At 39.4% G+C, this 144,179-nt stretch overlaps 5 protein-coding genes and 1 long non-coding RNA gene across 12 annotated transcripts; 4 read left to right on the forward strand and 2 right to left on the reverse strand.

The window, feature by feature from the left end:
• Positions 1-15,110: 15,110 nt before the first annotated feature.
• LOC124113612 (uncharacterized protein K02A2.6-like) lies at positions 15,111-18,509 on the reverse strand. The gene has a single exon (XM_048388781.1). It carries the CDS (start codon positions 18,507-18,509, stop codon positions 15,111-15,113), a length of 3,399 nt encoding a protein of 1,132 aa, XP_048244738.1.
• Positions 18,510-51,220: 32,711 nt separating this feature from the next.
• On the forward strand, positions 51,221-60,630 carry LOC125376798 (solute carrier family 22 member 15-like). Its single transcript, XM_048388782.1, has 8 exons — positions 51,221-51,494; positions 52,259-52,532; positions 53,903-54,142; positions 57,059-57,193; positions 58,594-58,676; positions 59,258-59,378; positions 59,565-59,637; positions 60,442-60,630. Exons 1-8 carry the CDS (start codon positions 51,221-51,223, stop codon positions 60,628-60,630), a joined length of 1,389 nt encoding a protein of 462 aa, XP_048244739.1.
• A 3,204-nt stretch (positions 60,631-63,834) lies between these two features.
• LOC125376799 (organic cation transporter protein-like) lies at positions 63,835-69,739 on the forward strand. The gene is made up of 3 exons (XM_048388783.1): positions 63,835-64,226; positions 65,286-65,525; positions 69,721-69,739. The coding sequence occupies exons 1-3, from the start codon at positions 63,835-63,837 to the stop codon at positions 69,737-69,739; spliced, it is 651 nt and encodes a 216-aa protein (XP_048244740.1).
• Positions 69,740-73,095: 3,356 nt separating this feature from the next.
• LOC124124734 (organic cation transporter protein-like) lies at positions 73,096-87,657 on the forward strand. Of its 2 annotated transcripts, XM_046487987.2 has the most exons (9): positions 73,096-73,219; positions 73,387-73,687; positions 74,279-74,700; positions 79,485-79,724; positions 80,280-80,414; positions 81,136-81,218; positions 81,703-81,823; positions 82,262-82,334; positions 84,787-87,657. In XM_046487987.2, exons 2-9 carry the CDS (start codon positions 73,409-73,411, stop codon positions 84,955-84,957), a joined length of 1,524 nt encoding a protein of 507 aa, XP_046343943.2. In that variant the 5' UTR covers positions 73,096-73,219; positions 73,387-73,408; the 3' UTR covers positions 84,958-87,657. The 2 variants fall into 2 exon arrangements, with proteins under 2 accessions (XP_046343943.2, XP_046343944.2); XM_046487988.2 differs by lacking the exon at positions 73,387-73,687.
• A 455-nt stretch (positions 87,658-88,112) lies between these two features.
• LOC124124733 (monocarboxylate transporter 2-like) lies at positions 88,113-111,476 on the reverse strand. Of its 6 annotated transcripts, XM_046487984.2 has the most exons (7): positions 102,311-103,111; positions 99,625-99,821; positions 94,909-95,127; positions 94,115-94,258; positions 92,675-93,463; positions 91,853-91,903; positions 88,113-88,320 (listed from the first exon to the last, which is right to left on the reverse strand). In XM_046487984.2, exons 3-7 carry the CDS (start codon positions 95,105-95,107, stop codon positions 88,181-88,183), a joined length of 1,323 nt encoding a protein of 440 aa, XP_046343940.1. In that variant the 5' UTR covers positions 95,108-95,127; positions 99,625-99,821; positions 102,311-103,111; the 3' UTR covers positions 88,113-88,180. The 6 variants fall into 6 exon arrangements, with proteins under 6 accessions (XP_046343940.1, XP_046343941.1, XP_046343938.1 ...); XM_046487985.2 differs by lacking the exons at positions 99,625-99,821; positions 102,311-103,111 and adding an exon at positions 111,355-111,476; XM_046487982.2 differs by lacking the exons at positions 99,625-99,821; positions 102,311-103,111 and adding an exon at positions 103,172-103,310.
• Positions 111,477-141,769: 30,293 nt separating this feature from the next.
• On the forward strand, positions 141,770-143,092 carry LOC124148931. The gene is made up of 2 exons (XR_007219260.1): positions 141,770-142,715; positions 143,040-143,092. It is a non-coding gene; the product is annotated as an uncharacterized LOC124148931 (long non-coding RNA).
• Positions 143,093-144,179: the final 1,087 nt, after the last annotated feature.

A 144,179-nucleotide genomic window follows, 5' to 3' on the forward strand; every position in this document is an offset into this window, starting at 1 on the left:
CTCTTGTGGCTGTCACAATGGTACACTGCATTAATTTTTTCACATGCCCCAACTACAATATATTAAGAAACGATTCTATTCTAAATGTTAACTGAGTTTCTAATCAGTGGTTTATTGGAAACAATTTGAACAGTGCCTAATTTAGCTATTTTGAAATCGGTCATGTACATCCGACGTTCGGGTGGATTTGCACATATATAATAACTAGTAGTAAGAATTAATACATACTTTGAGACACGTATTAAGTATTAAACAGTTAAATAGCTTTTCTTAGGAAACCCCTTTCCATCAACAGCACTGTTGACCTATCTTTTTTGTTCTGTTTTGATGTATTGATGTATTATTTAATACAATATGTATATCTCCCCTCATCCCAATGTTAATAAAAGGAAGCTTGGTGGGGACTTTTGGGATATAAGAATGAATACAGACTGCCATATTGTCTGAATGTCTTAACAATCACCGGGTGTGACCACGTAGACAGGATATCATTCGGGTTTCTCATAATTACTCCATGAGCATGCTTGGTATTGTAGCTTGGGGATATTAAATGTAAGTTTGTTATCAGAGGAGATTGATAGTGAACTTTTAGTACCAGTTAGATATGATATCTATATGACTTCTTTCTGTTTGACAAAGGATTAGGGGTATATGTGTGGGTAATCCTTCCACGCTGATGAAAGAAAGTCACTCTACTAGTTCATGTAATCTACGTCAAATAAGATCAGAACACATGCATTATTACAACATACTCAGGATACCAATAACAACGAAATGTACAAATTAACAAACATGATCAATATTATTATTACATGTTAATGCCATGTATGTAAATATAGCTATATAAACATATGTTTAATTTTTCAGCTTGTGTGAAGTCGTCCATAAATACAAGAAAACGTATATTTTCCCAAAATTATATTACCCTCAAAGGGCAATTATATTCATGTTACATTTTTTCAGTCTCTTTTTTAATTCGAATTACGTAACATGTATGTTACTTTGATTTTATTAGACCTATGTTGTTGTTACAGACCCAGGGATTGACTAGGTTCATTACATGTCATCAAAGTGCGGGGACATGATATGGTGGCAATACATTCTCTAATTAACACCTGTCACAAAGGGACGGGCAATTTGGGTTTGTCCTCAGGGAATGTGTTATGCAATTTGTGTATCATTCAACAAATTATGTACATGGTCCTGTGATGTAGGATTGATGCATTCGTACTTCTTATAAATAAATGAATTGCATTTTTTTTCTTAACCGTGTGCGAAATACGCATAATGTCGGAAAGCGCAAGTTAAATACTGACTTCATCCCAAAATAAATCACAAACCCTCTCTTATAATTTGTATATTATTCTATATTTTAATTATGTAAATCACGTTCCTGTCACTTTTAATGTAGAATACGTTAGTCACTCAACCAATTCCATTATTATTTTCCCAAAGATCAAGCAGTTATCAAGATTTATTTTCCATATCTTTAGAAATACTTAATCTTTACATTGAAACTGCCATCATGATGTATTATTATTATTATTATTATTATTATTATTATTGATGTACATATGGTTTGCACCCAACCATGCGCGTGCCAAATTATACAGCGTCAAGCTTTTAGAGCGCAAACTAAGTTTTCCAAAGTAGAAATTAAGCCAAATGAAAATATATCAAGTTTCCTTTTGCTAGAACATATGCATGCTGTTGTGTTTTTTCAAGGTAATCTTCGTTCTCTTATTGATAACAATATTAAAAGAACAAGTATTATAAAATATAATACGCGAATATATTATACACGTCATTTACGCATCCGGTTTCTCATAATACAATTTTCCCAAGGACTGCCGTTTTACAAAACGCGATTTACCGCGTTTGCGCCGAGACTTCACATTATAACAATGCATATCTACAATGAAACCGACAGCTCAGAACAAACCAAATTCAACACTTTTAAGTAGTGATAAAATAGTTTTCAATCTCCGCAATCCACTCTGTTGGCATTTGTGCACGAGAGCATGTTACAAAACACATCGCGGCCTCCCCGTAAAACGAATCCAAGCTCAAACACTTTCAATACAGAAGTTACCGCCAATGCAATCACCCCCGCCAGCTAATCCTCTCTATGCATTTGACCATAAAGCCTACTCACATGCCAAGCACCGCGCCAGGAAAAGTACCAGACGCCTCCACCGCTTACCCGTCAATATCATTGCAAGGACAGTATGTACTCCCGCTAACAGTGTGGAGTACTAATTAAACATTCCAGTAATGTTACCCGCCACTATATCATTTTTTTGTAACTTCTGATACTATTTTGCACATACAAAACAAATATAGAGCAATACATAGCAATTATCCTCCTTTACCAACATATACAAAGAAACACAGTGCTCAACTTAAAACACTTCAATTTGCACATATATAATAATTATACACAAATACATAATAATTATCTCCCTTTACCAATATATACAAAGAAAACACAATATTTTCGTAGTATTTTTAAAAAATAATCTTTGATAATATTTTGTAGATGATTTTTCCAAGGACTACCGTTTTACAAAACGCGATTTTCCGCGTTTCCGCCGAGATTTCACAAAATAACAATGTATATCTACAATGAAACCGACAGCTCCGAAAAAACCAAATTCAACACTTTTAAGTAGTGATAAAATAGTTTTCATCCTCTGTGCAATCCACTCTGTTGGCATATGTGCACGAGAGCATGTTACAAAACACATCGCGGCCTCCCCGTAAAACGAATCCAAGCTCAAACACTTTCAATACAGAAGTTACCGCCAATGCAATCACCCCCGACAGCTAATCCTCTCTGTGCATTTGACCATAAAGTCTACTCACATACCAAGCACAGTGCTCAACACTTCAATTTGCACATATATAATAATTATACAGAAATACATAATAATTATCTCCCTTTACCAATATATACAAAGAAAACAAATTTGGATACACCATATATACAAATTTGTATATTTTTGTTTATGTCATATATACAAACTTGTATATTTTTGTATATATCATCATTGCAGTGCATCTTCGTGTCATGGAATGGACCAAGTCCTGTAGATATCTGTCCATATCTGCTGGAGCATGTTTCGAAGTTCCTGGAGTGTCCGCGGAACATGCGGTTGACGTCGAAGGCGCCTATCCATCTCAACCCACATGTGCTCGATTGGTGAGAGATCAGGGGAGCGAGCGGACCAGGGGATGACATTCACGTTGTTTTGTTGAAGAGAATCCTTACCAACTCGAGCAATATGAGGCCGGGCGTTGTCATGTTGAAAGGTAATGCCTGGGGCATGACGACGCAAAATCAGTAGAACATGTCCATTGAGATTTCCCTCTACCAATATCAAACGTGTCCTCTGTCTTGCTGTAATCCCATCCAATACCATAACGCTGCCGCCCCCGAACCGATCTTTTTCCATGACACAATGATTAACGTAACGTTCACCTCGACGTCGGTACATTCGAATCCTTCCATAGCTGTGGCTGAGGTGAAAACGAGACACGTCAGTGAATAGAACTTGTCCCCACTGCATGGCCGTCCAGCGTAGACGCTGTCTGCACCACTGTAGACGTGCTTGACGGTGGTTTCCTCTCAAAATGGGACGTCTGACGGGTCTTCTGGCGACAATCCCTGCACATCTGAGGTGACGACGTACATGTACGGTTTGTGAAGATATTCGTCGAAGGCCAGGGATGTTTTTGCAGTCACTGTTGCTGGCTGGAATCGATTTCGTAGGTTGTTCGATTCCAGTTGTCTTGTCGATTATTGGCTACGCGTGGCCTGCCACTCCGAGGATGGTCTCTGATCGCATTCGTCTGTTGCCAACGTTGCCATAAACACCAAATGGTGTTTCTGTGGAAGTTAAATTGTCTAGCAACATCACATTGACTCGATCCTGCTTCAAGCATATCAATGGCTCGCAGACGCTCATTTTCGGACAGGCGTGACATTTCGTAATGTTGAATAATTGCGTAATTTTGTTGTTTTTCTGAGTGGTTGTTGTCAGCACGATGCTAAACAATGCATATGGAATCCAGTTAACGCACGTTTTTATAACCATTCTTTGGTAGTGAAATGCATGGGGCTTGCATAAAAGTCAACTTTTGCATGGAATGCATGCTTTTCTGTAGCAGTTGCGTTTTTGTGACTTAATTCCATTCATGTACAACAATATTGAAAACCAAACTTTACTTGTTTGAAAAATACACTAAAATATTGGTTTCACAGGAGCTTTTGTTGTTGAGTATAGTTATAGTTCGATGGATGTTTGGGAATGGGGGAGGATGGAGTATGTATGTAAGCATGCGCATGGATCCATGATGGCTGGGATACGAGGGTTGGCGTAGATATTGTGAGATATAGTTTTAATCTATAAATCTTTGACGCATTTTAATCACTTTAGTGTCTCATAGGTCGACATATCTACCCGAACTATGTAGCAATTTTCATGTTGTACAATGCGTGACACTTATATTTAAATCTTCTTCTCGAGAGTCTGCAAGAGACAACAGATAACTGCCTTTGTTCTGTAAATCTCACAAAGTGTCAGCTATCGCCTCTTCCTTTGTGGATTAAGGTTTCACAGTTGTAAAATGATCTCTCTTATCTGTCTGTACGGAGACTTGATAATGTAGAGTTCCTATGCTTGAAATTAAGCATTCACTAGATGTATGTCGAAGTCAACGATATTTGTGTCTGCTATAGCTACACGATTGGTTGGATACGGCATGATAAAGTAATGAGAAATTGACAGATATTTGATGATATAAGGACAAATAACAAGGAAGCGTGGTTTATTTCACGATAAAACATTGTTCTATCATTGCAACATTTCTGGTGATTCGAACATGCGCTCGCAACTTGTAGACGTCGTAAATTTGACAACGTTTGAGAGGGAACTGTGTTGTTAGGGCCTGGATTCGCTCATTTTCAAACGAACATGGTACGTTCGATATACGTTACTATGGCACGTCTTTCTGAAACACATGGCAAGCATGTGACAGGGTTTCGTACACCACCTGTGCTGGCCTATAGCTAAGCAGCACAGAATCATCAGTTTGTGTTGATATTTCTATATGGAACTATCGACGAATCGATTATTCCTTATGTTCGTCAATACTTTGTCAACCAACACAAAGTTCAGCATTGAGGGTTGTCTCCACTGGCTGTTAACATCTGAAAATCCAAACCATATGTTTGACTGATATGTTTTGCGCACCTTCATCATTCCACTGTTCATGTTCCGTGTTTCTGTTCGAAGAAACAACAGCCGTGCCATACTGACCTCCTAAAATGCCATAAAATGATATTTCAGTCTGGTAACATTAGTTGAGTGCATTTTGGAACGTGAGCCACAGCAATGGTATAGCGAGACAGCGGTAGTGATATAGCAGGCTAACTAAGCCGTTGATAGCGGCTCATCCGAGCGCCGCGTATGGGGGTCCTTCCGTCAAAACATTGATCCTACATCACATCACGCCCGAGAACAAGGTTTCATATCGCTGAACTCTCTCATTAATTTACCATATTTTCACGTACTTGTCATAATTTTATAACCACAACTTCAAGTAATAACAGACTGGTTATATATTCATGATCACTTCATGTTTCACGGTAGCGATTTCTATAGTCTGTTTCTGTTAGGATATTCTTCACGCTCTATGTAACTCTCTCTGCCAGCGGAAAGCACGCCATTTCTCGCACTGGGTAATGAGCACTACTCCCCTGTTATGCGTTCTGTGCTCTACTCCCCTGTTATGCGTTTTACACACAGCTAGATGTATCCTCCATACGTAAAAGTGCGCGAAACGACGTGCTTTCCGCTGGCAGAGTGTATTACATAAACCGTGAGAAAAATCCATACAGAAACAGATTATAGAAATCGCTACCGTCGAAACGTGAAGTGAACATATAATCGCTCTTAAATACAAGAGCTTCTCCCTTTGCTGAAAGAGACTAAACGCAGAGGACTTAAGGTAAGTCCAACTTATGATAGACTGTTTATTAACAATAGAAGGTGTTTCCCTGGTGAAAATCTGTTCGAAGATTCGAGACATTCTTTTTAGTCACTCAGACCTTCGTATGCCAATGTTCTTGAACATTCCCGAGATTAACAACCATGCAGGACGGGACGAATCGAAGAGGATCGTGACAAAACACATCTTTAGGCATACAGTGAACGTAGGCCTAACACTGTCAATGCAAAGTTACTTAACTGGTAGAAAGCAACATACAGTTATTAATGGACAGAAATTGAATGTTAAACCTGTACTTGCCGGTGTTCCTCAAGGTTCAGTGTTAGGACCCTTATCATTTTTAGTATTCATCAATGATATCATCTGTAACATCCAATGTAATGTAAAAGTGTTTGCTGACGATACTTCACTGTGTGTCAGTATTGATGATCCTTTATCAACAGGTATTTCAATCGATCATGATTTGGAACGTATTTCTCTATGAGCTAAAACTTGGAATGTAAAATTTAATCCCGATAAAGAGAAGCAAATTAATTTTCAAGAAAACGTAACGTCACTGTTCTGTTCTGTCTGATCTGTTCATGAAAAATGTAAAAATGAAGAATGTTAATAGCCACAAACACCTCGGGCTCACTTTACAAAGTGATGGGCATTGGTATAGCCATATTGAAAATCTAACTGCCAAGGTTATCCTATTGATAAGTTGCTTTCGTAGTCTGAAATATCGTTTGAACAGACACAGTTTACACACGCTCTATTGTTCATTCAGTTTATCCATGTTTGATTACTGTGATCATACATGGAATAATGGCACCAAGGATCAATAATTGTCCCTGGAAATGTTACATCTAAATGCACTCGGGACAATATGTGGTGCCGTGAAGGGCATAAGTCATTTAAAATTATATAACGGAACCGGTCTATCCTACTTGGCTGAAGGACGACACTTTCACAAATTATGTGATTATTTATGTGATATGGCACCTGTAAAACCTCGGATCGTCCACATTATGGAACACGTAACACTACGAATACTATGAGCCTAATTGCGGAACTGAATTATTTAAAAAGTCATTTTAACCCTACACAATCTCCGCCTGGAATGTACTAGATTCTAGATTGAGAAAGGCCGCTTCATAATCTCAGTTTAAAAACTGCATGACTGTAGTATATCAGAAATGCCGGACATTTTAAAAAATATTGGTTCAGGCGTAAATCAGATAATCCACTAGGATGTAGTGATCTGAACGGTCACAAATTTGAAGATCTATTAGCGACAATGCTGAATGTTCATGTGTTTTTTTCAATGAAAGCGCCTTTCTCTACCTACTTACCTGTCACGATTACACTGAGATTAGATCTAAAAGCTATTATTATGTTAATGTATATGACCTTCGAACCGTCCTGTTTGGTAACGTCAGCTCAGACAAAGAAATATTGTGAATATCGTTGACTCTGTACATCATTTCTTCTCTATGAACAAACAAAAGATTTGTCTAAACATGCACTCTTATATATATCTCACTAAGAAGTGTTTACCTTTGATGTACCACATATCGCTTAATATCAAATCTATACAACTGTATAATTATACTACTGCTGCTGGTTCAAACTTTGCTGGGGAGTGGTAGTTGTATATACTCTGCCTGTTAATCAATCCCCTTTCACTGTATCAAGTGGAAATAAATATTGTTTTTAAACAAAATATTTTATTACAACAAACTCAAGCTTTATCAACGAGTAATATTCCCAAAGAAGACTAAAAAATGCTAATGTATTGTCCGAAAGGTCAAGTCATGATGTAGGGAATCAAACCGCAGTAATTGAAAAATTTAAATATAAATGAAATATGTTAAAGCCTGTCCCCCAGAAAACTGGAACTAGGGGAAATAAATTTATGAAAATGAAAAGAGTTATTCAATTTGGATGAAATATAGGGTATATAGCGTAAATTTACAGTGGCGAATATCAGCCCTTAGTTAAGCTAAGAGTAATTATTGGAATAAGGAAAAAGGGGTTAACATTAAGACCACCGACTATTCTGGGAATGCAAAAATAATATACTTACATAAAATGGGGGGAGGGGAGGGGGAGCCTCATAAGGAGTGCCGTGTGCTGTTGCATCCGTGGGAAAGTGGTAAGCTGTTAAGCGGAATTTATTACGTAAAGTACTGTCGGAAATGCTAGAAAACTGCTTTTCAGGCTTCATTTAATAAATACGACTGATTGGATTATAAAATATCATATATCAAAATAACGCAAATTGCCCTAATCTAGCCTGTTCTAAATGGCACTGTGATTACCCTTAAAATGTACTTTTCCAGCCTCGATTATTTACAGACCGCCGCCATATAGCTGGAATATTGCTGAGTGAGGCGTTAAACAACAAACCAAACTCAAAACCAGTAAAAATGATCAATTCAGAAAATATTCTTGTGTTGTTATGCATGTATACAATGACCTATAACCTCAGGTAAATTCCCCGAGGTTATGACTTCATACAGTCCAGTGCATTATCACAGCTGCAAATATCACCGAGTTGGGGGTGGTCTCAAAATATGGCTGTTATTGTACTAAATTGACATGTGCGTTCATGGGTTAGCAATTAAGGATATGTACTGCATTACATTTGCTTGGAAACATGATTGAATAATTAAGAGCTATGAAACGGGATGAGTATTGGAAGGTTGCGGTTTTGGAATCCAGAAGTATTTGTTGTTCTACAGATAATTTCTTGACATAGCCTTTATGCCAGCTGATGACGGATAAGAATCTGTACTGTTGAATGTTGTGTTATGTCTTGCCACGAACCTGTTACACTTAGCCAAGATTGGCAAACAGGGTTGAGCTCACAGTGTCCGACTGGTTTACGAAAGACAACGTGACCGTGTTGTGCCGCCAGCACAAATATCCTGTAATTTACAGGGTTCTTATTCAGCCGAATTTGCTCCATGAGTTGAAATTTCGTTTCATTTGGTCTGAAGTCGAAAATGTCATTATATCTGTATCGTCGCCTTCAGACTACTCATGGTTTGGGCGACAGTATCTGGTTCCCTAACGTTGTATTAACTGGCGTTATCCATGACAATGACACTTAAGTTGTTTAAAATGGACAATAGCTGAAGTTCCAACCAGTCTATGAACACATCACCTCCTATAATCTCCTTATGAAAATCACCAGTTTTCTTTTTCGCCTCGAAAACTAGCACACATCCAATAGTAAGCCCCATATCATGGGTTGTGGCTAGCAAAGAATGACACGGTAACCTTTACCTCATGGTACTATGGGTACTTTGTGTCCATCTGCCGATAGCCACATGTAGTCAGTGGAATGATTCATCAAGGTAAATTATCTTAACACCCTGACTGTGATACTTATGAATGGTTCGGTTATAACGTGACTTCATAGACAGGATGGAATATTTTGTCCTGAATGTGCTCGGTCAGCGTCACTCGCAGTGTATCAAAATCCCATCTCTTGGAGGGCAATGGTTAGTGCAGTTAACATTAATTGTATCTTTAATGCCTCCAACATTCTACTACAAGTCAGGGTTACCTTCTGCGCATAAAGCTTGTACACGTCCCAATTGTTTTTGAGACCACCCCTATACCTGTTTTGTTTTAATTATCATATGAATTGAAATGATTATCATAGGAATTGAAATTAATTGAAAACCATATAGCGTGGGCAGTTCAGAAATTCAACCTATCTCAAATAATAAATGTTTTCCCTCTATCTCTCTAAGATGTAAATAACTTGTACACATTTCCCAGTACAGACTCCATATCGTGTACCATGGTTATGGCTCTGCAAGTGTAATATAATATGCACCTTTGGAGCAATGTTAACAAAACAAACGCAGCGTCATTTTGTCATTTTAGAAGACGCACATCTAGAATTTTCTCAGAACGACTTTTGTGTGTGGATAAGATGTTTTATGAAGACTATATTATTATCATTATAACGGAGCCATGGGCGCATATCTCTATAGTCCGTTCAGACTGACACCATTGGACTTGGAATAAATGTAAACTTGCTGTTTTCGATCGAATTTGTCTCCTGTAACCTTGTCGATAGGACTCCTTGTAACTTATGTACTTCAAACCCCAGGTAGGTCGATCGAAAGATGTTCGATATTGCAATTACAACAGTTTGTCAATATTTTTATCCTTTTTAACAAGCAAAAAGCAGTTTTCTAGCATTTCCGACAGAACTTTAGGCGTTTGGACGGGTCCAGTCAGGTCTGGTTGACTAGGGTGGTTGAATGAGATTTCCGTTGAATAACATGCTGGCATAGTATATGTCTGAATCAGTGATAGTTGAGTATTTCTTGTTCATGAAGGAAGCAGCTGCACGAGTAATAAATTGAGGTTATGGAGGAGTAAAAAGGAATTAAGTTGATTTCATGGACGAAACGTTCGGTGACCCTAAATTGCACCAGTGTCTGGATGGGCGACTCTCGGGTGCTTTGGTACCTTTTTGCCTCCGGTCCTTGTAGTACATATGGTGTTGGTAGTAAACAGTGGCTTTCAAGAATTTTGTTTGCATATTTAGGGGCAAGTGTGGACTTAGGGAGCTGTTGGTTTTACGTGGTCTTTTGTTTTATAAGTGTATTTGGAGTTGCAGCTATTTAGTCATGTTTTAGTTAGATATATGCCCAGGGCTTTGAGTTTTTCTAAGTTATTTTGTGGGTTAAGGATTGATTCTAGAGTATTGTACTTCTGTATTAGGGTTTAGAGCTCACAGCAAAAAAAGGGTAGGTTTCCGTCTTCTGGAAACCTTCCGGATACCTACCCATTTTGGATCCGGCCCGGATACCTTCCGGAAACCTTCCAAAAAAAATGTCAAAATTTGGGGGGTGCATTTTGTTCACTTAAGTGTGAAGCACATCAAAAAATTAACTTGAAAATACCAAGCAATTTGAAGGTTGCTGAAGGTTTCCGGAAGGTTTCCGGAAGGTATCCGGATGCAAATTTTCTTCATGACTTGCTTCTGGTAAAAAATGTTAGCCTGTGCATTACAGGTTACTTTAATGGTAAATATCCTCTTAAACATTTTTGGAGAAGACAATTGTTCAATTTCATATATTGTCCTTTTCAGATGTTAATGCTATTTAATGAACAAACATCAGTTCTCGTATAATGATATCCTTAAATTTCATGTCCAGACTTCCAGTTTGTACTGAGAAAAAGAAAAAGTCATTGACAATGTGCTCACTTGGGCCTTTAGTCCTAGTGAGATGATAATAAGATGATAATATTTGTAACGGTACATGTACTTGTTATATCCAAAATACTAACTTCATTAAAATTTGCCTAACCCTAGTTTTATGGTACTACAGTAAGCTCTTCCTCAGTTACTGTGAATTCTTTTATTAAAAGGGATTGAGAGTTAATTTGACACTGGAGTTGTAACCACTGCACATATATGTGTATTCAAATAATATAATAACACTTCACAAATATCTCCAGAAATAGGCATTTTAGTTATAATTGCAGAAATACTTTATGAATGACCCCTTCACTAATGCCTTGATCTTACACTTCAACCCTTCAAGAGTTATCACTTTTGAGTGTGAATTTGACCTTCAATATCAGTGATAAAATATTTCAAAAACATTTCAAAGAGCTATCCAGCACATAAACCAAATATGCAGTCCTTTGGTAGAATTCAACATATCATTGACCAAAATATGGAAGTATTGTAACCAGTATATGTATAAGAGTTCTTAAGACTTCTGCAGAAAAGGCAATTTAGGGGAAAATGTAGTATATATAGATCACACACGACCTTTTTCCAACTTCGACCCCTGTCCAAAGGAAGAGTTAGATCACAAACAAACTTTTTGTCTGGTTGTGACTTTGACCTTTGACATAACAGATTAATGTGTCATCAGACGTTTTCAGAGCAAAGGAAACATGTGTTATTTATCTTGAGATGCCCAAGCAATGCATGGTTTCATAAGATAAGTGTGGCTATTAAACTGAGGCAAAATCATGAAACATCCCCATTTACACAGCTGGCAAATGAAACATAAGCAACAATCAAATTATCAATTTCTTTTATTCATATGCCTATAGTATATCGCACATTGAACAGTGTTCACATGATGGTTCCTGATGCAGTATGCAATTTCATCCTATTCTTCAATACTCATAACAGAGTGTGATAACTGTTCGCTTGACAATCCTCCTTTTCTTTCTATATTCCATGGATGAACAGGAACCAGGATGAGGGGATACCAGTTAGACTCTATCTCTGCTGCATTGTGTTAGTAGAATTGTGAACTTTCCATTTGGTGTTTGGGTCCACATTTAAAGACAATAAGTCCCATTTATCATTCCTTTGAAGTGTTTACCATATGGCTCAAGACAAGAATTTCCTGAATGTCCTGGAAGAATTCCACTCCAGCTGGGCATTGGTTGGTCTTCTCACATTAGCCAGACCAGCCTTTGTGTGTCCAAGTACCATTTGGCATACAACTTCTCGGTCGGCCTCCATTGAAATAACAGGACCCTCGTCATCGCTGTCTGCAAATCACCTCTGATATCTGAAGGGGTGCAGTCTCTGTTTAGGACTCCCTTGTCTCGTCCTTCCAGACTGTCAACCTGGAGTACTCATCCAGGGATCTCAAGCAGGACTTCAGTTTCTGCAGCATTATGTAAAAAGATTTTAGCAATCAAAAAGAATTGTTGCCACATGTACTTACAGATAGAAGGCAGCAAAATCACTTAAGTTGTCATATGTGAGTCTTGTTATATGCTAAACATTTAAGATAATCACATCTCAAATCTCAACCAGACAAACCAGTGACTAATGTTATGAACTCGGTCCAGACAAACCGATGATAACTATTATGGACAATATCCCACATCACTGTGGTATGATTACATGCGATCAATGAGCCTACTCAATCACTACCTTATCTATTAATTAGGCTTGGAATGCTGGGAACTTTTTAAGAGATGTCATTTAGTGATTGTTTCAACTCATCAACATGGAAAAATATATATTTACAATCCTTGTCATATAGCCAAACTATTGCTGGATGCAGTGTTAAATAAATGAGTTGGCTTTAACACTGCTTTGAACAGTATTCCAGATATATCACCGCATGTTAGCTTGATGTGGGAAGAAAGCCCTAAGTGATGCAGGTATTTGATGAATCCCACGAGCATGTGTATAATGCTGACAAACCTAGCAACATAATCGGGGAGAACCAGGATTTGAACCCATGACTATAGGTTTCAGCTAAGCCCAAGAGATGCAACTCTGCTCAGAAAATTGTAGTGCCTTAGATAATAGGACATCCGTGCCCACAGCGATAAGGAACAAACTGAAGACATATTTGCAAAATAACCATATGAACCAAACAGAATAATTTCAAAATATTTACTACTCACTGTTGCTCTTCTATGGTCTTTCTTTGCATTGATGCTGCACAGATGACTGTCTCTTTTATTCATCCGGACATTCTACAAACATAAGTAGCATTCACATCACAGAAAAATGTCCAAACTGTACATGTTGTACATTTGATTCAAATGAAAAGACCCCGGTTGTGATTCCGACTTAGAACTACTCTAATCATAATAATTCATGTGAAACATTCAGAGATGACATTTATCCCCATATTTAACAAATGTCAAAACAATATTTTGACAACAAAGTCAGGGTCATTCAACACATACATTACATAGGAAATAACTTGTTCGAGGTGAATATCATTCCATGAATTACTGCCAAATTTTCTTGAAATGCAGATTAATGCAATGCAGTATTTACTTTTATTTCTAGGCTATTTGTTTGGCTTTTCCATGGCACTGTTTTGACAGAGATCTAACCTTGATATGACACTTTGTTCAGAAATGATATAAATAAGAGAATACTTTATTATCCCCGAGAAAATTTGGGTTACATTGTAAAAGCACGGAGAAACAAGCATAAGATTCATGATTTAAGTTAAATACACTCGACCCGTGAAGATTCCGGGGTAGAATAGGTCTTCAGCAACCCATGCTTGCCGTAAAAGGCCATTATGCTTGTCGTAAAAGGCGACTAACGGGATCGGGTGGTCAGGCTCGCTGACTTGGTTGATGCATGTCATTGATCTCATTTCCGCCGTCATATAGCTGGAATATTGCTGAGTGCGGCGTTAAACAACAAACCAACCTAAATACACTCATACATACACACACAAACCCAACATCCAAACACGAGGGTTAGAAATTGGCACCAGTCATTTTGACATTTTAAAGGTTTTGCTATATGCTATCATTTTAGGACTAGTGGTTTGAAAGTGTTAGTTCCTACCGCTGCAAACACTAATCAACTAATGAATTGGGTGGTCAGACTAGGTTGTCAACATACTCTGAGGGCATGGATCTTTGCTGATAATAACAATCACTAGATTGCCTGGTCCATGTTCAATCATTTACAGGCTGCCATCACAGAGCTGGACTATTGTGAGTGTGATGTTTCACATTGCATTGAAATATACCATGATGAATACATGTAGTTTTGTGGTAACCCCAGACTACAAACAATCATTTAATAAACAAGACAACCCGGTATTAGAGGGATAGTCAAGATGTACATGTATTTACTCTTCTTGAGTGTTTACATTCTTGGCGGAAACAGCCGTCGCGAGGGTTCCCAGAATTCCCTGCTAAGGGAGCAGTTATTATGCTTAAGTGGAAATCACGGGGAGTGGCTTATTGTTTAAACTGTTACTCTATGACACTCCTCCCCCATAGTTTTGTTGCACTTTAAACATAACTACCATAATGAATCTATGTTGAAAGAACTGACAATTGCTCCAGAAGATGTCATTAAAGTGTCTCTTCACACATCTCATTGGAACATTTTAAATGAAATTTAACCAATATTGTTCCAGATGTTATTTAGAGTCTCTCATATCACACAATAACTGGAACACTTTAACTGAATATGCACTTGCATTAATGATTAAAGATAACTGGATATGCATCTGCTTATGTCTGAATAAGAGAACCAATAACAAGATCCAAAACTATCAATCACTGATGGTTCACTTAGGTGACAAATAGTGTGAAATACATCACATTCTCATTACAGTTCATAACTCAGCAGCAATCTTTAGATTAAGTCTATCCGGCGCTTTCCGGATTCTGGAAGAACGACGAAATTCTTGCGCACCACAAGAATCTGACTGAGTAGGAGATAGTGCCTCTGGTAAGACCTGCTGTGGCTCGGGCCTTGTAGAAGTAACTTCATCTTGCAAGTGAGGGGTACCCGGAAGTACTGGAATGTTGCCAGGTTCAGGCAACATAGGTAACTTGTCGGGTAGTTCTGGTAGAACTGATTGTTCATGTGTTGATGGAACTGATTTATCATGTTGGCTTTCATGCTTCAGAACATGGCGCAAACGCAGGTGATCAATATGGCGCTTGACAACACCACCATTGTCAAGACGAACATGGAACGACACTGGACCGGTTCTCTCTGTTATGATTCCTGACAACCATTTGTCACCAGGACGAAAGTTTAAAACATACACAAGATCTCCAACTTGCAAGTGACGGTCCTTTGCATGTGCATCATGTACTGACTTTTGCTGTTCTTGTTTGTTCCTAACTTTACAGCTCATATCTGGATGAAGAAGATTGAGATGAGACTTTGGTCTTCTTCGAAGAAGTAATTCTGCTGGAGATAACCCCGTTGTAGTCTGCGGGGTAAGTCTGTATCTGAACAAAAACCGTGCAAGTTTTGTGTCCAATGTGCCCCCTGTCATATGTTTAATGCCAGATTTAAAGGTTTGTACAGCTCGTTCTGCTAACCCATTAGAGGCAGGGTGATACGGTGCCACACATGTATGAGTGATGCCATTACGTTTCATAAAGACAGAAAATTCCTCTCTTGTAAAACAAGTGCCATTGTCAGTGACCACTTGGTCTGGCAGTCCATGAGTTGCAAACATATGTCTGAGACAATCAATTGTAGCAGTGGATGTGGCACTGTTCACTGGAAACACTTCCAACCATTTAGAATGTGCGTCAATACACACAAGGAACATTTTACCCAGGAAAGGTCCGGCATAGTCTAAATGCAAACGACTCCATGGATGTTCAGGCCATTCCCAAAAGTGAAGCGAAGCCTCGGCTTGTACTGGACGAGACTGTTGACACACAGAACAGGTTTTCACCTTGAGTTCCAATTCATCATCCATCTTTGGCCACCATACGAATCCACGCGCTACAGACTTCATGCGCGAGATACCTGGATGAGCTTCATGCAACATGTTCACAACAATCTCTCGACCTTGTGGCGGCACAACAATACGATTGCCCCACAAAACACAGCCATCAAGGACACTCAATTCATGTTTCCTTTTCACAAAAGGAGTGAAAGACTCCTCTAGATTTATGCTTGGCCATCCAGAAAGAAGGAAATTTCTTACTCTGGAAAGGGTTGGATCTCTGTCCGTCCATTGTTTAATTTGCCATGATTTCACAGGAGAAGCATCCATTGCTTCCAGTAAGAGGATTGTGTCCCCTGGTAGAGGTGGATTTGGTGGTGTGTATGGTAAGGGAAGACGACTCATGCAGTCGGCATTCGCAAGGGAAGTACCTTTTCTGTACTCGATTGTATAGTTATATGCAGAGAGGGTTAATGTCCAACGTTGAATTCTGCTCGATGCCATCTGTGAAATGCCCTTGTCCCGACTGAAGATGCTCTCGAGGGGTTTGTGATCTGACAACAGAGCAAAGGAACGCCCGTAGATATACTGATGGAACTTCTTAGTTCCGAAGATAATTGCTAGAGCTTCACGATCCAATTGAGAGTAATTCTTTTCTGCTTGCGACAGAGACCTGGATGCGAATGCTATTGGTTTCTCTACACCATCATCAGACTGATGTGAGAGGACGGCACCTACCCCATAGGGAGATGCATCACACGCCAATACAAGTTTCTTATGGGGATCATAATGCGTCAAGAGATCACAGGAAGACAAATGTCCTTTCACCATGTTGAAAGCTTTTTTCTGTTGAGCTCCCCATGACCAGGTAACTTCTTTCCTGAGAAGCCGATGCAAGGGTGCCAAGGTAGTGGCGAGATTAGGCAAGAAACGCTGATAATACTGCACGAGTCCAAGGAAGGATTTAAGTTCAGCAACATTGCATGGAGCTGGAGCCGACACTATAGCCTTCACCTTTTCATCAAGGGGATGCAAACCCTGCGCATCTATTTTGTGACCCAAATACTCTACTGAGCCGACCATGAATTTGCACTTCTGTGCGTTCAATCTGAGACCAGCCTTGCTAAGTCTGGATAGGACTTCCTTCATGTTTTCCAAATGTTCCTGTTCAGAGGCCCCGGTGACGAGAATATCATCCAAGTAGACACAGACATGGGGAATGTCTTTGAGCAAGCACTCCATAGTTCGCTGGAATACAGCTGGAGCTGTCGATATGCCAAAGGGTAAGTGCTGGTACTGATAGAGGCCACGATGAGTGTTTATAGTCGTGAGCTTTTGCGACTCCTCGTCAAGGGTTAACTGTTGGTAGGCTTGACTTAAATCCAGTTTCGTGAAAGTCTTTCCACCTGACAAAGATGCGAACAGATCTTCGATCAGTGGAATGGGGTAAACATTAGTACGAGCGACCTTGTTGACAGTTAATTTGTAGTCTCCGCAAATTCGTATGTTCCCATTGGATTTAACCACTGGTACGATTGGAGCAGCCCAATCAGAATACTGCACTGGCTTGATAATTCCCTGTTTTTCAAGGCGTTCAAGTTCATCGTCAACTTTCTGACGAAGAGCATAAGCAACATTCCTGTGCTTATAAAATCTTGGCACATTTGAGGTGATCTCAATAGTGACCTTTTGATCCTTGAATTCCCCTATATCATCTTGGAACACATCAGAATAAGAGTTCAAAATGTCTTGTAACCCTTCATTTCTCACATTCAAAATTTTCCCCCAATCTAATCTGATGGCCTGAAGCCAATCTCTGCCAAGCAAGTTCTCGCCATCACCTTCCACCACTGTCAGCGGGAGAGTAGCGGACTGATTTCCATAATTTACTTGAACGTCTGTAGTGCCTACTATCGGTATTCTCTCTCTGTTGTAGGACCGAAGAATAGCATTGGTCTCACTTAACTTGGGCCTGTCATCACCCTCCTTCCACACTGAATGGAAAGTACTTGAACTGATCACTGAAGTTGCTGCGCCAGTGTCTATCTCCATAGTTAGCTTTTTACCATTAACTAACACTTCAATGAGATAGGGCTCCACTCTGTGTCGCTTACCACTCAATCCGTTTTGAGCATGTTGAGTTTCTACCTTAAAAAGTCCATATTCATTGTTCTCGTCTTCCTGAGATACATCGTCAATACGATTAGCATGATTAGTGGAAGATCTGTTGTCCTTGTAATGGGTACCACGACCATGACCACGGCCCCTGTCGCGACCACGACCACGGCTGTGACCACGACCTGAAGATCTATCATTCATGGCGCTTCGAGAGCGACAAGCACGCTGGATATGACCAACCTTATTACAATTGTTACACACAGCATTTTTGTAATAGCACTGACTACTGACATGATTTGAGCCCCATCAGCGATCACACTTCCTGCCTGCATTATTTCTCCTGTTATCCTCTCTAATCTTGTGCACTGGCCTTGGCATCTGATCTCCCCCTTTAATATCACGCACTTCCTTAGCAGCCATTTCCATTCCTAAACACAAGGAGTAAGCCTTAGCAAAGTCCAATGTTTTCTCAGTTAACAGTCTTTTTTGCATTGCTTCATTGTTGATACCACACACTAGACGATCCCTTAACTGAGTCTCTAAATCAGTGTATTCACATGTCGATGCCAAACGACGTAGCTCAGCCACATATTCCGATACAGTTTCATTAGGCTGTCTATCACGCATATTGTACCTTCTCCTTTCCATCATAATAGTGGGTTTCGGGTGTAAATGTGACTTCATCAGGTGTACTAACGCATCATAAGAATGATCGCCAGGTTTCTGTGGCGTAGACAAGTTCCGTATTAACTTGTATGACTTCGCACCAATCACACTCAATAGAATAGCACGCTTCCTACCCTGATCTGTAATTTCGTTTGCTTCGAAATAATGTCCATGTCTCTCGACATATTCATTCCAGTCATCAGTCTGAGAATCATATTCATCTATTCTGCCGAAGGTAGCCATGTTGTTTTGAATACCGGGCGAACGCACGTTGTCTGAACAAGATCGTTGTTACTACACGCCGGCACGACAAACGCACTAAATTGACCTCGTCGCCAATATATGTGGTAACCCCAGACTACAAACAATCATTTAATAAACAAGACAACCCGGTATTAGAGGGATAGTCAAGATGTACATGTATTTACTCTTCTTGAGTGTTTACATTCATGGCGGAAACAGCCGTCGCGAGGGTTCCCAGAATTCCCTGCTAAGGGAGCAGTTATTATGCTTAAGTGGAAATCACGGGGAGTGGCTTATTGTTTAAACTGTTACTCTATGACAAGTTTGTATTTATCACAAACACAAATACTTACTCAATACTTGGTATCCTCCCTGAGGATGTCTGTGAACCTCCCCACAAACCCTGAACATGCTGAAACAGAAAACAACTAACTTGTCTTTATCCTTTCAATGTTTCAGTGTGAATTTGTTAAAGATTGAAAAGCTGTCATTATTCATTGTGATCCATATCTCACTTTCAGGCGGTTCAGGTGGCAACACATGATTGGAATTGAATGCCACATTTTGTTTGACATGAACTTTGCCAGATTTATACCCTTGGTAACTGACCCTCATCATCAAATCCCAGCGTTATGAGAATAAGGACACGACCCTTAAAAGTCCTGCACCTGTAGCTCTTATGCAAGCCCAAATAGAAATACCATGTCACAAAAAACACTTGATCATAATAATAACAAAGGGTTTCCGAAAACAACAAAACTAAAAGGCCCTTGACGTTTACAGTAGTAACATGGAGATCAGGAAAATATCTAAATCAATCCATTCCATAAGATCTCTGTATAGAAATCATGGAACATTATGTCTCGAAGCCCTGCTACGTACCTGGCATCTGCAAGCTGCTCTTCCTTCCTTTGGCTGCCAATCGAGTTTTCGAAATATACTTGACGTCCTCGTTGTGGATGGCTCAGGTGGATTTCGACCGGGATTTCCGCGTTAGAGATGATTGAGAACAATGTATTGATACACGAGGTAAGCATATCGCAATCAAGCATCACGGTGTACATCGATTACACGAGGTTTAAGTGTTTGTTTACATTTGTGTTCCAAAATGGCGCCCTCGGTCATACAGGGAATTATGGGTAGACTTGCTTGTCCAGGAATAACACGAGTTGGTCACGAATGACGAGCGGTCATTTCTGCAGCAGTTACGGAAAGAGACGAGGTTGGCCGATTACAGTTCATGCAGGCCATATTGGGAGCCGCGGGGATTTCGACAGTGTGTATTAGGAAGTATATCTATGTGGTGTATGGAATATGCGTTTGCCTACCATGCCAGGCAGTGTGACAAGGGATATCCCAGCGGATGTAATATTCCTACAGCAGAAATGTTTCACAACCTGGATTGCAGGGAGCTGAAGACGTGACATATTCAGACAGAGACCATAATACATAGACTGTTATATGGTCTCTGATTCAGGTAAGGAATATGTTAATAATATTGATCACGTATTAAAGTTATTTATCTTCTGTAAGCCACTTATTCTGTTTTATATATGTTAGTAAATGTGTGATTTATTTTTTGTAGGATAAGCAATCTACCTAACTTATGTTAATCCTTGCTAATGTTCAAAAAGGTTTACATTAAAAACTAGCATCTACTCGCCGACTCTGATTTGGAGATGCAACTAAACTTATTGTGAAAATATAATATGCTTTGATTTCTTTGAAGTAAAATAAATGCAATTAAACTTGCAAACACAAATAATTGTTAGATGTTAATCACCTAAAAATAGTTTACATTAGAAATTAGCCTCTGCTCAGATTTACTCTTGATTCTGATTAGGAGGTGCAACTAAACTTATCATTGAAAGATCACATGCTTTGAAGTCTTAAGTAGCTTTACTCAGATTAGCTCAATGTCAAGCTGAAACTGAGTCTGGCGAAAATGTCAAGAAACTGGACAACAGGTATACTATATATGTCATATTTATTTTAGTAAGTAGGAAATAAATAGTAATTTTATAGAAATTTCATTTATATATCTTTCGGCCAGGAATCAACATGTCTCTCCAGATAACAGACAACAATTAGTAGCCCTTTTTGCCAAAACAAGGTGCTGTTTTCGTCCGAGAAATCAGTGACATTTTGCCGAGGTGCCGTTTTAGCCTCACCCATAAGAGATAACCTAATAGATCAGGTGATCAGGCTCGTTGACCTGGTTCATGGCATCTGACAGTAACCATCCATGTTCACAATATCAATCACTGGATTGTCTAGAATTTTGGGCCTACCTTTAGAATTCAGCACCTAACTTTTCAAACAGGTCACAGTACCCTGTGGTGTAATTCGTAGTATTCTGTTGCCTGACACACTGGCAAAACAATGCCTTGTGATGTCAGGGGTCATTGGATGTGCATATATATGCTCTTAACAGTGGTCTATCGTCTCCACACGCTATGTTGTTGCATAAGTTTTAATTATTTGTTTACTAAATATTGTTTTAAACATATTTATTTCACAACTTGTGAACTGGATGGGTAAACAAGAAAAAACTTATTTGAATACCGCTCCAGAATTAGAATACAATGTGATATGACACAAGTACAGTCAAGGAATACAATTATATACATGTTCTTATTATAGAAACTACGTTGTCGGCGCTGTCAGGTCGCACTTTTAGTAGTAATAGTGTACTGCAATATACGGCAAGGAATAGTATTATAAATTTAAGATGCTATGTAAAATCACAAAACCTATTGGATAGCTGAATGTAGTCTTGTACTGATTTAAGAATTTCTAAGTTTATTTTTGACGTCCTTTCAGGATTACCTGAATAAAATAGAATTGAATTTAGATCATATCCTCTTAACATAATAGTTCATATTCTGTCTTAAATCATTGTAATTTGGGCATATGAGAAAGAAGTGAAGTGCATCTTCAGTGTGATGGCCACAGCTACATGCAGGATTATCTTATAAATATTGCCTGCGGATGCACATTGTATAACAAGTGCTTGTTTATTTTCTATATGCTTTTATTTCATTTTTTATTATTCAGTGGTTAAAATGATTTTAAATTTAAATTGAAACTTATAATGTGCAATAAGCGGGTTATAGCTGAAACGACACCTTAGCAAAACGGCACGGACTGGCGAAATACTCGCCGAAAGCGAAAACGGCGATTATTACTTGACGAAAATGATACCTTATTTTTTTTTTACCTTGGTAAAATAAATGAAATTAAACTTGGATTGATAACTTGCAAAGACCAATAATTGTGAAATGTTAAAACAAGTTTACATTAGAAATTAGCCTCTACTCCAACTTATCCTATACCCGACTCAATTTATTGTGATAACATGCTTTGAAGTCAAATATATGGAATTAAACACACATCGTCTCATACAAACACAAATACATGTAGTTGTTAAACGTTGAAACAAGTTTACCTTCGAAATTAGTCCCCTACTCCAATTTACTCACCGACTCTGATTGGCAGACACAGCTCACTTGTTGTGAAGGTATTTTTCACTATAAAGTTTAAAGTACCCAATGTCAAGCTGAAACTGTATTTAAGAATCCTAACATGGTGCTGTCAGATTACAATTTTTCACAATGGCCTTTCGATGTGTCATTTGAACATGTTGAAAGGTTTTACAAGGGATATTTGTCAGTAATAAATGATGCTATTTCTGCCCTTACATTACAACAAATAAATCCGCCAATATGGAACTATTTTATTGATATGTGGCAACAAACATACTTCAGGCTGTACAGTTTACAAATGGGTTAATATCTATGTCATCTTGTTCCTCCTTATGTCTGGGCAGTTGCTCTCTACAATTTCGGAACTTCTTTACAGTTACAGACAGAAAATACCAGAACCGTTAACTGCTACAAATCAAATACTGTATGGGTTTCACTGAAAGTGTCGCCACAACTGAAAATCTTCAAATACCTGTATTTGGCTATAACTTTGACTATTTTTTTTCTGTTCCTGCCTATTATCTATTCCTGCCTCAGGTAAGGATGCAGTAATTTATTTAAGTGCACACATATATCACAGATAAACTCCTGAAGTCTATGAAAGTTATTTACAAGTTATACACATAAGGACTAAGGTGGAGAATGTATTAATGTCAACTTCTTTATTATGATGATCACAACATTTCGGAGTATGTACTTACTCCTTCATTAGGTGAATATTCACAATTCTGCTCCAAATGCTTAGATCAATGCTCATATTGTCAACGATATTTGCCATTTTTATATCATATTCATGTGTATAATACATTTTATTTCTAATAATGGCGTAATTGGGACACACAAACATAAAGTAACCCAATACTTTCCTTAACGGGGGACAATGCTTGTCTAAAGAGTTGACTAACGCCATCAGGTGGCGATCAGGCTCGGTGACTTGGTTGATGCATGTCATTGATCCAAATTGTGTGGGTCGATGCTCATGATGTCAATCACTGGACTGTCTGGTCCAGACTCGATTATTTACATATAGCCTGAATATTGCTTGAGTGCGGCATAAAACAACAAACCAAATCATAAGTGCGGGATGAGTGATTTGGAATTAGCAAGTTTTATGTGACCTTCAATCACTACAACCTGATCTGAGTCTTGAAAAGATATGACTTTGATTCAGTGAAAATTTGCATCATGATAGTTTCAACTGTAGATACAGTTCATCTGTTTTTTGTACAGTTTCTGTTTATTCAATGTATATGTTGTTCAAATAAGCTTTGCTTCTTCACCAACCCTATTCCTCTTTTGGAATAAATAGTGTCTAATAATTCAAACACCATCACTACTAATCATCCTAGTAAACATAACAAAGAAATGCACATCAAAACGTCATTATTATTATTTCTGATCTCTGATAAATAAGAAAAAAATGTTATCCAGCAAGATACATTTCCTTGGTCCCAAGAAGCATGTTACATAGTAAACTGACTCGATAAGTTGAATAGCAGTCAGCGTGGTTGTAAAGGCACAACTGACTAAGCTGACTGACTGATATAGAAGATTTAACGTGCGCTTTCCGACTGCAGCGTATTTCGCACACGGGCCTGGCCAGACCATTTAGTGTATTCCGAGAAGGGTGAAAGTGGTGTGTGCAACACAAGAGGGGGCTTTTAGGGGTTGCTTATATCGATTTTTTGAAATTTTAAAATTTGGAATAAATGCCGAGGTGGGTGGAGGAGGGAACTAAGGGAGCCGGGTGAGGTGGGTGTTTGTATGTTTATTGGATTTTGGATTGGTAGATTAATTAGTTTTTAGATGCGTTAATTAGGCCTGTTTTGATTAGGAATACGCCTAGGGCCTTGAAGTTTTCTAGTTTGTTTTGAGGGTTAAGTATTTCATCTAGAGTAGGAACCTTATTTAGATTGAGGTTGGTTTGTAGTGTGGTTCTGTGTGTTTGGTAGTGGGTGCAGTGGATGAGTGCGTGTTCTGTGGTTTCGGGTTGTTTGCAGTGGGGGCAGTTGCCTGTGGTGTGTCTTTTAAGTTGTTTTAGGTTTTAGCCGTCACTACTCAATTAAGTAATTAACAGACAATTGCAAGTACTAATACCCACCCGACACTAATTGCCCTGTTAATCCCTAGTCCACAATGAGTTGACATTGAGTTCATTTTGCTAACTAGCTGTTTTTAGAGTAGCAAGGTAATAAACATCAAAGGTGGGGCAGGCTTTGATCATGTGTTCTGTAGAAGAGATGATGTCACTTGTTTTATGTTTATTTAGGATTAGCTACATCCCTTGATGCTACCAAGGCAGCCCTTGAGATTATCACACAGTTTGGCTAGACACAAACTGATGTCCACCTTGTAGCACACTAAGTGTCAGACACAGACTTTGACCACTCTGTGCATATCAATGCATAAAGAACATTGGGTAGATGATACAACAATGCCACACAAGTCAAAGTTGAGTTTCACTGTATTTAGAAACAGATGATGGATCAAAAACTTTATAACAGTAATTATGATTAATTTAAACTTTGCCAGGCCAATATTTTGGCAGATTTGCATGTTATTGTTAATCTTCATTTAGTTAATTTTCAAAAAAGATAGGATAAATTATAAAATATGATAATGAGTCATGAATATTTGAATTCAGATCAGAACAAACAGGGAGGGTCACCCCAAAATGTGAGAGTCTCTAGGGGAGGCTTTTGACAAAATGGACAATAAAATATAAAGTGCTTTGCATTTTCTTTCAGGGAGGGTTGTGTCAAAAAATGAACGAGAGCATACCGGTAATACATGACCGGCCCCTTTAATGTAATATACATAGTATTTAGTTGATGGTTCAGGATGCACTTTTCAGTTGAATTTCTTATCACTGTCTATGTTGGACTACCAATAAACGGTAGATATTAAATATCCATAATAACTTAGATAAATACTTCTACAGTGTCATCCTAATTTGTCAAAATTTGAATTTCAATATAGCTTCCATTAATGAATTAATGAATTTGGTGAGAATATCTATTGTCTGAATTCCTAATATACTTTCTTTTGTATTTGGTGTGCAGGGGTAGCCTAGTGGGTGAAACAGTCTCTGAAACCCGGGTTCAATTCACCACATGGGTACAATGTGTGAAGCCCATAGCTGGAATATTGCTAACAAGCTGCATGAAACTAAACCAACTCACTCGCTCATTATGTTGTATTTTGAGATCACTTACATGATATGTGTTTTGATAATTATGAATAGTTGCATTTATGTATTTATGTATAAGAACCTATGTAACTTAGTTTTGCATAGTCTTGTTTACCCTTCCTTACATTTTGATGTAATGCAAACATTCAAGCAAAATTCAGGTGAACCTTGTGGTATTGTTTTAGAAGACCGGATACATTTATGTATTTTCTGAACACTTTTCTGTTTGCAATGGCTTATTTACATGTTCAAAGATTGGTTAAATATCAGTTGCAAGATAAATTATCAATACCTCACTGTTCGAGAAAACAACTTTAAACATTTGTAAATATGTGTGTGTTTCATAACTTTTGACTAACAAGTTTCTAAAGATGTTATGAAATGTTTCAGGTACCTGGATTTCACAATCTGACACCAGCTACATTTAAAAAGATCTTGCTCACACAATTCAGACAAGGGACTCGCCGGATGATGAACAGTACTCCTGATAACAACCAACAGATTCACCTCAGAAAGTGATGATTCTGAATGAATAATTCCACACCAGTGTTACTGTAGGTGGTTTTATTATGACACTAATGAAGTCTGAATGAATTTATGCCAAAGCACTCTGACTATGTCCAGTTTGTGTACACCGGTCCTGACTATACAAATCTGAATGACTTTTGTGGTTTACTGCAGAAACATAATTGACTTTAGATATTCTTCTTCAATAAAATTCTTCTGAGATTTGACTAATTTGTTTATTTAGAAAATTGCATTGAAGCGTCTGTTCTGTAAGGCCTTGCAAACACCACTGGTTACTTTATGCTAGTTCCTCTTCTTGCTTGATCAAATTTCAATCTGTGATATGTACCAATGAAATGCCATATAATCAACAAATAAGATTTTTTTCCAAAAACATGATTTGTTTTGCTTCATTAGCATAAAGAAATATAATACTGATCAGCCATAACATAGGTGCTGAACAAATATAAAATGTACTAATGCCCTGAATGTTTTCCTACTATAAATACAGCTCACTTAACAACAGTTGTAGTTCCACATTAGTAGACAAATGACATTGATATTTTTTCTGTACTTTATTTAGGTGTTTTCTATGGATGCCATTAGTCTTATGCACCATTTTGGGACAATTGTATTCTGTTTTATATTCCCATGAAACTACACTGTCCCGATATAAGTACTGATACCGTTCCAAACTAATCTGTTTATCTCACCAGGGCCAAATGCCAAAGCACATAGCCAATGACTTTCCATTTTTTTCTGAGTGAGAATGCTGTTTTGCCACTTTTAGCAATATTGCAACAATATCATGGTGGGGGACACCAGCAATAAGCTTCAAACATTGGACACATGTCGCAAAACAACTTGTGAACAATGCATGCCCACATATCTCAGTTTGAGGAGGATATTTACAACTAAAATAACACAGAATATTACAACAGGTACCTGTAATGCACAGGCTAACATTATTTACCAGAAGCAAGTCATGAAGAAAATTTGCATCCGGATACCTTCCGGAAACCTTCCGGAAACCTTCCAGATGCCTTCAACAACCTTCAAATTGCTTGGTATTTTCAAGTTAATTTTTTTATGTGTTTCACACTTACACTACTGCCTAAAAGTTCATTCCCCTAACACGCGTTGAGAACGCGTGTAACACGCATGTGACACGGGTGCTCAACGGGTTGCACACGGGGTGAGCACCCGTTGCACACGGGTGTGCAACGGGTGTGCAGCGCGTGTGCAACCCGTTGCACACGCGTGTGCCACGCGTGTAACACGGGACCGGGTTCCAGTTGAAGTTGACAAAATTATCAAATGAATAGTGAGATAAAACAAAACAGTGAGATGTGAAATTTGAGTTAATGAGCGGCCATTGAGCTGTGTTCACCAGACCGTAAATACAAGGTCGGCCCGTCTTAATTAGTGTTCGGTTGTTAGACTTTTATGGCATGACCCATTCCACTAGGGTCCCGTCTAGCCATTGTGGCTAGCCGACAGTAGAACAGTAGTGAATTTAGATGCGAGTTTATTGCTAGGGGAACCCCCGTGTTGACACGATTGTCGCGGGTTGGTAAATGTCCGCCATTAATAAAATGATTGTTTGTGGATTTGCGAACATATTCATTTGCCCACACGAGTCATTCCATTTGATTGCAAATATGACGTTTTTCGTTCGCCAAATTTATGCTTTAGACAGTACAATTATGATATAGCCGTCACCACTACTAATGTCTCATTATTTCACGTAGGAATATGTCCCATTTCCCCACACCCCACTTTCTGTTTTGTATTTTGAAAGAATAAATAAAAGAAGGTTTTGTGTGGGACACTTTTATACTAATTATAAGAGGATGTTGTAAATGAATATGAACAGCCATGCTGTCTGACTGTTGATAGAATTTGAGATCTTCACAATCACCGGGTGTGACCATGTAGACAGAATCTCGTTAGGGTTTGTGATTTTTACATTTGCCCAATGACCATAGTGAGTATTGCTGGGGATACCAAACGTAACAGTTTATTATTAGAGGTTGTGAGTACCTATACCACGTAGATAGGATATATTTAGGATTTTAATCCTTCTTTGAGAGGCATTTAGAAGTTGGAGTACTACGTTAGGATAAGATTTATGGGTGACTTTAATCCTTTCTTTCTCTGTGGGTAATCCTTTCACGTTGATTGGAGGAAGTCACTCAACCAGGTCATGACAGGTCGTGAGTTTACTCACTAACTACTGTGAGCGTTTTTGGCATAACATCTTTTGTTGTATAAACATAGAAACGATGCTCACTCACTGTTAATCTTCTGCAGTTTGCTGGCAAAGTGGGGATAAACCTCAGTGTCAAAGACGATCAAACTTAGTTCGAATACTTGTTTATATGTGACATCTCCCAAATGGGGACATGTTCATAAACTTGGCAAGTGATGATGAATTTTAATATTAATATTATTATAGTTTATGAAATTGTTAATAAAACTTTAATAAAATTGTGCTTCACTCTCACGAAAAATATATTGTCTGTGAGTAAATTTATATATCACGTTTCATCGGCATTTTTCAGTGATATTGGGACTACATGAAACATGGCTGGTTTTACATTTCTGATACAGGTGCTTGACTGACTGAGTAGTTCATGATCAATTAGATATGTTTAAATCAGTCAAGTTTGCAACAATAGATGAATAAGTAAATACATTTGGACCGCAGTTACCGATTAACAACTTAAGACATAGAGACAGGGAGGAGATATATAACCAAACCTATGGTCCTGTTGAGACAGTTGACAGTTAGAACGTTGGATTAAATGACAGTAACTAATTTGAACATTCCCCAGTAATATCATAAAATACATCATAACTCATAACAGTCCGAGAAACAGCTTCCAGCCATATACTAGTATTGAAGGGACAATCGCTTTTGACAGTTTAAAAATAAACTCACCTTAAGGTGCTTGGCAAGTCAAAACTGACCTCCCTGAATATGTTTTTTAGGTTTGACAGCAACTATGCTTGTGGATTTCAGAGATAGACATGATTTGTTAGCTAGATGTTATTACAATAAGCGAAAATGTCTTAAAAGTCCACAGTTTGTTTAATAGTACAAAAAGTGTGTTATAGATCTATCATTGTTTTCTTTTATTGAACATAATATTTGCACTATATTGCTGTTAGCTGTAAATAATCTAGCCTCCCCATGTACGTAACTTACATATATTTATGTATGACCAGAACAGCAAATAAAGTTCTGGTAGATAGGTACTTCGGAGATTTAACGTGCGCTTTCCGACTTAAGCCTATCTCGCACATGGGGAAGCACTTATACTATTAGGGTAAAAAAGCGTAATGATTAAATAAAGAAGTGCCACTACTCTGGAAGAAGTCGTACAAGTCTGTGTAGTTTGTGATGTCGTACTCGATGTCCTGCCCCCCCCTTCTTGTGCACCATGACGAAAGGGACTCCTTGTTTGGCGTAGAGATGTTCCTTTGGGGTGTTGATCTGGTCAACCTTGAGATCCGGCCGGGCCTGGTAGTGGTTGATCGGAATGTCTGACTTTTCCACTAGTAATTAAAGTTCTTTGGTATGACCTCTTTTATCCCTGCTGACGTTATCCTAATGTTCAATTTCAGTCTGCCTCACCAAGCGTAAGAAAGCATTGTACATGTTCTGATAAACCATACTGATGCAATTAAGCAAATGAATATTTGCTGTGGGCAAATATCTATTTTCTATATATATATTTGTGGATATGAAACATTCTAGTTAATTGTGGATACACTGGGCAGACAGAATTGTGTTTATTTCCAGGCCATCCTGATCGTCGTTTACTACTATAAGGTGTATGTTTTGAGGCAAGATCAAAGGCGCCGCACAGCATTTATTAGATAACAGACGGGGTCGTCCGTTTCGCTTTAAACAACCACCCCACCCTGTCTGTAGGAGTTATATAATCGGTGCGCAAATAACTGTGTCAAGTCCACTGCCGGGCTGATGCGGTGTCAGTGTCAGGGATGAACATGAATGCTCAAATTATAGACCTGTAGCACTCACAAGTTGCTCAGCCAAAATATTTGAAAAGTGTATATTCAATTCTCTGATAACAGCAAATATAACCTTAGAAATAGATTCAACATACAAACAATCAAATGTAGAACACAGACCTATGCTTAATAATAATTTCTTCTGGATATGATCAACCTGCGGAACCCTCTATCCGATGAAGTAACTAATGCTCGCTCATTAAAAGAAATCAAATCCTTAATTAATCGTTCTGATGCAATTACTAATAATTTTGACTTCAAATATTTTCATAGATCATGCCAAATTGTCCACTGTCGCCTTAGGCTCGGCTGCAGTGACTTAAACGCTGATAAGTTTAGACGACATGTATCAGACATACCAGACTGCACTTGTGCATATCACCTTGAAGATGCAATTCACTTTTTTTTATAACTGTCAAAAAATACGATAATATCAGAAACACTGTGTATTTCTACACACATGGGTATGGTCTAAAAATGATATTACGCGGAAGTAGTTAAGCAGTTCTACAAACATGACTCTTCTTAAATCAGTTCACGACATCATTGTCAAAAGCAAAATGTTTGAGTAGCTTAATTTTATGCATGTAGTAAAGGAAAACTGCATTTCCTTATTTCACAGACACCACTTGCTTCAGTGTATTGGGTTGTGTATTTCATTTGTGCATTTTGTATGTTTATGTTCATCACTCTCTTATATATATCCAGCTGTTGTTAAGTTGTTACCTGGAGTGGTATTACATAAGCAAGTTTTGCTTGTTTACCGATCCAGATTTCTTTTGAAATAAAAATACGTTTAAGCCAACACAGCTAACCCTAAAACACATGATTGTAAACTATTCAAAAAGGGGCACTAATCTCTGGCTTCTTCTCGGGTGTCGGACTCAAACTCAAACTCATTTATTCTTAGAATAACATGACATACAATTATCTACAATTTTTATTATGTACAATTTAACAAAATAATAAAAATAGGATACGTGGATACTAATACAATTTCCCAATTGTATTGTATACATTGTTAAGGAATTTAGATAGGCCTTTTAGATTTCTTACACTGTTAGTGGTCATCATTTTCTTAAACTTAAGATATTGCTTATTTAAGAGTTCATATCGCCGTTGGTGAAAAGCTTCACATTGGAATAAATAATGCAATTCATCTCCCATAACGATAGATTCACAGAGTGGACACTGGCTGTCTTTCCTGGGAATGTTCAGCCATCGACCTGTTTCAACTGGTAACCCTTGGTTAAAAAGTTCTGACTTTAATTTTGAGAGCAGTAGATATTTCGCAAATGAAGGTTGATTCTTCAGGTAATACGACCTTTGGATTTCCGCTTGGGCTTTCTAGCTGCCGTGAGTCAATTTGCTCGTTAACGCAACCGAGCGTGACAAGAGACTGGGCTACCAGTCTGCAAAGACAGCTAAATAAGCTTACGCATTTTTGAAAACTGATTGGCTACCCGTGATCTATGAAGATTTCAACAAAGGGCGCATGGTAATTAATTTCTTCAGTCTAAACAAACAGACAAATAACGGCGAAAGCTCATCGGATGTCGTTATTTGGAAATACCCCTGGTGGTTACAGTTTAATAATAAAAAAGTATCCCTGAGTGAAAGCATTTGCGGATTTCGGATTGCGTGGATGATACAATTACTACTCCCTTGTTGTCATCCACATTTTCTGGTATAGCCCTACACTTGTGTATTTGTCGTAATTCACTTGCTGCTCAGTTAATGAATTTATAACATGTATACTTAGTTGTAGCACCACTCAGATTATAAAGGTTCAAATTTGGTCTTTCTTGTACCTGGGGTAATTATTCAATCTAAATCCAGGTTTGAAGTGAGGTGGAATGTGAGTTATGTGATACGCACGTGGCAGCCCAGCAAGAGATGTATGGTCAGTTGCTTTACTTTTTTTTGTAAATCAACTGATCATTCCCAGACATCAAAGGATCAGCAGGCAATACGTTGATTGATTAATTACTGTTATCTTGCACAGTGGATATGTCAAAAGTAAGTGTTTACATGTGAAGGGAGGTTTACTAAACCTAGGCAATACACTCATATCATGGCGTGAAGTACAGATGTAAAAACAAGATACTTTGTTCAAAGGGTAACCGATAATACACTGACTAGTTGTTCATTGTTATCTAACTCAATGTATGTTTTTAAGAACCGAGGACATTATAGAAATAGTTGTCACGTGGGCTTTCTCAGCTAACTTGGCAGCTATGTGAAACAATTGAAACAAACTAAGTGATCAGTTAAGAAACAAACACGGGTTATAATATTAGATACATTTAAATAACGTTTAAAACGATATATTTAAATATTTTAATATATTTCATATATATTCCAAATATTGTTTCCAAATAATTATTATTAAAGTATTTGATTCTCACATAGACATTTGACATCGAATAAGTATTTTTGTACAGCTGCAGACGCAATGGATATTGTTCCTTTATGTTGATATTCCCGGATACATTATAACTTTGGTAGGTTGTAATAATTATATTTGCATTTTGTTTTCATTCATTCGCTGCAGCTTTGAACAGAATCATTCTTGTTCCTTTCCGTTTGGTTGGGAAGTTTTTCGATGCGCGATAGACGTTGTTTTCACAAGTATTTTCTTTTGTAAGCGTGTATATGTTACAGTCAATGTGTAAAATATGATTCACTCAGGCAATTTATTAAATATCTAAATATTTCAGTCATTTTACAAATTGACTGAATAATCCATTCATTTATTTAACCGACAGACTAAAAATGATAAAGACGATCAAAAGAGCTTTAACACATCACAATATATTAATTATGCTAAGAAAAGAAGCCCAACAATACAGAACTGTACTTGGTGATGATATTAAACATAAACAAATATTTGGAATTCGTTATCATATTAATAAAGATGGACATATTTTTCAGTTAATTTGTAAAATAAACTGAATATTTAGGCGTTTAATAAATTTCCTTAGTGAAATGCTCCCCAAAAATATACCTACATTTCAAAAACTGTATTTCATTTTTGTTGACCAATGTGACCATACATCCTTCTACTTTCAATAAAAATGCGCTTACGAATGGCGAGCACAGGTCGCGAACAAGTCTAGATTTCTGCTATATCATCCGGGTACTTACTGGAAAATACAGTAATGCACAGGTAACAACTACTCCCGCGGAATTGCTTTAGATCAGTGCTCCTTTGTACGTTGAAATACTATATATTGTGAATGCCAAAATGATGTATCAAGGATCAAGTAGAAGATACATTGACCGTTGCGCTGGGAGTTTATTCAACAGACCCGTGAAAATAACACTGCTGTTTCTTACTATTTATTTTAGATGACGCAGTCAAAGCTCACTTCTCCTGGCGGCCATTATCGAACGGCCAGCTAAAACACAACCCCGCGCTTACGTCTACAGGTCTCTTCCTGTAGTACGGTAATTAGTATTCTCTCCATCAAGTGTATCCTCAATGATATAACCCACCCTCATTAATTACATGCTGCTCTTTTCCAGCCTCACGGCTATGGAGCTGTGATAAAGAGTCCAAGTCATCATAAAGTAATCAGGGTCCAATAAAAACAATGCGCCGCCAAACCTCATACATATTATCACTGAAAGTCGTACTACAGACGGTTAATGTCAAATCACAATAAAAGCATTTCAATTGCAATAACATGTTCCAGGACCATGTATTCTCTTAACACCATCGGATTTAGAAGCAATGGTCGTATAAAACAAGACAGATCTATTTAAACACAACAGTATTCATGTTATTCCCACAAAATCACATAAAGAAAGGAGACATTAGGAAATACATGTGTATTATCATTTTTCGTCAGGATAACAAAATTTTCTCTCCTTGTTACCACCTCAAGGTTCAGCTTAAGACGGGTCCTCCTTTGGTCAAAAGTTTGTTCCCCCTCTAATGAGTGTGTCACGCGTTGCACACGAGTGGCGGACGGGGTGCACACCCGTGTGCAACGCGTTGCACACGGGTATCACACGCGTGACCAACCCGATGCACACTGGTTGCGTAACGCGTTGCCCATGCGTGTAAGGGGAATGAACTTCTAGGCAGTAGTGTAAGTGAACAAGATGCACCCCCCAAATTTTGACATTTTTTTTGGAAGGTTTCCGGAAGGTATCCGGGCCGGATCCAAAATGGGTAGGTATCCCGAAGGTTTCCGGAAGGTTTCCGGAAGACGGAAACCTACACTTTTTTTGCTGTGGAGAGGTTGGTTGCTCGGTGTGTTTGGTAATGGGTGCAGTGGATGAGTACGTGTTCTGGGGTTTCTTGTTGGGTGCCGTTGGGCATGTTCCTGTTGCGTGTATTTTTGCTATTTTACGGTGGTTGTTTAATTTGGTATGGCCTGTTTGTAGTTTAGTTATAATTCTTTCAAATTTGTTTTGGAGGGATATAGTAGTTTGGGATTAGTTAGGTTTCTTTTGAGAAATTTTACTAATTTGACATTTTGTATATTGGTACATAGTTTGCCATTTTTTAAAGTTTTTTGTTAAGTGACACTTTTGATTTCTGATTTGGAAATTGGCAAGTTTAGGCTGATGTTTTGTAGTTTTATGGATAGTTTTGCTGCTTTATCTGCGTTATCATTGCCAAAGATTCCTACGTGTGCGGATATCCAAATGAATTCTATGTCTTTGCCTGCCTTTGTTTGATACTTGGAGCTTTTTAGTATTTGCTTGATTAGTTTGGGGCGGTTCTTAGAGTTTTATTTTTGAGGGCCTGGAGTCCACTGAGGGCGTCTGTGAAGATAAGGATTTTTTATTGTTTTTTTTTATTGTGGGTTGTGTTGGGCTGAGGCCATGCCCATGAGTTCGGCCGTAAAATGGATTGGTTGTTTGTGAGTCGGTAGGATTTGGTATGTTTAGTTGGTTGTGCAATGTGGACTCCGAAACCTGTGTGTTTGGAGATCGGATCTGAGGATCCGTCTGTGTATACACTACTGCCTAGAAGTTCATTCCCCTTACACGCATGGGCAACGCGTTACGCAACCAGTGTGCATCGGGTTGGTCACGCGTGTGAGACCCGTGTGCAACGCGTTGCACACGGGTGTGCACCCCGTCCGCCACTCGTGTGCAACGCGTGACACACTCATTAGAGGGGGAACAAACTTTTGACCAAAGGAGGACCCGTCTTAAGCTGAACCTGGAGGTGGTAACAAGGAGAGAAAATTTTGTTATCCTGACGAAAAATGATAATACACATGTATTTCCTAATGTCTCCTTTCTTTATGTGATTTTGTGGGAATAACATGAATACTGTTGCGATTAAATAGATCTGTTTTGTTTTATACGACCATTGCTTCTAAATCCGATGGTGTTAATTAAGAGAATACATGGTCCTGGAACATGTTATTGCAATTGAAATGCTTTTATTGTGATTTGACATTAACCGTCTGTAGTACGACTTTCAGTGATAATATGTATGAGGTTTGGCGGCGCATTGTTTTTATTGGACCCTGATTACTTTATGATGACTTGGACTCTTTATCACAGCTCCATAGCCGTGAGGCTGGAAAAGAGCAGCATGTAATTAATGAGGGTGGGTTATATCATTGAGGATACACTTGATGGAGAGAATACTAATTACCGTACTACAGGAAGAGACCTGTAGACGTAAGCGCGGGGTTGTGTTTTAGCTGGCCGTTTGATAATGGCCGCCAGGAGAAGTGAGCTTTGACTGCGTCATCTAAAATAAATAGTAAGAAACAGCAGTGTTATTTTCACGGTCTGTTGAATAAACTCCCAGCGCAACGGTCAATGTATCTTCTACTTGATCCTTGATACATCATTTTGTCTTTCACAATATATAGTATTTCAACGTACAAAGGACACTGATTTAAAGCAATTCCGCGGGAGTAGTTGTTACCTGTGCATTACTGTATTTTCCCAGTGAGTACCCGGATGATATAGCAGAAATCTAGACTTGTTCGCGACCTGTGCTCGCCATTCGTAAGCGCATTTTAATTGAAAGTAGAAGGACGTATGGTCACACTGATCAACAAAAATGAAATACAGTTTTTGAAATGTAGGTATATTTGTGGGGAGCATCGGTAATGGTGATGCAGTTTTGATAAGTCACTTGCTTAGTAATTGTGCAATCTTCGTGTACACTATTTTGACTTGCAACACAGAGTAAATATTTCACTGAACATTGCTTATTTTACCGTGTGTATATGTTTACATTCAAAATGTAAACAGATTTCACTAAGGAAATGTATTAAAACGCCTAAATATTCAGTTTATTTCACAAATTAACTGAAAAATATGTCCATCTTTATTAATATGATAACGAATTCCAAATATGTTTAATACCATCACCAAGTACAGTTCTGTATTGTTTGGCTTCTTTTCTTAGCATAATTAATATATTGTGATGTGTTTAAGCTCTCTTGGTCGTCTTTATCATTTTTAGTCAGTCGGTTAAATAAATGAATGGATTATTCAGTCAATTTGTAAAATGACTGAAATATTTAGATATTTAATAAATTGCCTGAGTGAATCATATTTTACACATTGACTGTAACATATACACGCTTACAAAAGAAAATACTTGTGAAAACACCGTCTATCGCGCATCGAAAAACTTCCCAACCAAACGGAAAGGAACAAGAATGATTCTGTTCAAAGCTGCAGCGAATGAATGAAAACAAAATGCAAATATCATTATAACAACCTACCAAAGTTATAATGTATCCGGGAATATCAACATACAGGAACAATATCCATTGCGTCTGCAGCTGTACAAAAATACTTATTCGATGTAAAATGTCTATGTGAGAATCAAATACTTTAATAATAATTATTTGGAAACAATATTTGGAATATATATGAAATATATTAAAATATTTAAATATATCGTTTTTAAACGTTATTTAAATGTATCGAATAGTATAACCCGTGTTTGTTTCTTAACTGATCACTTATTTTGTTTCAATTGTTTCACATAGGTGCCAAGTTAGCTGAGAAAGCCCACGTGACAACTATTTTTATAATGTCCACGGTTCTTAAAAACATACATTGAGTTAGATAACAATGAACAACTAGTCAGTGTATTATTGGTTACCCTTTGAACAAAGTACATTCGATGGTCCTTCAGCATCAACATTGTCGAGGTGTAATTTCATTTGTTTCTTATAATAAAGCTTGAAATTCTTTATGATCCTGGCATCTAGTGTTAATTGTTAAAGTTAATCTCTGCAGCCGGTGCGTGTCAAAACACGGGGTTGTGTACTCGCGGGCAGATGACCACGGAGTACGCTGACCACTGTGTCGGATTAACGAGACTGATTAATGAGTGATTTCAGTAATTCGTTGCAAATTAGGTGTGTCGGAGTCGGAGTGCGAGAATGTCGGATTAACGGGACTAAATAGCGCTGAATCAATCGGTTCCCATCATTTGTGTCGGATAAAGCCGAGCGTCGGATTAACGAGTGTCGGATTAACGAGACTTGACTGTATGTTGTTTTTACATCTGTACTTCACGCCATGATATGAGTATTCCCTAGGTTTAGTAACCCTACCTTCACATGTAAACACTTACTTTTGACGTATCCACTGTGCAAGATAACAGTAATTAATCAATCAACGTATTTCCTGTTGATCCTTTGATGTCTGGGAATGATCAGTTGATTTACAAAAAAAGTAAAGCAACTGATCATACATCACTTGCTGGGCTGCGACGTGCATAACTCACATTCCACCTCACTTCAAACCTGGATTTAGATTAAATAATTACCCCATGTACAAGAAAGACCAAATTTGAACCTTTATCGGGTAATCTGAGTTGTGCTACAACTAAGTATACATGTTATAAATTCATTAACTGAGCAGCAAGTGAATTACGACAAATACACAAGTGTAGGGTTATACCAGAAAATGTGGATGACAACAAGGGAGTAGTAATTGTATCATCCACGCAATCCGAAATCCGCAAATGCTTTCGCTCAGGGATACTTTTTTATTATCAAACTGTAACAATCAGGGGTATTTCCAAATGACGACATCCGATGAGCTTTCGCCGTTATTTGTCTGTTTGTTTAGGCTGAAGAAATTAATTACCATGCGCCCTTTGTTGAAATCTTCATAGATCACGGGTAACCAATCAGTTTTCAAAAATGCGTAAGTTTATTTAGCTGTCCTTGCAGACTGGTAGCCCAGTCTCTTGTCACGCTCGGTTGCGTTAACGAGCAAATTGACTCACGGCAGCTAGAAAGCCCAAGCGGAAATCCAAAGGTCGTGCTACCTGAAGAATCAACCTTCATTTGAGAAATATCTACTGCTCTCAAAATCAATATTTCTCCCAATACTAAAAGTCAGAACTTTCTAACCAAGGAGTACCAGTTGAAACTGGTCGATGGCTGAACATTCCCAGGGAAGACAACCAGTGTCCACTCTGTGATTCTATCGCCGTGGGAGATGAATTGCATTACATCCGATGTGAAGCTTTTCACCAACGGCGATATGAACTCTTAAATAAGCAATATCTTAAGTTTCCAAACATTTAAGAAAATTATGACCACTAACAGTGTAAGAAATCTTAAAGGCCTATCTAAATTCCTTAACAATGTGTACAATACAATTGGTAAATTGTATTAGTATCCACGTATCCTATTTTTATTAAATTGTACATAATAAAAATTGTAGATAATTGTATGTCATGTTATTCTAAGAATAAATGAGTTTGAGTCCGACACCCGAGAAGAAGCCAGAGATTAGTGCCCCTTTTTGAATAGTTTACAATCATGTGTTTTACCGTTAGCTGTGTTGGCTTAAACGTATTTTTATTTCAAAAGAAATCTGTATCGGTAAAAAAGCAAAACATGCTTATGTAATACCTCTCCAGGTAACAACTTAACAACCGCTGGATATATATAAGAGAGTGATGAACATAAACATACAAAATGCACAAATGAAAGCAAGCAAGTGGTGTCTTTGAAATAAGGTAATGCAGTTTTCCTTTACTACATGCATAAACTTAAGCTACTCAAACCTTTTGCTTTTGACAATGATGTCATGAACTGATTTAAGAAGAGTCATGTTTGTAGAACTGCTTAACTACTGCCATGTAATATAATTTTTAGACCATACCCATGTGTGTAGAAATACACAGTGTTTCTGATATTATCGTATTTTTAACAGTTATAGAAAAAGTGAATTGCATCTTCAAGGTGATATCCACAAGTGCAGTCTGGTATGTCTGATACATGTCGTCTAAACTTATCAGCGTTTAAGTCACTGCAGCCGAGCCTAAGGCGACAGTGGACAATTTGGCATGATCTATGAAAATATTTGAAGTCAAAATTATTAATAATTGCATCAGAACGATTAATTAAGGATTTGATTTCTTTTAATGAGCGAGCATTAGTTACTTCATCGGATAGAGGGTTCCGCAGGTTGATCATATCCAGAAAAAATGATAATAAGCATAAGACTGTGTTCTACATTTGATTGTTTGTATGTTGAATCTTTTCCTAAGGTTATATTTCCTGTTATCAGAGAATTGAATATACACTTTTCAAATAATTTGGCTAAGCAACTTGTGAGTGCTACAAGTCTATAATTTGAGCATTCATGTTCATCGCTGACACTGACACCGCATCAGCCCGGCAGTGGACTTGACACAATTATTTGCGCACCGATTATATAACTCCTACAGACAGGTGGGGTGGTTGTTCAAAGCGAAACGGACGACCCCGTCTGTTATCTAATAAATGCTGTGCGGCGCCTTTGATCTTGCCTCCAACCATACACCTTATAGTAGTAAACGACGATCAGGATGGCCTGGAAATAAACACAATTCTGTCTGCCTGGTGCATCCACAATTAACTAGAATGCTTCATATCTACAAATATATATAGAAAATAGATTGCACTTCTTTATTTAATCATTACCCTTTTTTACCCTAATAGTACAAGTGCTTCCCCGTGTGCGAGATAGGCTTAAGTCGGAAAGCGCACGTTATATCTCCGAGGTACCTATCTACCAGAACTCTATTTGCTGTTCTGGCCATACATAAATATATGTAAGTTACGTACATGGGGAGGCTAGATTATTTACAGCTTACAGCAATATAGTGCAAATATTATGTTCAATAAAAGAAAACGTTGATAGATCTATAACACACTTTTTGTACTATTAAACCAACTGTGGACTTTTAAGACATTTTCGCTTATTGTAATAACATCTAGCTAACCAATCATGTCTATCTCTGAAATCCACAAGCATAGTTGCTGTCAAACCTAAAAAACATATTCAGGGAGGTCAGTTTTGATTTGCCAAGCACCTTAAGGTGAGTTTATTTTTAAACTGTCAAAAGCGATTGTCCCTTCAATACTAGTATATGTCTGGAAGCTGTCTCTCGGACTGTTATGGGTTATGATGTATTTTATGATATAACTGGGGAATGTTCAAATTAGTTACTGTCGTTTAATCCAACGTTCTAACTGTCAACTGTCTCAACAGGATCATAGGTTTGGTTATATATCTCCTCCCTGTCTCTATGTCTTAAGTTGTTAATCGGTAACTGCGGTCCAAATGTATCAACTTATTCATCTATTGTTGCAAACTTGACTGATTTAAACATATCTTATTGATCATGAACTACTCAGTCAGTCAAGCACCTGTATCAGAAATGTAAAACCAGCCATGTTTCATGTAGTCCCAATATCACTGAAAAATGCCGATGTAACGTGACAAATAAATTTACTCACAGGCAATATATTTTTCGTGAGAGTGAAGCACAATTTTATTAAAGTTTTATTAACAATTTCATAAACTATAATAATATTAATATTAAAATTCATCATCACTTGCCAAGTTTATGAAAATGTCCCCATTTGGGAGATGTCACATATAAACAAGGATTCGAACTAAGTTTGATCGTCTTTGACACTGAGGCTTATCCCCACTTTGCCAGCAAACTGCAGAAGATTAACAGTGAGTGAGTGAGCATCGTTTCTATGTTTATACAAGAAAAGATGTCATGCCAAAAACGCTCACAGTAGTTAGTAAGTAAACTCACGACCTGTCATGACCTGGTTGAGTGACTTCCTCAAATGAACGTGAAAGGATTACCCACAGAGAAAGAAAGGATTAAAGTCACCCATAAATCTTATCCTAACGTAGTACTCCAACTTCTAAATGCCTCTCAAAGAAGGATTAAAATCCTAAAGATATCCTATCTACGTGGTATAGGTACTCACAACCTCTAATAATAAACTGTTACGTTTGGTATCCCCAGCAATACTCACTATGGTAATTGGGCAAATGTAAAAATCACAAACCCTAACGAGATTCTGTCTACATGGTCACACCCGGTGATTGTGAAGATCTCAAATTTTATCAACTGTCAGACAGCATGGCTGTTCATATTCATTTACAACATCCTCTTATAATTAGTATAAAAGTGTCCCACACAAAACCTTCTTTTATTTATTTTTCAAAATACAACACAGAAAGTTGGGTGTGGGGAAATGGGACATATTCCTACGTGAAATAATAAGACATTAGTAGTGGTGACGGCTATGTCATAATTGAACTGTCTAAAGCATAAATTTGGCGAACGAAAAACGTTATATTTGCAATCAAATGGAATGACTCGTGTGGGCAAATGAATATGTTCGCAATCCACAAACAATTATTTTATTAATGGCGAACATTTACCAACCCGCGACAATCGTGTCAACACGGGGGTTTCTTAGCAATAAACTCGCATCTAAATTCACTACTGTTCTACTGTCGGCTAGCCACAATGGCTAGACTGGACCCTAGTGGAATGGTTCATGCCATAAAAGTCTAGCAACCGAACACTAATTAAGATGGGCCGACCTTGTATTTACGGTCTGGTGAACACAGCTCAATGGCCGCTCATTAACTCAAATTTCACATCTCACTGTTTTGTTTTATTTCACTATTCATTTGATAAATTTGTCAACTTCAACTGGAACCCGGTCCCGTGTTACACGCGTGGCACACGCGTGTGCAACGGGTTGCACACGCGATTCACACCCGTTGGACACGGGTGTGCAACGGGTGTGAATCGCGTGTGCAACCCGTTGAGCACCCGTGTCACATGCGTGTTACACGCGTTCTTAACGCGTGTTAGGGGAATGAACTTTTAGGCAGTAGTGTATGTGACACCAATTTGGCCATTTCTCGTGTATGTATGCTAAGTTGATGGTTTTGATGCTAGGATCGGTTTGTTTATTGAGTGTGTCGGCTAGTTATTTGTGGTATGTATGTTGGTTGGTTGGTTTGTTGTTTAACGCCGCAAAAAGATTGTTATTCTGTAACAACTTAAATGGATTGAATGGTTGATGAGTTTTTTTAACTAAATCATCGCTGACTGCTTTAACATTTTTTTGTCTGCTGTACGGAACACCTAGACCATGGTTTGCTCCTTTATACGCCAATCTTTACTCGTAGAAATATTAAATTCCTGACAAATACGCTCATACGCGAACTTATTGTACGGATTATTTGTGGAATTCCATGCTCGATCCTGCGGTAATGGAGCACTAATTTCTTTAAGTATACGTATAATCTGATAGTACACGTGAAATGATAAAACATACTTATTTAGTACTAATCATGGAGCAAAAAGAGATACACCATATCCCGTTGTGGGACACCATACTCATTCTGCCAAATATGCATCGGATTGTGAAACCAATTGTGCACTATTTTATCACTAGTTCGGTGACACTGTACTTTTCAAAGATATCAGGGAATTTAACGAAAAAATCAAAACCAGAGGCAGTTACTATAATCGGTTGATTAGTAATGTTATTATCTCAATTTCATTTTTAAGTTATGATGTAGTATCATTGTATATTTAATATGTATGTTACACTCCCGGGAATAACAAATGGTCAGTCTATTCAACTGCTTCATACTATCGATAACTCGGATGGTCAACTCGAAGTCGACAGTATGCAATGTAACGTATTACCCGCGGTGGACCAATATAAATGCTGTGAGAAGAAATAATAAGATACAAACATTAGATGGCAATTTTATTTACGACACCAATATTAAACCTGATGGGTATTACAGCATATGCTCACTCAATGATGAAATATTTAAGCCGAATGGAGCTAGTCTCACACAAAATGAGTCGAATGGGACACTGATTTTTGCCGCTGGAAAAAAGGGTGTAAAGATTTTCAATAGATTAGCATACACACTTGGATGGAGAGGAGAAATAACAGTAATCGATGCATCAGATCAGGGATATGGATTACCCGATTTAGTTCCCTATTAAGAGTTGTGCATCCATCTTCATCAAATAAGCACGACGGATAATATTCAACTAGAAAGTCCTTCAACTCTGCTCAGATCTGTTCCAGTGAAAGATGAAATATATAATAGCAGTAGAACGGAATCTTTCTCAACATTACAATATACAAAATTAAAGCAAGGTATTATTTCAGACCTCAAAATTTCTGTATTAGATGTAAAACACCATCCTGTACATATAGGATACTTAAGTGTAACACTCCATATTATAAATAATGGTTGATTCATCAGGCCCTGGACTGCTCAGACAATGTAATATAATTGCGCTTCCCGATCTTGGAGACACAGAAGGATTCGGTAAACCCGTTACCGATGGTAAGTTATGCGCTTTACACTTACAAGATAATGTATACAAGCGGAAAGAAGTCACATTCATGGGTAATCTAGAAGATTTAATCGATGTCCACGTTAGTAGACTCCATAAAAACACTTCGTACAATATTATTCTCAATGGCGATAATAAATGGACTATGGTCGAAGCAAACATCGAGTGGCTACTGAATATCGTCATTACCCCACCCTATGTGATGATGGGTAAGGCACATAATTTAACTAAGATAATAAATAGTGGCATCGTACTCGCAGCTTATATCCCATCAAAACGAAGACGTGTGTTAGTCACCCCCCTACTAGAAGACCCAGGTCATTTGTTATATAGTCGTCCGGCAGTCCAAAATGTTAGATTAAATTTGGTTACTGAATTCAATGACATAAAGTCTTGTTCAGAGATGCACCGGAAGATGCCTTCGAAATATTACCAGGTCTATCTATTAAATGGCTCAAGAAACACCAACGTCAACGTTGCAGTATTATTCATATTGGAGCATCACCCGTTGCAACCCCTTGAGGGGGTCCACATTATTAAAAGTGGTAGTATTTCTCTTACTAAGATATTCTTGCCGTATACTATTAATTTGATAAGGTTGATGTATACTCTCAAAACATTTAAGCAAGACCAATTAAAGAATATTGTATGACCGTTATATACACAATGAGTTTATATCCGGCGCTCGATGAGGCATTTGAAAAGATGGATACTGTTGATGGATTTCGATTACATCAAATTAGCGACATAAAACATCGAATAGAGAAGGAGAGGGAATTGAGACTTGGATTGTATAAAAAGTATCCGGAGCCGTGAATGCTCTGGATGGAGTTGACACCGCGCTTGTAACAGCTGGCATGGGACTCGGTGTAGCAGGTGTTGGTTTATTATCAACTATAATCACCGCGCCTATCGTACTTTGCATGGAAATAGCCGCCTGAGTCGCGAGACTGGCAGGAATAGCGATAAAATTCATTTCTCGTAGGTTGCAAAAGAAAGCATTAAAACACGATACTATTCGGATACTCGCCGAAGCAAAGTGAACAGCATTGAGGATCATATTTCAACAGCAATGGCTGATTGTAAGATATCCGAATAGGAGTTTCATTTAGTGTTGTCAGAACTCACCAAATACAACGTAATGAAGCAGGAGATTCGATCCAATTCTGGTAAGACCAGTGGTATTAGCGAAGACGAGAAAAAAGTTCATAGAACAGGGGAGGCAACAAGCGCGTCAATTATTCCGTGCCAAAACCAAAGAACTGGCGATTAAAAATAGATTGCTAACTATCATTAGATCACATTTAAACGAATGCTTACGTAAGTTTATAATATGGAGAATTACAAACCAACAAAGGAAGAACTCGAAAAAGCTATTGCAACATTTATGCTCAGGGACAAAATTATCAAATGGAGAGAATTACCACAAGGTATATATTTTATTTGTGATGTCAAACCAACCAAATACGGTCATCAATTGTTTCTTTCCAATTATCAAGAAGAGTATATAGTCTGGTCTCCTAGTAAATTGAATGAAGAACTTAGTAAAAATGTTAAATATCACTTAGTTAAAAATAATGGTATACGTATAGGTAAAAATAATAGAGAATATTTTCATTACAATTTAGTTCAGTCGTTTTTGTACTAATGGCAGCATTGATTGACTCCAGGTGGTGGTGAGCTAGAGTCACTTTAGTTTAATGACTATCGTTGAATTGCATAATCATTTTGACATAAAACATTTAACCTGTAGTAGCAGTATACGTATATAAATCCGGCTCCAGTGGAGTTGTGGCAGAATCACCATTAACTATACAAATTTATATTATAGAAGCATTGATTGGCTCCAGGTGGTGGTGAGCAAGAGCCAATTTAACTTAATCTTATGACTATCGTTGAATCGCATCATCATTTTGACATAAAAAATGACACCTGTAGTAGCAGTATTGTATATAAATCCAGCTCCAGTGGAGTTGCGGCAGAATCACCATAACCTATACTACTAAAATATAATACAGCGTTCACAACTGCAGCTACTTTACCAGGGAAACTTTATTCAGTTTCAATTAGCTCTACTGGGGCTCGACATGCTTGTGATTGTTTGCTTTCTTTTTTTTAAGGGGCACTAATACGTGGCTTCTTCTCGGCTGTCTGACACTGGTCGCTAAGGCTCACTAACTGCATTTTAACTGCTATTTTAGGTCGGGGGTATATAGTTAGACCAAGGTTCCGTCCGTCCGTCTGAAAACTTTGTCCGCGCGATTTCTCTTAAACTATTCAGTGAATTCATCTCAAACATAGTACATTTAACCCTTGTCATATGGTGGGGTGCAGTTAAAAAAAAAATGTTTTATTGATTTTCCATTTTTTTATGAATTTTTCAAACCCTACTTTTTTGGTAAATCAACGGACTATTGTGATGTGTATGTTACAAATAACAATAATGTGTCATCCAACAACATTAAAACATGTGAATCTAATTGTGATGATATTCATGTACATTCAGGTAATGATATACCAACAGAGCAACCTGTGTATTAGCCCCCGCCAGCTAACGCTGGCGTAACAGTGATGGTTTTCATTTTAAACCGATTTATTTAGATGTTGTGTGGTTTGAAATCTAGATTACTTATTTCTGAATTTACGAATTTTAATAAAACTGTGGAGTGTTATGTTTTCTGGAAACAAAACTAAATGAATTTGATTGTATTGACATTCATGGATATGTAATGTTTTATAAACATAGAATTACAAGTACTGGTAGAAAATCAGTACTTAAAAGGAAGGTGAAGGTCGTTGGAACAACTTGGTGTTCATCGGAGCTCCCGACAAAAGGATGTAAAATCTAGCTAAGTTTCGAACAGGGAACGGAAATAGTAATCCATTGTGACATTTGAATATTAACTATGCAAGTTTGGGGTGAAAAAACGATGGATGTCAACTTTCGAGTGACTAAAAGTTTGGATTGTGTTTCAGCCTAATCGAGGGTAGGATCAGCCAAATGCATGTTGACCAGTTTGTGTGAATAGACTTCCAACTGAATTTTACCAAATATATTGGATATTAACTGACAAAGGTTGATTATCTGATGCATAACTTGGAGGCTTTCACCAAGAAACATATTGTAATATAGAGAGGGCTAGTAGTTTTTCGATCTTTCCGAATCGGGTACTGGGTTATGTTAAAAACAAGTTATCGAAGTCAATGAGTTATTGTAGGGTTCCGTAAATAACTGTTTCCCTGTTCTTTAAGATTTATTTTCTCATCCGAGGTAATGGTAATTACCTCATTCTGAATTTTGCTTTTTATTTGTTTGTTCATTTTGGTTATTTACTGTTTACTTAAACAAAAAGAATTGTCATTTGACTTTATTGTGTTCACATGCCGAGCTAGCGCTAATGTGTATTTTATGATACTTGTAGACTTGAGTTTATTCAATGGCAGTTGATATAACACAATACAAGCTAACGGTAGGCTCCTTTGTATGTTATCTTCATACTAAAAACGAATCAAAATGTAAAGTCTTCATGCATTTTATACAGTCTCTGCTTATATAATTAATCAGTTTCAATCTTCTTTTCAATAATGCTCCCCAGCTGTGGAGATGTTCATCTTAATCCAGGGTCCTTAATAGGCACAGATTTAAAGATTATTCATCTAAACGTTTGTATCCTTGATATCCTTGATATCCTTGAAGTTGAACATAGACATTATGATGTAATTTCCATATTTGAAACATGATGGTTACACACGGGTATACACGACAGCGACATTATTATCGTTGGTTTCCAGGTTTCATTTAGGAAAGACAGGTCAACTCTAAAGGGTGGCGTACCTATTAACGTCAGAGATAATATGTATGTCAAATATATGGATCGGCTTCTCATAGTTGGTCTAGAGGCGATATTGGTACATTTTAAATGCAAAACTCGTGATTATTTAATTGGTACTGTTTATCGTGCAGATAAGAGTGAAGCGTATTGAGAACTAATTGATCAATCAATAGGAAACGCAGTCGATATGAATATGTACACTGTAATTGCAGGAGATTTTAATATAGATATACTTCGAGATGATAAGCAACAAATCTAATATTTGCAAATGGTTCATTGACTTACACAAATTATTAGAGAGCCTACGAGGATCACCCAACATTCCAATACGTTGATAGGTTAAGTTTTTGTGACAGATGTTGATAGTGTACAGGACTCTGGAGTACTTGATCCAGTTTGTAGTGACCACTGTCCAATATTTGTAACCATTAAAGATATAATCCCTAAATGTCATTCCTTCAAACGTAAAGAGTACTGTTATTCTATAGCAGACCTAGATGGCTTAAATACTGTAATGCTGAATATTGATAGTGATTTATTATTCACATCAGGGAATGTGAACACAATTACTGACGAACTTACATCTCGAATTATAAATGTTTGTGATAAACATATTCCTAGTAGAATTGTTACCTTACGATCAAAGGATCCACAGTGGATCAATGATATAATACGTTCCTTAATAAGAAAACAAAATCGACAACATGAGTAAGGTTGGATAGCCCACATTATGAATAACGTAACACCAACGAATATTATGAGCCTAATTGCCAAACTGAATTATTTAAAAAATCATTTTAACCTTCCACATTCTCCGCCTGGAATGCACTAGATTCTACTTTGAGAGAGGCGGCTTCATTATCTCAGTTTAAAAAACTGTATAACATTAGTAAATCAGAAGTGCCTGGCATATTTAAAATCATTGGTTCACGCGTAAATCAGATAATCCACTATAAGTTAAGACTGGGATGTCGTGATCTAAACGGTCACAAATTTGACAGATTTATTAGCGATAATCCTGAATGGTCATGTGTTTTTTTTCAATGAAAGCGCTTTACATTACCTATATACTTGCCCAAATTATACTGAGATTAGATCAGAAAGCTATCATTATGTTAATGGTTATGACCTTCGAACCGTCCTGTTTGGTAACGTCAGCCTTGACAAAGAAATACTGTGAATAGCGTTGACTCTGTAATCATTTCTTCTCTATGAGCAACATATTTGTCTAAACATGCACTCTTACATAATTCTCACTAACAACTGTTTACTTTTGATGTACCGCATACGACTTAATATCAAGTCTATACTACCTGTATAATTAAACTACTGCTGTTTGTTGGTTAAAGCGTTCGCTCGTCACGCCGAAGACCCGGGTTCGATTCCTTACAAGGGTACAATGTGTGAAGCCCATTTCTGGTGTCCCCCGCCGTGATATTGCTGGAATATTGCTAAAAGCGGCGTAAAACCATACTCACTCACTGCTGCTTGTTTGAAGTTTGTTGGGGAGAGATTTTATGTATACCTGTTAATCAATCCCCTTTCACTGTACCAAGTGGCAATAAATATTGTTCAAAAAAAGATTTTATTACAACAAATTCAAGCTCTATCAACGAAGATATAATCCCCAACGATTTTGTTGACAAAATGAAAGATGTTGAAAGACTAAAATATGCTAATGTGTTGTTAGAAAGGTCACGTTAGGGTGTGAGGAATCCAACCTCACAAGGTTATAAGCTAGTTGATTTATTTAAAAGCAATAATATATACATTGTCAATGGCCGAGTTGGACATGACAAAGGAGTTGGCAATGTTACATGTAAAGGAGTAAGCTTGGTTGATTATGCTGTAGCGAGCGCTAATGTTTTCCCAACAAAAGACGATTTCGAGGTCCTAGAGTTTTAACCATTGTTCTCAGATGTCCACTCACCTGTCACTGTATCACCCCAAGCGTTAACAAACAAGCCCCCGCCTTAGAAAATGAAATAGGACGCTTGCTATTGAATATGTCGACTCTACTGACAAAGAGGTTAAACAATCCATTGAATCTGAGCTGCTTTGTGGTGACTATTGTAATCCAATTGATGTTGTAAATGTAAATGAGTGATGCGCTTCTTCATACACCTGGCAGAGTGTTCGGATTTGTTAAAAAGAGTCAGAGAAAATCAACATCCTACAAGCGCTCTAAAATTTGGTTTGGTAAACATTGTAAAATCGCCCGTGGGAAAGACCTGGAGGCCAAGAGATGTTTCAAACGTAGTCAAACATTCCGAACTAAACAACGACTACTTAATGCAAGTAAAAGTTATAAAAGCTGCATTCATAAATTTTCAAATATGCATTTTTATAAAGTTGAAGACAAATTACATAATGTTGAAAGAAAACTTCTTAAGCAAAGGCAGTCTGTCGACGAAAAGCTACCAGTTAGTGAAGCATTATTCAGCTTTTTGAAATCTTTAAATGAAGTTTCGGCAGATGACGACTTTGATATTGATAATCTACGTAAACTTCTTTGATAGGCATTTAGAAGTTGAAGTACCAAGTAAGGATAAGAATTCATGGACGAACAACTTTTTCGTTACAAGAGCGACGTTCCCGTTCTCAAGCAAGTGATGTACTGAGTGTGGTTGAGACCCCAATCATCCATAATCTTATTGTTATTTTACTTGCCTCATCCTTTGTTTATGTCACTGACATCACCGTTTTGACACACACTGTTGTGTTAAATTCAAAGCTATCTGAGCCAGGGGAGGGCGTGACAGAGAAGAACGCTGTTGACAAGGCACGCTGACCTTCTCACACACCACAGCAGGTCTGACAACAGGTAGTTGATCGTTAAGAGGAGAACTGTAAGCTGATATTACGGTGTATGTTTTACGATTTGTGTCCAAATCCGATTTTGTCATGAAATTACGATTCATTCTTCTGTGATATGGATTGTCAAACACAAAACCGGGAATTTAGATGCAGGTGTTGTTTTGATCGCTTGATCCAAGGCTTATCTTAGGATGGTTCTTATTGGGGACTCGGCCTTGGTATAACATTACCTGTGTTTGAACCGGCCCGTATATTATAAAAGGCCTGCCGCTTCTTTCATTATTGCAAAACTTCTACCCCGACTCTTAATAATGGACATACGGTTTACCCAAACGCTAATTAAATGCGATCATTATCTTTGTGTTTCATATTGGTACTATTTAGACGCACATATTACCATGAATGTAAACTGTACCTTATTTAGTTAGACATGTTCCTTTGCAAACAGTGAAGACGCTACGGTGACAAGGATGCACACGGATGATATAATCGAGGCCGTCGGGGGTATGTCCCGCTTCCAGATCCTCATGGTTGTCTTCATATTGGGTCCAAAGATGCTGATGGGGTGGGGGATGTTGATAATGTCGTTTGCGGCGACTACTCCGGATTGGTGGTGTCTCCCAGCTACTGCGCCCTCTGTTGATGAGACCTACGGCATGAACAACGTCACATTCAAATTGTGTCCCACCTCGGACAACATCACCTGTCAGGTTGTGTACAGCCAGGATAAAAACACTATCGTCAGTGAGGTAGGTAGTCTTAATTCAGCCCCCTTTCAAACTTGTGTTAGAAAATTAGGAGTGTGCAAGTTGATTGTAGTTTAATATAACACTAAGCAATATTACAGCTATATGACGGCGCCATGCATTGAATAGAATCTGAAGAAAGACAAACCAATGATTTATATTATGAACAACGCCCAACACCGCCCTGGTACGATGACATGACAAATCAACTGAGTCACCCAGCATGACGACCAAATGATTGTGACCTCTTTTCTGATAAGCTTGTGGATTTAATCAAATTGGTAAACGTCTGAGACCTGCATCCCTTCGGACTTTCTTCCCACTTTTAGCTGACACGCCATGATATAACAAAGATACTGTTGAAGCGGCGTTACGTCAAGCGTGGGTTGGCTAGGAACCTTCGCTTATAGGGAATCCGGGAATCGCTGTCGCTCATTCAGATTGTATAGAATGGTATTGTAAAATGATGCTTCTATATGAAAACGCATGTAGTATGCTCTATTGCTGTCACTGATTTGTCTCGTCCATACTCGATTATTTAAAGACTGGCGCGTTTAAAGCTGGTGTGGGGTGCGACGTTAAACTAACAGATATGCATTGATTTCTTCTTTCAGTGTGATTTGATTTGTGACCGCAAAGAGGTCAATCCACTCGTCACATCAGTACAAATGGGTGGAGTCTTTGTTGGAGCATTGCTTGGCGGACAGTCTGCGGACGTCCTCGGTCGGAAGTAGACTTACTTCGTCTGTCTGGTCCTTCAAGGTGGATTCAACCTGGTGGCAGCATTCTCCGTCAACTGGCAGATGTTTACAGTGTTGCGTTTTCTCATCGGGATGATGACAGGCTCTCTTCTGGTGGGATGCTACCCGTATCTCATTGAGTTCCTCGGAAGAAAATTTCGACCACTTGCATCGGCAATTCCAGTCTGGGTAACTGGTTTATGTGCATTTGCCCTGTCCAGCTGGTTGAGGCCTGACTGGTCTCATCAACACATCATATTGGCTGCCCTTCATCTGCCCTTTTTCGCGGGATGGTTGTAAGTATCTTAAGTCGAGAGTGAGACATTGTCAGAGCCTCCATCCAACCCACGAAAGGTTGACTACTAAGCCTTTGATTAAATGCTGCATCATTAGCATCAAAAATATGTCAACATGATAATCACACACTATAAAAAAAGAAGAAGTTTTGCATGAAACTGCACTTTTTAAACTAACTATATACCTTCAAAACATACCAATATAGTCTGATTATTTAAAGTCACATTCTGCAATATACCAGCTATATGACAGTGGTCAGTAAATAATTACATCTGGAGTGGACTAATTATAAGCCGTTATTGGGCAAAGATATGACGCACTCTGTGGTGTAGTGGTAGAGTGTTCGCCAGGAGACCAAAAAGATGGTACTTGTTGTTACCCTGTCTGGCGCTTGGCATTAAGGGGTTAAAACAAGGACTGGTCGGCTCAGTCAGTATACTGTGTCTGAATGGGGCATCATGCTAAACTGCGGTGTGGTATCTCAGTGGGCTAGCACTGTAAATCGGCATCAGACCGGACTAGTACTGGCAGCCACACACATACACACATACATACACACACACACCACACCACACCACACCACACCATACCACACACACACAAACACACGCGCGCGCCGCTATATAAGTGCAATAATCTTGGACGCAATGTTAAACCCCCTTTCACCTCACCACATTGCGCAAAGATATCAGTCAATCTACAAGTCGCCAAACATGACCACCTGATCCGTTCAGATCGCCTCCGTGGTCTACTGGATAGAGCGTCTGCACAGAGAGCGGAAGGTCAGTGGCCCGATCCACTGCAGCGTCATAGCATACGAAGTCAAACGACGGTACTTGTTGTTTCCCTGCCTAGGGCTCAGCATTTAGGGGATTAAAAACAAGGACTATTCGGCGACACTGAGATGGTTTACTTTGCCGTAGTGGGGTAACTATGTCAAACTTTGGCGTGGTATCTCATACACCCTCGGACGATAATTCTGGCATCACTAGTACAAGCAGCCACACGTACGCCACACACACGCACAGGTGTGAAAGGTTTATGTTATTTATATGAAGCATCTGTAGGTCAGGTAAAGGTGTCCATATCTTGCGAAAAGTTCATCAGTGCCATACGTACATGCATGTCACTGTATAAGTACAACAACATTGAGCGTGACTAAAACACATTGATAAACATAGCCTGCAAGGGCCCCTCTCTCTGAATCACCACTGGGTCTAATCTATTTATCTTGAATTATTGCAGATTCATTTAATATGCATTACGGGTATCCAACGTTCATCAAAATTAGCGAAATTGGAAAAAGAATGCAAAGCCATTGTTAACACGTTCATCTTACATCTTACATATCTATTTCGGTCGCTGCCAGCTTTGTCCCAGAGAGTCTGCACTGGTTGGCAGTCAAAGGGCGGACTGATGAGGCTGAGAAGGTCGTGGACCAGATGAGTCGATACAACAAAAGAGAGAAGCCCACCAACACACTGCAGCTGCTGAAACAAGTGGCAGAAGAGGAGAAGAGTCTGAGATCGTCTGGCAGCAAGTACACCTATCTGGACATCTACAGGGGCTGGAGCATATGCTGGAAGTCTCTCATCATACAGTTCGTATGGTAAGTATAGTGAGTGGGTTTCAAAAAGAGTTAATCTGGGATTCGAAGCTCTGATCAACGGATCCTGTAACAACAAGGTACATTACACAGTTGGGCGGTCGAGTAGCCTAGTTGTTAAAGCGTTCGCTCGCCATGCCGAAGACCCGGGTTTGATTCCCGACATGGGTACAATGTGTGAAGCCCATTTCAGCCGTGATATTGCTGGAATATTGCTAAAAGCGGCGTAAAACCATACTCACTCACTCACATTACACAGAGAATTGGGACAACTCAGACTTCAGGGCCTAGATTCTTTAAACGATCTTAGGTGAGATGAATCTTAACAACTTACGTTCAAAGATTAGATATCTTAAGTTTAAGATACGATAGTGTTTGAAAACTATCGTAAATCTGTTGCAGATCGTTTAGAGCTACGATACCTATCGTAACTCTGACAGAGAACTCATCTGTGTTAGAGACTGAAAAAGCGGGGTGTTTCCACATGACGTCACGAGGATTTCCAAGCCGCTAGCAATAACAACATGGAGAAGTGAGACAGAATTCATGATGACATTGTTTGGTCACACTGTTTAACACGCAACTGTTTCAGTGACATTATGTACAATCCTAAATATGTCCTACATGTAGACGTTTTGTTTTTATGATAAAAAAGAAGTTAATCGCTATAAGAACTGAAATAATGTGCCAAAAGATACTTCATTCCCTTCCAATGGTCATCTCGCGGGCGCGCAGAACTTTATATAAACACATCGCGTCAAGTCAAGGACGATATTAAGGGACGTTATTCTAAATGACAATGACGAGACCTTTGATCGAACAGCAGGCATTCAGCATTTAAGATGTGTGTTAAAGTCTGACGATACGTGATGTATACTGGGTCAGTTTGACAATACTGCATGTTTTTGTGTGATTATGTCAAAAGTCAAGTTCATAGAGAAAACACCATCGTTATATCTTGAAACACTCAAAACATTATTGTTCAGGAAGCAGCGCACCCACGAGCCAGCTTTTATGACAATGAAACCTAAGTTTGTTTGTTATTTATGTTTCCAATATATTTCAAGAATAAACCAAGGTTTCAAATACAATATCAAACTATTTGTATTTAGATGATGTAATCTATCTGGATCCATAATACTTTTTCCAAATATGAATGTGACACAAATTTTCGTTCACAAAGGGAGATCATTTAGGAATGGTCAAGTTATGTTGTCTTAAGGAACACACCACAAATTATCATGAACATACATATAATGTAATCCTTTTCTATCCTTTTGAATTAATCAGAGCTACTAAAATGATTTGTCTGATTTCATTTAAATCTAACTCAGGAGCGAAATATCTACATTGTAAATGTGTGAAATCTATTCCCGAACGAAGTTCGATGACGTTTTGCTTGTTTGACAGCATTCCTTAGGGTTATTTAATAATATTTGTCCGGTGACCCTATCCTTCATAATGATTTTTTTCTGAATGGTCTGAAGTTTTTCTATTTTTGTACAAATAAAACTGGTAAATGTGCATATAATCTTAAAATTGACCAACATCAAATATTATTTTAAAATCGGTCCATTGAATTCAGAGATTATTGTGTTGAAAATGTATGTTATATATTGATCAGTAAATTTCATTCAATAAACATTTACTGCGAAAATATATTGGAAATTGAATTTTGGACAATTGTCAAATGTTACATTTTGACAACAGCATGGGAACACATTTTTGATTTTTCAAATCACAATTCTAGAAAAAAGATACAAAAATATGTACTTAACTTCTACTGTCAAAATACCAATAAATTGCTATATTTAATGGAATACATCTTTGTTGTTAATCACTTATTTTTAAGGAAAGCAATTGTGCAATAAACGATATTTAACCACTTTTTATCAAATATTTTCCTTTCAATAATATAGATACCATATATGTTGTTTTTAAAACAAAATACAGTTTCATTTGCTAGAAAAACATTGAATATTCTCTTCATACAGATATATTATACATATATTTGATCACATGTATTTCCTTGCTAAATCACACTGTATAGTTATATTAAATCATTGAAACCACTTGTTCAACACTATTTTAGATGTAAGACTTGATGAGAAACGCTGTGGTTTTGCACTTCTCACATACGTAGATTGATATAATTTTATAAAATGTGAAAATAAAGACTATAACATTGTCACAAATGAGATCCAGAATATATAACAACGGCGCTTTATGAAAACTGTAATAGTGAGCAAGGTCTCGCGAATACAAAGGGAAACCACTCTCAGTTGGAGTATTAACTAAGATTAGCTGTCCCTTGGTTATCAATAAGGTCAAGGTCATTACTATAGCCTGCCGACACGTTCCATTTTTATCCTTTCCAAATTATCGAAAAGGCATGTTGTTTCACACTTCTTCAGCATGGCCTAGGATAGAAATATATTGTAAGCTATCAACTCCATAGTTATGTGGATTGCTGTGACGATCAACAGCATTTCTGAAATCTTTGATGCGTTCTGCGTTTTTTCTAAGTGTCAATTTAAATCAGACAGTTTTCACAAAATGAAATGTCAAGGTTTGAACGGAAAGCAGATTATTTGTTTGAAAAATATAAAGGTAGAAAAAGCCAACGACAGGAACTGGGCTATCTTAGATTTACGACAAACTTAAGATACCTTTTGGCTACGATAGTTTCAAAAATATTCTACGATAGCCTACGATTTCCTTACAATAACTTCACCCTTAATTTTAGGGCTACGATTGTTCTTTAGATGAAGCGAGAAGAAGCATTCGATTTGTTGTTTATTATTTCTCAACAAAGGAATTACAGTTCTCTGACCATGTCAAAAGCATATTTTGGTTGTCTTGATTAACGAAAACAATATTTATTAAACTTCAGCGATTCGAAAAAATAATGTTTTTCAGGGCGTGTCTGTCGCTGGTGTACTATGGGATATCGTTCGGTGCAGGGAGACTCGCAGGCAACCTGTATCTGAACATCTTCCTTCTGGGAGTGGTGGAAGTGCCAACTACTGTGTTGACTTTCTTCACAAACAACAAGTAATCTCATCTCTAGGTGTATTTGTTCGCATGTTATTTAACCGCATATTCAGTATTACTCCAGGCAATGCCCTGCACATCGATCCTGGCCCAGATGATTCAGTGACTGATTCAGTCTTCCAAGGCACTGCAAATCGCAGTGCAGAGTTGCGTCCCCTGGGCACGCCAGAAACCTATGATCGTGGGTTCGAATCCCGGTTCGCCCTGGATATGTTTCTGGGTTTGTCAGCACCATCTCCGTGCTGGTGGGTTTCACCGAAGTGATAAACGTCTGAGACCTGCATCACTGCAGGCTTTCCTTCTACATCAAGCTGACACGCCGTGATATAACTTGAATACTGTTCAAAGCAGTGTTGAACCCAACTCACTCACTCACTATGTCTTCCAACGGGTATCATCACAAGAAAAAACTGTTTCTCCAAACGTTGAAACATCTCATGTTGTGTGAATAGGAGATCAACGGGTACTTTTTATTGTTTTTATAAATCGTTGGACTGGTCTCAAGACAATAGCATTGACACATGTTTTGGAATTAGAATTTAAATTCAACTTGTGGACAAGGCCGCTTGAAATCACAGGTTAATTTTCTTAAGCCAATACGTAGGGAAAAGAAGGTCAAAATTGGTTACTCATGTCCTACTTGTATGTCTGAAAAAACATCGACAACACCCTGGTAAAACACTGTTGGATTCATAAAGTTAAAAATAACAATTTTGTTTTCTCATGTTACTCAAATGCAACTCCAGGTGCAAATACCTTTGTTATCAATCGGCTGTCTGTATCATCCTCTAAAGCTTCCAGATGTTGACATCTTCATAACTGAAGATGACCGCATCTATCATATTTAAAGAAGGTTTAAAGTCGAGTTTAGGAAGAAACAACAACGGCATCTATCTGAAGCAGTGAGTTGTCCCTTAGTATACATGCACGCCAGGGAATAACTGGTATAGATTAGATACCGAAAGAGATACCTTTGGGAGTAAAAGGCAATGTAATGGCGAAATCATATGAATAGATAACTGAAAATCAGTTATGACACCAGGTGTCCCGCGAAAAGGGTAGGCATGCCCTGCTATCCACATCCACAATTTCAAAGAAGAATGTGGGTTTCTTTTCAGTCTTCCCCCATTCTAGCAGCTTCTACTCCAAATTGTGTACGACAAAAGTTGTGTAAACAGTGCTGCCGGTGGTTTTTTGCCTCATATTACTTCCAGACAATATGGCTATTCTTATATGTTTTGTAATGAATCCAGCTCATATATTCATATACATTTACACGTACAATACTAACATCATGTCCGTTTGTTAGGTTAACCCCATTTCTCATGCTTGAAATATTGTTGATAAGACGTTACGTTTGAACTCGTTCACTCATCAATGTCATTGCTTCTGTTTCGTAGATTTGGTAGAAAATGGACAGCGGTTGGTTTCTTTGCTGTTGCCACTTCCGCTGCTTTTGGTGTTGCAATCATTGCGAAAACAGGTGTGGATTTGTAAAGGCAAAGTTCATTTGTCCGTCCTACTGTCATGAATTGAACTGCATGACAAATTGATATGTGCCAGTGAAATATGTTTTAGTAAATGATCTGCAGTTCACCTTTTGAGTCCTACACATCAGTGCATTGGTGACTTCAGTAGACGTCATACTGGAACTATTAACTGTCGCCTTATTTGTAACATCATTCATGACGTACTTTCTCTACAATTCAGTAAGAAGTGGTAATCGATTTATCTTTGTTATCAACAGTCGTGCTTGATTTAGCTGTGCTCTCAACATGATTAATACTGTGAATTTGAAGTGATGTTCGATTTAGCTGTGCTCGAACATTAATCCGTACCGTGAATATGAAGTAGTGCGCCAGTTAGCTGTGCTGTCACATTTATCAGTACCGTGATTATGAGGTAATTTTCGATTTAGCTGTGTGCTCTCAAATTATTCAATACCGTGAATATGAAGTGGTGCTCGATTTAGATGTATTATCACATGAATCAGTACTGTGATTATGAGTTAATTTTCGAATTAGCTATTCTGTCAAATTAATCAATACCGTACGTATGTTTCAGTCTCAAAAGACGAACAGGGAGTCATCATTAACGTCTTGGCTCTGGTGACCAAACTCGGTGCTGGTGGAGCTTGGGCTGCCTACGGGTTGTTGGCAAGTGAGACGTACCCTACTGTCATAAGGTACAGTACACGTAATAATTCAGGACATGATGTCTCTATCGTATGTGGCTGATAAATAGCGTTATTCACGAAGTACATAATTGGACTTTGACATGACAACCAATAACGTTCAGCTATCATACAGCCCTTAATATTTGCCAAAATTGTGGTAATGTATTTTCAATGTTTTGTTTACATTTCCTACAGAAATTTGGGTTACGGAGCAGCTAATACAGCAGCCCGACTTGGTGGCATGATCGCTCCATACGTCTTTGCAGGGGTATGTTTATTATTTATTGTTCAGTGAAGTTCATTGAGCCGATGCCGTGGGGATATTTGCTGACTAATATGTCGGACATTCTTTTCAACTGTATAGAAATATCTTCCTTTGTGCAAAAGTGGCATGGCTCCTAAATAACTCTAAGGTGTCGCAATTCGCTGTGCAGAGTTGTGTCCCTTGGACACGCCAGGAACCTCAGATCCTCGGTTTGAATTTCGGTTTGCCCCGATTATGTTTCTAGGTTGGTCAACTTGTGGTAAACGTCTAAGACCTGCATCACCTCGGGCATTCCTCCCATATTAAGCTGACACATTGTGATATAACTGGAGTACTGTTGTAAGCAGAAGTCACTCCTCCGAGTCTAGTTATGAAAGTGACATTTTGTTTTGTGTTAGATCTAATTGTTCTATTCATATAGCGTTGATGATAGTGAAATAACTATTGGTATTCAGGCTTTTTTATTTTATGAATGACATGAATGATACTCAGCTCCGTCATCAGGTGATTGTCATTCAACTTTGCCAACAGATATAGTTATTATCACATAGAGCAGTGTGGACAAAACGTAACAACAAAAAGAATTTGGCATTGATTTGTCATACATCCCACTAGAGCATTAAATACGCTTCCAAATATGTGTCCACTCACCGTCTATCAGACATAACACAACTAAATTTGAGACATTAATGTAATATGCAAATATTGCCTGGTACATTATGACAAAAATCATCAACGATTAGTGTGTTAGATTTTGACATAACATAACACCACTACAGATGAAAACCTTCAATTTAATTTTGACAGGGAGATGGTGACCTCGTGGTGCCTTTCGTCATTGTTGGTTCGACCATGGCCGTCTGTGGAGTGTTATCTGTCGTAATGAAGGACACGAAGGACCAGCCCCTGGCTGACACCATGGGGGGTCAGGTGAACACAAACGGGGATGTGATGATGGTGGCGATCCAAGAGGACATAGAAAACACCGAGCTTTAGCCAGTTTGTCTTGAATAAATTAAGCCAAGCGTTGAAGCCTGGGGAGATTTATTCGTGTGTGTATCTGTTGATGGCAAAATACATCTTGTTTTAGGGTTAAAATCTTTTCATGATTCAGCGATGACAAAAATGTGTGAAACCGACTTGATCTTTGCCACGTGTTTGGTCATCACAGTGCTTAACAAGACGATGTGACACAAACCAGAGATTTATAAAAAAATCCTTGTGCGTTAACAGTGCCAGTATCGTGATACGGGTTAAAGCCATTACTTGATGTCCTTTGCAAATCGCCAACCGTTTTCAGAGCATTTATCCTGGAAGACATGCATTGTCAGAACAATCTGTTTCTTGGGGTATTGGCATATATCATTAACGTGCACGTTCAGAGACATCGTATCTTCAGAACGACCAGACTGAAGTCCCATCTTTTGTGCTTAACGCAGCTGAAATAGTCAGAATCGTACAATTTACTCTTCTTTCAGCAGAGATATCTTATGAATATGGAAAGAGTCTTGTCGCTTTTATTTGATATCATTGAATATTTCCTTTGTTGACGCTGGTTCCCCTCAGCCATCAAATTCTCCAGTTCACTTTTCTAAAACAGTAATCAGTCTGTAACTAGGTGTTTTGTCACCCAAGAAATGGTAATCTTCATACACGCGTTAAAACCCCACATGAATATATACGACAACACCCATTCCATAATCATAATCATCTGTTAAAGCAGATTCCTTTGTACGATCCGGGTGTGTTAAAGCCCGACCCTGACTATAAATAACCCGCAAGGTGGCGGTGTTTAAGTTTCGAAAAGTGACAGACAACGTGCACACAACCCAGTGTGAAGAGATGCTTCTTGATAACCGTACATAATCAAGATCAACAAAGGCCGTCAAACTTCGTACCAACTTGAATGACAAACTTTGGATACCACAAATGGCTCCATAGCCAGATAAAAGTCAATAAAACCTCTGAAGATTTATCATAAAAATGCGAATCGGATCCTGACAAAACTTTCTACTCATAATGTCGGGGGAGGGGGTCATTGGTCCCCAGCTGCAGCATCCAAATGTTTGTCGCTCATGTGGTTGATGCCTAGCTTGATTGTACTTGTCATCGTACCTCAAGTGGGTGTGTCGTTTCACGCAATATTAAACATCTGGTTTTTTTCATAATTCGCATCGGTGACATGTTAGCCAGGTATCATTGGTGTGCTGTCTCTGTGATATCGGTTGATGGGCAACCACAAGAAACATGAATAAGTACATATTAGCCAGATACTGTAAACATGAGATACACATTTACATGTTGGCGACCGACCATTTGATATTCCGGAATGAGCCTCGAATTTCAGTGAAAAAATACATTGTCCCACAAAATGCTTTAATAAATTATTTATGCTTCAGACTGTTGAAAGAAAATAAGATAATCTGTCACAAAAAGATCATTGTTGCAAAGTGTTTATATTTAGGCTCATAGTTATAATTAGAAACACAGTATCTGGTTATGTAAATGTAGCTGAAAAAATACCTACATGTAATCTCCATTCAAATAAGATAAGGGTTCTTGATAATGATTATACTAGTATATATGAAGGTTGAGCCACATAACACCCATAACACATCTGCATAACGATCTAAAGATAGAACTGTTGTGACACACACTGTGTTACATTCAAAGCTATGTATGTGAGCCATTTGAAACAGGGAAGGGCGTGACAGAGAAGAACGCTGTTGACAAGGCGGAGTATGTTTTACAGTTTGTGTCATGAAATTATAGGGATAGAGATAGGGATAGGGATTGTCCAACATGAAAACCGTGAATTTAGATTGAGGTGTTGTTCTGATCGCTTGATCCAAGGCTTTTGTTTGGTTGGTTCTTATTGGGGACCGGTGTTTTGAACCGGCCCCTACATAATAAAAGGCCTGCCGCTTCTTTCATAATTGCAAAACTTCTACCACTCGCCCGACTCTTAATCAAGGACATACGGTTTACACAAAAGCTATATAATTGCGATCGTGATCTTTGTGTTTCATTTTGATGCTATTTAGACGCACATATTACCATTAATGTAAACCGTACCGTATTTAGTTAGAATTAATATCAATTCTTATTTTGATAGAATTTTACAGGCCGCTGGTTGGAGTTCTTCTGTGTCGCCTCTGACGCATATTTCTTCACGCACATTGAGTGAACGGCGGATGCTACCGCCAGGGCGAAAATGCTTACCCTTTTCGCGAACACCTGGTGTCAAATAGTTTCCTCAGCTATTTTGCCTTTTAAGACCGAATATTTTTCGACGGTTATTCAAGACTGGTTGATCTCTGGTGCAGACGTTTATATTTACACAAATGACTGTGCACACAGTTATAAATCAATGCCATAAATACGTCAGGCATGTACAGTTGTATATTAATCCTTAAGTAAAGTTTGCCATGGAGAATATTACAAGTGTGAATTCTGCATTCCTAAAACTTATTTATCCTAATAAGGGACGTCAAAGTTTAATATGAAAGGGAAAGACATTTTAGGTGTGAGGTACACAACAATGCTGAAAACCAATGTCAAACTACCTTCGGCTGTCTCGACAATTGGATTGTTGTGTCCACAGTGAAATATTTATGTAATCAAAACCTCAGGCATGTTCAGTTATATATAGATCCTTCAGATCACAGTTACGTTTGCCAACTCTTAGCATTATGATTGATATTATGAGCAACGCCCCACACAGCCCTTGTACGATGACATGACAAATCAACTGAGTCACAGAGTATGATGACCAAATGATTATGACCTCTTTTCTGACAAGTTTGTGGATTTAACCAAAATGGTAAATGTCTGAGACCAGCATCACTTCGGTCTTTCCTCCAACTTTAAGCTGACACACCATGATATAACAAAGATACTGTTGAAACGGCGTCCATTCACAGTTTCGACAAGCATGGGTGGACTAGGGACCTTCTCTTATCCGGCATCTGGGAATGACTGTCGCTCGTTCCGATTGCATAGAATGGTATTTTAAAATTGGTATTTAATGTGTTTTGTATGAAAACGCATGAAGTATGCTCTATTGCTATCACTGGTTTTTCTCGTCCATACTCGATTATTTAAAGACTGGCGTGTTTGAACCTGGAGTGGAGTGCGACCTTAAACTAACAGATATGCAATGATTTCTTCTTTCAGTGGGGTTTCATTTGTAACCGCAAAATGCTCAATCCTCTCGTCACATCAGTACAAATGGGTGGAGTCTTTGTTGAGGCATTGCTTGGCAGACAGTATGCTGACGTCCTCGGTCGGAAGTGGACTTACTTCGTCTGTCTGGTCCTTCAAAGTGGATTCAATCTGGTGGCAGCATTCTCCGTCAACTGGCAGATGTTTAAAGTGTTGCGTTTTCTCATCGGGATGATGATTGGCTCTCTTCTAGTTGTAAGCTACCCATACCTCCGTGAGTTCGTTGGAAGAAAATGGCGACCACTTGCAATTCCAGTCTGGCTAACAGGTGTATGTGCATTTGCCCTGTCGAGATGGTTGAGGCCTGACTGGTCTCATCAACACATCACATTGGCTGCCCTTCATCTGCGCTTCTTCACGGGATGGTTGTAAGTATCTCAAGTCGAGAGTGAGAAATTGTCAGGGCCTCCATCCAACCCACGAAAGGTTGACTGCTAAGCCTTTGATGAAATGTTTCATCATTAGTATCCAAATATGTCAACATGATAGTCCTACACTATAAAACAGATGAATTTTTGCATGAGCTTACACTTTTTGAACTGACTATGATACTTTCAGGACATACGAATATAGTCCGATCATTTAAAGCCACATTCAGCAAAATACCACCTATATGACAATGGCCAGTAAGTGATTACAACTTAACTACACAAAGCAGTTCTTGAGCAGTCCGTTTAGATCGCTTTCATGGTCTAGTGGATAGAGCGGAAGGTCAGTGGTTCCCTGCAGCGTCATAGCATAAGAAGTTACACGATGGTAATTGTTGTTACCCTGCCTGGCGCTCAGCATAAAGGGGATACAAACAAGGATCAGTCGGCTCGGAGTTTGCATATTTTGCCTTAGTGGAGTAACTATGTTGAACATTGGCATTGTATCTCATTGCATTTGGCTAGGGGACTAGGACGATTAAACATTAGTTTGGACCTGAACAAGCAGCCACACGTACATGCACGCAGGCACGCACGAAAACACACGCACACGTACGCACACACACACACACACACACACACACACGCACGCACGCACGCACGCACACACACACACACACACACACACACACACACACACACACACACACGTTGTCTTCTTTCTTTAATATTTCACTTGCACGTCTGTGAAAGGCTGATGTTACTTGTAAGAGGCATGCGAAGAGGTGAAGGTGTCACAATCTCACCAAAAAGCCCATTAATTAGTGCATGCATGTCACCGTATAAGTATAATAACCTTGAACGCAACTAAACCACATTTATAAACATAGCATGCAAGGGCCCCTCTCTCCGAATCACCACTGGCTCTAATATACTTGTGTTGCATTGTTGAATTAGGGGTATCTCAAGTTCATCAAAATTAGCGAATTTGGAAATAAAATACAAAGCCATTGTTAATGGTTTTCACCTCCCTATTCCCTAACTATTGGACACTGCCAGCTTTGTCCCAGAGAGTATGCGCTGGTTGGCTGTAAAAGGGCGGACTGATGAGGCTGAGAAGGTCGTGGATCAGATGAGTCGATACAACAAAAGAGGGAAGCCCACAAACACACTGCAGCTGCTGAAACAAGTGGCAGAAGAGGAGCAGAAACTGAGGGCGTCTGGCAGCAAGTACACGTACCTTGACATCTACAGGGGATGGAGCGTCTGCTGGAAGTCTCTCATCATGCAGTTCGAATGGTTAGTATAGTTAGTGGGTTTTGTTGCTGACAAACCCAGGGCCGTAAATAGAGTTAATCTGGATATAGAAGCTCAGGTCCACAGATCCTGCCACAAAAAAGGGACACTACTCAGAAAATTTGGGCAACTCAGATTTCTGGATAATCGATTGTTAGTTTTAAGATGGAGCGAGAAGGGCATAAGATATGTTGTTTGTTAATTTTCAACATAGGAATTACAGTTCTCCAACTAGATTTATAAAATTATATTTTGGCTATCTTGAGTCAAAAAAGTTTATTCATGACACACTGAGAGGCCATTAGCTCATAGTTCAACATATTTACAAGGCATGCGTGTTTCTTCTAACTTACAATGCATGTGTTATGTACAATTGCAATATTTTGCAATAATGTAATATTTGAGGTTAACATGAGTATGCGAAACAAATTGATATTTGGATAAGATCTTTAAGTCACAATAACCTGCTCTGAATTGCGCTAGCGAGACTCGACTTTTTTTTATTGTAACAGATATTAGATATACTTTGAGTATTAATTGTTGTTTGAAGAGAGAATATATATATGGTCATATTCTATTTCTATATAAGTACTTGTGCAGACTAATTCAGATGGAACCACACAGGCTACCCATCCAAGCTTATTATGTACTAAAATTTCTTGATGATAATAATAAATTACATGGGCATCACATATTAGAATGATTTTATTCCAGTTTGGATTTGGTTTTGTTTGGCTAAGCCAAGACATTGGAAATATTCAACATTTTATGAGAGATCTTAAACGAAGATTTTACGACTGCCTCACTAAATATTGGCATTTTTCCCTGACATCATCAACGGAAATCCAATTACTAGTCACAGTTAAACTCATTACTAAATGTGGAGTCATATGTTACTTGTGAAATTACTTCTTACCAACGTTGACTTATAGCCATGTTCCGGTGTAATAATTTCAGACTTGCTGTTGAACTTGGGCGTCACAACAACACCCCATATAATGAACGTGTCTGCACTTTCTGTTTTTCAAAGGGACATAACCATGTAGAAGATGAATTCCATGTTCTTATGATTTGTGACCAGTATTCTAGAGCAAGAAGAAACTCTTTTCCCCGGCGTCTCGTTACCCCTCCCTCTATTGAGAATTTTATAAGATTAATGTCAGCTGAAAATGAACAAATTGTTAAAGGCTTCGGTAAATTTCTCTCCCAAGTCATGAACATTGAACGGAAACAGTGTTGAACGGTGAATCATTATTATATCTACTCAGCATGCATATATATATACAGTACATTTCCATTGTATTATGTTCCGTAGGCCTGAAGTACCGAAGACATTTGTCTGTCTGTCTGACATTTTCTATTTTTTAGTTTTTCTATTCACATTTGCTGAAAACAATCTTTAGCTCTCTGGATTAATAATGACATAAACATCTTGACATTTCCAACACGCTGGTCCATCCATGCATATCAAAGGGTGATTTTGATATTTGTTGCCCAACTATTTTTACTGCGATTGACTTGCATTGTGATCGAGATAGGGTAGCATGTTATACGTATATGCGTTTACTGGGTATAGCGTGGATGGAAGAGTCGGTAGTTTTAACCAATAATTTATACAGCACTTAAGTGAAAATTTATACAATTGGAATCTGCCACATTCACCAAGTACAATATACCATTTGGGGTGGAGGATAAAAAAATTGAAAGTATAAATTAAATTTGTGATGCAGGATCAAAAAGTTGAAAGTATAAATTACAGGGCAGACTATCATATTTTAACAAACTTTGTAGGATCGACATCAAAACTTTCTTCACCAGTCCAACTCAAAGTCCCAGTAAACAATATTCCAAGGTAAGATGAAACTACCTCAATATAGGATAATTTCCCACCGCTTTTAGAAACAAGAACTTTAGTTTTATTTTGATTGACAGACAGTGACCTCTTGTCACAATTTGTTTCCAAAATATTGATTTGACGTTGAAGACCAGTTGCTGAATCAGAGAAATGGACACCATCGTCAGCCAAAGGAATAAGGAATATTTCTATTTGATCTGGATAAAACTGGATGCCATTTTTAGATTTTGAGTTAATTTCATGAACAAGTACATTTATGAAAAAAGAGAACAAGAATGGGCTTAGTACACAACCCTGATACACCCCAAAAGGGCAATAAAAAATACTTGTAAGGTTATTGCTATTGGTTCGTACGGGCTTTAACTGATTTGTAAATGGCTGTGAATGATTTTTCAATCTTTGATGCCCAGCCATGTTTACCAAATAAGCGAAATCGACAAAACATGCATATAACTTTCCTCCCCTACTGTGAGATATTTTGTAATTATAGCTTGTAAAATGAAAATATTGTCCATTGTGTAATATCCAGCTCTAAATCCTGCCTGTTCTCCATAAATGTTTCCCATTGCATCTGACCAAAACGTTAATCTGCAATTAAGAATCATGGTATATAATTTTCCAAATCAGCTCAGCACAGATATCCCCCGATAGTTATCAACATTATCCTTATCACCCTTTTTATGCGATGGAACAATGATTGTTTTTGAAAGGGAAAAACCTTTATCATGTAGATAATTGCACAATACAAGTACATATGGAATAAGAATATTATCTGAACATTGAAACATTTTACTAATTATATAATCTGTTCCAGCTGCTTTATTACATTTCAAGGAATATTCTCTTGTATTTCCTCACTGCTGATAGGGGCATTAAATATATCATCAGTAACAGACTTAACAAAATAAGTACCAGTATATTCATCCGAGAGTACACTTTCAATATTCGAGGTGTGTGTATCCTCTTCATAAAAAATATATGTCTTGATTAACGAAAACAATATTTATTAAACTTGAGCGTTGTGAAAATGTTAAAATATTTTTCAGGGCGTGACTGTCGCTGATGTACTATGGGATTTCGTTCGGTGCAGGGAGACTCGCAGGCAACCTGTATCTGAACATCTTCCTTCTGGCAGTGGTGGAAGTGCCAACTACTGTGTTAACTTTCTTCACAAACAACAAGTAATCTCATATCTAGGTGTATTTGTTTGCATGTTATTTAACGCAATATTCAGTATTATTCCAGCTTAATATGGCCTGTACATCGATCCTGGCCCGGATGACTCAGTGACTGATATTATGGGCAATGGTCCACACCGTCGAGTGCGAAGACTTCCTGTTAACCAATTCAAGAAGCCTGACCACCCGATCCATGAGTCGCTTTGTCAGACAAACACAAGTTGTTGGCCATGTATTCTGAACCTGACTCGTGGAAATGGGTTGCCTGTCGTGTGAGGCGCCACAATTCGCTGTGCAGAGTTGCGCTCACTGGGCACGCCAGAACCCTATGATCATGGGTTCGAATCCCGTTTCGCCCTGGATATTTTTCTAGGTTTGTCAGAACCATCTCCGTGTTCATGAGTTTCTGACCTGCATCAATTCAGACTTTCCTTCAACATCAAGCTGACACGCTGTGATATAACATGAACACTGTTCAAAGTGGTATTAAACCCAACTCTCTCACACACCTAAATCTGAATTCCCACGGGTATCATCACAAGATAAAACTATTTCTCGTTCACTCCTCAACCCCAATGCTATTGTTTTGTAGATTTGGTAGAAAATGGACAGCTGCTGGTTTCTTTGCTGTTGCCTCTTCCGCTGCTTTTAGTGTTGTAATCATTGCAATAAACAGGCGTTGATTTGTAACGGTAAAGTTCAGCTATCTAACAGCCCTTAATATTTGCCAAAATTGTGGTAAAGTATTTTCAATGTTTTGTTGGCATTTTCTACAGAAATTTGGGTTACGGAGCAGCTAATAAAGCAGCCCGAGTTGGCGGCATGATCACTCTATACATATTTGCAATTGTATGTTCATTGTTCAATAAAGTCCTTTGAGCCACTTCCGTGAGGCTATGTACTGACTGTAAGACGTCAGACATTCTTATCAACTATATAGAAATATCCTCCTTCGTACCAAAGGGGGCAAAGAACGCAATTCGTGGTGGAGAGTTGTGTGCCTTGGACACGCCAGGAACCTAAGATCCTGGGTTTGAATCTCGGTTTGCCCTGATTATGTTTCTAGGTTGGTCAACTTGCGGTAAACGACTAAGACCTGCATCACCTCGGGCTTTCCTCCCACATTAAGCTGACACGTTGTCATATATCTGGATTATTGTTGTAGGCAGAAGTCACTCCTCTGAGTCTAGTTATGAAAGTGACATTTTGTTTTGTGTAAGATCTAGTAGTTCTATTTATATGTTGTTGACGATACAGAAATGACAATTGGTATTCAGGCTTTTTTAATTTGAATGATATGAATGATACTCAGCTCCGTCACCAGGTGACTGCCATTCAACTTTACAATAGGTAAAAGGTTGTTGAGGGGTAAAACCAACACTGGAACGTTGCATGATTCAGCAAAAGCGAAAATTGGCGAAACCTACTTGAATGAAAGCATCTCTGTGTGTGTCATGGTTCTGTGTCAGCAATGTTCTTGACAATGTTCAATGTTCACTGTCTAATAATTCTGCTCTTACATACCCCACTCACCACGTGCTCCTACAGCTGTGTCTTCTCCTGCTTCTGATCACACTGACCAATAATCTGTACTCTCTACTCATCCCTTACATGGTAGTGCTCCTCCTTCTTGGCCTGTGGCACCGGGTCATCACAGTGCTGCACAAGATGATGTGACACACACCGGGGATTTATTAAGATTTCCATATTCGTGAATGATGCCAGCATCGTGTTACGGCGTATAGCCATTACTTGATGTCCTTTGCAAATCGCCAACCGTTGTAAGTGCAGAAGAGTGCATTTCTTCCTGGAAGACATGCATTGTCTGTAAACTGAATTACGTGAAATTATGGTTCGCATGAATGAACATTATTAAAGTTGTAGCATGGAAAAAAAGTAGTCAGAACAACCAGTTTCTGGTGGTGTATGTACATATCTGACATTTTGTATTTCCTCAACTATACAATGACTATGACATGTACACAGTTTGTACGCTACCATAATTTAGGAATATAATAGGGTGCATTCGATATTGATCAATGTTGCTTGTACATATTATCAAATGCACTTCCATCAAACAAAGTAGGTAGGACTGTAATATACTGTAAATATACTGTACCGCAAAAGAAACGTCATCCAAAGTAACATTGCATGAAAAGTTGTCATTTAGATAGCCGGGCATTTTTTGTCAAAGTTTCTAAAATTTAACATTTCCTTGTCCGGAAACATGAAATTTAAAAAAACAAAAACAAAGTACACATCACGGCAACGGCCACGGTAACCCGATGTACGTGAGTTCCGTTCAAATTGAAATGCATATGCATTCCCCCATTTCTTGCCCTATAAAAATCCACCCAGATCGGATAACATTCATTCGTTATTGAATTGCTACCACATGCCAAGACTGACAAGAAATCAGCGACACCAAGCCCTTGCACTATTGCAAGCTGGACAAAACACCCGGCAAGTAGCCAATGCATTTCAAGTCCACGTAAGGACCATATACAGGCTCCAGCAACGGGACCAGACCACCAGCACTACAGATGACCGACCACGTAGTGGAAGACCAAGGGTAATCACGCGACGTCAGGATCGTCAGATTGTGCGACAGCATCTTCAAGATCGCTTTGTTACTGCTGCGGAAACCACTCGACAGATCATGGGGACATACCAGCGACACATTAGTGCGGACATTGTCCATGGACGATTGCCGAGTAGACACCTCCACTGTCACAGGCCACACCGAGGACCCATTCTGACACAACATCTTCCGTCTTCAGCGGGCATCACAGCACCAGCATTGGCGCAACCAGCAGTGGAGATGAGTCCTCTTCTCAGACGAGTATCTCAACAGCAGATGGCAGAGAGAGAGAGTCTGGCGAAGCTGTGGGGAACGTTATTCACATGCTTGTGTTGTTGAGAGAGACTCGTAGGCTGATCCGAGCATCATGGTGTGGGGTGGAATTGGTCTTGCACAGAGGGTCGGCCCTGTGGTCTTCCAGAACATCGGCCTAGGGAAAGGCAATGTTGTCACAGCAGCTCGGTACACTGATCGAGTCTTGAGACCACACGCCAAACCTCATCTGGGACGTCACCGCAACCACAGGTTTCAGCATGATAACACCCGTTCCCACACTGTGAGATCAACAAGAGACTTTCTCTTGCAGAATGGCATCAGAACCATGCAGTGGCCTGTCCTTAGTCCCAATTAAATTCCATTGAGCACCCGTGGGACGAGATTCAAAGACGGCTGAATGACGTCCGACCAAGGCTGACAACCGCAGCTGAACTGCGCAAGGCGTTCCTCAGAGTGTCGGCTCATGTGCCTCTGGCCTTCATCAACAGCCTCATCCATTCCGTGTATCGACGTTGCACGGCAGTCATCAGTGCACATAAAATCATTGTCCCCCCGAAAGAGTACGTAAGTTCCACATCATTCAAAGTACATCTGGGTCTACCCCATTTTTAATCGTAGAATATTTGTTATTTTTAATTGATAGCTAAAGTTGACTATACTCGCTAGTGGCTGAAGGCATGGTGTAAATCCTGCTGGGGAGCCGTGAAGGAAGCAGAAGTATTGTAAGTCCCCACAGTCCCTAGTATGGTGGCCTACCTTTGGATGCTGGCGATCTCTAGCTCGTTTTTATCATATATTGTTATGTATCGTAATATCGTTTTATTGTCCCATACTAGTTTTAAATATGTCTGTGATACTCTAGTTATTTTACTGTCCTTTGCTATAAGGTATTTTAGAAAGTTTACACATATTTGGTATTTATGTTTAAATTGTTGTAGTCATGATATGGCTGAAATACTGCCGATGTGACTGTAAATCTTAACTCACTCACTCACTCACTCATCATTGCACATGGCGGACACAAGAGAAACTGATTTGTGATGCCATTTTCTCAGAAATTAGTTAAGTGTTTAACTTTAAGAACATCTCACAGTTTAATTTCAACCTTGATGATCAGTTTCATCTTTTAATATGTCTCAAAGTATGTTTACAGTGTTTGGACAAATAAGGTTTCTAATGTATCTATCCATGGTGACGTTTCTTTTGCGGTCCAGTACATTATAACACTATCACAACATAATGTACAATGAAGTGAGTGGTATTGCTGTATTTTAGAATCTAGAGGCAGTAGTTATTGACATGCACGTCGCTATATAAGTGCAATGAACGCGACGTTGAACCCTATTTCACCTCACAAAACGTCAGCCCTGGGGTCTGTCTGTCTGTGGACAGAACCGTCTTGACAACGCACACACTGTTAAATTCAAAGCGATGTATAAAGGACATCTGAGCCTGGGGAGTACACAAGAGAACACTGTCATTATGACACGCTGACCTTCTCACACACCGCAGCAGGTCTGAATGAAGGTTAAGAGCACAGCTATTAGCTCATATTGCCAAGCACGTTTCAAAATTTGTGTCAGTTTTAGCTTCTGTTGCAAACGGTTATTACGGTTGTTAAATTAGCCTTAAGGTAAGTATGCGATTGAGACACGTGATCACGATTCACTCTGACTATGCTTGTCCAACACAAAACCTGTAGATCTTGTTATGATTGCTTGATTCAAGGCTTATTCTGACGTTTTGATTGCAGATTGGAGGTTCACTGTTAACAAAACTGTATATTTTCTCCGTGTGTTGTATAAAGGTGAGTAATATTTGTTTTTAATGCTTCAAAAATACTGCAAAATTGTTTCTGAATTCCAAAAACGTATTTGACCTAATAATGCACGTAAAGGTCCTACAACACCATGAACCTCGTGCTGCACCTTTTTAAATCAACGCATGACTACCCCCTTGTTCCTATGCAAACAGTGTAGATGCTACGATAACAAGAATGCACATGGACGACATCATCGAGGCCGTCGGGGGCATGTCCCGCTTCCAGATCCTCATGGTTGTCTTCATATTCGGTCCAAAGATGTTGGTGGCTTGGGGGATGTTGATGATGTCGTTTGCGGGGACTACCCCAGATTGGTGGTGTGTCCCCGCAACAGCGCCATCTGTTGATGAGACATATGACATGAACAACGTGACATTCAAATTTTGTCCCACCTCGGACAACATAACCTGTCAGGTTGTGTACAGCCAGGATAAAAACACTGTCGTCAGCGAGGTAGGTAACCATAATTCAGTCCCTTTTAATTTACTTATTGCAACCGTGTAACATCTAAGGTGTAGGAGCAACCCACCCTTGTGTACCCCGCACCTTGTTGCCACAGGAATGGGTAGTCTGTGTATCCTAACGCCCCATGACGACCTATATCTGAGATCACTGCATCTCCGTAATCACTTACTGACGTCACCATTTGAAAATGTGTTGGGTCATCGGGTGAGCTGACAAACTGTTACCATGAGACTCTTGTGAAGAGTTGAAGTACGGCCCGTCTTTTCGTCTTGTTTATCATATCATTGTTTTGTACCATTGGTTATCATACCAAATATACTCAGCCTGATATAACTGTTACTTTTTTAGTGATGACATTCATATCTTTTGGCCACCAATTTAGTTCTTATGCGTATACCGCCCATACTAAGCCTAGCTACATAATCAAATGAACTTTACACCATCTGTTTGTGTAAATGTATACCACAAAGCTACACATGACAACGAAATGGGTGTTTGTACCTTGGTACAGTTGAACAACTAAATACTGCCATATTATCCCCATTACAAATTACAACAATTCCAAATTCTCTCTTGCAGTGGGATCTCATATGTGACCAGAATATTCTCAAGAACATTATCACGTCAGTGCAAATGGCTGGAGTGTTTTTCGGGGCATTGACAGGCGGACAGGCTGCTGATGTCCTCGGTCGGAAGCGGACTTACTTCGTGTGTCTGGTCCTTCATGGTGGGTCCAACCTGATGGCAGCGTTCTCCGTCAACTGGCAGATGTTTACAGCGTTGCGTTTTCTCATCGGGATGATGATTGGCTCTCTGACGGTGGTAAACTACCCGTATTTCATTGAGTTCGTAGGAAGAAAATGGCGACCAATTGCCTCATCATTGCCTGTCTTTGGAACAGGTGTATGTGCATTTGCCCTGTCCAGCTGGTTAAGGCCTGACTGGTCTCGTCAACACATCATAGCGGCTGCCCTTCATCTGCCCTTCTTTGCGGGTTGGTTGTAAGTATCCCAAAATTAAGCCTGAGAAATTCAAATAATAACATTTATTGTAGTGATTGCCAATATTTAAATTCTAAAAGTTTCTCTTAGATCTTGCATCATAAATATTGAAAATATAGTAAAGGCATTTTATCTAATGGTTACCAACAGAGATTCAGTCCCTTGTGCAAATAAAAGTGATAAACCCCTCCCATATACATATGATATCTCTGCAAAAAGCGAAGTCCGTTGCACGAACTCGGAATACTTCATGAACATGCGTTTATGAATCACTATCAAACAGGGATGACACCAGATGTTTGCACTACAGGTGGCACACGTTAGAAACACATGCAAGGCAAGACAACACAGGGAAAACACGAGAATATATGGCACAAGTCAATGCCACCAAATTGCACCACAGCAGCATCTTTAAAACGTTTACAGCGCCGCCAGTAAACATGCCTATGTTTTATTTATGGAAAATTATATCATTGTGACCAAGCAATGACACAACAATATAAAGTTCACAAAACTTTAATGCAAAAAATATAACAAGTTTATTGTAACAATTTACATGGAAATAGTCTAAGCCATTGGCATACCCACGACTAATTCTACTCACTTATATAGAGTGCACAGAGTAGATGCAACGTGCAAAGTGAGTCGTACTGCAATAGCTTGGAGATTGGTATTAAGAGACACAATACTGTGAATCACATCCTGGCGCACCAGGATGGAAAATCCTCAGGTGGCTTTAACACCCTGAGGAGAAAATGAATTATATGAACAATACTGACGGACGTCAAATGTATAATTTGATTGTTTTAGATATGTCTCCTGAAGACAAATTTCTGATGTTTTAAAATCTTGTACCAATAATTGAATTTCAGTAAGATTGATCCTTATACCCCTGCAATTCCAATGAATTAGGTAGTCAGCATTATTCATGTTATAGGAAGTGGAAGTACAGGGGATTTTCCCTGTCCGAGGTGACTTACTTCTGTTGTGCGCAGGGGGATGAGGGGAAACATCCGTCTTCCAGTAACTGGAATTTATTGTATAGCTGCACAGGGTCACGTAAACCCTTGGGGACTCGTTCAGATTGTTTCAAGTAATCGACTTTCTGACAGGCATTTACTGTCTCTGTACTTACTCAGGTGATATCGGTCTGACATGTAACAGATTTTACTGATTCGGTTAAAGGGCAGGAAACAACTGCAGAGTATGACATACCGGCTGATTGAGGGAGGTTGCTTTTACTACAAGTTTTGCTTCATGATATGTTATATTGCGTTGAAGTTTGAGTTTGGCAATCTCATAGTCATGCTTCCAGATGGGACGTCGATGTAGACATATGCTCTCCAAACCAATTGACACATTTTAGAGATGTCAGGCAATCCGTACCGTCGTGGGCAGCTGCACCACATCGAAAGCATGTCGTATGATTTCCACAAGACTGGGCACCATGGCCAAACGTTTTGAAACAGCGATGTGGATTAGGAATATATTGTTCCACTTCGATATCGAGCTTTGATTGATTAAGGGTGTTTGGGCTGTGGAAAAGAAAGTAAGTCGGTATTTGGTTTTACAGTTTCACCATTTCTCTTTGATGTAAAACGTTTGACGTTCGTTACACTGCATCAAGTTCTGTTTCACTCATATCAGAGAGCCAATGGTCCCTGTATCTAATGATGCCTTCACTACTGTTCAGAGACTTGTGTGGTGAAACCGAAACTTTGGTATTGACGAGTTGTTTTGTGGCTAATAGCATATTGCAAATTGCTTTGCTGTTTTACACTCTATGAGAAGTAAGCCAGACAAAATATTCTTAACAGTTTGCACATCACCAACGATCGATATCATAAATTGCATTTGATGTTGTAAACGTGTTCAGTTTTAGTGGTTCACCATCAGTTATACCACCAAAAATCTACTCAAACAATGAGAAAATCTGTTTGATGTATTGTCTTCATTAGAGGACAAACATTCATGCAATGCTCCTTTGTGTTTTTTTGGTTGAGCCATGGTTAATAATAGAAGGTTCACCATCCCAGCTCCTCACCACCACAGAGTATCATAAAGACAATGCCAAATACCAGTGGATCTCCAGCTGGCAGCACCAAGGAAACTGAGATGGTATACTCAAGCAGACTAATTAAAAATTAATCAATCCACCAGATTGGACATAGGACTGTAGGCAATGCAAATGATACATGTAGTTCAAAATCAAATGGTGTTTTATAATCAATTTTAGCCAAGACCTAAAATGTATAGACAAGTAAAAATTACAATTTGTGCAAATGCAATCAATGCACAGGGCTTGGCATGACCAGCCGATTGATAGAACTGGGCCCATTTTACCACCCGTCTAGGCGAAGTAAGGGTCAAAGTAGTGTGTTGGGCAAATGAACGATGTTCCTGGAACCAGTGCCCTCAACTACCAGACTCCCGTCCTCCGACGAAACAGGGGCGCAAACAAGTTGCCCAATTTAGTCGCCTCGTAGGACAAGCAATGGGGTGCTGAGGACATATTCTACCCCGGGTCCACATGGGGGAAGAGCGATTAACGTTACCCAGCACTCACTACGTGGAGGTTGCTCTTCATGAGTGTCTGATCATCAAGAGCTAGTCGCAGTTCTTCACACTTAGTCTGTTTCTGTGTTCTGTAACAATGGGCTTCACTCTTGAGAACACTCTTCCATTGTAGACATGGATGACAGTAGCAAAGACATTCAGCAGGTTAACAATTCATTGATACAAGTTAACCCAGTTGCTTGAGGCTTGTCAATGTTTTGAGCATGGCTGAATATGAGCAGGTATCAGCATCCTCAGAGAAGAGATCCTTTTTGGAATCAAATGCCAATTTGTGGCCTGCATTTTCCTTTGAAAACTATCTCTGCTATTTTCGGACACTGTAGGGGTTTCGGGATCAGTTGGCGAACAAATTTGGTCTTCAAATGAAACTGCTTGCAAAAAGAAACTTTTAATGAAAAGTTTTTTAATAAAGCAGCATGAGCCAAAAGATAATTTAGGAAAAAAATGTTGCATTTGTGGACATTTCTGCTCTTGTAACCTATTTGAAAACAGACAAAAGGCAAATGTCAGAAAAGGCAGGGCAGGCCTCAAGAAGGGCAGGGCGCTAACTAAAAGAGGGCACTGCGCCCTGCTTAACATGCCTAGGGAAACACTATGTTTATAAAAGACGGTGAAATTGAATCTAAGAACAGGTCACTAAGGCATTCCAACACCGATGTGGTGGCATTCAAGTGGTCATCCTTCAACTGATGTGGCAGGGTCAGGCTTCTCGTTGTCAGAGATGGAGTTAAAAGTAATTCAGAGATGGAGTTAAAAGTAATATACTGACGTCACACATATAGCGCGAGGTCAGTGATCTATAAAATAGTGGTTTTGGTATAATATTATATTATGCTAAATAACATTTATACACATAGTATTATTCTTTTCACACGGTCTTACGTGCTGTATTAGTGCAATGATTAAGTCTGTAATAGGGATTATCACAATGCTTACATTATACGTGATCGATTGTTTCATGAAATCACATGTAAAAGCCCGCGAATAGGTTTCAGTGATGCTAATATCATTGAATGCTTATATAATGGAAAGAAAACACAGGCATTCAATAACTTTAGCAACACATACAAACTGCACCTGCTGAATAAAACTATGTACAAAATGCAAATGATATTAGACAAAGACTTCAGCTGCCTTGTTCACTTTAACAACAAAGTTGGTAATCCACTCTTCACTGTTCACTCCTCATGTCCTTCTTCGGGTAGACCAAGCCGACCATGGACTCTCATTTTCGGCCAGAGCTGGAGGTGAAGCTGCAGCATCCACAGGTTCTTCGGGTTCACTAGGATACGACTTTGAGGTCGAATAATCATGAACATAACCTGTATGAGAGATTTTATCAGGCGATGTAGCTGCTACTAATGGAGTTTGCACAACATCTGGTGATGAGTGCAAGGGAGCTGACTTTGGATGGGTCTGATTGTCCTCTAGGGATCCACCTAACACAAACGAAGCACGGAATTCGGAATCCTTGGCAAGACTGCAGGAACTGTGTCAGCAGGAGGATGAATAGAAGTGTGATTATTGTCGGCGAATATACCATGCTGACAGGTGACAATTTAATTTACAACAACCATGACGTACAACTACTTATATTTACACATTGGAGAAGCAGCCTTGATATGGATCAACGATGAAATAAGGCTGCAGGCGACACTTGCATGACTTTAGAAACCTGTTGTGCATGCCAAGGTCAACAATGCAGCCAGCCTGCCTATCCGTTGTGGACGATCCCTTGGAGGACCAGGGCCTTGAGTATGTGCAGGAGTACCACGGGTTTTCGTAACCAAATCCCAAGCTCATTTATGTTAACATGTACTGAAACCTGACGTTGAGTATCACCCTTCGAGAGCATCCAAATGTTTCTGGCACGATTTTCAAAACTCAGTCTCATAGTCATCTGCTACTGTTACTTAAGTTTGAAATATGTGTCCACAGGTTGCGACAATTCTGATCAGTGTTTACCTGTTTCTTTATCCTTCTTCATATATTTGTTTCCATTGTTTCCAAAATATCAAACATGTTCATCCTCATTTGGTGTCAGACGACTTAAGGGTTGGTTATTTTCAGTTTTTGTTTTCGAAAAAGGACGGCTTCAGCGCTCCATGCACATCCATATGGGTTCAAAATTATAATCTTCGAAATTTAGCTACAAAGTCTATCCAACCGTTTAATTTAAACTCATATAATTCCATCAATGCTGCCAGCTTTGTCCCAGAGAGTCTGCGCTGGTTGGCTGTAAAGGGGCGGACTGACGAGGCTGAGAAGGTCGTGGATCAGATGAGTCGATACAACAAAAGACAGAAGCCCACCAACACACTGCAGCTGCTGAAACAAGTGGCAGAAGAGGAGAAGAAACTGAGGGCATCTGGCAGCAGGTACACGTACCTTGACATCTACAGGGGCTGGAGCATCTGCTGGAAGTCTCTCGTCATACAGTTCGTATGGTGAGTACAGAAGTGGATCGGATACGGGGGGTGCCGTTGATTATGTTGAAATGGAGCCAAAATTTCCAAATACTTGTAGTGGTGTGGCATAATTTTGTTCGAAGCAGTTTTATGATAGGCCAGTTTCTTTATATGAGATTGATCTTTCAAAGAGACATAGTCGAAAAACTTAAATGCCACATCTTCAACATAAGCATCATGATTTTTACAGAACACTTCCACTTAAATGTAGGTTCAACAGCTACCGTGCAAGAACGTTCTCAAACCACCATTAGTTGGCTAGAGGGACAGAGACAAAAGAAACCTTGTCGTGATAATACGAATTATATAGCATGCAAATTCATTTTTAATAGCATGTTTTAATGTTGCATATGAAATGAAGTTGTGAGTATTTCATTTACATTTGGGTGTTAGCAGTGTGTGTGCCGTACAATCCTTTCCTACTTGCCTTACTCTGATTTAAAGATGAGGGCAAGTGTCCTCTGACATGAAGAAAATGTGTTGCTTTGTCGGTTAGGTTTTATTAAACGAAATACTAAATATTTTGACCTGCAGGATCTGTATGTCGCTGGTGTACTTTGGGATATCTTTCGGTGCAGGGAGACTCGCCGGCAACCTGTACCTGAACATCTTCCTTCTGGCAGTGGTGGAGATCCCAGCTTGCATTGTGACGTTCTTCATGAACAACAAGTAAGGGGCATCTATCACAAAGAATTGAAGAATGTAATATGTTAAAAATAATGGGGGGTGCGGGTTCGGGGCCTCCAAGACTGCTGAGGCCCACAGTTTGCCGTGAAGATTTATTCTCTGCCAGAATCAGTGGATCTGATTTTTGCTCTGATTATAGTGTTGAGTTGTCTGCACTATACCGATGCTATTGGGTTTCACCAAAGTGGTAAACATCTGGGTCATGCATCACTTATGGCTTTTCCATAATTTAGCAGGCTCACCATGGTATTTCTGAAACACCGTTCACAACAATGTTCGATGAACTTACTCATACACGAAGTAAACCTTTTAATAAAAGCTGTATTATTTAATGTTTCTCATCACACGACCATCATTCATTAACATTTTGCTAAAATGTGTTTTAAAAGTACCATTGAAGCTGTATAATGCTACTTTGCAAAACAATCTTCGAAGTTTCCGTTTGAAGTTTTTACTCTCTTAACACCATACACAGCACCCGTAGAAATATGAAGTAATGCCTCTTTGGAAAGTTTAAAATAATACAGACAAATTGACTTACTGTGAGAAGACATCGCCCTATGATGTATATATGTATAACGATTTTCATTGACATAGGTTATTTTTGCATAGACCATGATTTATAATTGTGGTACCGGACAGTTTTTGATGAACATATTAATCCCTTTGTCTTTATTGACATCTTCTTCGTATATATTTATAGACTTGGCAGAAGATGGACGGCTTTCATTTTCTTTGCTGCATCCACTGTTGGTTCCTTTGGTGTTTGCATCGTCGCTAGAACAGGTGTGTAACACAACCTATTACTCCGTTAGCACACCCTTCAGCGTAAAAATCTAACTCCATCGAAGTTCGCATCAGCTGAGCCTTCAGCTAACTTTGAACGCCCAAACTGAAGGACAGATGAGTTGGTTCTGAAGTAAATCATATCTCAGCTTACTAAGACAAATCACAGTGAACTCTTTAAACACAGAGTAATGGTATTTTAAACTCAACTGTAGCTCACAATTTGATCAAGTTAAGTGTATGCATGATCACAGACCAACGTCCTTGTCGATGACATACTGTAAAATTGGAGCGAGCCAAATAGTGTTTCCTGTTGCATTATTCTCATGAATAACAACAAAAGTATTCTTTCAAAACCTTTCTGAATGCACGGTTTCTGGTTCTTCAGCAGTGTACTAACACCATAAATACTATCCATTCCCTACCCATTGTGTTCTTTTTCTGCGTGTCCAATGTAGTTATCAGTTCCGTCCACGTGTTGTAGTCGCCAAAGATGACCAAGGGATCATCATCAACGTCTTTGCAATGGTGACCAAACTGAGTGTTGGGGCAGCTTGGCATGTTATGCAGTTGTTGTCAAGTGAGACGTACCCGACAGTCACAAGGTAAATTGAATTATGGGATCTCCCACCAACGTTTCAAGTTAGAGTACATTACGGTGGCTTATCGAAAAATGTATCAATGTAGTGATGGGAAGTATTCCCTTCCACCACAACAAAAGAACATTATGCATGTCATCGTATCAAAATTGCGTGGATCGATTCTCATAAAATCCATCCTTGGATTGTCTGGTCCAGATTCGATTATTTACAGACCGACGTCATACAGCTGGAATATTGTTGCGTTAAACAACAAACAAACAAACAAACTCATATAGTATTGTACATTCTGCCGGCCTTTCCCAAAGTTAATTTCAGGTCATGATAGGTAAGAGGCGACTGGGCGTATCCCCACCTTACAGTCCTACAACTGCAAGAAGCAAATATCATTTATTAGCTTGGTACATACTTGTTTTTACGTTTTTGTTTTATCTATTTTTTTAGAAATTTGGGCTATGGTGCGGCTAATACTGCGGCTCGCATTGGCGGAATACTTGCTCCATACATCTTTGCAACGGTAGGTTCGTTGTGATGGGATTCATACTTTGGCAGGTTGGCATTCGATGAGACGAGATTGTGAGGCAAACTTGTCATGAGAAAGTGTAATGTTGATCTATGTTCTGATGAACATACTTAGGCGTGGGCAACGCATTGACCCACACAAGAAACCTGCATACCTGCATTGTCGAGGTAAAATGACAGTATATGCCGGGATCCCATATCAATAAAACAGGATATGTCATGTGTTGGGTGAAACTTTTTGTGTTGTTGACTACCGGATTGTTTTTCATTACAAATGCAAATCCTTGAAACGTAAGTTCTCCCCACCAAACACGCAGGGACGTTTCACAAGCCCTTGTAATTACAACTTAAAAAGTAATTCCGAGTTTGCAAAATCTTAAAGAATATTAACAAATGTAATGAAAAATATTTGAGGTTACTGAATTTTTTTACCATACGTTTGGATGTGATTATATGCAAAATCAACTTGAACAAAAAATATTCTTCAAAACTACGAGGCCACAGTTGGAAGTGAAAGAATACGAAACGAAAAGTGTCGATTGACGAGTTAAATAAGAAACTTACAGTTTATGACAAAACATTTTCAAGAGAATAACAAACTGCAAGAAACTTTATCATTGCTCCATGTCAGAATGATGAGATCTGATTAGTCCACATGATCTTGAAAGAATACAGTGTATCCCGCCTTCAAGGGAAACAAATTCTCAGCACGAGCAAGTCAGGCAGCGGATGGATTTCTGAGAGGCAGAATAAATCCTTGCTTCGAAGCAAAAAGCTGCACGCTTTTTCCGATTCAATGGAAGTCATGTGACATAGCGCAGGCTGTTTTCGATCAATTTTGATCTAAAATATGTTACAATGTCATATTAAAACATGTCGGTAAGATATATTCACTGTAGCAGGATCAGTCGGGGTACATGGGATTTTATGTGTCCCTCGTTTGATTTTATATCACGAGCCGGAGGCGAGTACTATAAAACCTAACGTGGGACGCATGAAATCCCATGTACCCCCGACCAAGGTCGACAACTGCAACTGAACTGCGTCAGGCGTTCCTCAGAGTGTGGGCTCAAGTGCCTATGGCCTTCATCAACAGCCTCATCCATACCATGTATCGACGTTGCATGGCAGTCATCAGTGCACATGGCGGACACACGTGATACTGGCTTGTGATACCATTTTCTCAGAGACTAATGTTGTGTTTCACTTTAAGGACATTTGACACTTTAATTTCAACATTGATGATAAGTTTTGCAAAGTTTCATATATTAAATATGTCTCAATGTATGTTTACAGTGTGTGGACAAATAAGGTTTCTCATTTATCTATCCATGGTGACGTTTCTTTTTCGGTTCAGTATATACTTTCACTCCTTTCTGACATGTCGACCCAAACCGTGTTGTGTACTACCACTGACCTAACTAAGCAAAAATATGACTGATTTAATAGAAAGTCATGACTGACGCTGTAGTTCAACATGCAAAAATGTTTATCACTACTCAATAGAATCTCCATTTTATCAAACTGCAAAACAAATAATGATTAAGCATTGTTATCTGATATTTGTAAAACCAAGCTAGTCCTGATGTATCAGTATTATTAAATGGGATTTCCCATTGCAGCAGGGCGGTTGGGTAGTGGTTAAAGCTTTCGCTCGTCACGCCGAAGACCCGGGTTCGAATCCCGACATGGGTACAATGTGTGAAGCGCATTTCTGGTGTCCCCCGCCGTGATATTGCTGGAATATTGCTGAAAGCGGCGTAAAACCACACTCACTCACTCCCATCGCAGCTACAAAGAAAATGTACAGTTGTTTCACTCTGTCCATAAGTATATCAACCTCACTAAAAAATTCAAGTTTATGCGAAACCCTGTTTCCTGCTGCTTGACTGTTGGAATAAACTCTGATAGAACACATTTCATATCAATGTTTATTACATGTTTAGTTTCATTCTCAATGCAGAGGATCATGTTAGAGAAACGATTGCATAACTTCAGGGGGCACGGGTGGCCAATTCGTCTAAGGCGCCGCGATTCGCTGTGCAGAGTTGCATCCCTTGGGCACGCCAGAAACCTATGAATGTGGGTTCGAATCCCGGTTCGCCTCGATTATGTTTCTAGGTTTGTCAGCACCATACCCGTGCTCGTGGGTTTCACCGAAGTGGTAAACGTCTGAGACCTGCATCACTTCGGGCTTTCCTCCCACATTAAGCTGACACGCCATGATATAACTGGAATACTGTTAAAAGCGGCGCTAAACCCAAATCACTCACTCTTGCAACCTCACTATGTTGTGTCATGACCACACACGCACACGATTTCTTGCGTGTCCTAATTATGAACTGTATTCAAATCAACTTTAATACGGCCATGTTTGAAGAGCAGTGCGTATGTGAACTGTTCATTGAAACCTCACTTGAGAATTATGTACAACGTTATGTCAACAGGGAGGAGATGGTGATATCGTGGTGCCTTTCGTCATTGTTGGATTGACCATGGCCGCCTGTGGAGTGTTATCCCTGATCCTGAAGGAGACGGGGGGTAAACCCCTCGCCGACACCATGGGGGACCAAGTAAACTCCTTTTTGGAATGTGAGGATGGTGGTGGCAGCAGCTGACGTGGAAAGGACGTAATTGTAAACACACTGGCTCATATAAACCGGCAAAGAGTTTATGGACAGACTTAAAGCTTGTGGACAGACTCAATAGAAACACATATATAATTTTACTTATCCAGTGAGAGAGAGAGTATTTGTTGTTCAATCTACACTCCAGCAAAATTCAAGCTACAAGAAGGCAGTCTGTATTTTTTCTGGACCAGACCAATCCAGTGATTGACTTCATGAGCATCGATCCTCACAATAAGGATACGATGACATGCATTAACCAAGTCAGCAAGACTGACCACCCGACCCCGTTAGTCGCCTCTTACCACAAGCACAGCCGCCTTTTAAGACAACCATCGATTAATGAAGACCTATTCTAATCTTGATATTTATGGGTTTCCATATCAAGCAATGGCGTAGCAAAGGTTATTGCATATGTTCATCTGATATAATTGGTCTTTGATTCTTTGAACCTCGATGACTGAATATGACGAAATAAGAAATGTATTCCTATTTATTATTCTCCCATTACAAGGCTTACAGTGTTTTCTTTTCACATAAGCTCACTGGCTGCCTGAGAGTGGAAAACTGTGTCGCTATTTTAATCAGAGACCTTAAATCATTCTAATGTGTAATGTGTAAATTTTCAGAACATGGTAAGTAAAAAAAACCTCAAATGTATAGGTGATGAAGAAATGACCAACAAGAGGTCCTCTTATAACATTTTACTATAAACCTCATTTCTTTACATTAGCAATGTCTAATTTTAATTTTAATACTTATAACAAAAAAATCATATATGAACAGGTCCCTTAAATACAAATATATTATGAGTCTTGTTTTCATGAAGATAAAAAGAAGAACATGTTAATGTTAAATTACCTATTATCAGTAAGTCAGTAACTTCTAATCCGATGAAATAAGAAAAGAATAAAGTTTGGAGGTAACTGTTGCAGTAAAACAACAATGTAAAATGACAAGGGTATTAAAATGCAAATATCTGTAGAACTATTGAAATGATAATTTATTGTTTACATATATCCTATGTATTTATGTTTCACACACAATAAACTATTGTGCTTGTCAAATTCACATAGTTTCTAGTCATTAACAAATATGGGGAAATTAGATAACTCATTTAGTAACATTTTTGGTGTCATGATGTTAAATATCATGTTCAAAAGAAAAAATGTCCACTGAAAGTTGTTTTTATAAATAATAAAAACACATGTGCTCACCATGTTCAGGAACAACAAAAAAGATGACATGAAATAATCATCATTTTACATATTAAATTATTCACCGTAAAATTAGTTTTAAAGAGGAAAATTCGTTCAAAAATATTACAATCCTTTGATGGATGTGAGAAGAATTACCTTGCAGTAACCCCGATCAGTCCTGCTGACAGTTCCTTGTTTTTCGTTAACAATAGTTCACAATATTTAAGACAATATTTAATTCTCTCCTAATTGGGTTTATAACATTTGTTTCTAGCGGACAAATAAACGAATAACGTATTTACATACACTAAACATGTGGGCCTATTTAGTGTTGCGCATTGAGAATGATAGTCACGGCGAGACAAATGCAAATAAAGTTATTGGCCGAGTAATCCAAAACCATTAACAAATATCAATTCACATTACTCATTCTCAAAACGTTACTCCCATCAGCTTTTAATAGTTTACAAAAAAAACAACCCAAAAACATGAATGCTAACATGTGGCTTGCCTGTCACGGAAAACTCGTGTGGGTTGTCTTTTTACCTGTTTATGGTGCAGTTGTCTCACTGAGCATATTCGAAAACGAGGCTGGAGGGACTCCCGAGTGGTTCTAAACACGGGAAATCTTCAACTACGAGCTCGACTTTTTTATGGCGTATTGTTATGGGAGAAAAAGGATTAACCACTGTGTTCAGTTGTTACCGAAAAATCTACACACGAGTGATTAATCTGTCACGATTAGAACGAGGCTTTGCCAACATTTCACGTGTTTATAAACCCGTTGGGCATTCCGGGTAAGAATATAGGTCTCCAACAATCTATTCTTATCGAAAGAGGTGACGAAATGGATCGGGTAGTCAGGCACGGTGACTTGATTTGTTTATTGTCATTGTATCCCATTTGCTAGGAGCGATGCTCATGATGTCAGCCACTGGACCGGACTGTGGGGCCTGGAAATCGAGGAGCAAAAGAAACTGATCCCCTCAGTTTATTTAAACGTGAATTTGATTCTTAATTTAACATATCTTAAGTTTGCTATGTTGTATCCGAAACTAGAACTGTACTGTTGCTTAGTCAACACTCAAAGAATACTTTCGCACGGTTTTATTTTTCCACATGATTTAACACCTTTATATTTAAAAAAGAACACAGTCGCATAATACACAACTGCTAATGGGTATCTTTTTTCTTCCACATTTGCGTTTTTTCGGCACACATTTACAACATTTCTCCCTGATATTACCGAACTAAAAATATATTTTAAGCCTATATCATACGCACAAATATGTCTCATACACAAATATGAATAGGATCAATTCATGACCTTCTGGTCTTCATGTCACAACCTCTTTGCATAACCAGACTGTATTGACAAATGTGCCTGTCCAACGTGTATTTCATATGTATCACAATAGATTAACTTCAAATACTCACATGGACAAGGGGGCACGGGTGGCCCAGTCGTCTAAGGCGCCGCGATTCGCTGTGCATAGTTGCGTCCCTTGGGCACGTTAGAAACCTATGATTGTGGGTTCGAATCCCGGTTCGCCCCGATTATGTTTCTAGGTTTGTCAGCACCATACCCGTGCTCGTGGGTTTCACCGAAGGGGTAAACGTCTGAGACCTGCATTACTTCGGGCTTTCCTCCCACATTAAGCTGACACGCCATGATATAACTAGAATACTGTTAAAAGCGACGTTAAACCCAACTCACTCACTCACTCACTCAAGGTTCAACAAGCATGTGTACTAGGTGGCGATACTGTTCATATAAATCCACTGCTACTTGCCTATATTCAGGCTGAAATGTTCCTCACAGCACGTGGTAATTAGTCATACGTTCGCGTCCAAGGACAGGGTTTCGTACAACAATGATTTATGTGCATAATTTCGAATTCAGCTATTCACGGTGAATTGACTGCAGTAAAAAAGCAAACACGCCAGTTTCAATCAATAACTTTTATATATAACAACAATGGAAACTAACAAATATATCACATTTTGCAAGAGTCCTATGGTTCACTTTCTTGTTGGTTGATGATTTCAACTTCATTTGGGTTCAGCGCATCCGCAGTGTCGTGACAAGTCCTTCTTGAATGCCTGAAAGTTGTGGACAGCAGGCCACAGAGAGCACAAGAGAAGAACATCACACCTGATGGAACGAGAGCAGACAATTATAATTATGACACCATGTGTAAATAAATAATTAATTGATAATGATTATAATGATGATGAAGATGATGATGATGATGATGAAGATGATGATAGTATCCAGGCCAACAAACCTGATCTTGTTCTTTATGATAAATCCAATGAAATCATTTATATCATTGAATTTTCTGTCCCCTTTGACACTAATGTGATTGACAAGATTGAGGAAAAACATGGCAAATATGCGGACCTCGCTTTTGAAATCACACTTGCATCCCAAGTACCAAGTTGTTCGACTCCCCATTGTTCTGACTGACATCGGGGGTGTACCCGGGTTTGCTACTAGGAATACAGCCCTTCTGACAATCTGGGTAATGCAGAAGGCTCCAGTGTTAGGGAGTCTTCACATTCTCCGAAAAATTCTGGGTGGGTTTGACTAGGCAGCGCTTCATGGGAGAAGTTCCATTCGCTGTCTGGGCTGCGTGTAGAGGGGGCAAGGGCCCTGAGCTGATATTGAGCATAAACAGCCTGACTGTGCCAGGATCACCCAAACCCTCTTTACTGCATGTTTTATTTTAATCTGTAAAAAGGCGTTTCACAATATTTTTGCCCCTGTCATTCTCAGCTCCCTGGAGAGTATACAGCCCATGTGAGGAGATAGAAGGTCTGGTTGAACGGAGGCATATCTTCAAGTAAATCGACACTTCTGTGGTCAAGTGGTAGAGCGTCGCCCGGAGATCGGAAGGTCAGACGTTCGATCACCGACCGCATTGTACCAGAAGATGGTACTTGTTGTTACCCTGTCTGGCGCTCGGCATTGAGGGTCTAAAACAAGGACTGGTCGGCTCGGAGTCAGTATAGTGTGTCTGAGTGGGATATCCATATTAAACTGCGGCATGGCATCTCAGTGTGCTAGCTCTATAAATCGGCATCACGTTCGACTACGTTCATCGCCTTTTACTAACTGTTCAATATGACACGGGGGAATATGGATCGAAATATTTAAAATTGTGTGGATCATGTGCGATTTAGGGCTGACAAGACATTCAAATAAACAAAAAAAAATACAAATCATGAAATTCTTTTTAAATCTACATTCCAATCTCTCCTTAAGTCACGTACCTCCAAATAGTTAAACTTTATTTCATCGAAAAGGAACTTTAGAAAAACCCGTCACGGGCTTTGGAACGCAAAATTGCGGACCCTTCGCAACCTGTGCCTGGTCTTTGTCTTTTGGATCTGGATTCCAGCATATGGTTTAGAGGAATTCGGTTGCACTTTAGCAACATCATGTGCTCGGTTGCACAAGATGAAGATGCAACCAATGCTGTCCGTAAGAGGCAACTAAATAGATCGGGTGACCAGGCACCGTGATCTCAGACCCCGACGCTAAGAGGGTATGTAAGTTCCACATCATTCGAAGTATATATCTATGCATGCCAGACTTTTAAAACGTAGTAGTTTTGTCATTTCTATCTTAGGCTTAACTGGTGAACTATCGCCAGTGACTGAAGGGATGATATAAATCCTGCCGGGGTCCATGCAGGAAGCAAAGGCACTGTACGCCCCCATGGTCCCTAGTATGGTGATCGGGGCGGTCGGGTAGCCCAGTGGTTAAAGCGTTCGCTCGTCACGCCGAAGACTCGGGTTCGATTTCCGACATGGGTACAATGTGTGAAGGCCCATTTCTGGTGTCCCCCGTCGTGATATTGCTGGAATATTGCTAAAAGCGGCGTAAAACCACACTCTCTCACTAGTATGGCGATCTCCCCTTAGTTATTGATGATCTTTAGCCCATTTTTATATTGTGTTGTTGAATCTTTCTGCTTTTAAATGTTCCGCAACTGGTATTAAATCGACTCTGTGATATTCTAGTTATTGTACTGCCCTTCAATGACAGGTTTTTATAAAGTCTACATATATGTGTTATTAATGTATTACCTTTCTTCACGATATGGCTGAAATATTGCCGATGTGACGTTACTCACTCACTCACCCATACCCCGACGCCTTGGGACATTTCTCATATCAATCACTGATTTGTCTTGTCCAGATTCGAATCCTCATAGACCGTCGGCATATAGCTGAGATATTGTTTGCTTGTTGTTTAACGCCGCATATATTGACCAGACAATCCAGAGATTGACACCAGGAGCATCTCCCACAAATGGACATCTTGCTTTCCTTTTGTAAGTGTTACCATAGTTATCTCCTTGTTATTACAGCCAACCCAATAACTACATCTTCATTGTACTTAAAAAAATATAGAATTTAAAAATAAATGTTTTACCAAAATTACAAGGTTCGCAGCACATGTTCAAAAGACATGCCATGTGGCTTTTATGTTGAGAAGCGTGAATCTTACAATCAATACAATATATCATTGGTGGGGAATATGAGTATCTCACGCTTGAGACATGCTTTTGGTTTCTCAATGTGTGCTTAAAGTTTACACCTATGTATGATGGTGGCTAAAATGAACTAAAAACAAGAAGTGGTTATTCGTTTCAATACCGGTATCTCAGTTATGTTTTGAAATGTTTTACCCAAAAAAACAAGGTTCGCAGCACATTCTCAAAACACATGCTATGTGGCTTTTATGTTGAGAATCTTTCTCACGCTTGAGAAAATGTTTTTGGTTTCTCAATGTGTGCTTAAAGTTTATACCTGTGTTTGATGATGGCTAAAATGAACTTAACATAAAAGTTGTAATTCCATGGTGGTGTTTCAATAGAGGTACAGTAAACTACGTTTATAACGAACACGTTTATAACGAACTGACGGATAAAACGAACTTACTTTTTTGTCCCGACTATTTGCTGTAGTTATGATGTACATATGCTTATAACGAACTACGGTTATAACGAAAAAAAATTAGTGGTCCCGTTGAGTTTGTAAAACTGTAGTTTTCATGACGTTTGTAATTTCTTTGTCCAATCAAATACTCAAGTGCCAACTTTCTTTTTCCAGGCAGTTTAGTTTATATTGTACACTGATGTTGGCCATTACTTGCGAAATAAGTGTCCTTCAAAACGTCAATGCCCGTCATGTATGCGAGTAGATAATGGTAATGTAGAATACCATGTTTGAATATATAAAACTACATACTATGTTCCTTGATTCAAATCGACATCCGTCCCAAAACAATGTAGTTAAATAAGGTCATGCCACTTATCTCCTTCGCTTACATCAAAGAGTTAACCTTAAGTTTTATGAGAAGAAAGAAAATAAATATAACGTACGTGAGATCCCCAATTCATCAAAGCTGTAAACTCTACAGGTGACATGGCTCTATATTGTAAAGCAGTATGCTTATTGCCTTGTTTTCTCGTTGGCTGAAATTTTCTCCGCACATCACCTAAGTTCATTTAAACAATACCTGGTTGGCAGGAATGATTTCGATCTATTACTATTTTAGAAAAGTTATAAAACGGGCCTTAGAGAAATTAACGTGATCCGAAATAGTGAAGTAAAAATGTGAAATGCACCAATAAACGCGCACCTGTGTGGATAAGCTACGCTATACAACGTACCTGCGAATATGTAGACGCCATAATAGACCTTGGATATTTGGAAGACATATCCTGGAAGATAGAAAGAAGGGTGTTATATAACTGGTGCGTGAATTTAGGAACGATGTTCCCCCTGTTTAAATATGAAACGTCAACACCAGAGGACTATCAATCTCGATTATCTGCCGAAACAGATTCCACTGGGCGTAAACAGTATATGTTTGATCTCTGAAAAACAGTGATGACACCAGGTGTTCGCCAAAACAACACCGCTATCATGTTCAATTGTCCAAAGTTCAGCCCAGTTGCAAGTACACATTACTTAACATTTCAAACTTTATTTTATAATTGCACTGATGTTTATCTACTATGTGCAGGTTTTACGTGACGTAAATGGAAGGTTTTACTGATGCAATGATTGTCTTGTGACATGACAGGGCAGAATAGCATAGGGGCAAACTACTGAGGGCTTGGCTGGTTGTGTGTTATGTTGTCCGTATGATGCATATTGTTGCATATGCAATCAAGCACTGTACCATACAGGATTAGATTATTGAATAAATAAATTTACACAATAATAAAGCTTGAAATATTGCTGACAGTGCCTTAAAACAACACTAACTCATTCCTTCTTTGAAAGGCATTTAAAAGTTGGAGTACTAAGTAAGGATAAGAATTTTTGGATGAACAACTTCTTTATTACAATTAGGTCACTAGCTTGATAACGGTGTTAGAACCTACACCGAAACCTCGCTCTTAATTGTAATAAAGACGTTGTTCATCCATAAATTCTTATCCTTACTTAACTCATTTCTCATTTATCAACTGGTTCGCAACCAATACCTGCTAAAGGCGGACCAATGAGAAATCCGAAGCCACAAGAACCCATTACAGCTCCAAAACCGGTTGCCACGAGATCCATTCCAAGAATTTCATATGTGATGGGATTAAACAGTGCCCAGCTGCTACCGGTGTAGAGTCCAAGGAAGAAGCCGTACACACACACTGTTGCTGAGGTTGATGTGAATAAGGGGATGAGGAAAGATAACACCCCCATGAGGCCGTTCAGGGAAGCAAATATCAGTCCACTGCCAATGTTTGGATCTTGTGCTGCAAATCCCGTGAGAACACGCGAGACTACGCCACCTACACCCGAAGTTGAAACGCTGAAAGATGCTGCTTGAAGAGATATCCCTTGTTTCCGTAGAAAGTCTGGGAGGTACAAATACATAGCTGATGAGCCCATGCCGAATGTACAACTACACATAAGAAAGAACAGAAACGATTTGTTCCTGAAAACTTTAGCATAACCAGAACAATCTCCACACAACGTCATGACCAGCGTCAGACGCGTTGGCCTTCCACTGAATACCTTGGCGCGACGTTCCCTCTCGAATCTGGTCGGTTTCATGAGCATCCCACAGACACATGAATGGAATGCTATTGCTCCCACGATGAGGAATGCTTGGTGAAGGCCAAATGTATCTATGAGGAACTGGCATAACGGTGGATGGGCAAACAAACCAACGGCCATCCCACACACGACGATGCCGCAAGCCAGACTCATATTGTCTGAAAAATGGTATCCGAGGACAACTATGGCACCCGTGTGAGCCAGGCTGGTTCCAACTCCTGAAAAAAACAACAACATATGCTTCAGGTCCTATATAAAATACCCAATATAATAATATTTAACTGTTATGAGAGCTTTGCGACCAAAACAGTTGTAACTCAATGACTCTTGTCTTGATGTCGAGATACAAGAGGTAATTCCTATGGGTCATCTTTCAAAGAAAGATTATTCAAGAACATTGTACTCTCGCTAAACGACAGCCTCAATGGTCCAGTGGTAGAGGGTCCGCCGGAGAGCGGAAGGTCCGGGGTTCCATCCCCGGGCGCATCATACCAAAATAAGTTAAAAGATCGATCTTGTTACCCTGTCTAGCGCTCGACACTAAGGGGTTAAAACAAGGTCTGGTCGGCTCGGAGTCAGTATACTATGTCTGAGTGGGGTATTCATGTTAAACTGCGGCATTGTATCTCAGTGGGCTAGCACTTTAAAGTTCGCATTAGTCCGGTCGAGTACAAGTAGACACTCACATACACTCAAACACACGTGCATACACATCGCCACATAAGTGCAATGATATTGGACGCAAGGTTAAACCTCACCTCACCTCACCTCACCTCACCTCACCTCACCTCACCTCACCTCACCTCACCTCACCTCAACTCACCTCAACTCACCTCAACTCACCTTACCTCACCTCACGCTGAACCTACCTGCAAGAAGGGCATATGTTATGAATAGCCATTTGATATCGTCTACAAATATATTAGCAGAGAAACCCACAAGGCCGAGGACTCCAGATATCACGACACAGGTGCGACAGTCTGTTACGTTGATGATGAAACTTGCAAGTGGACCTTTATAAACCAATAAATAAACATAAGAAAATAGAACATGTCTCAAATGTTACAATCTCTCTCTCTCTCTCTCTCTCTCATTCTATCACATGTATAATATTGGTAATATTGAAATGTATCAGTTTTTGTTGGTTTGTAAATCTTGATACACACAACCATCGTCATGCTCTGAATGTTTCGTCTATCCTGCAGTATAATATTTCATATGATTAGGGCTTTATGTTTCTATAATGAGCATTAGCACTGTTATAATTGTTCAGTCATCGTTAAGTTTGATCAGTCATGACTGCCCCAGTAATAGAAATAGATATACAAAAGTATGTATGTAAATGACAAACCAAAGACATAATCAGGGCGAACCGGGATTCGAACCCACTATCACAGGTTTCTGGCTTGCATAACGAATTGCAGCGCCGTAGACTAGGTCACCCGTTGCTTGTCGTGAGAGGCGACTAACGGGATAGAGTGGTCCGACTGGCTGACTTGGTTGATGCATGTTATCGTATCCCAATTGCGTAGAGCGATGGTCATGATGTCAACCACTGAATTGTCTCTTTCCGGCTCGATTATATACAGACCACCGTCATGCAGCTGGAATGTTATTGAGTGCGATGTTGACCGACAAACAAACAAACAAATGGCAGACAAACCTGCAAGAGTTGACATGCTAAAGAATAGAGACCCGAGCCAGACTGTCACATCAACGTCAGCGTGGTACGTCTCCAGTAACGCCACATGGAGCACACCCGAGGCGTAAGTTAAACTTGCGTTGAAGAACAGCGTCAGGAACGACACTGTAATGACGATGACGAAATGCCAGTCTTTGGTATTGACTTCAGCGCCCACCATCTTCAACACAACGCTCCCACCTGAAACATCAAACTGTCAAGTTGTGTATCATAAGTATAGGACTAGATAAGAATATGTTCCAAACACTCTATTGATTGTTGTAAAAAGGCAACAACATTGTCGTTCAGGGAAGGTGAAATGGTTGATAACGTGTCATCGTTCTCTGTGGGACTTTGCTGTACTTGCCATGCAACTCTCCAAATTGTATTAACTACAATCTGCTCGCCATTCCGCTCTTCATTCGCAAGAAGAGTCTCCGTGGTGCCCTCACATCAATTTATTGACCATTCAGCTCTCTGTGGTGCCTTCACATCAATGTATTCACCATACATCTCTCCGTGGTGCTTCACATCAATTCATTCACCATACAGCTCTCCGTGGTGACATCACGTCAATTAATCCACCATACAGCTCTCTGTGGTGCCTTCACATAAATTTATTCACCATGCAGCTCTCTGTGGTGCCTTCACATAAATTTATTCACCATGCAGCTCTCTGTGGTGCCTTCACATCGATTTATTCACTATGCAGCTCTCCGTGGTGCCTTCACATCAATATATTCACCATACGGCTCTCTGTGGTGCCTTCACATCAATGAATTCGTCATACAGCTCTCTGTGGTGCCTTCACATCAATGTATTCACCATAGAGCTCTCCGTGGTGCCTTCACATGAATTTATTCACTATGCAGCTCTCCGCGGTGCCTTTACATCAATGTATTCACCATACAGCTCTCCGTGGTGCCTTCACATCAATTTATTCAATATGCAGCTCTCTGTGGTGCCTTCACATCAATATATTCACCATACAGCTCTCTGTGGTGCCATCACATCAATGAATTCGTCATACAGCTCTCTGTGGTGCCTTCACATCAATTTATTCACCGTACAGCTCTCCGTCGTGCCTTCACATTAATGTATTCACCATACGGCTCTCTGTGGTGCCTTCACATAAATTTATTCACCATACAGCTCTCCGTGGTGCCTTCACATCAATGTATTCACTATGCAGCTCTCCGTGTTTCCTTCACATAAATTTATTCACCATACAGCTCTCCGTGGTGCCTTCACATCAATATATTCACCATACAGCTCTTTGTGGTGCCTTCACATGATTTTTTTGGACAAACAGTGTAAATTCCTTGTTTTCTAAGCCCAGCAAACTCACAAGGTGTGTATTGCTGTAGTCGCGGTTGACTAACTCGTGGCGGGACAGCTATGTTACACAGAGTGATTGTTAAATATTGCAACAAAGTGTTATGTATTGTGACACAGTGAAATCTTGTCACATAGTAAGATATTGTAACAGTGATATATTGCAACATTTTTAGATCTTGAAACAAAGTGATGTATTGTGACACAGTGTGTACAGTAAACTACGGTTTTAGCGAACTCAAAGGGACTACTAAGTTTAGTTCGTGATAACCGTAGTTCGTTATAAGTACATATACAGCATGACTACAGCAAGTAGTCTGGACCAAAAAGTAAGTTCGTTATAACCGTTGTTTCCTGTATTGTGGTTGGTTGGTTGGTTTGTTGTTTTACGCCGCACTCAGCAATATTCCAGCTATGACGGCGGTTTGTAAATAATCGAATCTGGACCAGACTATCCAGTGATTAATATCATGAGGATCGATCCACACAATTGGGATTGATGACATGCTTCAACCAAGTCAGCGAGCCTGACCACCCGATGCCGTTAGTCGCCTTTTACGACAAGCATAGTCACCTTTAACGGCAAGCATGGGTTGCTGAAGACATTTTTCTACCCCGGAATCTTCACGGATAGATTGCATACATTTTAGAATCAAATGACAAAATGGTTTTTGTCACCAATACAAATTATCCAGATGAAATCAAGCCAAATAAATTAGGTGTGGAAATGAACGATGTGCTCGGATAGCTGTACTTGTTTGAAATGTAAACAAAGCCAAATTCCGATTTTACACTGTGTAGCATTCTCTATAATTTTGAGAGATCCTTTATTCAAATTTTTGCATATATTGGTTCACGTGTTGAGCATATTCATGGGAAGAGTATCGTAGCACAAATTACGGAATTAAAAATATATACATTACAATGATCAGGTAAATTCCACAGAAATCGTAAACGTTTCCGTCCTGTTTGACGCCATTATTGACGGACGCAAATCACGCTCAACGACGAGGGTAGTTATCAGCACTTTCCGACTAATTCTCTTGGTTACATTGGAAAACATAAAAAACAAATAACAGTGCGCAGATTGTCAGATTGTTTCTGATAACTTACATGACACATATATGTATAAACGATCCATCAATCAACCAAAATCCTCCTGAAAATTTCGCGTAGTGTACACGCTATTTGATAAATGTCGGTCACCGGAAGGGATGTCAAACGGCAGTAAACATTGTTGTACACATTTGGTAATTTCTTTAAGGTGAAAATTAGTAACACGGCATCGAGTGGATTCTTGGATTTGATTTCGCTTGTTAGTTTCGTTTGGATTGATTGATTGTTTGTTGTTTAACGCCACACTCAGCAATATTCCAGCTATATGAGGGCGGTCTGTAAATAATTGTGTCTGGACCAGACAATCCAGTGATTGACATCATGAGCATCGATCCACGCAATTGGGATACACTGACATGCATCAACCAAGTCAGCGAGCCTGAACACCCGATCCCGTTAGTCCTTCTAACGACAAGCATAGTCGCTTTTTACGGCAAGCATGTGTTGCTGAAGACCTATTCTACCCCGGATCTTCACGGGTGCAGTTACGTTTGGAAACATCTCGTTGTGAGTTTAATAGTATGTTCCATGTAGCCGTTCATATCGACAGCAGCGTCATTGGAACAAACAGGCATCAAATGGGATTATCTGGCAACACGGGTACGCCAATGACAACGGTATCTACACGGATGGCCCTTTCGCATAACTAATAAGCCAGCCACCGTAAAATACTTTGTTTCATACTTAAATAGAAGCGACAAAACCCTTTCCATGTTCATAAGAAATATTTGCCACAAGCGAGTCGATTTTACAGTTCCGACCATATCATGAACATACGTCCATGAATCACCATCAAAAAGTGTTATACCCGGTGTCTGCCCTGACTCACCGGTGGCACCCGTCACAAACACGGGAACGTATGGTATAGTACAAGTCAAACTAGGGTATTGCATCGAAAATAATTTTTGTGACTGATGCGTCAAATTTGGAAATGTCTTCCACGTGCGGGGGCACGGGTGGCCCAGTCGTCTAAGGCGCCGCGATTCGCTGTGCAGAGTTGCGTCCCTTGGGCACGCCAGAAACCTATGATTGTGGATTCGAATCCCGGTTCGCCCCGATTGTGTTTCTAGGTTTGTCAGCACCATACCCGTGCTCGTGGGCTTCACCGAAATGGTAAACGTCTGAGACCTGCATCACTTCGGGCTTTCCTCCCACATTAAGCTGACACGCCGCGATATAATACTGTTTAAAGCGGCGTTAAACCCAACTCACTCACTCACTCTTCCACGTGAAGTGGTGATAATGCCAAGTGGTGATATCGCTGGAACAGTGTTCATGTGACTTTAGTTACCATTCACTCGTTCTACCTGGTGTTCTAAGCTGGGTAATGGATGGACCAGTCACCCGAAGCTCCGCAAATCGCTGTAAAGGCTTGTGTACTCACTACGCCACAAACCTGTATGAACGTTGGTTCGAATCAAAGATTCGCTCTGAGTACTTTTCTTGTATATTTTCAGTACCATACCCATGCTCGTGGGGTTCGCAAAAAGATTTTTTTTCACATCGTGTTTTCCAATCCATGTACGTGGCGATTCCGGGGTAGAATTTGACCTCTGCTGGTCGTATGAATTGTCTGATATGGATCGGGTAGTTCCGCTCGGTGAATTGGTTGATTGTGTGTGACCGCCGTGACAAAGCTTAAATATTGATTGTGGGTAAATTACAAGCAACGTATGTACAGTGTAGTGTATGTAGTTTAAATATCAATTACAGAATGGATTTGCATTGTTTCATTGTGTTTTTGACAAATTCAATTTTAGTGAAAAGTCAGAAGGGACAAACAGATTAATTTTACGTTATTTACGTAAAATTAATCTGTTTGTCCCTTCTGATGTATATTTGAACATTTAGTTTGTACAAACAGTAAGCACATTTGTTAAAAGTTATTGGTCAGTGTTTTTTTTCAGAAATTAAACTTTTACTTGATTTGTTTCTTTTCTTGGCTAAATTTTAGAGAAAAATAGCATGACTCACTTTATCAAAAGCAAATTGTGAGGTAGTTTGACTTTTTTCTGGACTTTTATTACTGTTAAATAAATGTTAGTTTGTTTTTGTAACGAAATACATTTCACGTACACTTTGCACAAATGACAACTCATTAAATCGCCAAGTTCCAATAGCAACACTACAATATAGGGAGTAAGAAGAACTGATTTAATAGCTACAGTGTATTATATAGGGCGTAAACACAACTACTGAAACAGCCACGGTGAGACGCGAACATGTATATTGATTGAAATGACTCACTTCGCTGACTCTTGTGAATTCTGTTTGTATGAGAAGAGCGCTCAGTACGCCTGGCCCGTCATTGCGACCAGTGTGTTGCCAACAGCTGCCAGGACATGCGGGTTGACGGTGTGTGACGGGAGCTGACCTATATCCTCGCAATGTGTATCACACCGAGTGTGACACCGAATCTGTGTCTGACCAGGGTAGGAGGAATTCTATGAGGGATATGGAATAGAGTATACCCAAATATACATCTCTGCAGACACTTTCATATTTTTATTTTTTTTATTTTATTTTTTTTTCAAAACAGTTCTTGGTTTGATCGAATAACAGAAGCTAATAATGTATAGAAACGGTTGCCCATGGCGACGGAAACATCACCTCTTGAGGAATGCTTAACCCAGTTGCATACGAGCGTCGGGGCAAAGGTCGTCGCTCTTAATAATCCCACTTCCCCCACCCCAAACATATACACACACCACCTTTTTGATTAGACTCATCTTGAGCAATGCATAAACCAGTTGCATACGAGCGTCGGGGCAAAGGTCGTCGCTCTTAATAATCCCACTCCCCCAAACCCAAACATATACACACACCACCTTTGTGATTAGACACAGTTGGCAACCAGCCGTGCTTGACGCAATTCTTGTGATGGGAACTATTTATACTAACACTATCTTACGTCCGCATTACACTGTATTTATTTTCGCAAAACATATCTTTTGTGCGATGTTTTAGATAATGATTTTTGTGTTTATGGGATTACTTTATGTATGGAAGGTGTGTGTGGCTGGTGGGTCGGGGGGGGGGGGGGGTGTTAGGGGCGGGGAGAGGGGAAAATTCTAGAAAAGAGAGAGATTTATTCCCACACTGTACTGTCTTTTAAATGTCAATATTTACCAAACGGACAGATATCCCGCGACATGTCTATTGATGTGAATAATAGCAACAAAGCCGTTTCCATATCCAAACGACATGTCTGCCATTAGCAGAATCGATTGTATGATTCCGACACATGAACATGTGTTATGTAGCACTATCAAACGTGTTCCGCAATATATGCTGGTATTGTAATATATCTAAAAACGACACACCAAGAGGTGTATGTTTAACTACGCGACATGAATAATCCGGTTAACATTTTCTATAAATTGTCAAAACTGTTTGAACGTCAAAACTCAAAGCAAATGCAAAATTGCTCTTTCTCGTTTTTGTTTAAGTTGTCATGACCTGGAAATTAAGAGTATGCGTCACTTCAGTATACCAAGAAATTTAAGAAGATGTAGACTTTGTAACTTGAACAGCGTTGAAAATGAATTCCATATTCTTTTAGTGTGTCCAGCATACTAGTCTGTCTTACAGACCCTGATACAAATATATCAAATACAGCCCATGCAAGTCTATAACGTTTGGCAAGTCTAGATTTCTCAGTATCTGAAAATGAAGAGAATCTCTGGGCTCCTTTTTATTATTTTTTTCAAAGATAATTTAACAACTATTTTTTTTCTGTACGATATGTTCATTTCAGAGACTAGATGTTAGTCTACAAGCATACGTACAGTTTAGACAACTATACATTATTTTCATCCTAACATTCATAAATTGAACATGTTGATGTCATCCCCAAACTTGATCATCATCACAAATCTCGCAAAATATTTGTACTGTGCACACATGGAAAGAAATGTACGGTGAACTGCAATTCAGCCTGTACCATAAGGTTAACAGACAAAGGCTTGAGGCCTAAAAGTACATATAATAAATTGATTGATTGAACATGTCAGTGTGAACCTGTTAACCCAGAAACCTCTTCTGGGCGATTACTACTGTCTTTATAAAGAAGGACATTAATCCATACGCACTAATCTAGATATATGATAATCCTAACTCTGAAGATTAACGGCATTACTATTTGTCACCAGCATGGCAAGGCTACAACGTAACATAAAGGAATCAAATATTATAAAATAAAGGTCACCTCTCCTGTATACAATGGCGGTATTTCTTAAATAGTTGCAGCTCTTGATTAATTTACAATATGAAGATAATTCATTCATGTTTGAAATTATGGCGATACGAAAATCTAAAATACCGATACTGATTTCATTGAGATTTCGTAAATATACTTCAGTCACAACAGATTTAGTGCTAAAGTTGAATGTCGATATTTCGTTGCGCGCTCTGTTGTTTAAGTTAATCCCAAACATTATTTCAAAGTAAAACACTGACAGCGTAATTAATTTCCGAATATTCGAAAAGAAAAATAATTTTACAATGGTGTCTTTTGATAAGACTATCTACATACCAATGCTTTGAGGATAATATACCCATGCTCATAATGATTGTCACCTCCTAGATACATGTGCCTCAGCTTCAGGCTGTGAATAATTATCAATATTGATATATTTCCCATATTAAAAACAGCCTTAACGTGTTGAACAAATAAAATTCCTATATTACAATTTCGGACAAGAAATACAGACAGCACTGTGGGCCAATTTGTTCATCCCTCTGTTTGGAAACAAATTTCATGGAAGTGTGAAGCTTTTCTCAAATTATGTAATATGTGAATTGAATCTAAAAATCAATACCAGAGAGATAAGGGCATAAGAGACAGGACTGCTGTGAAAACTACATGTATGGATAACTGAAAATCATACAAAACAATCATAATACTTAAGGTTTGACATCTATAGATACAGACCTTGCCATATAATACCGGGTATTCCTTGTGGCTGTAGTAGTAGTTCAGACGCGTCAACATATGTATTCTGCTTCTTGTATATTCCGTCACACATCCCTGGTACAAGGAAATTATAGTTCCGACATATAGTTTACAGCATATATATTTCTGTCGTTGAAACTCCATGGCGAAACAGATGGTTGTTCACGTGGACGAGATAATAAGTTGCATTCAAAGTTCAGCGTGGATGACGCCTTTGTGCTTTGAGTAAATACTTCACTCTTTGATAAACCCCTCAATCTAGGTCGCGTTAAAAAGACATAATGTACGTGTGTGAATGCACCATGGCGAGAAGCCAAGGGCAGAATCCATCACGCCTGACCTACTTTATTTGATTCCTCACGGGAAAGATGAAAGACATATTATTGAAAATTATTCATGTCATATTTTCGGAAGACAGGATAGTATTGTATTAGTTACCATCAGCAAACTCGACAAGAAGACCAGGAAGAAAGAAAACGTTAATATTCACCATCGTATAGATGGTGGAGGAACGTCCTATATTTAGCACGAGCGAAGGAATTGATCACAAATAGAACTCCACGAGTGTAGGTCACAAGGCTCCATCAATCGGTAAGCTCTAGATCGCTACAGTACATACATGCGGGATCGAGGCAATGTTTAATGTTCTAAATCAGGGTGAAGAATGCCCACATAACCTATCTACTCTTGTTACCATGTGTGAGTACAGATCCCAGCATCAGTTATCGAGAAACGATTGACTTCACCGGACCTATGCTGTTGCCATAGTAACAAACGCGTCTTCTTCATAGCTATAATATATGTCCCTCACATCTTCCATTCAGAAACTGACTCGCTTACCTTGAGCGCAGCTTTAAATCCACTGGCACGCTTCACATCGGAAGTGATATGTCACGTGGTCACTATGAGTGAACGCTAATGTAGCGTGTCCCGTTCGCATCAGTGAATGAGGTGAGGTGAAATTAGGTTTAGCGTCGCCCCTAAGCTTATTGCACTTATATAGTGACGTGCATGCACGTGTGTGTGTGTGTGTGCGTGTGCGTGTGCGTGTGCGTGTGCGTGTGCGTGTGTGTGTGTGTGGCTTTTACTAGTCCGGACTGATGCCGGTTTGGTTTATAGTGCTAGCTCACTGAGATACCGTGCCGCAGTTTAACATGAATACCCCACTCAGACACACTATACTGACTCCGAGCCGATCAGTCCTTGATTTGGCCCCTTAATGCCGAGCGCCAGACATGGTAAGAACAAGTACCGGTACCATCTTTTAACGTCTTTTGGTATGACGCGGCCGGGGATCCTGCTCTCCGGGCGGACGCTCTACCACTAGACCACGGAGACGGTCGAATGGGAAGGAACGATCAAGTTATGATTAACATCTTTAGCTACTGTATTCAACTGCAGACACTCTATGTGCGATACATCTACACATTGTATAATCTGTATAAATTTAACTGTATTTACATTTGAGTCAAAGGTTTAGTTACAGTTGCCATGTTTGTTCAGGTGAACATTTGATTTGCCTTTGCGTGTGTTTGTGACGGGTGCCACCAGTGGGGCAGAATACGTTCACTGTATCGCGGACACCCGGTATCATCACTCTTTGATAGTGATTCATAAAAGATTGCCAATGATTCAGTCGGGTTCGTCCTAATGTGGGGAAAGGTTTTTGTCACTTTTAAGTATATATGCAGCAACCCATGTTTGTCGTGAGAGGTGACTAACGGGATCGGGTGATCTGGCTCGCTGACTTGGTTGATGCATGTCATCGATATCCAATAGCGTGGATCGATGCTCATGATATTAATCACTGGATTGTCTGGTCCAGACTCGATTATTTCGAGACCGCCGTCATATAGCTGGAATATTGCTGAGTGCGGCGTTAAACAACAAACAAACAAACAAACAAACATCATCAAAGGCAAGGTATGAACGCTTTTTAGCCAATGGGATATGCATAAGTTAAGAAATGAGAAAACAAATTCATTTATAGTGAAAGTTTATCAGATGTGATCATGGGAATGAGAATTGGACTATTTCCCAAAGGGATCAGGTGTAGATGAAGTCAGTGTAAACATATGGCAAATAAATCTTCCTGAATCACGGATTCTATTTATATGTTCTCATTTAATTTGATAATGTATTTGATCATATCCAACACTTGCAAGTGTAAGGGAAGGCAAGTTGTCAGCCAGTTCAGAATGAGACATTGCAAGTGGGAAGGTGCATTGTTGATGCTGGTACGACATTTCACCATATAAGTTATTATCTTCTCCGGATTTTTTTAATATGCTTCACTACTTTTGCATTGCCAAGGAGTAGCGAGACCTATTTTAGTGTTCGCGATCACCTGGTGACTTTCAGTGATCCATTCAAGAACATGGCGTTTTACAAGGGGTCAACATAATTTAATCTAGTGAGTGAGTTGGGTTTAACGCCGCTTTTAACAGTATTCCAGTTATATCACAGCATGTCAGCTTAATGTGGGAAGAGAGCCCGAAGTGACGTTTACCTCTAAAGTGAAACCCACGAGCACGGGTATGGTGCTGACAAACCTAGAAACATAATCGGGGAGAACCGGGATTCGAACCCACAATCATAGATTTCTGGCCTTCCCAAGGTACGCAACTCTGCACAGCGAATCGCGGCGCCTTAGACGACTGTGAAATAGTTTCGAAAGTTAGTCCTATGATAAACTGTCTCAGAAGTGTTAAATATCATTTAAATAGGAAAACATTGGAAGCTCAGGGTTAGAAACTGACAGTATTTTGTCCACCTGTCCTTATAATGATAACATATAGCAAAACCCTTAAAATGGGCCAATTTCTACTAGTCCTGAGGATACCTTTGCTTTTGGGCAGTTTGGTAAGGACTACAGGACTAGTGCCAATTTCTAACGCTGAAGCTATGTGCACATCGTTTGAACACTGCCACATGTTGACAACTGCTTCTTGAAAAACTAAATTTAGATACTCTTAGGCCTGTATGTAGGACAATCCGTGGCACTAGTCACTGTCTAATATACACAGAAACAACTCTATGCCTCTTAGCGAATGAGGGGCGGTCTGGTAGCCTAGTGGTTAAAGCGTTCGCTCGTCACGCCGAAGACCCCGGTTCGATTCCCGACAAGGGTACAATGTATGAAACCCATTTCTGATGTCCCCCGCCGTGATATTGCTGGAATATTGCTAAAAGCGGCATAAAACCATACTCACTCACTCACTCAACATTTGCGCCACTCACTTAGCGAAAGAAGACAATGAAACCAAATTAACTATTTTTGACAAAATATTCAAGAACCTTACACCTAGCTATCTCTCTGATCTCGCCCCGCTGGCCTACCTCCAGAATACAGTATTACAAACTTTTCAAACACGTGACAATACCCTATGACGTAATTTGTAGTATTTTGTTGCCAGTCACACAGGCGAAACAAACAGGAGATAAACGTACTGTGTTTTCAGTTTAGAGCTAGGTTACTTGCAGATTTAACCGCGCTAAATTGAATTTGGAACCGAACGCGCGGCCTGGAGCAGTTTTCAGTTCACGCCATATCGGCTCATTCCTCAGATTACGGAATGGGACGAGTGTGCCAAATTGCATCGGGATCATTAGACTAAAGTCACGAGACACCATGCCTACCCGTATCCTTCGTGAGTGTCCGTCACCTAATCGACCCTTTTCGTTCAGTTCCGTAACGTCACAGGCATGACCAGGTCAATTTGCACATAGTTTCAAAGTGTGGACGGAGCTCAGTCGGTAAGCTGTCGGTCAAACAATACAAAGGTCGCGAGTTCGCGTCCGACGGAATCTCACACAAACTGCTTGCATGTCTGACATGTAACTGCGGCTCAATCGTCATCACGAGAAGTTTTGATACAGTAGTCTAAAGGTTCTCCTGTTTTAAAATAAATTCCAGGCGTGTAGATCAATATCTGGTGTCAAATCCTTCACAAGACGCTTGCTTTCAGGTGGGTTGTATAGAGCCCGTTTTTCATGGTAGATTTGCGTTCCTGTTAATGTGATAAGATGCTCATGTCTGGTTGTCGTTTCCGTAGGCCTGCCACGCCCAGGTTTCATTGCAACCCCACCCGTTTGACGGTACTTGCCCCACCTTCCTCTATCGTACCCTTTCGATCTCCGGCCGCGTCATACCAAAAGATGGCACTTGTTGTTATCCTGTCTGGCGCTCGGCATTTAGGGGTTAAAACAAGGACTGGTCGGCTCGGAATCAGTGTACTGTGTCTGAGTTTGGTATTCATGTCAAATTGCGGCATGGTATCTCAGTGAGCTAGCACTAATAATCGGTATCTGCCGGAAAAGTACAAGCAGCCACACACCCACCCACACACCCACACACCCACACACACACCCACACACACCCACACACACACCCACACACACCCACAGACCCAACCCCCCCCCCACCCCCCCCACCCACCCCCCACACACACACACACTTGCAAAATTGATGTGTATTGTAACGATGATAGCTTCATTGAAATAATTAGTTCCCATATTTTGGTCGTTTCTGTATACTAAAATCTGTTCAACATTTTATGTCAACCTTTGGCAGATTTCCGACTTCTTTCGAAGTGCAAATTATCGTTTAAACTCTCATGCATTCAAAATTAGTATTACTCACCCTTGACTCGACATTAAAAGTGATCACATTGTATGACAACTCGAGCGGTAATAATTAAGAATTGACTTTCACTTTGTGTGTGTTTATTTGAGTATTAACCTTCACAGAGAGAGGGCTAAACTGTATGAGTGAGTGAGTGAGTGAGTGAGTTGGGTTTAACGCCGCTTTTAGCAGTATTCCAGTTATATCGCGGCGTGTCAGCTTAATGTGGGAGGAAAGCCCGAAGTGATGCAGGTCTAAGACGTTTACCACTTCGGTGAAACCCACGAGCACGGGCATGGTGCTGACAAACCTAGAAACATAATCGGGGCGAACCGGGATTCGAAGCCACAATCGTAGGTTTATGGCGTGCCCAAGGGACGCAACTCAGCACAGCGAATCGCAGCGCCATACACGACTGGGCCCCCTTATGTACACAAAAACGCTGAGTACAAGATTAAAGGGTTTAAAGGTTCAGAACACTTCTGTATTCCAACGGGTTGCCCCCGTATGAACGTGAAACTGTGTCGTCCATGCACTTATGAACGTCACTTTTGCGGTCATGTGAGTGACCTCTCGTCCAATGGGAAAACCGTCTATCATGTGAACTTCAAATTAAAAAAATGTAATAAGTCTGTACTTGTTTACCCGTCCAGATTCACACATTTTGTACAGTAAATATGTATCATACATCAAGTTCAGATAACGTCCATACAAAATTGACATGCACTCATTTATTCTGAAAAATAAACACACAATGGTATTAATTCTAAAATGCACTTCGTGCAATTTATAAAGTTATGTTGAATTTGCTCTAACAATAAATATGTAAATACATATTCCACGATCTAAAATAAATTAATTTTATCCCCTGTGGAGGGGTTAATAAGCACTGACAGTTGAACCGTAGCAAGGGGCAAATTGAAGCCAGCTAGGCAATAATCCCGACACAGATCAAAGCAACAAGTCCCAAGTCAATCACCTGATGAAGAAGTAAGCATATACTCTGAAACCTTGTGTTCCTCATAGTATAGAAGTTGACATCCATATTCTCTTCCTTATGTGTATCACTTCTAAATGCTTTTCAAAGAACTAAACCAGAAGTTGTTATCCATAAAGTTGTACGATTTCTGCAAATGAAGAGAGGTACTGGGCTCCTTTTTATAATATTTTATTAAGATGATTTAAGATCTGTTTTTTCTATACAGTGCGTTCATTTCAGAGAGTAGAAGTTAGTCTAGTAGCACCCGTCACTCGCTCAATGTGCATGCAAAAGTAAATATGTGTTGCCTGACGACGCTCATCAGTAATCAACAAACGATTAAAAGTTTATCAAAAATGTTGTTTCATTTGGCGGCCATTATGTACTTGTCACGCAGCTGTGCTATCATTAAACTAGAACAAAGCAATAATTGAAAACCTGGTAAAACTTTCATAAGTATCAGCTAATTGTATCAATAGACGACAATATACTAGTATATGATCCAAAACCCAATTACCACTGACAGCCTGATTACTTAAACCAGAACAAATATACAAGCATACATAAATTTAGCTTAGCTATTGTATGACAGTAATTGAAAAAAAATGTATAATGTGTAATGTGTAATGTGTAATGTGTAATGTTTAATGTATAATGTGTAATGTGTAATGTATAATGTGTAATGTGTAATGTATAATGTACAATGTATAATGTGTAATGTGTAATGTATAATGTATAATGTATAATGTGTAATGTATAATGTGTAATGTGTAATGTATAACGTGTAATGTGTAATGTATAATGTATAATGTATAATGTGTAATGTGTAATGTATAATGTATAACGTATAATGTATTATGTGTAATGTATTATGTGTAATGTATAATGTATAATGTATAATGTGTAATGTGTAATGTATAATGTATAATGTATAATGTATTATGTGTAATGTATAATGTATAATGTGTAATGTGTAATGTATAATGTGTAATGTATAATGTGTAATGTATAATGTATAATGTATAACGTGTAATGTATAATGTGTAATGTATAACGTGTAATGTATAATGTGTAATGTATAATGTATAATGTGTAATGTATAATGTGTAATGTATACGGTGTAATGTATAATGTGTAATGCATAATGTGTAATGTATAATGTATAATGTATAATGTATAATGTGTAATGTGTAATGTATAATGTATAATGTGTAATGTATAATGTAAAATGTGTAATGTATAATGTATTATGTGTAATGTATAACGTGTAATGTATAATGTATAATGTATAATGTGTAATGTGTAATGTATAACGTGTAATGTATAATGTATAATGTATAATGTATAATGTATAATGTATTATGTGTAATGTATAACGTGTAATGTATAATGTATAATGTGTAATGTGTAATGTGTAATGTATAATGTATAATGTGTAATGTGTAATGTATAACGTGTAATGTATAATGTGTAATGTATAATGTATAATGTGTAATGTATAACGTGCAATGTATAATGTATAATGTATAATGTATAATGTGTAATGCATAATGTATAATGTGTAATGTATAACGTGTAATGTATAATGTATAATGTATAGTGTATAGTGTATAATGTGCAATGTATAATGTATAATGTGTAATGTATAATGTATTATGTGTAATGTATAACGTGTAATGTATAATGTATAATGTATAATGTGTAATGTATAACGTGTAATGTATAATGTATAATGTATAAAGTATAATGTATAATGTGTAATGTATAATGTATAATGTGTAATGTATAATGTATTATGTGTAATGTATAACGTGTAATGTATAATGTATAATGTGTAATGTGTAATGTATAATGTATAATGTATAATGTATAATGTATTATGTGTAATGTATAATGTATAATGTATAATGTGTAATGTATTATGTGTAATGTATAACGTGTAATGTATAATGTATAATGTATAATGTATAATGTGTAATGTATAATGTATAATGTATAATGTGTAATGTATAATGTATAATGTATAATGTGTAATGTATAATGTATAATGTATAATGTGTAATGTATAATGTATAATGTATGATGTGTAATGTGTAATGTATAACGTGTAATGTATAATGTATAATGTATAATGTATAATGTGTAATGTATAATGTATAATGTGTAATGTAAAATGTGTAATGTTTAATGTATAACCAAACGCAGCTGTCTCCATGACTGGCTAAGGACATGAAACTAAACTAATGTTACACAGTACAGCATTATTAATGTCTATTTTAGAACTCTCTAACTAGGGATGTCAGTCGATGTTATCTGAGATAGTACACCTACACCCACACACACACAAAAAGAAATCACACACAGACATACACATTGACACACTCTCACACACATACACTCCCACACACATACACACACCCACTCTCTCTATCTCTCACCCACACACCCACTCTCTCTCTCTCTCACACACACGCAGCCCCCCCCCCCCCCCACACACACACACACAAAAAACAACAACACACACACAGACATACACACTGACACACTCTTACACACATACACTCCCACACACATACACACACCTACTCTCTCTCTCATACACTCTCCTTCTCACTCACACATACACATCCTCACACACATACATACACACACACTCTCTCTATCTCTCTCTCTCTCTCTCACACACACACACGCAGCCCCCCACACACACACTAACACACACACACATACACACTGACAGACTCTCACACACATACACACACTCACTCTCTCTCTCTCATGCACTCTCCTTCTCACTCATACATACACACCCTCACACACACACTCTCTCTCTCACACACACGCACCCCCCCCCCCACACACACACACACACAGACACTTCACACACACACACACACACTCTCTCTCTCTCTCACCCACTCTCCTTCTCACTCACACATACACACCCTCACACACATACATACACACACCCACTCTCTCTCTCACACACACGCACCCCCCCCCCCCCCCCCCCCACACACACACAGACACTTCACACACACACACACAGACACACACTCTCTCTCTCTCTCTCACCCACTCTCCTTCTCACTCACACATACACACCCTCACACACATACATACACACACCCACTCTCTCTCTCACACGCACGCACCCCCCCCCCCCCCCACACACACACACACACACACAGACACACACACTGACAAACTCTCACACACATACACACACACTCTCTCTCACACACACGCAGCCCGCCTTTCCACACACTCAGACACACACACTGACACACTCTCTCACACAGACACATACACAGACACAGACACAGACAGACACGCTCACACACACACACTAACACTAACACTAACACTAACACACACGCACACTAAAGTAGGATGTGTAAAGCACATGAGTTCACGTACCTCATAAAGTGGGAACACTATGTTGACTATGGCCTCAGACTACCGATTCCTCACAACACGGTAAATGTTCATAGCAAGACGTGGGCAGCCCTTGCTGATTTGAATGGAGGGGCACGTATGCTTGGCGACTTGACTGCCTCATACAAAGTAGGTGTCATGCATGGCGTATCGACAACAATATGTGAACGATAGTGTAAAGGCGTGTTCGCCTGTCCAAGTGACTAAGTTAAAGAACAACAGCATACGGTTGTTCTCATGCATATTAACTCGGTTTATATGTGCATTTGTAAAAAACGTAAGTTTTGAGGTATGTTGTCGTCACTTAATGAATATCTTACTTTAAGCTTAAAGCGTAACAAGTAGCCAACACGTTGATGTCTTCAGTGGGTGTTAAAACCTTTACCTTGATTACGTTATAAAGCGCGTGGACATACAGAGACATGCACAGGCGCATACACATATAGAGACATACAGAGACATGCATAGGCACATACACATATAGAGACATACAGAGACATGCATAGGCACATACACATATAGAGACATGCATTGGCACATACACATATAGAGACATACAGAGACATACACAGGCGCATACACATATAGAGACATACAGAGACATGCATAGGCACATACACATATAGAGACATGCATTGGCACATACACATATAGAGACATACAGAGACATACACAGGCACATACACATATACAGACATACAGAGACATGCATAGGCACATACACATATAGAGACATGCATTGGCACATACACATATAGAGACATACAGAGACATACACAGGCCCATACACATGTAGAGACATACAGAGACATGCATAGGCACATACACATATAGAGACATGCATTGTCACATACACATATAGAGACATACAGAGACATGCATAGGCACATACACATATAGAGACATACAGAGACATGCATAGGCGCATACACATATAGAGACATGCATTGGCACATACACATATAGAGACATACAGAGACATGGATAGGCACATACACATATAGAGACATACAGAGACTTACACTTGCACACACACATATAGAGACATACAGAGACATGCATAGGCACATACACATATAGAGACATACAGAGACATACAAAGGCACATACACAAATAGAGACAAACAGAGACATGCACAGGCGCATACACATATAGAGACATACAGAAACATACATAGGCGCATACACATATACAGACATACAGAGACCTGCAGAGGCGCATGCACATATAGAGACATACAGAGACATGCATAGGCACATACACATATAGATACATGCATTGGCACATACACATATAGAGACATACAGAGACATGCATGGGCACATACACATATAGAGATATAAAGAGACATGCATAGGCGCATACACATATAGAGACATACAGAGATATACAAAGGCACATACACATATAGAGACATACAGAGACATGCATAGGCACATACACATATAGACATGCATTGGCACATACACATATAGAGACATACAGAGACATACACAGGCGCATACACATATAGAGACATACAGAGACATGCATAGGCACATACACATATAGAGACATGCATTGGCACATACACATATAGAGACATACAGAGACATACACAGGCACATACACATATAGAGACATATAGAGACATGCATAGGCACATACACATATAGAGACATACAGAGACATGCATAAGCACATGCACATATAGAGACATGCATTGGCACATACACATATAGAGACATATAGAGACATGCATTGGCACATACACATATAGAGACATACAGAGACACACAAAGGCACATGCACAAATAGAGACATACAGAGACATGCATAGGCACATACACATATAGAGACATGCATTGGCACATACACATATAGAGACATACAGAGACATGCATAGGCACATACACATATAGAGACATGGATTGGCACATACACATATAGAGACATACAGAGACATGGATAGGCACATACACATATAGAGACATACAGAGACATACATTGCCACATACACATATAGAGACATACAGAGACATGCATAGGCACATACACATATAGAGACATACAGAGACAATCAAAGGCACATACACAAATAGAGACATACAGAGACATGCACAGACGCATACACATATAGACATACAGAAACATACATAGGCGCATACATATATAGAGACATACAGAGACCTGCAGAGGCGCATACACATATAGAGACATACAGAGACATGCAAAGGCACATACACATATATAGACATGCATTGGCACCTACACATATAGAGACATACAGAGACATGCATGGGCACATACACATATAGAGATATACAGAGACATACATAGGCGCATACACATATAGAGACATACAGAGAAATGCATAGACACGTACACATATAGAGACATACAGAGACATACATAGGCACATACACATAGAGAGACATACAGAGACATGCGCTGGCGCATACACATATAGAGACATACATAGACATGCACAGGCACATACACATATATAGACACACAGAGACATGGATAGGCACATACACATATAGAGACATACAGAGACATCCACAGGCACATCCACATATAGAGACATACACTGGCACATACACATATGGAGACATACATAGGCACATACACATATAGAGACATACATATGCACATACACATATAGAGACATACAGAGACATGCATAGGCGCATACACATATAGAGACATACAGAGACATACAAAGGCACATACACATATAGAGACATACAGAGAAATGCATAGACATGTACACATATAGAGACATAGAGAGACATACATAGGCACATACACATAGAGAGACATACAGAGACATGCGCTGGCGCATACACATATACAGACATACATAGACATGCACAGGCACATACACATATATAGACACACAGAGACATGGATAGGCACATACACATATAGAGACATACAGAGACATGCACAGGCACATCCACATATAGAGACATACACTGGCACATACACATATGGAGACATACATAGGCACATACACATATAGAGACATACATATGCACATACACATATAGACACATACAGAGACATGCAAAGGCGCATACACATATAGAGACATACAGAGACATACAAAGGCACATACACATATAGAGACATACAGAGACATTGATAGGCGCATACACATATAGAGACTTATAGAGACATGCATAGGCACATACACATATAGAGACATACAGAGATATGGATAGGCGGATACACATATAGAGACTTATAGAGACATACATAGGCACCTGCACATATAGAGACATGCATTGGCACATACACATATAGAGACATACACTGGCACATACACATATAGAGACATACAGAGACATGCATAGGCGCATACACATATAGAGTGAGTGAGTGAGTGAGTGAGTTGGGTTTAACGCCGCTTTTAACAGTATTCCAGTTATATCGCGGCCTGTCAGCTTAATGTGGGAGGAAAGCCCGAAGTGATGCAGGTCTCAGACGTTTACCACTTTGGTGAAACCCACGAGCACGGGTATGGTGCTGACAAACCTAGAAACATAATCGGGACGAACCGGGATTCGAAGCCACAATCATAGGTTTCTGGCGTGCCCAAGGGACGCAACTCTGCACAGCGAATCGCGGCGCCTTAGACGACTAGGCCACCCGTGCCCCCTACACATATAGAGACATACAGAGACATACACTGGCACATACACATAAAGAGACCTGCATAGGCACATACACATATAGAGACATACAGAGACATACACTGGCACATACACATAAAGAGACCTGCATAGGCACATACACATATAGAGACATACAGAGACATACATAGGCACATACACATATAGAGACATACAGAGACATGCAAAGGTGCATACACATATAGAGACATACAGAGACATACAAAGGCGCATACACATATAGAGACATATAGAGACATGGATAGGCACATACACATATAGAGACATGCACAGGCACATACACATATAGAGACACACAGAGACATGGATAGGCACATACACATATAGAGACATACAGAGACATGCACAGGCACATCCACATATAGAGATATACACTGGCAATTACACATATAGAGACATGCACTGGCACATACACATATAGAGACATACAGAGACATGCATAAGCGCAAACACATATAGAGACATACAGAGACATACACTGCCACATACACATATAGAGACATACAGAGACATGCATAGGCGCATACACACATAGAGACATACAGAGACATACAAAGGCGCATACACATATAGAGACATACAGAGACATGGATAGGCACATACACATATTGAGACACAAAGAGACATATACAGGCACAACCACTTATAGAGACATACAGAGACATGCACAGGCACATACACATATAGAGACATACAGAGACATGCACAGGCACATACACATATAGAGACATACATAGACATGCACAGGCACATACACATATAGAGACATACATAGACATGCACAGGCACATACACATATAGAGACATACAGAGACATACACTGGCACATACACTTATAGAGATATACAGAGACATGCATAGACACATACACATATAGAGACATACAGAGACATACAAAGGCACATACACATATAGAGACATGGATAGGCACATACACATATAGAGACACAAAGAGACATATAAAGGCACTTACACTTATAGAGACATACAGAGACATGCACAGGCACATACACATATAGAGACATACATAGACATGGACAGGCACATACACATATAGAGACAGGCACTGGCACATACACATATAGAGACATACAGAGACATGCATAGGCACATACACATATAGAGACATACACTGGCACATACACATATAGAGACATACAGAGACATGCATAGGCACATACACATATAGACATACATTGGCACATACACATATAGAGACATATAGAGACATACACAGGCGCATACACATATAGAGACATACAGAGACATGCATAGGCACATACACATATAGAGACATGCATTGGCACATACACATATAGAGACATACAAAGACATACACAGGCACATACACATATAGAGACATACAGAGACAATCAAAGGCACATACACAAATAGAGACATACAGAGACATGCACAGACGCATACACATATAGACATACAGAAACATACATAGGCGCATACATATATAGAGACATACAGAGACCTGCAGAGGCGCATACACATATAGAGACATACAGAGACATGCAAAGGCACATACACATATATAGACATGCATTGGCACCTACACATATAGAGACATACAGAGACATACACAGGCGCATACACATATAGAGACATACAGAGACATGCATAGGCACATACACATATAGAGACATGCATTGGCACATACACATATAGAGACATACAGAGACATACACAGGCACATACACATATAGAGACATATAGAGACATGCATAGGCACATACACATATAGAGACATACAGAGACATGCATAAGCACATGCACATATAGAGACATGCATTGGCACATACACATATAGAGACATATAGAGACATGCATTGGCACATACACATATAGAGACATACAGAGACACACAAAGGCACATGCACAAATAGAGACATACAGAGACATGCATAGGCACATACACATATAGAGACATGCATTGGCACATACACATATAGAGACATACAGAGACATGCATAGGCACATACACATATAGAGACATGGATTGGCACATACACATATAGAGACATACAGAGACATGGATAGGCACATACACATATAGAGACATACAGAGACATACATTGCCACATACACATATAGAGACATACAGAGACATGCATAGGCACATACACATATAGAGACATACAGAGACAATCAAAGGCACATACACAAATAGAGACATACAGAGACATGCACAGACGCATACACATATAGACATACAGAAACATACATAGGCGCATACATATATAGAGACATACAGAGACCTGCAGAGGCGCATACACATATAGAGACATACAGAGACATGCAAAGGCACATACACATATATAGACATGCATTGGCACCTACACATATAGAGACATACAGAGACATGCATGGGCACATACACATATAGAGATATACAGAGACATACATAGGCGCATACACATATAGAGACATACAGAGAAATGCATAGACACGTACACATATAGAGACATACAGAGACATACATAGGCACATACACATAGAGAGACATACAGAGACATGCGCTGGCGCATACACATATAGAGACATACATAGACATGCACAGGCACATACACATATATAGACACACAGAGACATGGATAGGCACATACACATATAGAGACATACAGAGACATCCACAGGCACATCCACATATAGAGACATACACTGGCACATACACATATGGAGACATACATAGGCACATACACATATAGAGACATACATATGCACATACACATATAGAGACATACAGAGACATGCATAGGCGCATACACATATAGAGACATACAGAGACATACAAAGGCACATACACATATAGAGACATACAGAGAAATGCATAGACATGTACACATATAGAGACATAGAGAGACATACATAGGCACATACACATAGAGAGACATACAGAGACATGCGCTGGCGCATACACATATACAGACATACATAGACATGCACAGGCACATACACATATATAGACACACAGAGACATGGATAGGCACATACACATATAGAGACATACAGAGACATGCACAGGCACATCCACATATAGAGACATACACTGGCACATACACATATGGAGACATACATAGGCACATACACATATAGAGACATACATATGCACATACACATATAGACACATACAGAGACATGCAAAGGCGCATACACATATAGAGACATACAGAGACATACAAAGGCACATACACATATAGAGACATACAGAGACATTGATAGGCGCATACACATATAGAGACTTATAGAGACATGCATAGGCACATACACATATAGAGACATACAGAGATATGGATAGGCGGATACACATATAGAGACTTATAGAGACATACATAGGCACCTGCACATATAGAGACATGCATTGGCACATACACATATAGAGACATACACTGGCACATACACATATAGAGACATACAGAGACATGCATAGGCGCATACACATATAGAGTGAGTGAGTGAGTGAGTGAGTTGGGTTTAACGCCGCTTTTAACAGTATTCCAGTTATATCGCGGCGTGTCAGCTTAATGTGGGAGGAAAGCCCGAAGTGATGCAGGTCTCAGACGTTTACCACTTTGGTGAAACCCACGAGCACGGGTATGGTGCTGACAAACCTAGAAACATAATCGGGACGAACCGGGATTCGAAGCCACAATCATAGGTTTCTGGCGTGCCCAAGGGACGCAACTCTGCACAGCGAATCGCGGCGCCTTAGACGACTAGGCCACCCGTGCCCCCTACACATATAGAGACATACAGAGACATACACTGGCACATACACATAAAGAGACCTGCATAGGCACATACACATATAGAGACATACAGAGACATACATAGGCACATACACATACAGAGACATACAGAGACATGCAAAGGTGCATACACATATAGAGACATACAGAGACATACAAAGGCGCATACACATATAGAGACATATAGAGACATGGATAGGCACATACACATATAGAGACATGCACAGGCACATACACATATAGAGACACACAGAGACATGGATAGGCACATACACATATAGAGACATACAGAGACATGCACAGGCACATCCACATATAGAGATATACACTGGCAATTACACATATAGAGACATGCACTGGCACATACACATATAGAGACATACAGAGACATGCATAAGCGCAAACACATATAGAGACATACAGAGACATACACTGCCACATACACATATAGAGACATACAGAGACATGCATAGGCGCATACACACATAGAGACATACAGAGACATACAAAGGCGCATACACATATAGAGACATACAGAGACATGGATAGGCACATACACATATTGAGACACAAAGAGACATATACAGGCACAACCACTTATAGAGACATACAGAGACATGCACAGGCACATACACATATAGAGACATACAGAGACATGCACAGGCACATACACATATAGAGACATACATAGACATGCACAGGCACATACACATATAGAGACATACATAGACATGCACAGGCACATACACATATAGAGACATACAGAGACATACACTGGCACATACACTTATAGAGATATACAGAGACATGCATAGACACATACACATATAGAGACATACAGAGACATACAAAGGCACATACACATATAGAGACATGGATAGGCACATACACATATAGAGACACAAAGAGACATATAAAGGCACTTACACTTATAGAGACATACAGAGACATGCACAGGCACATACACATATAGAGACATACATAGACATGGACAGGCACATACACATATAGAGACAGGCACTGGCACATACACATATAGAGACATACAGAGACATGCATAGGCACATACACATATAGAGACATACACTGGCACATACACATATAGAGACATACAGAGACATGCATAGGCACATACACATATAGACATACATTGGCACATACACATATAGAGACATATAGAGACATACACAGGCGCATACACATATAGAGACATACAGAGACATGCATAGGCACATACACATATAGAGACATGCATTGGCACATACACATATAGAGACATACAAAGACATACACAGGCACATACACATATAGAGACATACAGAGACATGCATAGGCACTTACACATATAGAGACATATAGAGACATGCATTGGCACATACACATATAGAGACATACAGAGACACACAAAGGCACATGCACAAATAGAGACATACAGAGACATGCATAGGCACATACACATATAGAGACATGCATTGGCACATACACATATAGAGACATACAGAGACATGCATAGGCACATACACATATAGAGACATGGATTGGCAGATACACATATAGAGACATACAGAGACATGGATAGGCACATACACATATAGAGACATACAGAGACATACATTGCCACATACACATATAGAGACATACAGAGACATGAAGAGGCACATACACATATAGAGACATACAGAGACAATCAAAGGCACATACACAAATAGAGACATACAGAGACATGCACAGACGCATACACATATAGACATAAAGAAACATACATAGGCGCATACATATATAGAGACATACAGAGACCTGCAGAGGCGCATACACATATAGAGACATACAGAGACATGCATAGGCACATACACATATATAGACATGCATTGGCACCTACACATATAGAGACATACAGAGACATGCATAGGCACATACACATATAGAGATATACAGAGACATGCATAGGCGCATACACATATAGAGACATACAGAGAAATGCATAGACACGTACACATATAGAGACATACAGAGACATACATAGGCACATACACATAGAGAGGCATACAGAGACATGCGCTGGCGCATACACATATAGAGACATACATAGACATGCACAGGCACATACACATATATAGACACACAGAGACATGGATAGGCACATACACATATAGAGACATACAGAGACATGCACAGGCACATCCACATATAGAGACATACACTGGCACATACACATATGGAGACATACATAGGCACATACACATATAGAGACATACATATGCACATACACATATAGAGACATACAGAGACATGCATAGGCGCATACACATATAGAGACATACAGAGACATACAAAGGCACATACACATATAGAGACATACAGAGACATTGATAGGCGCATACACATATAGAGACTTATAGAGACATGCATAGGCGGATACACATATAGAGACTTATAGAGACATACATAGGCACCTGCACATATAGAGACATGCATTGGCACATACACATATAGAGACATACACTGGCACATACACATATAGAGACATACAGAGACATGCATAGGCGCATACACATATAGAGTGAGTGAGTGAGTGAGTGAGTGAGTGAGTTGGGTTTAACGCCGCTTTTAACAGTATTCCAGTTATATCGCGGCGTGTCAGCTTAATGTGGGAGGAAAGCCCGAAGTGATGCAGGTCTCAGATGTTTACCACTTCGATGAAACCCACGAGCACGGGTATGGTGCTGACAAACCTAGAAACATAATCGGGACGAACCGGGATTCGAAGCCACAATCATAGGTTTCTGGCGTGCCCAAGGGACGCAACTCTGCACAGCGAATCGCGGCGCCTTAGACGACTGGGCCACCCGTGCCCCCTACACATATAGAGACATACAGAGACATACACTGGCACATACACATAAAGAGACCTGCATAGGCACATACACATATAGAGACATACAGAGACATACATAGGCACATACACATATAGAGACATACAGAGACATGCAAAGGTGCATACACATATAGAGACATACAGAGACATACAAAGGCGCATACACATATATAGACATATAGAGACATGGATAGGCACATACACATATACAGACATACAGAGACATGCACAGGCACATCCACATATAGAGATATACACTGGCAACTACACATATAGAGACATGCACTGGCACATACACATATAGAGACATACAGAGACATGCATAGGCGCAAACACATATAGAGACATACAGAGACATACACTGCCAGATACACATATAGAGACATCCATAGGCACATACACATATAGAGACATAGAGAGACATACACTGGCACATACACATATAGAGACATACAGAGACATGCATAGGCACATACACATATAGAGACATACATAGACATGCACAGGCACATACACATATAGAGACATACAGAGACATGCACAGGCACATCCACATACAGAGACATACATAGGCACATACACATATAGAGACATACAGAGACATACACTGGCACATACACTTATAGAGATATACAGAGACATGCATAGACACATACACATATAGAGACATACAGAGACATACAAAGGCACATACACATATAGAGACATACAGAGACATGGATAGGCACATACACATATAGAGACACAAAGAGACATATAAAGGCACTTACACTTATAGAGACATACAGAGACATGCACAGGCACATACACATTTAGAGACATACATAGACATGGACAGGCACATACACATATAGAGACATACAGAGACATGCCCATGCCGATCCACATGTAGAGACAGGCACTGGCACATACACATATAGAGACATACAGAGACATGCATAGGCACATACACATAGAGACATACACTGGCACATACACATATAGAGACATACAGAGACATGCATAGGCGCATACACATGTAGAGACATACAGAGACATGCATAGGCGCATACACATATAGAGACATACACTGGCACATACACATATAGAGACATACAGAGACATGCATAGGCGCATATATATATGTAGACATACACTGGCGCATACACACATAGAGACATACAGAGACATGCACAGGCGCATACACATATAGAGACATACACTGGCATATACACAAATAGGTGAGGTGAATTTGGGTTTAAAACATACACATATAGAGACATACAGAGACATGCATTGGCGCATACACATACAGAGACATAGAGATACATGCATAGGCGCATACACATATAGAGACATACAGAGACATGCATAGGCACATACACATATAGAGACATACAGAGACATGCATAGGCGCATACACATATAGAGACATACATAGACATTCACAAGCACATACACATATAGAGATACACAGAGGCATGGATAGGCACATACACATATAGAGACATGCATAGGCACATACACATATAGAGACATACAGAGACATACACTGGCACATACACTTATAGATACATACAGAGACATGCACTGGCACATACATATATAGAGACACACAGAGACATACAAAGGCGCATACACATATAGAGACATACATATACATGCATAGGCGCATACACATATAGAGACATACAGAGACATACATAGGCACATACACATATAGAGACATGCATAGGCACATACACATATAGAGACATACAGAGACATACACTGGCACAGACACTTATAGATACATACAGAGACATGCATAGGCGCATACACATATAGAGACATACATAGACATGCACAGGCACATACACATATAGAGACATACAGAGACATGCACAGGCACATCCACATACAGAGACATGCATAGGCAGATACACATATAGAGACATACAGAGACATACACTGGCACATACACTTATAGAGATATACAGAGACATGCATAGACACATACACATATAGAGACATACAGAGACATACAAAGGCACATACACATATAGAGACATACAGAGACATGGATAGGCACATACACATATAGAGACACAAAGAGACATATAAAGGCACTTACACTTATAGAGACATACAGAGACATGCACAGGCACATACACATATAGAGACATACATAGACATGGACAGGCACATACACATATAGAGACATACAGAGACATGCCCATGCCCATCCACATATAGAGACAGGCACTGGCACATACACATATAGAGACATACAGAGATATGCATAGGCACATACACATAGAGACATACACTGGCACATACACATATAGAGACATACAGAGACATGCATAGGCGCATACACATGTAGAGACATACAGAGACATGCATAGGCGCATACACATATAGAGACATACACTGTCACATACACATATAGAGACATACAGAGACATGCATAGGCGCATACATATATGTAGACATACACTGGCGCATACACACATAGAGACATACAGAGACATGCACAGGCGCATACACATATAGAGACATACACTGGCATATACACAAATAGGTGAGGTGAATTTGGGTTTAAAACATACACATATAGAGACATACAGAGACATGCATAGGCGCATACACATACAGAGACATAGAGATACATGCATAGGCACATACACATATAGAGACATACAGAGACATGCATAGGCACATACACATATAGAGACATACAGAGACATGCGCTGGCGCATACACATATAGAGATACACAGAGGCATGGATAGGCACATACACATATTGAGACATGCATAGGCACATACACATATAGAGACATACAGAGACATACACTGGCACATACACTTATAGATACATACAGAGACATGCATATGCACATACATATATAGAGACACACAGAGACATACAAAGGCGCATACACATATAGAGACATACATATACATGCATAGGCGCATACACATATAGAGACATACAGAGACATACATAGGCACATACACATATAGAGACATGCATAGGCACATACACATATAGAGACATACAGAGACATACACTGGCACAGACACTTATAGATACATACAGACACATGCATAGGCGCATACACATATAGAGACATACAGAGACATGCATAGGCACATGCAAATATAGAGACATAGAGAGACATACACTGGCACATACACTTATAGAGATATACAGAGACATGCATAGGCACATACACATATAGAGACATACAGAGACCTGCATAGGCACATACACATATAGAGACATACAGAGACATACAAAGGCACATACACATATAGAGACATACAGAGACATGGATAGGCACACACACATATAGAGACACAAAGAGACATATAAAGGCACATACACTTATAGACACATACATAGAAATGCACAGGCACATACACATATAGAGACATACATAGACATGGACAGGCACATACACATATAGAGACATACAGAGACATGCACAGGCGCATCCACATATAGAGACATACACTGGCACATACACATATAGAGACATACAGAGACATGCATAGGCGCATGCACATATAGAGACATACAGATACATGCATAGGCGCATACACATATAGAGACATACACTGGCACATACACATATAGAAACATACAGAGACATGCGCTGGCGCATACACATATAGAGACATACACTGGCGCATACACATATAGAGACATACAGAGACATGCGCTGGCGCATACACATATAGAGACACAAAGAGACATATAAAGGCACATACACTTATAGACACATACATAGACATGCACAGGCACATACACATATAGAGATGTACATAGACATGGACAGGCACATACACATATAGATACATACAGAGACATGCACAGGCGCATCCACATATAGAGACATACACTGGCACATACACATATAGAGACATACATAGACATGCATAGGCGCATACACATATAGAGACATACAGATACATGCATAGGCGCATCCACATATAGAGACATACACTCGCACATACACATTTAGAGACATACATAGGCACGTACAGATATAGAGACATACATATGCACATACACATATAGAGACAGACAGAGACATACAAAGGCACGTACACATATAGAGACATACAGAGGCATTAATAGGCGCATACACATATAGAGACTTATAGAGACATGCATAGGCACAGACACATATAGAGACATACAGAGACATGCATAGGCGCATACACATATAGAGACTTATAGAGACATACATAGGCACCTACACATATAGAGACATATAGAGACATACAAAGGCGCATACACATATAGATACATACAGATACATGCATAGGCGCATACACATATAGAGACATACAGGGACATACATAGGCACATACACATGTAGAGACATGCTTAGGCACATACACATATAGAGACATACAGAGACATACACTGGCACATACACAAATAGTGACATGCAGATACATGCATAGGCGCAAACACATATAGAGACATACAGAGACATATATAGGCACATACACATATAGAGACATACAGAGACATACACTGGCACATACACTTATAGAGACATACAGAGACATACATAGGCACATACACATATAGAGACATACAGAGACATGCATAGGCGCATGCACATATAGAGACATACAGATACATGCATAGGCGCATCCACATATAGAGACATACACTGGCACATACACATATAGAAACATACAGAGACATGCGCTGGCGCATACACATATAGAGACATACACTGGCGCATACACATATAGAGACATACAGAGACATGCGCTGGCGCATACACATATAGAGACACAAAGAGACATATAAAGGCACATACACTTATAGACACATACATAGACATGCACAGGCACATACACATATAGAGATGTACATAGACATGGACAGGCACATACACATATAGATACATACAGAGACATGCACAGGCGCATCCACATATAGAGACATACACTGGCACATACACATATAGAGACATACATAGACATGCATAGGCGCATACACATATAGAGACATACAGATACATGCATAGGCGCATCCACATATAGAGACATACACTCGCACATACACATTTAGAGACATACATAGGCACGTACAGATATAGAGACATACATATGCACATACACATATAGAGACAGACAGAGACATACAAAGGCACGTACACATATAGAGACATACAGAGGCATTAATAGGCGCATACACATATAGAGACTTATAGAGACATGCATAGGCACAGACACATATAGAGACATACAGAGACATGCATAGGCGCATACACATATAGAGACTTATAGAGACATACATAGGCACCTACACATATAGAGACATATAGAGACATACAAAGGCGCATACACATATAGATACATACAGATACATGCATAGGCGCATACACATATAGAGACATACAGGGACATACATAGGCACATACACATGTAGAGACATGCTTAGGCACATACACATATAGAGACATACAGAGACATACACTGGCACATACACAAATAGTGACATGCAGATACATGCATAGGCGCAAACACATATAGAGACATACAGAGACATATATAGGCACATACACATATAGAGACATACAGAGACATACACTGGCACATACACTTATAGAGACATACAGAGACATACATAGGCACATACACATATAGAGACACACAGAGACCTGCATTGGCACATACACATATAGAGACATACAGAGACATGCATAGGCACATGCACATATAGAGACATACAGAGACATGCACAGGCACAGACACATATAGAGACATACAGAGACATGCACAGGCACAGACACATATAGAGACATACAGAGACATGCATAGGCACATACACATATAGAGACATACAGAGACATGCACAGGCACAAACACATATAGAGACATACAGAGAAATGCACAGGCACATACACATATAGAGACATACACAGACATGCACAGGCACATACACATATAGAGACATACAGAGACATGGACAGGCGCATCCACACATAGAGACATACACTGGCACATACACATATAGAGACATACAGATACATGCATAGGCACATACACATATAGAGACATACACTGGCACATACACATATAGAGACATACAGAGATATGCATAGGCGCATACACATATAGAGACATACAGATACATGCATAGGCGCATCCACATATAGAGACATACACTGGCACATACACATATAGAGACATACAGAGACATGCATAGGCGCATACACATATAGAGACATAGACTGGCGCATACACATATAGAGACATACAGAGACATGCACAGGCGCATACACATATGGAGACATACAGAGACATGCACAGGCACATACACATATAGAGACATACAGTGGCACATACACAATACAGAGACATACAGATACATGCATAGACGCATACACATATAGAGACATACAGATACATGCATAGGCGCATACACATATAGAGACATACACTGGCACATACACATATAGAGATATACAGAGACATGCATAGGCGCATACACATATATAGACATACACTGGCGCATACACATATAGAGACATACAGAGACATGCACAGGCGCATACACATATAGAGACATACACTCGCACATACACATATAGGTGACGTGAAATTGGGTTTAACACATACACATATAGAGACATACAGAGACATGCATAGGCGCATACACATACAGAGACATAGAGATACATGCATAGGCGCATACACATATAGAGACATACAGAGACATGCATAGGCACATACACATATAGAGACATACAGAGACATGCGCTGGCGCATACACATATAGAGAGATACACAGAGGCATGAATAGGCACATACACATATAGAGACATGCATAGGCACATACACATATAGAGACATACAGAGACATACACTGGCACATACACTTATAGATACATACAGAGACATGCATAGGCAAATACATATATAGAGACATACAGAGACATACAAAGGCGCATACACATATAGAGACATGCATAGGCACATACACATATAGAGACATACAGAGACATACACTGGCACATACACTTATAGATACATACAGAGACATGCATAGGCACATACACATATAGAGACATACAGAGTTATGCATAGGCACATGCAGATATAGAGACATATATAGACATGCACAGGCACAGACACATATAGAGACATACAGAGACATGCACAGGCACAGATACATATAGAGACATACAGAGAAATGCATAGGCACATACACATATAGAGACATACATAGACATGCATAGGCACATACACATATAGAGACATACAGAGACATGCACAGGCACATACACATATAGAGACATACACAGACATGCACAGGCACATACACATATAGAGACATACAGAGACATGCACAGGCGCATCCACACATAGAGACATACACTGGCACATACACATATAGAGACATACAGAGACATGCATAGGCACATACACATACAGAGACATACACTGGCACATACACATATAGAGACATACAGAGATATGCATAGGCGCATACACATATAGAGACATACAGAGACATGCACAGGCGCATCCACATATAGAGACATACAAAGGCACGTACACATATAGAGACATACAGAGACATGCATAAGCGCATACACATATAGAGACATAGACTGGCGCATACACATATGAGACATACAGAGACATGCACAGGCACATACACATATAGATACATACAGTGGCACATACACATACAGAGACATACAGATACATGCATAGGCGCATACACATATAGAGACATACAGATACATGCATAGGCGCATACACATATAGATACATACACTGGCACATACACATATAGAGACATACAGAGACATGCATTGGCGCATACACATATATAGACATACACTGGCGCATACACATACAGGTGAGGTGAAATTGGGTTTAACACATACACATATAGAGACATACAGAGACATGCATAGGCGCATACACATACAGAGACATAGAGATACATGCATAGGCGCATGCACATATAGAGACATACAGAGACATGCATAGGCACATACACATATAGAGACATACAGAGACATGCGCTGGCGCATACACTTATAGATACATACAGAGACATACAATGGCGCATACACATATAAAGACATACATATACATGCATAGGCGCATACACATATAGAGACATACAGAGACATACATAGGTACATACACATATAGAGACATACAGTGACATGCATAGGCACATACACATATAGAGACATACAGAGACATACACTGGCACATGCACTTATAGAGATATACAGAGACATGCATAGGCATATAGAGACATACAGAGACATGCATAGGCACATACACATATAGAGACATACAGAGACATACAAAGGCACATACACATATAGAGACATACAGAGACATGGATAGACACACACACATATAGAGACACAAAGAGACATATAAAGGCACATACACTTATAGACACATACATAGACATGCACAGGCACAAACACATATAGAGACATACATAGACATGGACAGGCACATACACATATAGAGACATACAGAGACATGCACAGGCGCATCCACATATAGAGACATACACTCGCACATACACATATAGAGACATACAGAGACATGCATAGGCGCATACACATATAGAGACATACAGAGACATGCATAGGCGCATCCACATATAGAGACATACATTGGCACATACACATATAGAAACATACAGAGACATGCGCTGGCGCATACACATATAGAGACATACATAGACATGCACAGGCACATACACATATAGAGACACACAGAAACATGGATAGGCACATACACATATAGAAACATACAGAGACATGCACAGGCGCATCCACATATAGAGACATACACTGGCACATACACATATAGAGACATACATAGGCACATACACATTGGAGACATACATATGCACATACACATATAGAGACATACAGAGACATGCATAGGCGCATACACATATAGAGACATACAGAGATATACAAAGGCACGTACACATATAGAGACATACAGAGACATTAATAGGCGCATACACATATAGAGGCTTATAGAGACATGCATAGGCACATACACATATAGAGACATACAGAGACATGCATAGGCGCATACACATATAGAGACATGCATTGGCACATACACATATAGAGACATACACTGGCACATACACATATAGAGACATACAGACACATGCATCGGCGCATACACATATAGAGACATACAGAGACATACACTGGCACATACACATATAGAGACATATAGAGACATGGATAGGCACATACACATATATAGACATACAGAGACATACACTGGCTCATACACATATAGAGACATACAGAGACATACAAAGGCACATACACATATAGAGACATACAGAGACATGGATAGACACACACACATATAGAGACACAAAGAGACATATAAAGGCACATACACTTATAGACACATACATAGACATGCACAGGCACAAACACATATAGAGACATACATAGACATGGACAGGCACATACACATATAGAGACATACAGAGACATGCACAGGCGCATCCACATATAGAGACATACACTCGCACATACACATATAGAGACATACAGAGACATGCATAGGCGCATACACATATAGAGACATACAGAGACATGCATAGGCGCATCCACATATAGAGACATACATTGGCACATACACATATAGAAACATACAGAGACATGCGCTGGCGCATACACATATAGAGACATACATAGACATGCACAGGCACATACACATATAGAGACACACAGAAACATGGATAGGCACATACACATATAGAAACATACAGAGACATGCACAGGCGCATCCACATATAGAGACATACACTGGCACATACACATATAGAGACATACATAGGCACATACACATTGGAGACATACATATGCACATACACATATAGAGACATACAGAGACATGCATAGGCGCATACACATATAGAGACATACAGAGATATACAAAGGCACGTACACATATAGAGACATACAGAGACATTAATAGGCGCATACACATATAGAGGCTTATAGAGACATGCATAGGCACATACACATATAGAGACATACAGAGACATGCATAGGCGCATACACATATAGAGACATGCATTGGCACATACACATATAGAGACATACACTGGCACATACACATATAGAGACATACAGACACATGCATCGGCGCATACACATATAGAGACATACAGAGACATACACTGGCACATACACATATAGAGACATATAGAGACATGGATAGGCACATACACATATATAGACATACAGAGACATACACTGGCTCATACACATATAGAGACATACAGAGACATGCATAGGCACATACACATATAGAGACACACATAGACATACAAAGGCGCATACACATATAGATACATACAGATACATGCATAGGCGCATACACATATAGAGACATACAGGGACATACATAGGCACATACACATATAGAGACATGCTTAGGCACATGCACATATAGAGACATACAGAGACATACAATTGCACATACACTTATAGAGACATACAGAGATATCCAAAGGCACATGCACATATAGAGACATACAGAGACATACAAAGGCGCATACACATATAGTGACATGCAGATACATGCATAGACGCATACACATATAGAGACATACAGAGACATATATAGGCACATACACATATAGAGACACACAGAGACATACACTGGCACATACACTTATAGAGACATACAGAGACATACATAGGCACATACACATATAGAGACATACAGAGACCTGCATAGGCACATACACATATAGAGACATGCATAGGGACATACACATATAGAAACATACAGAGACATACACTGCCACATACACTTATAGAGACATAGAGAGACATACATAGGCACATACACATATAGAGACATACAGAGACCTGCATAGGCACATACACATATAGAGACATACAGAGACATGCATAGGCACATGCACATATAGAGACATACATAGACATGCACAGGCACAGACACATATAGAGACATACAGAGACATGCATAGGCACATACACATATAGAGACATACAGAGACCTGCATAGGCACATACACATATAGAGACATACAGAGACATGCACAGGCACATACACATATAGAGACATACATAGACATGCACAGGCACATACACTTATAGAGACATACAGAGACATGCACAGGCGCATCCACACATAGAGACATACACTGGCACATACACATATAGAGACATACAGAGGCATGCATAGGCACATACACATATAGAGACATACACTGGCACATACACATATAGAGACATACAGAGGTATGCATAGGCGCATACACATATAGAGACAGACAGATACATGCATAGGCGCATCCACATATAGAGACATACACTGGCACATACACATATAGAGACATACAGAGACATGCATAGGCGCATACACATATAGAGACATACACTGGCGCATACACATATGGAGACATACAGAGACATGCACAGGCGCATACACATATGGAGACATACAGAGACATGCACAGGCGCATACACATATAGTGAGTGAGTATGGTTTTACGCCGCTTTTAGCAATATTCCAGCAATATCACGGCGGGGACACCACAAATGGGCTTCACACATTGTACCCATGTCGGGAATCGAACCCCGGTCTTCGGCGTGACGAGCGAACGCTTTAACCACTACCCGACCGCCCCTGCACATATAGAGACATACAGAGACATGCATAGGCGCATACACATACATAGACATACAGATACATGCATTGGCACATACACATATAGAGACATACAGAGACATGCATAGGCACATACAACTTTGCCTTCGAACTCAAGAACACTCCGACTTTAAGAGTCAACTCGTAACTAACGTTTTCACCTCACCAGACACATACGCGGACACACACAGACAGATACACAGATACACATACATACACATACATATATATTCACACACACATACACAAACACGTGCACAGACACATACACGGACACACACACAGACACATACACAGATACAAATACATACACATACAAATATACACACACACATACACGTGCAAAGACACATAAAGACACATACACGGACACAAATCGCAGACACACACACACAGACACATACATATTCACATATACATGTACACATACAAAAACATATATACACACACATACACAGACACATACACAAACACAGACACATACACAAACACAAACACATAGTCATACACAAACACATACACAGACACAAAACGCAGACACACACAGACACATACATATACACGTATGCATGTACACATAGAAATACATATATACACATACACAGACACATACACAAACACATACGCAGACACATACACAGAGAGATACACAGACATATACACAGACCCTTACGCAGACAGAGACACAGGCATATACAAACACATATGCAAACACATATACATACACAAACACATACATAGACACAGACACATACAAATACCTAAATACATACACGGACACAAACACATATACAAACAAAAACACATACATAGACACATACACATACACATACACATGCACACACAGACACAAACACAACCACAAATACAGACACAGACACAGACGCATACAGATACCCAGATACATACACAGACAAATACAGACACATATACAGACACAGAGACATACGCATCCACAGACACAGAGATATACATATCCACAGACACCGAGACATACACATACACAAACACATGCACAAACACAAACACAGACACAGACACAAACACATACACATCCACAGACACATACATATACACAGACACATACACAAACAAATACACATACACAAACACAGACACAGACATATACACAGACACATATACAGACACAGACCCATACACATATACATACACATACAGAGAGACAGACACATACAAATACACATATACGGACACATACACATACACAGACACAGATACATGCATAGACACATACACAAACACAGACAAAGACACATACACATACACATACACAGACACAGACACATACACATATACGGACACATAAACATACACAGACACAGACACAGACACAGACACAGACACAGACACATACACAGACACAGACACATATACGGACACTTACACATATACATACACAGACAGATAGATAGACACAGACACAGACTCAGACACAGGTACATACACGGACACATGGACACACAAACAGAAACATACGCGGCTACATACAAAGACATATACATAGATACAGACACATACATATGCAGAAACAGAAACATACACAGGCACAGACCCAGATACATATATAGACACATACACATACACATCCACTGACACAGAGACATACACATGTACATACACATACACATACACATACACAAACAAATACACAAACACAGATACATACACATCCACAGACACAGACACAGACACATACACATACACACACACAAACACAGATACAAAAACATACACGGACACACATAGAGACATTGAAGCAGGAACACAAAAGGATACATACAAATACACAGACACAGTGAGAGACACATACAAAGACACAGAAACAGATACATACACAGACACATACACGGACACATACATAGACACATACACAGATACTTACACATACACATACCCAGAAACAAACACGGACACAAACACAGACACATACCAAGATAAATACACAGATACAAATCCATACACAGACACATAAACATAAACAAACACAGAGAAACAGAAACATAAACGGGTACAAACAGAAACAGAAGTATACACAGACACATACAGAGACACATACACTTACACACACAGCCACAGACACAAACACAGACACAGACACTTACACAGATACATACACGGACACTTGCATATACACATACACAGATACATACACGGACACTTGCACATACACATACACAGATACATACACGGACACAAACACAGACAGATACAGACACATACAAAGAAACAGATACTTCCACAGAATCATACACAGACTTAGATACATGCTCATATTCATACACAGCTACACACACAGACACGGACACATACACTGATATATACACAGACACAGATACAGATACATACATAGACACATACACATACACAGATACAGGCATAGACACATACACAGACACATACACAGACACATACACAGATACATGCACGGAAACATAGACACACAAACAGAAACATACACGGCTACATACAAAGACAGATACATAGATACAGACACATACATATGCAGAAACAGAAACATACACAGACACAGACACACACACAGACACATATACATATACATACACATACACAAACAGAAACACAGAAACAGAAACATACACAGACACAAATAGGGTCACAGAAGCAGGAACACAAAAGGACACACACATACACACAGAAACAGATCCATACACAGTCACATACACAGAAACAGAAACATACACGGACACATACACAGACACAGACACAGACACAGACACAGACACATACAAAGACATATACACAGGTACATACACAAACACAGAAACAGATACATACATATACACAGATACAGATACATATACATACACAGACACAGAAACAGAAACATACACGGACCCAAACAGACGCAGAAGCAGATACAAACACAGACACATAAACATAAACAAACACAGAGAAACAGAAACATAAACGGGTACAGACATAAACAAACACAGCAAAAGAGACATACACAGATACATACACAGAAACAGAAACAGAAGCAGACACAGATACATAAAGAGACACATACACGCACACATACACAGACACAAACACAGACACATACAAAGACACATACACATACACAGATACTAACGCAGACACAGATACATACACATATACAGATACATACACAGACACTTACGCAGACACATACACAGACACAAACATAGACACATACAAAGACACATACACGGACACTAACGCAGACACAGATACATACACATATACAGATACATACACAGACACTTACGCAGACACATGCACAGACACAGACATAGACATATACATGTACACCGACATATACGCAGACACATACACAGACACATACCTGGACACAAATACAAACAAGGACACATACACAGACATACACAGGCACAGACACAGATACATACGCATTTAGAATAAGCGGGAAAAGAAAATATAGGTTGGCAATTTGTAATTTTCCTAAAAACAGCGATAACTAGTGGAAAGTGGGTATTGGGAATATGACTCCCGGGAACACGTACAAAAAACACCTCACCCGAACGCGCCACCTTTGACGGCGCTCGTGCGGTGACAAAAAATGGCGAAACAGGTTTCCAGGTATAAATGCGTTCGTCTTCAGGGTACCACACGTGATGAAAGCACACAAAAGAAATGGCACGACTGTCACAGGAGCAGAGAGAGAGAGAGCCATCGGTATGGCCGAAATGGGGACAACACAGGTCCAAATTGCCTGAAGATTTGGTTCTACACCATTGGCAATAGCCAGGCTGATTCAACGGTACAGGCAGACAGGGAGGACACAGGACAGGCCTAGAACCGGACGACCCCGAGTGGCATCACCACTGGAAGACGATCAGATACGGCTCATTCACCTGCGAAAAAGATTCGTAACGGCGACGGCGAAGGCAGCAACAGCGTTGGGACATCCCATTAGCCAACGTACAGTACTACGACGACTTCGTGCCTCTGGAATCTGGGCGTATCGTCCTTTCCGAGGAATGGTACTGACTGCTCAACATCGACGCCTGAGACTGCGATGGCGAGGCAGGTTTTGCCCTGGTCTGCCCACTCACCCGATATGAATCCTATTGATCATCTGTGGGACCATCTTGACAGACAGATTAGAGCCTCCCGTCAACAGGCAAGAATTGCAGGAGGCCCTGAGAGACGAGTGGCAACGGATTCCAGTCCACGTCATCAGAAGACTGACGTCATCGATGACGCGGCGTATCACAGCATGCATTTTTTGGTGACATTTCAGACAACTTTTGAAAATGAAATTTCTTACCCCACCATTGTTTGTCTTGAGCTTACATTACCTGTGATCGCACAATTTCATTCAAACTGTGGTTGACAGTCACAGACACAGAAGCAGATACTTACACAGACACATACACACACAGATACACGGACACATACACAGACACAGTTACATGCTCATATTCATACACAGCAACATTCACAGACACATAGATAGATACATACAGACACTTACGCAGACACATACACAGACACAGACATATACACAAATATTGACACATACATGGGCACATACACATACACGAAGCCATATACGGACACATACAAAGACACATACACAGACAGACACAGACAGAGACAGACACATATAATACGCACATATATACACAAACACAGACATAGACACATACACACACACAAATACATAGACACATACACATACACACACACACAAACACAGACAGACACATAGACCGATACATACAAGGACACATACACAGACATACAGACACAGACACATACACAGACACAGACATATACACAAATATTGACACATACATGGGCACATACACATACACGAAGCCATATACGGACACATACACAGACAGACACAGACAGAGACATACACCGATACATACAAGGACACATACACAGACATACAAACACAGACACATACACAGACACACACAAACATACACAAACAAATACTGACACATATACATACACAGACACACACACATACACAGACACACACAAACAGATACTGACACATATACAGACACACACAAACAGATACTGACACATATACATACACAAACATACACAGACACAGACATATCCAGACAGACAGATATATATGCATATACACATACACAGAAACATACACATACACGGAAGCATATATAGAGACATACACAAATACATACACAGAAACATACAGAGACCAATGCACAGACACATACATAGATTCATACACGGACAAACACAGACACATACACATACACATACACATACACATACACAAACACACACACATACACATACACATACAAAGACACTGAAACATACACATACACAAATACAAACACAAGCACATAGACAGACACTGAAACATACACAGACACATACATAGATTCACACACGGACAGACACAGACACACACACATACACAGACACATACACATACACAAAGACACACACGGACACAGACACACACACATACACATACACAAAGACATACACGGACACAGACACATACACACATACACAGACACTGAAACATACAAAGACACATACACAGACACATACATAGATTCATACACGGACAAACACAGACACACACACATACACAGACACATACACATACACAAAGACACACACGGACACAGACACGTACACAGACACTGAAACATACAAAGACACATACACAGACACATACAGGGATAGATATACATACATAGACATAGACACAGACACATGCAAATACACATACACACAGAGTCTCATACACACATACATATTCAGATAAGACACATAAACAGACATATACATATCTACACATATAGATGCACAGACACATGTACATAAAGACACAGACATATACAGATATCTACACATATAGATGCACAGACACAGACACATACACATGCACATAGAGACACAGACATATACAGATATCTACACATGCATGTATCTATACACATGCACAGAAACGCACACATACTTCAACATCACATACATATTGACATACACGTATAAACACATACATACACAAACATACACAAAAACGCAATAAGTCTAAGGCGTCGCGATTCGCTGTGTAGAGTTGCGTCCCTTGATTGTGGGTTCGAATCCTGGTTCGCCCTGATTATGTTTCTAGGTTTGTCAGCACCATACCCGTGCTCGTGGGTTTCACCGAAGTGGTAAACGTCTGAGACCTGCATCACTTCGGGCTTTCCTCCCACATTAAGCTGACACGCCGCGATATGACTGGAATACTGTTAAAAGCGGCGTTAAATCCAACTCACTCACTCACTGTTCTATTTTGGTTGCATTTTGAAGGAAGCACACTGGTTTCACCTCGAATACCCCACGTTGTCTTACGTCATGTATTTTTCTAATGGTGTTCAAATGTCTCTCCCCGATACTTCTCTCTTCGTTACGACGGTGATTTACGGTGCTTCTTCGTGGATTTGACAAGCAGCATCCCCGTGAAGATCCGGGGTAGAATGGGTCTTCAGCAACCCATGCTTGCTGTAATAGGCGACTATGCTTGTAGTAAGAGGCGACTTATGTGATCGGGTGGTCATGCGCGCTGACTTGGTCATTGTATCCCAATCGCGTGGATCGACGCTCATGATATCAATCACAGGGTTGTCTGGTCCAGATTCTGTTCTTTACAGCCGGCCGTCATGTAGCTGGTATATTGCTGAGTGCGGCGTTAAACAACAAACAAACAAAACAAGTAGCAGTGGTCGCTACGGGAGCCAATGCTGTGTATAAGTGTCAGCTAGCAGGGTACTTTTCACTCCACGACACTTGAAAACGAAATAATAATGTGTGGATATAGATAATATGTCACCCTTTTGAGACTGCTGTCTTAGAATGTGTACATATGTCCCCAAATTCCCGCAAAGCGTTAACCTTCACCCTGCTGAAATTCTAGCACCCTTCGGGCGGTCGGGTAGCCTAGTGGTTAAAGCGTTCGCTCGTCACGCTGAAGACCCTGGTTCGATTCCCGACATGGGTATAATGTGGGAAGCCCATTTGTGGTGTCCCCCGCCGTGATATTGCTGGAATATTGCTTAAAGCGGCGCAAAGCCAAACTCACTCACTCACTCACTCTAGCACCCTTCTTATGCCTGCATGTTGGATTTATATGAGATTAAACCTCTATGCTGGGACTTGTGATTGAACCAATGTCTTCTTCTGTAGGCATTTAGACCTCATCCCAGCATGATGTTTACCCAGAAAGAGGAATTATGGACTTAGTGTCTCAAAAACAGTTGTTTTTTTTATTTGGGATTGCGGGAATCGAACCCACAACCTCCCGATTAGGTGTCAAATCAGGCTGTATAACCATTAGATTGGATTGTTTGTTGTTTAACGCCGCACTCAGCAATATTCCAGCTATATGACGGGGGTCTGTAAAATAATCGAGTCTGGACCAGACAATCTAGTGACAGACATCATGAGCATCGATTCACGCAATTGGGATAGATGACATGTATCAACCAAGTCAGCGAGCCTGACCACCCGATCCCGTTAGTCTCCTTTTACGACAAGCATAGTCGCCTCTTACGGCAAGCATGGGTTGCTGAAGACCTGTTCTACCCCGGAATCTTCACGGGTCGTATAACCATTAGACCACAGAACTGGTTGAAAAGGTGGGTAAAAACCAAAGTTCCATGTTTATCGTATAGCCAGATATATTTTACGAGCGATTCTTTTGACTGGCGTAACACATTCTGTACACAATAATAAATAAATATTGATAGATTTAACCACACCCATCTACTAGAGTGCCCCACCGACCACCACTGGAGATATATCGGTCAATCCACACCACCCACCCACCCACACCACCCACCCATACCACACCTACCTATGCACCACCGTCCCACACAATCCTCAACCACCTCTGTCGTTATATCTCATATGAAAGCCGCTCTAAACATGAAACACTTAGAGGTGAGATGAGGTGAAATGGGGTTTAACGTCCCGTCCAAGATTATTGCACTTCTAAAGCGACGTACATGCACGTGTGTGTGTTTGTATTAAGAATGTTAAGAGAAAGAATAACAGACATTCCTCCATTTATGAATATTATTGAATAAAATGTTGTGTTTCTTTGAATATATTGTTCAAATATAAAAATTCACTTGTGTATCCTATCCAAGGATAAATAAAACTAGCAATAAGTTAAATTATTCTAGTGTTATTTATGTTCATACTTGCCTTTTCATCATGTTTGGTTGGGGCGTGGGTCAAATTCACTAGGGAGTATCATCCCGATACCTGAAAATTTCATCCCCGGGATAAAAAATAGGGTAGGGTAATATTCACTCTTACACATGCACATGGCTATATAAGTGCAATAATCTTGGACGTGTGGCAGAGTAATATTTTGTACATACAAGTTAGGTTTTAATTCTATTTTAGCTATAGTTTTATACACATTCTATTTCATATTTGAATTAAGTAGTACAGAGTTTATTTACCTGTCTTACTTTTGCCATATAATTGTATTTCAGTTTAAACATTAATACCACAGCTTATCTGTTTCATTCAGTCTATTATTTATCCAGCCTTGACTAACCATACCACTGCATGCTTTTCACCCACAGCACTTAGTATCCCGTCCCGCGCATAGAGTACTCTATTGTTCTCTGTGGTCACTCACAGCTGACCACAGGTATACCTTTGTTTGCTTGTGATCTGAGGCAGTTGCCAGATTACACTTGACATATGTACTCCATAGTCATTTTGTATATATTTTGAATGGATCTTGTATTCATGGATCGAATAGATGTGATTATTTCATGGATTTGAAGGTTAGTCATAGTATATTTCTTGTATGATACTTTATATGTATTTGTGTATTTCTAATTCTTAAAGTTAGAAATAAGTTGTGCTTGGTTCATTGCTAATCAGGTTGTGTATTGAATCCACAGTTAGTGTATTCTGATCATGATTATTTTATATGATAAAGTATTATAAAGCAGTTTCTTTAATTGATAAATAGCTAATATATCCTAGGCTATTATCATTTTAACTTGAACATTAACTAAATAAAACTAAACCCTAAATAAACTGTAGTAATTCTATACCTCATATCACATTAAGGTAATTGTGTTAATTGTGTATAAGAATGTATGCGTATGTGTGAAAGTGCATTATTTAAGTAATTTGATCAATCCTTATTTTAAATACCTATTTTACTTACGTGTTGTGTATAATTAAAGTGTAAATAGTATCTGCATTAGTTTATACCTTGTCAATGCAGATGTAACTGGCACTATCTTAGAAGCTTTGGTGACACGGCACAGGTTTCACCAGTCTGGTATGTATTGTTTATGTGTTACTCATGAATGTATAAATGTATGTATCTATATATATGCTGACGTATATCTTTGTAATTATCATGTAGTATTGTACTTGTCTAGTGTTATGACAGTAGACAGGGTTTATGTTTAGTTTAAACTGATTTTAGAGTCATAAGCAGATATAATATATATATCATTGTACAGGTTACTTCCTACATGAGTAACATTGGTTTCTTGCTATTTGAATGTCCCTTAGATGTAAGGCCATTATGTATATTATATCAATGTCAATGTTCTATGTCTTGTATGCAGTATGTATTATTATTTATACATTGTTGCAGGCCGTATTTATTCACCATTCTCTTCTAAGAGAATAAACAGCCATCAGCTCACACCCTGTAGCCGTTTGTTGTGTTTACCACCCCGACAACTACCGCTACTACATTGGAGCCCCCAGTGAGGATTTGATGGGACCATGAGGAAACTGATGTACACATGAGACCAACCACGGCGTTATGTGACGTCACACTTGAGGATCGTTCCGCCATTATGACATCATGTGATCTGCGTTGCGTGTTGACACAAGACCGGTAGATATGTGATTACATTTGACTTGAGTATTGATGAGACATTGAACATTATTACTGTTGTAATCATATATACTCTTACTCAACGTTGAGCATTTCTGAATTGATCATGATCATGACACTCTACGCTTGTGATAATTGTGACACTTTGTGTGTATATTAACCTGGATCCAGCAGTGAAAGTAATTGACAATTTATCATCATAAACTTTTTACACACAGCCGAGTTGAACTGACAACTGCGAGTGTGTGAAACTTCTGGATATTGCTTCACTTATCTCTTGTGAATACCATGTCGTATTTCTGTGTTCTTTTGTATACCATAGTGATGGCAATGCTATGCTGTACTTGTCATGTGACATATTTGACATGTTGTCTTCCGGAATGACTTCTCACTTACATGTTTTGCCATGCAATGAATTATATGTATGATTCATGCTATATTTGTGTTGGATGTGTATGATTAAAATCTGTCCTATAATCTGTGTGTTTATGCATATGTTGTTTGCAATATACATGTATTATACTATGGCCATTCTTAGGAGCGCTCCGACCATACCTATTATTCATGCCAGTCTTATGCTTCATGTATTTTTGTTTGGTATCTAAGCACTGTATGATTGGTCTGTGTGTGTTTGTGGCTAGGTAGTTAGTAAAATCAACTACTTAACTAACATAAATCATATAGCTATTACTTTAATTCCTAAATAGAGTGATAGGTTCATTTTGAGGTTAGCTCACTACATGTAGTTCATTAGCAGTTGTTGTCTTGCTAGTTTGCTACATTCAGGGAATTGTTGCTTGCTTTTCTAGTGTTGTCTTTGGTGTTGGTTTGCACTTGGTGTTCACTTAGTTTTGTACTCGGTTACATTCAGTGTTCTACATCGTGCAACTA

This window comes from Haliotis rufescens, unplaced genomic scaffold, assembly GCF_023055435.1.
Source record: "Haliotis rufescens isolate VD_foot unplaced genomic scaffold, xgHalRufe1.0.p SCAF_79, whole genome shotgun sequence".
Taxonomy (NCBI): Eukaryota; Metazoa; Mollusca; class Gastropoda; order Lepetellida; family Haliotidae; genus Haliotis; species Haliotis rufescens.

Excerpts from the sequence above, each read along its gene's own strand:
- LOC125376798 (XM_048388782.1), top strand. The coding sequence starts at position 51,221 with ATGCACACGGATGATATAATCGAGGCCGTCGGGGGTATGTCCCGCTTC. Across the intron at positions 52,533-53,902 it reads CCCTTTTTCGCGGGATGGTT|CTTTGTCCCAGAGAGTCTGC; the intron begins GTAAGTATCTTA and ends GGTCGCTGCCAG. Across the intron at positions 59,638-60,441 it reads CTCCATACGTCTTTGCAGGG|GGAGATGGTGACCTCGTGGT; the intron begins GTATGTTTATTA and ends TAATTTTGACAG.
- LOC124113612 (XM_048388781.1), bottom strand. The coding sequence starts at position 18,509 with ATGAATGATAGATCTTCAGGTCGTGGTCACAGCCGTGGTCGTGGTCGC.
- LOC125376799 (XM_048388783.1), top strand. The coding sequence starts at position 63,835 with ATGCTCAATCCTCTCGTCACATCAGTACAAATGGGTGGAGTCTTTGTT. Across the intron at positions 64,227-65,285 it reads CGCTTCTTCACGGGATGGTT|CTTTGTCCCAGAGAGTATGC; the intron begins GTAAGTATCTCA and ends GGACACTGCCAG.
- LOC124124733 (XM_046487980.2), bottom strand. The coding sequence starts at position 102,404 with ATGTGTGACGGAATATACAAGAAGCAGAATACATATGTTGACGCGTCT. Across the intron at positions 95,128-102,310 it reads ACCCGGTATTATATGGCAAG|GTGGGAGCGTTGTGTTGAAG; the intron begins GTCTGTATCTAT and ends TTGATGTTTCAG. Across the intron at positions 91,904-92,674 it reads CATTGGTCCGCCTTTAGCAG|GATATGTCTTCCAAATATCC; the intron begins GTATTGGTTGCG and ends TCTATCTTCCAG.
- LOC124124734 (XM_046487987.2), top strand. The coding sequence starts at position 73,409 with ATGCACATGGACGACATCATCGAGGCCGTCGGGGGCATGTCCCGCTTC. Across the intron at positions 79,725-80,279 it reads CTCGTCATACAGTTCGTATG|GATCTGTATGTCGCTGGTGT; the intron begins GTGAGTACAGAA and ends TTTGACCTGCAG. Across the intron at positions 82,335-84,786 it reads CTCCATACATCTTTGCAACG|GGAGGAGATGGTGATATCGT; the intron begins GTAGGTTCGTTG and ends TTATGTCAACAG.